At 45.4% G+C, this 143,424-nt stretch overlaps 3 protein-coding genes and 1 long non-coding RNA gene across 19 annotated transcripts; 2 read left to right on the top strand and 2 right to left on the bottom strand.

Annotated features, from left to right (window-relative positions):
- Window positions 1-4,245: 4,245 nt before the first annotated feature.
- On the bottom strand, window positions 4,246-33,469 carry ENTPD3 (ectonucleoside triphosphate diphosphohydrolase 3). 11 transcript variants are annotated; one of them, XM_084858220.1, is made up of 14 exons: window positions 32,937-33,041; window positions 31,424-31,477; window positions 30,921-31,016; window positions 30,330-30,478; window positions 27,900-28,123; window positions 26,100-26,227; window positions 19,802-19,919; window positions 14,807-14,957; window positions 12,907-13,066; window positions 10,603-10,833; window positions 7,503-7,775; window positions 7,118-7,228; window positions 6,189-6,326; window positions 4,252-4,515 (listed from the first exon to the last, which is right to left on the bottom strand). In XM_084858220.1, the coding sequence occupies exons 5-14, from the start codon at window positions 27,946-27,948 to the stop codon at window positions 4,282-4,284; spliced, it is 1,593 nt and encodes a 530-aa protein (XP_084714346.1). In that variant the 5' UTR covers window positions 27,949-28,123; window positions 30,330-30,478; window positions 30,921-31,016; window positions 31,424-31,477; window positions 32,937-33,041; the 3' UTR covers window positions 4,252-4,281. The 11 variants fall into 11 exon arrangements, with proteins under 11 accessions (XP_084714342.1, XP_084714346.1, XP_084714349.1 ...); XM_084858223.1 differs by lacking the exons at window positions 30,330-30,478; window positions 30,921-31,016 and adding an exon at window positions 30,086-30,169 and having other exon boundaries at window positions 27,900-28,078; window positions 33,036-33,440; XM_084858217.1 differs by lacking the exon at window positions 30,921-31,016 and having other exon boundaries at window positions 33,036-33,434.
- Window positions 33,470-65,186: 31,717 nt separating this feature from the next.
- Window positions 65,187-75,211, top strand: GGCT (gamma-glutamylcyclotransferase). Its single transcript, XM_084858215.1, has 5 exons — window positions 65,187-65,268; window positions 68,010-68,178; window positions 69,044-69,189; window positions 71,593-71,728; window positions 74,375-75,211. The coding sequence occupies exons 2-5, from the start codon at window positions 68,026-68,028 to the stop codon at window positions 74,519-74,521; spliced, it is 582 nt and encodes a 193-aa protein (XP_084714341.1). The 5' UTR covers window positions 65,187-65,268; window positions 68,010-68,025; the 3' UTR covers window positions 74,522-75,211.
- A 774-nt stretch (window positions 75,212-75,985) lies between these two features.
- NOD1 (nucleotide binding oligomerization domain containing 1) lies at window positions 75,986-129,222 on the top strand. Of its 6 annotated transcripts, none has more exons than XR_014792314.1 (13): window positions 75,986-76,129; window positions 94,377-94,703; window positions 98,145-98,319; window positions 101,936-103,742; window positions 105,331-105,414; window positions 107,113-107,196; window positions 110,362-110,445; window positions 113,248-113,331; window positions 119,401-119,484; window positions 124,066-124,149; window positions 127,233-127,316; window positions 128,234-128,493; window positions 128,912-129,222. XR_014792314.1 is itself a non-coding variant. In XM_084858211.1 (13 exons), exons 2-12 carry the CDS (start codon window positions 94,488-94,490, stop codon window positions 128,463-128,465), a joined length of 2,829 nt encoding a protein of 942 aa, XP_084714337.1. In that variant the 5' UTR covers window positions 75,986-76,129; window positions 94,377-94,487; the 3' UTR covers window positions 128,466-128,493; window positions 128,912-129,222. The 6 variants fall into 6 exon arrangements, 4 of the variants coding, with proteins under 4 accessions (XP_084714337.1, XP_084714336.1, XP_084714335.1 ...); XR_014792313.1 differs by having other exon boundaries at window positions 127,805-128,493; XM_084858211.1 differs by having other exon boundaries at window positions 128,423-128,493.
- On the bottom strand, window positions 119,367-129,947 carry LOC146344787 (uncharacterized). Its single transcript, XR_014792315.1, has 3 exons — window positions 129,892-129,947; window positions 123,350-123,481; window positions 119,367-122,377 (listed from the first exon to the last, which is right to left on the bottom strand). It is a non-coding gene; the product is annotated as an uncharacterized LOC146344787 (long non-coding RNA).
- Between the last annotated feature and the right edge of the window lie 13,477 nt (window positions 129,948-143,424).

The following is a 143,424-nucleotide window of genomic DNA, read 5'->3' as shown; positions in this document are numbered from 1 at the left end:
TCTGTCATGCAGTTTAGTACACCTGTGAAGCAGAGAGCATAAAGATTGTATCTAGCTTCCTTGTCATCCATCTGGATGTGAAAGTTTGCTTCTATAGCAGGGATGGGGGAGCTTTTTCAGCCAAAGGGCAGGATTGCCACCCAGGAAACCTCCCAGGAGCCACCTGCTAGCAGTGGGTGTGGCCAGAACCAAGGTGGGCATAGCTACTTCTTTCTCACACACACCATTCTCACTCACACATACACCCTTCTTAGCTGCTGCCCGCCCGCCCCTTTCAGCTGATCTGTGCAGATCATCTGAGGGGCTGGTATTTTTCAGTGCTGAGCAGGGAAAAGTTCTTGCTCTGATCAGCAGCTGATCGGAGTTGTGAGTTTTTCCCTGCCTGGAGCCAAGAATGCAAAAGTGGCTGGTCCCTGTCCCCTGTGCAATAAACCACCAGAAATGGCTCCTGCTGCCAGCATGTGTCTATGTCTCCTTTTGTTGCCTATCCTGGGTCCTTCCATCAGCTGCTTGTCAAGTCTTTTTCTTTCTGGATGGGTCTCAACCCCATACCCCAGAGGGACTGTGTGTACTCACTGCAGTTATCCTGCGCAGTGAGTTCTGTTGGTGTTGTGCAGCTTCTCCTTCCTCCCCTTTGCATGTATGTGTCCCCAAGAGTTCCTATGAGCAGCACCAGAAGACTTGAATCCCTGCCTCTAGAGATGCCTGGGTGGGGACTGATAAACAGCATCATTGATGTCTGGGCCACTGGGGTTGATGGAGTGGGGGTGCTGTGGCGTCATGTGCTGTGATGTGGTATGGAGAGGGGCATGTAACCACTGTTATCATTGGCTTCCTGTATCTGTGGGTGGCATGTTTCCAAGGACAGTAGGGACGTTACTGTTTTGACACCATTTTGTAGTTGTGTGTTTTCTTCCTTCCCCTGAGCAGGCATAGAATATGGCAGCCACTCCACCAGTATGATGGCAGCACCTCCCCTCCCCCCCCCCACTGCCTATCGCCTTCCCCAGCATAATTAGAATATAGGATTGCTCTGCCAGACTGCCAATCACCATAACAATTCCTCGCACTTTCCTTTTATAAGACTACACTGTTGTTCATGTTAACTCATCTGGAATAACTACCAAGGCCTGGTTCCTCACTCGTAATCACTACAGTGGCTTAAAAATTTCCACTTTGTGCATGCATTGAAAGAGCTATTCTTTAGTCCCTGCTTAATCACTCTGACTGTGAATACATCAGGTTAGAGGGCACTGAAGGGTAATTAATCTACTTTAGGTAATTGGGAATATGAGTCCTTGGAAAGAGCTGCCTGAAGTAATGGAAGAGCAAGACAAAAACGGAGCATTTATGAGATCTGGGGCAATTCAGAGGTGTATTGTAGAAGTAACTGTTTAGAGGGGCTGTTTAGCTTAGAAAAGGGGCAAGCAAGGGAAACATGATAGAGGGGACGATGACAATTATATATGGTCTGAAAGTGGATAGGGAGACATTTTTCTTCCTTGTATAATACTAGAACCTGGGATCATCCCATGAAGCTGAATGGTGGGAGATTCAGGACAGATAAAAGAAAGGACTTCTTCACATTGCACATAGATGAACTATGGCATTTGCCACACAGGATGCAGTGATGGCTACCAACTTGTGATGGCTATAAAAGGGGATTAGACACATTCCTGGAGGATAAGGCTAACAATGGCTACTAGTTACAACAGCTGTATCTTAACTCCATTATCAGGAGCAGTATGCCTCTTGATGCCAGTGACTGAGAACACAAGGGGGAGGGTGCTGTTCCATTCGTGTCCTGCTTGTGACTTTCCCACAAGCAGCTGGTTGGCCGCTGCGTGAACAAAATGCCGGACTACATAGGCCTTTGTTCTGATCCAGCATCGTTCTTCTTTTGTTAACCTTTTGACATATATCCACACTGTCCTTGTTGTTGTTCAGCCATTAAGTCGTGTCCGACTCTTTGTGACCCCATGGACCATAGCACACCAAGCCTTCCTGTCCTCCGCTCTCTCCCAGAGTGTGCTCAAGTTCATATTCATTGCATCGGTGATGCTATCTAGCCATCTCATCCTCTGCCATCTCCTTCTCCTTTTGCCTTCAATCTTTCCCAGCATCAGGGTCTTTTCCAGGGAGTTTTCTCTTCGCATTAGGTGGCCAAAATATTTGAGCTTCAGCTTCAGTATCTGTCCTTCCAATGAGCAGTCAGGGTTGATTTCCTTTAGGATTGACTGATTGGACCTCCTTGCAGTCCAGGGGACTCGTAAGAGTCTTCTCCAGCACCACAGTTCAAAAGCATCAATTCTTCGGCGCTCAGCCTTCCTTATAGTCCAGCTCTCACAGCCATACGTTGCTACTGGGAAAACCATAGCTTTGATTATACGAATCTTTGTCGCCAAGGTGATGTCTCTGCTTCTTACTATGCTGTCTAGGTTTGCCATAGCTTTCCTCCCAAGGAGCAAGCGTCTTAGTTTCATAGCTACAGTCACCGTCTGCAGTGATCTTGGAGCCCAAGAAAATAAAATCTGTCACTGCTTCCATTTCTTCCCCTTCTATATGCCAGGAAGTGATAAGGCCAGATGCCATGATCTTCGTTTTTTTAATGTTGAGTTTCAACCAGCTTTTGCACTCTCCACTTTCACCCTCAACAAGAGGCTCTTTAGATCCTCTTTGCTTTCTGCTATTAGGGTGGTATCATCTGCGTATCTGAGGTTGTTGATAATTCTCCCGGCAATCTTAACTCCGACCTGTGATTCATCCAACCCAGCGTTTCTCATGATGTACTCTGCATATAAATTAAATAAGCAGGGTGACAATATACAGCCTTGTTGTACTCCTTTCCCAATTTTGAACCAATCGGTTGTTCCATGTCCGGTTCTTACTGTTGCTTCTTGTCCCTTGTACAGGTTTCTCAGGAGACAGGTAAGGTGGTCTGGTACTCCCATCTCTTTCAGAATTTGCCACAGTTTGTTGTGATCTACACAATCAAAGGCTTTAGCGTAGTCAATGAGGCAGAAATAGACATTTTTCTGGAATTCTCTTGCTTTCTCCATGATCCAGCAAATGTTGGCGATTTGATCTCTAGTTCCTCTGCCTCTTCGAAACCCAGCTTGTACTTCCGGTAGTTCTCGGTTCACATACTGCTGAAGCCTAGCTTGTAGGATTTTGAGCATAACCTTGCTGGCATGTGAAATGAGCACAATTGTACGGTAGTTTGAACACTCTTTGGCATTGCCCTTCTTTGGAATTGGAATGTAAACTGACCTTTTCCAGTCTTGTGGCCACTGTTGAGTGTTCCAAATTTGTTGGCATATTGAGTGCACCACTTTAACAGCATCAGCTTCTAGGATTTTAAATAGCTCAGCTGGAATACTGTCATCTCCGCTAGCTTTGTTGTTAGTAATGCTTCCTAAGGCCCACTTGACTTCACTCTCTAGGATGTCCAGCTCAAGTTCAGTGACTGCACTCTCATGACTATCAGGGACATTCAGATCTTTCCTGTATAGTTCTTCTGTGTATTCTTTCCACCTCTTCTTCATCTCATCTGCTTCTGTTAGGTCCCTGCCTTCTTTGTCCTTTATCATGCCCATCTTTGCACAAAACGTTCCCTTGATATCTCAGATTTTCCTGAAAAGATCTCTAGTCTTTCCCATTCTATTGTTTTCCTCGATTTCTTTGCATTGTTCATTTAAGAAGGCCTTCTTGTCTCTCCTTGCTATTCTCTGGAACTCTACATTCAGATGGATATATCTTCCCCTTTCTCCCTTGCTTTTCGCTTCCCTTCTTTCCTCAGCTACTTGTAAAGCCTCATCAGACAGCCACTTTGCTTTCTTGCATTTCTTTTTCTTTGGGATGGATTGAGTTGCTACCTCCTGAGCAGTGTTACGGACCTCCGTCCATAGTTCCTCAGGCACTCTGTCTATCAGGTCTAATCCCTTAAATCTATTCGTCACCTCCACTGTATATTCATAAGGGATGTGGCTTATGTCTACCCGAATGGTTTAGTGGTCCACACTGTCCTACTCACTGCTTTTTGCTGCAAATATTTCCTAGAGAATGAAGAAATGCCTCTCGGCTTTGTTGCTGCATAGAAACAGCTAAATTCAAAAGTACCACAAAGTTCTAGAAGAGAACTGAGATGGATTTGGGTGTTTAGGATGGTACACCTTATCATGCTATGCAGTTATGTCTTTTGTGCCTTCTGTATTTGACTTTTTTTTAAAAAAGTAGTTTTAAAGAGTAGGTACAAATTCAGATCTCCATTATGAGCTTGTTTTATTCTGCAGCAAATACATGTTCAACATGACAGGCATTCTTTTGCATGCGTGACACAACACATGAATACACAAGGAAGATTAGACAGAGTAATGCCACTGCTGTGAAGAAGAAAAGCAGTCCAGCAAACAGAGAGGGATTCATAGGAAACCAGATCCTGTCATTCTCTGCTGGAATCATGTTGGTGAGATTAAGCATGTAGCCTAGTGACCAGGCTATGCTGCTGTTACCAACCTGAAACACAGAAAAGGAACATCATGAGAATCTGAAACCATCCAAACTTGGGGCATTTCCAGAACAAACGAAAAGCAGATTCTATATATACCAGCCTTCCCCAATCTGGTGCCCTCCAGATGTTTTGGACTATAACTACCAGCATCCCTGACCATTGATCATGCTGGCTGGGGCTGATGGGAGTTGAAGCCCAAAATATCTTGTGGGGCACCAAGTTAGGGAAGGCTGATATAAACTGTTATATTGCTTTCACTAATCCTGCACAAGCAGCACCATCTATCTCTCCACAAGGGATGGGCAGTACACATTGTGCAGGGAGATGGGGATAATTTTGCTGGCAGAAGAATAGCTGTTTACTGCTTTAAAAAGAATGTGCCTGCGCAAGTCTCAGGTTGATGTACTCTCCTGCTGCCCTCTCTTCCTTCTTTGTGTGCATGCGGCCAGGAGACTGAAATCGTCCACTTTAGTATTTATAGTTCCCTGTTATATCAGAACTTGGGAAACTGTAGCTTGTTCTCACTATGGGTATTTAAAAACAGACCAAGATAACTAATTATGGTTAGAACAAACCACAGTCCCCAAGTTCAGATGTAATGGGGAACTGTGGTTAGTTCTAAAGCCAAAGTTTTCAATCTCCTCTCTTCATGCATGGAAGATGGGAGAGGAGCACATACGCCATACATGCTCTTCCTCATAATGGAAAACCAGGGTTTCCAGGTACATCTGAACTGGACCCATTGTCTGACAATGGGGAAAAGCCCTTTTTCCTCTGAAAAACTTGCCCTTGTCTATAAACTTCTTTCATGGGATTTGATTTTATTCCTGCCTCCCCACGCCCCAAATTTACTGAAACTTTTTCTACCCACAATATCTAGCAGGGTTCTCTGCAGAACACACGAGTAGAAGTTGCAAATGCTCATTTATTGCTCCAAAAGCTGAATGTGTGGGAATGTTGTGGCATGGAAGGCACTGCAGCACCACAGTACTGATATCAGAACTCAAGGGCCATATGGGAAGAGTCTATAATGTGCGTCATTCCAATGCCAGCATTTGTTCCTCCTGATATGAGGGCAACACTTGCGTAGGAAGGAACTCCATCATGAACTCCTTTGACACGGCTTGCAGGTTCTGACATTACCTTCACAGAGCAGAAAGCGCTTCTGCACCATGAAAGTAACATCATAATGGACTCTTGGACATGTTCACAGATGCAGTGAAAACCCCAAAGGACACTTGCCCTGTTCTTTTCTCTTTAGTGATACCTCGAGGGATATTGGAGACAGGAAGATGGACCCCTTACTCTAATGCTTAACATCACATTACGGTCAGGGCCAGCCAAAATATTTTAGTTCTCAAGACTAAAAGTCCAAATGCCAGCCTCACAGTAATTAACATGGGGGCACAATCCATGAGGCAGTTCTCTGCAAGCCCCATTAGAATAAATGGGAATTGTGCAAGAACCCCCAAACTGCTGCCTGTCAGTGGCTCAGAGCTGGACCAGCTCTGTTCATGGTAAAGCCAATCTCATTTTTTATTTACTCTTTCGCCACGCTAAGAAAGGCTGTTGAGAACTGCTGTGAAAGCAGCTCTAAATGTAGAGTCCCTAACTTCTTAGTCCCCCCCCCCCCCCGACTTCTGACTTATCTTTCTTGGGTATGGGGAACTGAACTTACTTCCTTCTGAAAGTGTATCTGAGGCCAATTCTCTGCATTGAACTTATACCCATGTATAAGAAGGTAATAGATGTAGTTTGCTGAAAAGCAGTAAGATCTTGCGTATGTTTCGTCAAATTTAGGTAGCATAAATGGAAGCTGAAAAACAAAACGGTTATTCAGAACTAAATATTTGATTTAAGAAAAAATAAACCAGGGGTGGGCAACTTTGGGCCTTCCAGATGTTTTGGCCTACAGTTCCCATCAGCCTTAGCGGGTGGTGAGGGATGGTGGGAGTTGTAGGCCAAAACATTTGGAGGGATACAAGTTGCCAGCTCCTGATGTAGACTCTGCCCTTCCACTGTGATTATAACGAGTGGGAGAGCTAGAAAAATGCCTTCCTGAAATCACAAGGCATGATTGCTGGAATAATTGAGACACTTAAGAAGTATCTCGAGAAGAATATGGTAGGCAAAGAATATTAATATAGAGATCTGTCTGGGAGCAACTGTGCCAATCAGTTTTCAGGTGTGATATGTATTTTCCAGTGAAAGCCTGCCAAGATAAGACTGCTATGCCATACTGCTTTTTTTTTTTTAAAGCAATATTTAATACAGAACTGAGTATTAGATGTATGCTCTACTTTTCTAACAATATAAATAAAAAGGCACAATCCAGCAAGAATTAAACACTTACGTCCTGTTGATTTCAAGGAGAGAATTAAACACTTGCTTAACTTTGGCTGGATGGTGCCCAGCATATCACAGGGGTTCTGTTATGAAGTTTTAGAATGAGCTTAAAAGATATATAAATGGGAAGAAACTGAATATATTTTGTATTGTGATTTTTTTCTTAAGCATTTTGGTTAACAGATTGTGTACACCCATGCAAAACAAACTACATCTTTTGTCGATACTTCCCTTTTGCAAATTTAGGAGACTGATACAGACCTGGTTCCAATTCTGTGAGCAGAAACTCCACATGCTTGAATTAAAATCATCCAGTGAAAATTGTCCAGTTAAATTCAAAGCATTGACTGTGTAGTAAAATCCAGAAAAGGCCTATGAATAAAGGTATTTCACAATTATGGTTGTAATTGTAAAGAATTGCCTACTACTACAGGAAAATTATGTTTGCATATTTATTTTGTTAGTTTTCAAAAAGTACACCCTTTCCACCCACTCATCTCCAAGGTGGCTTTCTAGCAAATATTAAACAGCATCAAAAATACAGTGCAATGCAATTAGATACAGCAAACTAAGACAAGAATCTCACACCACCACCACCAAATAAGCAAGCAAAGTAGCAGCACAATAAGCAGCAGATAAAACTTACCACAAAGTTCCCTTTAACTTTTGGCTGGTGGATTCCATTAAATGAACAGTCTTTTCTGTCTTTGCAAGATGTGAAATTAAATAATACAGACACTGCCTCCCTACAGAGAGCTGCATCCCCAGTTCCTACAACATTTACAGGCTGGCTTGGGTTGTAGTTCTCTGGTCTTAAAAATGCTGTGCAGAGGCTTCCAAACAAGTGCTTCATTGTTAAAACAGTTTCATAGCTCTGAGGATAGCATGGGTTTTCAATCCTGGATTTATCGCCTGAATTCTGATGGTTAATAAACAGGAAGGATTTCGTTAGGAGGAATTATTTAGATGGGCATCATTGTAACAGTCTACTTTACTGGTGTTGTCCTGTATTTATTTTATATAGATTTAGATAGACTAACAACAGAGTAATTTCAAAATATATGTAGAGTTAAATGTTTTGGCTTCCAGCCTTATCAGTAGCTGTGATGTTCAATGGATACCAAGAGTGGCAATTTGGAATGCTGGGAAATGAAAATTCCTAAGGCGATAAAAACAGAGGTATGAGTGGTGTAAAACTTACGAATTGTCCTCCAGATTAAGGCCACATGGACTAAGTTTTCTGAGTCTGTAAATCCAGAAGTTTTCCTTTCTGTCAAGCATGTCAGTGTCCTTTGTTCAACTGGAAGCAATTGTAAATCTGAGAGACTTATGTTCAGGTGAGTTAAAATGTCTTGCAACAGGCTGCTCTAGTTTTTTTCATAAGAATCACAGATTTGTAGTTATGGAATCTTTTTCTTAGGTCAGTTGTAGTTTTTCCTACATATTGCATATGACATTCATTTTATTTTTACATTCAGTTAAATAAATCACATTAGTGGAAGTGCATGTTACTGATTGTCTAATGCAATATGTTTTGTTAGGAATTGTGTTCCTAAAAGAAGTGGCTTCTTGGAGGTAACTGGGTAATTCAGCACAGTGATTTTCATTGGGTGTGTGTGTACACAGACACACACCTGTATACATTCACACACCCATAAACATGCAATTGGGATGCTACGCAAGGCTGCTGGGGAGAGAATTGCAGCAGAAAAACAGTGAGGGAAGATAAATGTATGCTCCCCTACATGCCCTGCTCACGATTCTCTACTCCAAATTGTACCCTTCTGAAGTTGCTTTGCTTTAATAAAAGCATCCATTGGGGTTTTGTTACAATTGATTCAGCCTTCCTGCCTTTTCTTGTTTCAGCATCTTTCCCTCTGGTCAATAACTACAAATCACTTGGATTAATATACACTTTACAACACCGTTTCTTGCTAAAACGTTATGGCCATCAAATTCCAGAACTAAGCAGGATACAGGACCTCAACTGTGTCCAGTTCTGTGCATCCCATTTTGAAAACAACCACAGATGCACTCAAGACCAGGGCAGGCTCCAGAGAGTGATATGGTTGGGCATTTGCCAGGGCCCCAACACTAGCAGAAGTTGTGCTGCCCTTACGGCGCTACCATTTCCACTTTGCGCAGAGTATCCAAGAAGATGAGATGTAACCTAAGAGAACTGTCACTGTGCATGGCCCACCTCTTCCATGTTAGGGAGGCTCACTGATGGTGCAATGCCCAAGGGCCCCCCCAAATCCTGGAGCCAGCACTGATCAAGATTGCCTATAGTCTACACAAAGAAGTTACAATTTGCTCCTAGAAAAGGCAATAGAGAGTGCATCGGTGATTGCTGAGACATATCTCCTCAGCAAACCTCCAGATGCTTCCTAAAGCAAGAGCTGCATCTACTTCATGGTGGCCAAAGTACACACAGACTTCTGCCAGTGTTTTCTGTGGTAAATAAATACAATCTGAAGGGGGGGCATGTTTTTCAAAACACACAGTGGATATGCACCAGCCATCTATGACTGATCAGGACTCCCAGTTTCGTATCTTTGAGTCTTAATAGATGTGAAATCCCCTCTTTATTTCCTGTTTCGCACTATCTGCAGTAAGCATGTTCAAATACTAATTTAGTTTCAGTTCATTTTGATACTTTACTATTTACTGTGGCACAAACCAGTAGATGTAGGCTGCCATGTAAACTGTGAAGCAGTTGTGATGTTCCTTAAAACGTTGGCACAGGAATTAACACTTGCTCTGTCATCTGTTCTTTTCCAAGTCTCCACAGAACAGCTGTGCAGCGATGAATTCTATATCAGCTCTTTCATGAATGCTTTCTAATTCTTATAGAATCAAGGAATCTGTAAGCAGCACTAGGTCGTATTTGCTATATTTGCGTTTATCCAGCTACGACATTTTCCTATCTGACCGAACGCAGGGTCTCCTAACATTTGGGTGTAGTATGGTCCTAGGGTACAGAATACGCAATGAAGAGAAGACACATTGGATGATTTGAAAATACCATATCCCAACCCAATGTGCCCCCATAGTATGTAGTGTAAAAGCATATTGTGAGTGCTATTTCACATCTTCCTACAGGATGCAATTTCAGTTTCCAGGCCTCTTGCATTAGTTCACAGAGCTAATGGGGGCCAGTGTGTACTGCACAGTTGGTATTGCTGGCTTTTGACAGAATGCATGGAGGAGGAAGAGGTACTTGCTCTACAAGACCTAAGCAGAGAACAGGATGTTTGGTCTGGTTGTTCCAACCTAAGACAGCCATGATGCTTTACAGGGCCTATATAGGCATGTGACAGCAAGTCATGCTTGGAATATATAGCCAAGTGCAGGCTATATTATAGGGCAGCCTTCCCCAACCTCATGCCCTCCAGATGTTTTGGACTACAACTAGCATTCTTGACCATTGGCCATGCTGTCTGAGGCTGATGAGAGTCGATGTCCAAAACATCTGGAGGGCACCAGAATGAGGAAGGCTTTTACAGAAACACAGGAATCTGCCTTATACCAGATTATTTGTTCTTCTAGCTCAGTATTATCTATTCTGACTGGCAGCAGCTGCTGAGGTCTTTACAAGCATCTGTTTTACGTGATCCTTTTAAATGGAGATGGCAGGGACTGAACCTGGGAACTTCTGCATGCAAAATATGTGCTCCCACCACTGAATTATCGTCTTATTCCACATTCAGTTTGGTCCTGACAGAACAGCAGCTCCATGATCATACCCGTAGTATTGACGCTAACAGTTTTTTCTCCGCTTCATCTCTCCCGTAACACTGGAAGCTGTGGGTGTACACACTGTATGAATAACCATACAGCTGCACCTGTAGCGTGCTATTAGATGTTCCGGCACTCTCCTCGGGGATGAAGGATATTTGGGTGGAGGCCCCTCCTAAATCAAGCGCACCTGTAGTCTCTGCTCCATGGGGATGGACCCAGGTGCTCCAGATGTTTTTCTAGAAATAAAGAGCGTACGTTTGGAATATTATCTGCTGTAGGACTCCACAGTTCCCTCCAACGTTTTCTTTTTAGCTTAACAGTGCATCATGAAATAATGCCCAGATGAGTGTGGAAAACTCACCCCAGATTGTCTGTGAGAGTCTTATAGGTTAGAACATTCTTTCAAAGATTAGATACAACCAAACAAGCAACGACAGCGGTGTCCGAGATTTGATCAGGGGTAGAATCCCCATCAAGCTACATGATGTCTTTGCCAAGGCAGGTGGCAGCCTATATTTGGCTCTGCATTATTTAGTACATTTATATGCCACCTTTCTTCAGTCACAGACGTTAGGGGAAATTATGGTTACCAGGTTCAAAAAAAGCCAGGATCTTAAACCACAGTTTGAAGTTAGTTCAAGATCCTGGCTTGTTCTGTACCTGATCACCATAGTTTCCCAGTTTGGACAAAATGGGAAACTATAGTTAATTAGACTTTATGGCTTACTGGGTGCCCCAAGAGGGGAAAGGGGAAGGGGCTGCATGTGTCACAACTAACTCAAGATCCCATTGTCTAATACAAGTATGACTACATTTGGAACCATCCTACCGAATTTTCAAAAATAAACATGCACAACAGAGGAGGGATAGTATTGCATATTATGATACATGTGTATAGACAATTATTGTATATACACTTGTATCATGCACATTAAGCATTGCTATGCAGGGTCTTGATATACAGAAATCAACAGGTTTCATTATTCTCGGCATGGAGTCGCAGTGGAGAGGAAAGATTGCACTGCAGAATTTTGTCTGTGAAACAGCTGTGAATGGGAAAGAGCTGCTGCCCCATAGAAACAGTGGTAGCCCTCTTATACCTCTGCACCCAAATTGATGTTTTAGCACCATAAAATAAGTAGTAGAGAGCTTCTCTAAAAAAGCCTTCCCCAACCTGGCGCCCTCCAGACCTATATCGGCTGGGGATGATGGGAGTTATAGCCCAACACATCAGGAGAGTGCCAGGTTGGCAGAAGGCTGCTCCAAAAGAACAATGACCTCTGCATGGTCATTGCTTGTTAGCGCGTCCAGTCTGCGTTCCCTGTACATTTATTATTCATTCATGTGTTACATTTCTTAAAGGTAAAGGTGTCCCCAACCAGTCGTGTCCGACTCTAGGGTGCGGTGCTCATCTCCATTTCTAAGCTGAAAAGCCAGCGCTGTCCTAAGACGCTTCCGTGGTCATGTGGCCGGCATGACTGAACACCGAGGTGCATGGAACGCTGTTACCTTTCCTGCCGAAGCGGTACCTATTTATCTACTTGCAATTTCTTGCTTTCGAACTGCTAGGTTGGCAGGAGCTGGGACTGAAGACGGGAGCTCACTCCATCACGTGGCACTCGGGTCTCGAACTGCTGTCCTGCCGACCTTCCAGTCTGCAGTTCAGCATCTTAACCACTAAGCCACCGTGGCCCCATTACATTTCTATCCCACCCCAAAGCCAAAGCTCTCTAGGCCATTCACAAAAGTTAATGAGACCCATGTTCTCTCCCTGTCTTCAGTGCAGATAGGTGAGGGAGAACACGTGTGGACTGCAGACATGGAGCTCTACACTTTTCAGCAGGGGCGTTAGTGGTTTTGTTTTTTAAATATGCCTGGTTTATTCTGGAGCGGGGATTCTCAATAGTTTAAAATGTCAGTGAAATAAAAGGGGTTGCCTTATTATCTGACAAGATGAATTATAACTGGCCTCTTAAAAGAGCATTTCTGAGAACATGTATCATGATCATGACTGAACATCATTACTTTATAGGGTATTTTATGCCTGCAATACAAGAGATCAATTTCCTAGCTAAAACAAAATTGTTGTAACTAAGGAACTTTTACTATCAACATGTTCTGAATACTATTGTCATAGTTTTAGGCTAGTTTTTTAAAAATACACCTTGTATTACAGTGCTACCAAGCCAAATTGCAATCTTCCCTTGCATAAAATGAGGGGTTATGCTAATCTCAGCATAAATCCATTCAAAGGCTAGTGATTTATCAAACAGTAGTATGTAATAAAACATGCAGATTGTTCCACACACCTCCAAGAAATTGCCCTTTAAATAGTTGGCTGTAATCCATCCATACACCCCTTCATCTTGCCCAGTTATGATTTGAGCACCCCTAAATTCAAAGGGCTGGGATGTGAAGTAGTTATGAATGCTCTCAAGGACTTCACTGGCTGCTGATTCATTTTGCAACCTAAGCAATTCACAGAACACAAAATGCTGAGTGTCCAAAAGGAGAAGTTTACCCTTCATTTGCCAGATCTAGTGACTAGAGGAAAAGTTGATTATTTTCTGTTTTTAGCTTGGAAGGGCAGCCTTTAATAAGAAACAATCAAGTGTGGGGTGGTTCATACATGCATGCACATAGCTTGTTTACTCAACATTGGATGATTCAGTCAAATGTGTGAACTCTTTCCACTGAAAAAATGTGTTTGAGATTATATCAAATGATATGAAAGTTTTACCTCTAGTGATTCATCTGTGCTGGCTCATTCATATATCATCACACTTGACAAACGATGAACATGCATGTGTGGACAAGCCCCATAATATACACCCAGCTAGACTAATAGCACAATCCTTCGCATGTTTATTTGGAAGTAAGAATCACAGTGTTGAATGAGACTTCCCAGATATGTGTATATAGAATTACACCCTTCAATCCAATACCTACTTACTTACAAGTAAGCCCTACTGAACTCAATAGGACTTACTTCTGAGTAGACATGTATAGGTTGCACTGTAAATCATTTCCAAGATCCAGATAAAGCATATACTCCAAGCAATCAGGAATGTTGTTCCTCATATAAAAATATTTTTGTGTGCACTGTGACCTCACGTGCATAATCTAAAAGTTCCAGATATTAGTAGCCTGCTTTGTGTAATTAATAAATATAGCATATTTGTTGTTGTTGTTCAGTTGTTCAGTCGTGTCCGACTCTTCGTGACCCCATGGACCATAGCACGCCAGGCCTTCCTGTCCTGCGCTCTCTCCCGGGGCGTGCTCAAGTCCATATTCATTGCATCAGTGATGCTATCTAGCCATCTCATCCTCTGCCGTCCCCTTCTCCTTTGATATATACTATGCCATAATACTTATTGGGTAGAGACATCAAATAGTTTCCATGCAAAAATATACAATGAAAAATGCTGTGGCTCATATTTATTCTCATATCTCTCTCTCTCTCTCTCTCTCAATATCTCAATATCACAGTTGTTGCTTTAACGTCTTGGGCGTCATAACATATTCACCATAATTTATATGTACCCAATGATATATTATATGTACAGTAGCAAGAGGACACAATTTCTAAGTATCAAATTTGGATGACTTTTTTTTAAAATACAGCAAACATTTCCTTTCAATGGACTAAAAAAAAAAACACCAATCCACCTCCAACCACAACCTGTTCCTATGTGTTGCAGGCTACTGCTCCCACATTGCAAGTTAGTCTTTCTTTGCTCTGTGTATGCACCCCCCAAAAAACCTGTGCATGCACTTTTTTTTTAATACTGTAGGCACATGCATAGCAACAAATGCTGGTTATGGTTGCCATGCATTCTAGGCAGCCCACAATACAAAGTGAACTGATCAAAGGTTTGCCCAAACCCACTCAAGAAAAAAACATTTGTTGTGATTCAGGAACACTCAGACCCGAGATCTACCTTTGTTAAAGCCATCAATAAACACAACCAGCTTAATCTGAGGGAAGATTTTACTTCCCAATAATATCCCCAGGGTAGGTCAAAATCCATCTTCAATTTATAAAGTTGGCTAATACACCCATATCTATTCATCTCTATAGATTGATAGGTTTTAAGGCAAGGAGGAGAACATGTCATAATGAATCATTATTCTGCTCTGCTGCTGTTGATATTGTAACAATGGATAAAGAATTACTTGTCAGAATTTCCAGTGGTTTGCCTACTATACCTCAGAAGTCTCATGCCAGCTGTGGCTCCCAAGTAGACAGGTGTGCTTCTGTGTAAGTGAAAAGGAATTTTCTCCTTGACTTTATTCATACAATCACTGATAGGCTTAGCAATTTCTTGAGGGTTATTTCCATAGCTGGATATCCCAGGACCTAGGGGAGAGTAATTAAAGGATTCTGTTTTCTGCCAGAATATTTTAAACCTAATCAGAAAGATTAACATAATAAGACTTTTACTATTCTGCCTTGCCTTAAAGTAACCTTGTTTTGAAATTTTATTGTTTTGTTTTAAAGCTATTAAAATAGCAAGATTGCTATTAAGAGCACTGCATTTCATGCAAGGCCTGTTCTTGGAATCCTGCATCTTGTATATACTTTCTACTGCCAGTAATGCTGCATTAATGTTCTACAGGTGTCCAAGCATTCCAGAGAAATCAACATACATACCACAGGAAGGCTTTCTCAGATCTCATCACAAACAAGAAGTCTTAAATATAAGGCAGTTTAGAGTTACTGAGGTAAACAGGACTAAATTCACTAGGGTTGCCAGCACCTGGCTAATACATGGCTAGTGTACAGGCACTGCATGAGGATGGAATAAAAACATTAGAAAATTACAATATAAAGCTCCAAATACCCATATAAAGTAGGGGTGTACAAGAATTTAATTTCTGTTCACAAATGATCAGAACTTGCCCCATTCACAACTCCCAAAACAAATGTGAATGAGAGTGCATTTCCTGAAAAAGCTTGCACATTCCTCAACTTGCAATCATGTTTGAAAAATGTGTATTTTTTGGAAAATGTGCACTTTATAATGGGCATTTGAAAAGAATGCATTTTCATGCTTTAGCAATGGGGGGGGGTGCATTTTTGAAAAATGCACTGAGAAACGCACACTTTCCCCATTTGAACGCAAAGAAAAGCAGGTCACAAACAAGAATGGGAATGAGATGAACCAAGCTTCGAAGTGAAGTTTGGAAAGTCTCAGCAAGCTTGAGCATCCCTGGTTCTATCATCCCTAACCCCAGGTAAGGGCTGTTAGGTAAAACCACTTAGAAAAGTGGTATAGAAATAAAGCAAACATTAATTTTTGAGGCTTTCTGGTGAGCGCTGAAGACATGGGATGAAGAATCCCAAACTTAGTTGAGGCTGGATGTGCACAAAGACAACAGTGGACAAAACATTGAGGTTTGGGAGGGAGAGATGAAATCCAGAATGTCAAACCTGATTGACCCTGCAAGCAAGACAATGTGGTGCTTGCTGGTACCTCTGTGGAATGGGGATTTGCTTCCCCAACCACCATCCTGTACTTGGATGGGCAATGAGTCAATTGCATGCAACCCACATTTTATTTGCTTGAGCAAACGAAAACCTAGCAAATAGAAATAGGTCCAAAAGCGAGGGAGGTGACACCGCCCATACAACCAGGGTCGATGTCAAGGGTAGGCATGGTCAAGCACCTGCTGAGGGCCCTCAGCCCAGCAGGGGGCCCACTGACACGCACCCCCTGGAGTTGCTCCTCCTCTTCACCACTGCAACCTGAGCGTTCACCTGCCTCTCGTCCTAGCCCAGAAAATGGACATGGTGAGGAGGAACAGCAGATGCCACTGCCTACTTGCTCACTGGATCTCTCTACCTGTTGAGCAAGCAAGCAAGCAGTAGCAGTGAGGAGGAGGAGGACCAATAGCAACTATTGGCGATGATTGTGGAGCTCTAATGTACTGCAGCTGAATCCTGGCTGGGGCTCAGCAGGCTTTAGTGTTAAAAGCCTCCAGTGCCTAGCCAGGGCTGAAAACAATGTCCTTACCAGCTCCTACTGCCTTGCATCCCATTTTCCTGACCTTGTCTTGAGACTGAACTTCCATGCTACAGGCCTTGGACTCCTGCTTGACTCTGCTCCTTGTTCTGCATATGGTAACTGACTGTTTATAGGCGTTTTGACCTTGGCTGCTCTTCAGACCTCTCTTTTGGATTGCTCCCTCTTGCCTGATAAATCTGTACTTTGGACCATTGCCTGCTGACTGACGTGTAGAAGCACTTTGGATAGCTCCTTTAGAGTTCTGACTGAAACCTAGCATGGATTCACTGCTTCACTGACATCGGAGCCACCAGCCTCCACCGGTCACACTGGTGAGAATCTGGCCTTGTAACTGGTATCGTACACATACGTAACAATATGTTATGGAGATAACCTCTCTCCGTCTTTGCTTCCATTCATACATCAGGCAGTATCTCTGCCTCTTTTTATTAAAAAAAAGTAGCACATACATTTATTTGCTTATATATCTGTTCTTATCACCACAAAATAGTACAACTATTTTTTTAAAAAGTTATAAAGCTGTTCTAGGGGTTGGTGGAGAAGGTAGGTTGGTGATATTCCAGGTGCTGGCCAATAGACATTCCACACCAGACTGTACTCTCATTCAAACAGCCCAAAATGAAAACTTGTAGAATACCTTTTCAAAACTCACCCCAGGAGAAAGTGAGAAAAGTATGTTTGAATGGAACATGGTGAAAGTGCTTTCAAACTGCCACCGCTGGTCTAAAGGAATTAAACCTGTTGTCACCTGATAAGTGCACCCAGAAGGCTCACGCAAAGGGGATGAAGGTGAAAACCAACCAGTGTCATTACTCACTCTATCACGGGGAAAATCCAAATGTGTGGCCCTCTGACTTAAACACCTCCCCACCCCCCAAGCGAATCAGGGTGAAAACCTTGCTTCAGATTACAGCGGACTGTGGCATGCATACCCTTTCATTAGTCACAAAAACAATCCCATGAAGCCAATAATTTTCAGACAGGAGTCTATTTGCAGACTCCAGTTCTTATATAAACTATTCTAGTACTGTGAGCTTGGAAAGAACATCAAATGCAACCACAGAAACAGCACTACTTAATTGCATGCATGAAAGGAGTTGTTTTTGAGTTTGTACCCAGTAATTGAAAATCTCACTTCGCTATACAGCACCCTTTGATTAAAGGGTACATACCTAAAAACAAAGAAACCCTGACACATTATCTGCCTGGCTCTATGCAGAGAGAACCCCCAAAGCAACCACTCAAACAAAATTTAAAGCCTAACTTAACTGGACACTGTCATGAAGGAAATCATGAAAGGATTAGTCATGAAAACCAGTGAAATTGTGGTCAGCATCTTGGACTGGGACTGAACCCCTCATTCAGGCATGAGGCGCACTGGATGACTTGAGCCAATCAACCTCTCCCAGACTAGCCCATGTCCCATCGTCGTTGCAAGGATAAAAGGGGTGATGTCCTGCTATGGCTGGATCAGACTCAGGGGCAACCCAAAAACAAGGGCTTCTCTACATTAAGGAAAAATTCCACAGCCTTACTGGGGCTTTGTCTTCCAGAGTCTTTGCAGGTTTATGATGGGCACAATACACGTGCTTCCCCCCACACCCTTGTTTTTCTTGGTTCCCTTGTGGGCACGTTCCTTATGTTTCATTTATACAGCCAGTAGATGGTGCTGCAAGATTCCTACAATATCACATGATTCTTGAATTCCAGCACCTCTTTGATGGCGGTTTTGGGTGGGGTGGGGGGTTGATACTGTATTTTCCACGAGTTATAAAATGGCAGAATAAACCCCAAAATGACGAGAAAGGCATTGGCAGGTGACGGTGTCATGCAAAGGACCCGTGAACTTCTGTGAGTGAACAATCACAAGGGCATGATAAATACCTTGTGTAAAAACGCCCCGTCAGCAAGCAATGGTCAAAAGCACAGTTTTACCAGGCAAGAAGCAGCAATCCAAAAGAGAGATCTGAAGCACATCCAAGGTCAAAATGCAGATAAACAGTCAGATACCCTACGTGGTCCAAGAAGCAGAGTCAAGCAGGAGTCCAAGGTCGGTAGCACAGAGGTTCAGTCTCAAGGCAAGGTCAGGAAAACAAGATACAAGGTAAAGATGGTGTTTCCAGCACTGGTTAGGCAGACACTGAAGACTTTTGACACTAAAGCCTGCTGATCTCCACCCAGGACTCAGCTGCAGTACATTATAGCTCTCTGGTCAGAGCCCTAGTCATGAAGAGTCACTTTCTCCTGAGGAGTCTTTCTTTGCAAGCAAGCTCTTGCATTTGCAAACAAGCACTTCACGGAATCCCTGCTGGCCTGTTGCTTGAGGCAATGATGCTCCAGGGCCTCCTCAGAGGCAAAGTCCCCTCCCCCTGACAGGGATGGACCTGCAGCCATCTCCCGTGAGGGCCCAGGCTCCTGCTGGTCTGGTGACAGAGACTGATTTGGGGTGCCCCCAGTTTCTGGGAGCTCCCACTCTTCCTCTGAGAAGGATTCCTCCAGTGGGGGCATGACTGGTGAGGGGAGAACCTTAGAGCTCCTTTCAGATCAGGTGAGATTAAAAAAAAAGTAAAATATTTTTCTAGATCAATACTGAGAACAATTTTCTTACCTGCGCATAAGGAAAAGCACATTGGGTTGGATCCAGACATAGTCATGCGTAAAGCAGACCCCTGGAATCAATGAGACTTAAGGAAGTCATGAGTAACTTAAGTCCCATTGATTTCAATGGGTCTACTTGAAGCACGACTACGTCTAGACCCAACCCACTGTCATTTATGCCTAGAGAAAATATTGCTGCTGTTTCCATGAAACTGGGGCACGGAAAAATTAACGATTGTGATCTGCCACTGTCACCCCTGCATGTTATTCTATCGCAGTTTACATTTCCACAGAGATGAACATGGCAACTTGTGCATGATTTCTGCCATGGGGACATGTGTGAACTTCCCACACATTTCCAGATGCCAAACCTGTCCTTGGGTTGCAGCTATTAAAGGTGGAGGAGATCTCTTTGGATCAGGATTGGCTGTCCTTTTTATCATGTGCCAGACATGTGCTGAACATGACTCACACACAGAACCTGCCGATTCTCCTCCCCACATCCACCCAAGTGTTCAGTTCTTGATATGTGTTGTGATAACACCCCAGTATTTGAAAATAACCATTTCTTCCTCACCTTTCACATTGCACTTGAAGGTCTGACTTACTACTCCTGTGTCATTTTCTTTTTCTGCCGGCCATTCATATACGTAGGCTGTCGTTCTAGATGATCCGGCATCAAGCACTATTCCATACTGGAGGGAAGAAAGGTTGTAGGTCACAATCCAAAAGTGATTTCTTTTAAGAAAGAAGGTGGTGTGCGTGTGTGTGTGTGTGCAAGTGTTAGAAAAGCAGCCTGGAATCCTAATAGCTATTTAACTCTTTGTCCTATTCCAGTGTTATTTTGAAACTTTTTTTTTCTTTAAACAGCTGATTTCTGGCCGGCCCTGCCATTAGACAAAGTGAGGCAGCCATCTCAGGTGGCAGATGCTGGAGGGCTGGAGCAGCTGCCCCTACCACCATTCCCCCTGAGCCTCCTGGCCATTCCCATCCTCCTGAGCTGGTGCCACCAGTGATGCTTGCTTATTACTGCCCTGGACTGGCTTCCTCACCTAGTTACATTCTCCCACTGCATCACAGATAGCCTTTCCATTGGGAAAGGCTGCTGGCCATGCAAGCTGACAAAGAGGCAGCTAGCCCAGCCATGCTCACCAGCAGGAATCATCCATGCATATGTGTTGCTGTGCTCATGCGACGCATGCTGCTGCCGTCACTGCTGCTGCATTGCAGCATCTCTTTGAGTGGGCAGTGGGCAGGTGCTGGGGGAGGGGAGTGGTGAGTGAGTGGCAGAGGAAGGTAGAGGGACAGAATGGGCGTGCCTCAGGTCCTGTGGAGGCTGGCAGCTCCAATGTCAGTGGGGCAGTGAATCCACTCTGGGTTTCAATCAGAACCAGTCAGAACTCTAAGGGAGCTATCCAAGGTGCTGCAGCAACTTGGATAGCTTCTTTACTGACTGAAAGCCAGAGCAGATTCACCATCTCATGACATCAGAGCCACCCCCCTCCGCTGCAATGGGGAGCACCATCCCATTGCCAGTGTCGAAATACAATCCAGCTATCAATCTACTTGGCTTCCATACATGGAATGGGCATCATCTTGTCCTTCGTTTCAGGCCCGGTATCTTCCATATCACAAATTGCTGTTAAATCTCCTCCGTTTCTAAAATGGTTTACCATGCAGAAGGGAGGCGGGGGGTGGGGGAATGGATGTTGGCCAAAAACAAGCCTAACACCTCTTTGCGCTCACGGAACTAGTTCATGGTTCTTTTGATCCTGGCCTCAGATGTGAACGCTGATGAAATCAGAATGCTCTGTGAAGCGCCACTTCTCCATCCTGCACAACTGCAAGCGCTGGAGTGATCTACTGCATAGATTGTGACTAGCACAGGGGGGAAAAGATTATTCCATGTGTTATCAAGTAAACAGGAACTGGATGGTGGTGGTGGTGGTGATGATGATGATATTTCCTCACGGTTGTAATCTCCTCTCTGACAATGTTACCCAACGCCATTTAATTTGGTGGCATCACACAAGTATTTTGAGGATCAGTGCCTTGTTTTATAGGAAATAAAGAGTTTAGGCTGCAATTCTAAACAGGCTTATTAGGGGGGGCGCAAGGGGACTTCTAAGTAAACTTGCTTAGGATTGCACTGCGAAAGATCCAAGTCCCTGTTGTTTTCACTCTACTGTATGATTAGCAAAAATGAATAGACGCCAATTTGGGATTTAAAAAAAAAGTAAACAAGCAAATGCGGGGGGGTGGAGGAAATCCAGATTGGGACCATGGGGAGGGGAGAAGAGATTTAACCCTTTCCCCTCCACACTCCCAATCTGCCCTCTCCACGGCTGCTATTTGTGTCAGGAACAGAGCTCCTGTGGGTGCCTCCACCATCCCTGGTGATAAATGCGACATGGTCATTTGCAAGGAGTTACAGCAATCGTGCGAAGCCCTTCATTGGCCACATGTGAAAGAGTGGCAAGTGGAAAACAAGTCCTTGAATCAAGAAGGAGATTGATATTGGATCAAAGATATAATGCGTCAAGGTGGTCTCATCGATACATAGCAGAATTATACTATTTTTGGAGGATGCCCAAACAGGCCACTTCCCAGAAGCATGATTACCAGTAAAGCACCCCTTGAGGGCTTTCCAAGGGATGACTTCCCACCATTTTGGTTTTAAATGCAATTATTCCAACAGAGATGAACATATTTTTATCAGTAGCTCATCTTGAACACTGAACTTATTCCATAGATCATTTCCCCTACTTGATTCTTCGCCTTTGGAATCAATAGGCAGAAGGATAATACCGTCAACATGTTCTAACCAGTGGGGCAAGCAGGCAGTTACACCCATAAAGTCCAAATCCAGCCTCAACGAAAACATGCACAGTCAAGATGAGTACATGAGGTGTCTTTCAACAGAACCTGTAAGCCCTTTCAAGAGGGAAAACTTCAGCCTTCAGGCATGTAACTGTCCAGAGATCTTCTCAATAATGACCTAACCCTTTACATAATTAGTACCCAAACCTCCACCATGCCAACGAAGAGAATGCTTCTTGTGCAGCATTTTATGCCACAGAGGTGCCCATATATATTTGGCAGACCCCTCTTTTTACTGGGGCACCAGTACACACTGCATTCTTCCTGCCCAACAAGGATAATCTCAGGTTTCGTGCCTTCCCTCTTCTTGGGAGGAAAATAGGTGTGCAGATGGGTGGACATTATTTAAGCAGTGAGGCCACTGTGGAAGCAGACTCAAAACATTTGGGACACCCCCACCCCTTTGGGACCAGGTGACTGGCTGGCCCTTGTGTTTGTTATGAAGTTGCCCCCTCCTAGTTTTTAAATTATAGTGTGTGTGTGTGTGTGTGTGTGTGTGTGTGTGTGTGAGAGAGAGAGGGGGGGGGGACGGACAAAACTATATATAAGCAACAGCAAAAAATAATGTGTTCGCATAAGCAAGCAAGATGCTTAGGAGACAGAAAGTAGACAGCCCACCTGAACCATGGAAGAGACAATACTGGATCCAGAGGCTGTATAGGGGTGCAGAACCTCTGGCCTAGGGGTCACATTCTGCCAACTGAGGTTCCCCAGAAGGACCCACCCCCTGCCCTGCAACCACTGATCATTTTGTGGTTTCTCAAATTTTGTCCCATTTCCCCCCATTCTAAAAGGTTGAAATGTCTCTCCTATGGCTTAATTGCTGGCAAGAAGAGCTTTCTGCCAAAATATGCAGGTATTTTGGCCCCACCCACCACTGGAATGCGGTCTCCAAGAGCTTCTCTGACACTGAACTCAGCCTGTGGGCTGAAAGAGGTTCGACACCCCTGCTGTGCATGCATCTTCTGAGGTGGGCTGGGCGGCTTGGTGAGAATACTGGAAAACCAGCCCCTGCTCCTCTTTGGAGTCACATACTGTACACAGCCAAACACACATCAGGTTTTGGCCATAGCATGTTGTCTGTTTCAGGGTGGCCTTTTCATGGATGCTTGTTCCATACATATTTTCATTTTATCATGGGGTGGGCAGACGGCTATACGGGGCACTGAAACCCCACCCGATGCCCCACTCAGCTACCTTGACAGCTGCTGCCGTTCACCAGGCATTGCTAGAAGCATTATTATTATTAAATTTATTATTAAATTTATTAATCGCCCATCTGGCTGGTCACCTAGCCACTCTGGGCGATGTACAGCATACAATAAAACAATTTAAAACAATAAAATTCTACAATAAAAACGTTTTCTAAAATACCCTAACCCACCCCAAATGCCTGCCTGAACAACCACGTTTTTAATGCACGACGGAAGCTCATTAAAGAGGGGGCATGGCGGAGTTCCCTAGGGAGGGAGTTCCACAGAGTGGGGGCCACCACAGAAAAGGCCCTCTCCCTCGTCCCCACCAGTCTAGCTGTCCTGGCTCATGGGACAGAGAGAAGGCCATCCGAGGCTGATCTTGTTAAGCAGCCTGTCTGGTGCTGCTGGAGGCGCTCCTTAAGATAGGTCTGGGCCGGAACCATATAGGGTTTTAAAGGTCAAAACCAACACCTTGAATTTGGCCCGGAAAACAACTGGTAACCAGTGCAATTCCTTCAGCACTGGAGTGATGTGATCTCGCCGGCGGCTGCCTTTAATCAGGCGAGCCGCCACGTTCTGTACCAGCTGCAGCTTCCGAACCGTCTTCAAGGTTAACCCCACGTAGAGCGCATTACAGTAGTCTAAACGAGAGGAGACCAGGGCATGTACTACTGATGGGAGCAGATGGTCGGGAAGGAAGGGGCGCAGCCGCCGTATCAGATGGAGTTGATACAGCGCTGTCGGGCTCACGGCTGACACCTGAGCCTCCATGGACAGCTGGGAGTCCAAAATGACCCCCAGGCTGCGGACCTTGTTTTTCAAGGGTAGCCGTACCCCATTCAACACCAGGTCAGCATCCCCCAGCCTCCTCTTGTCTCCCACCAAAAGTACCTCGGTCTTGTCAGGGTTCAGCTTCAGCTTATTCCTCCCCATCCAGCCACTCACCGACATTTGGGCAGGGATTCTATGGCCAACCCTGGTGAAGACTGAGCATTCACTCCTATCCAGAGCCCTCCTCATATCATCTACCAAGGCGACCAAGGCCATTTCTGTCCCATGCCCAAGCCTGAAGCCCGACTGAAGTGGATCGGTATGCTTTAAAAAATGAAGGGATGCTCCCCACAAAAGGGTGCATGAGCAGTGTAGTTTTGGAATAGCCCTATCCGGGAGCCCCCGCCAAAGGAAGCAAGGTGGGTGGCTACTAAGGGCCTTTTCTGCTGTGACACCCCAGCTTCCCAGAGGAATAAGCTTCCCAGAGAGGTTCTCCTGGCGCCTACATTATGCTCTTTCCAGTACCAGGTGAAGACTTTTTTATTTTCCCAGGCATTTTAGTCTTGCAGTTTCTGCTTTAAAGCTGTTACTGTATTGTAAGTTTTATTTTATATGGTAGTTCTAAGCTTTTAAACTTTTATATTGTATCTTAGGTTGTATTTTATGGTTTTTAATCGTTGTGAGCCGCCCAGAGAGCTTTAGCTATGGGGCGGTATAGAAATGTAAATACATCCACTAGGATTACTGACAGAAGAGTTGGGGCAGAGGTACTGACTGCTGCAGGTCCAGTTCACTGTCAGACTGGAAATTAACTGGCACAAGAGCATGTATGGAAAGAGGCACAGGAGATTTTTCCAGCTTTCTTCTCCATGAGGGCAGCTGGAGAAGAACCAACAGGGGGCATGTTGTAGCAACAGACTGACTATACTCAGTGGGAGTTCTAGGTTGAGGAACAGGGCCATGAAGGGCTCTAGTATAGCCCTCCCCAATCTGATCAGCCCCAGCCAGCACGGTCAATGGTCAGGAATGGTGAGAGTTGTTGTTCAAAATGTCTGGAGGGCACCAGGCTGGGGAAGGCTGATCTAGCCACTGTGTTGTAGTGGTTAGAGTGTTGGACTAGGAGTCGTGAGATCCGGGTTCTAGCTCTCACTCGGCCACAGAAGCTCACTGGGTGACTGTGGGCCAGTCACAGACTCTCAGCCCAACCCACCTCACAGGGTTGTTGTTGTGAGGCTAAAATGGAGAGGAGGATTATGTATGCTGCCTTGGGTTCCTTAAGAAGGAAAAAAGGCGGGTTATAAATGCAATAAATAAATAGTATGTTAAGAAGGCATAACTGCATAGGCCTGATCTGGATGATACCCTTCCCCCATATGTGGGGGTGCAGAGTGCACCTTGTCTTCCCACCTACCTGCTGTACCTGTACCACCTCCAACACCCCACAGGTCATCCACATGTCGCCGTAATGTGTCAGCAGGGTGTACGCAGATAAAAATTCAATGCAAATAGGCCCAGTTGTGTGGTCAATTTCTGGATTTGAGCTGGGATGTCAACTACACTGTTGAGGCATATGTGCTTGGCCTTGGATGTTACGCGCATATTCCGTACTTATGTGTTACACCCACACATGGTAGGCTTGGAGGTGGGACAGGCCTGCTGGGTGGACAGGGAGGGATGCACAATCAAACACCGTTACCCCTAAAATATTGCTCTAATGCCAAGGGTGAGCTACTGAAGTTTGCATTATCATATGCAATCCATCTGAAGAGGTCTTTCTACAATAATGTTGGTGATTAACTTCTAGAAAGAGAGGAATTGAGACTCAAACCTGCATGATGCCCTCCTCCCCCAAATACACACTTCTAATCCCGGATGCTGTGGTTACTTCCTGGACTGGTGATAGGAAACATTTTCCACATGCTCAGAAGCACTTTTCTTTATTATTACATCACAGGTTCATTGGCTGAACCATGGCAAAAAATTAAGCAATGGTTACTGCATATATTTCAGCCTATTCTTTGAACTTGCCTTCAGACCTGGAGAAAGGACCTCTTTCTGATTCACCTGGACAAGAGTAATAGTAACAATAATAGCAATGCTTAAGAGCAGAAAGATGAAGGTGACAATGGTTGGCATTTTGTATATCACTCGGAAACCTAAAAACAAGAGAGAAAAAAATTTACACTATGATTTTTTAAGGATTCATGTCATTATTTTTCACTGTACTTTAAGGAGTCCAAGGTCCTCATTTGCTTGGGATGTGGAAGATGGGATCCTATCGGTAGTCTGAGTGAATGCAGAATCATCCTGTAAGATGATCTACGTAACTCCTATGAAAGTCTTTGCCCACTGAAAAGATCTAGATAGGAGATGTATTTTCATCCACTAATCTAGACTTTTCCCCCCCTAACGGAGCTCTTGTGCTTTTTATAGCTGTATGGTGGGTAGAAATTTAGCAGGTAGATGCTGTGATGGGGAATGTTTGATGAGGAACATCTCTCCCATTGAGCATCCTGTTGCCTTGCCATGCAGCTAATCCAGACATAAGAACCCTGCCAGCATAAAGATGACAATACATGCATGTACATCACTTCACTACTCAACAGTTGATTCACACCTCAATGTGTTGAACCAGCACCACAGATAAGCAGTGCAAAATGATGAGAAAGTTCTGACTGCAGTGCTTGATTGGTGATGGCTCATTCACACATGTTAAGTCACTCCATGGTGAAAATGAATACGGACTGTAGAGCACTTGCACATTAAAAGTGCCTCAAACAAAAGAAACAAAAGAGGATGCTAAAATCTTGCTAATTCTTTTTAAAATGAAAGCTGAGTAACTCAGGATTCTGCTTAGTATATTCCATTCTCCACTATGGCTATAGTCTGCCTGTTGTGGCATGACTCCAGCCCTGCAAGTTACTGGACCTCTTGACAAAGAAGTCCCAAAAGGAAAGGGGGCACAGAAGACTCTCAGCAGATACAACAATCTTCAGGCAATGGCCTCATAGATTCCAGCAGGAGTGGGCAATTTGTGGCCCTCCAGATGTTTTGACCTACAATTCCCATCAGCCCTAGCCAGCATAGCCGCGGGTGATGGAACAATGGGAGTTGTAGGCCAAAACATCTGGAGGGCCACAAATTGCCCACCCCTGGATTATGTGGATCTGCCGGGGCTTGTGGAGTACGCTGGCCAAAACCTCCATTCCTTTAGCAAATTTGTGGGAAGGAATTGCTGCTCTCATCCCACTGATTGTTGTAGGCATGTTCCGGCACTGGCTAAACTAGACATGTGGGAAACGGGGGGAACATCTTTCCCCACAACATCCCTTTCTGCAACAGGGTTTTGGAGGGGAGGCGGAATCTAAGGGCCCCAGTCCGAATGCAGTCAGATTGGCATGTCTTCTATCAATTTCACGGTGGCTATTTGGGGGGTGCTCAGCAAATTGGGCTTTCACCATAAAGATGCAGATGCAGAGCAACTCCCCCCACCCACAGTCTCAATCATGTTTCTTTTGATTTTTAAGTATAGTTTTTCAGTTCAATGCCAGAAGTTAAGGGCTGTGTTCTACTTTAGTCGTTTCCCAATATAATTTATATTGTATTTAATGTTTCGACTTCTGTAAACCACCCAGAGAGCTTTGTCTATGGGGCGGTATAGACATGTTAACAACAACAACAACAAGAAGTCAGCCCCATCATCTGCATCACTTTGGTAAATTAAGACTAATTATGACCACTAAGAGGAACCAGACACGGTACTGGAGTCTAAAGCATACTGCTAGAGACAGGCATTCAGAGGAGGAGGATCTGTTTCTATGTGCCTACCTGGTGAACTTGAGGCAAATGGAACACACAGCCACTTTGTGCGCCTCATTGAGACCCAAGACACACTTTTTTGTGTCCGTCAGGGATGGGGACTTTCCGCCCACAAGTGCGGCAATCTTTGAAGGAGCTGCATTGCGCCATTCAAGGCCAGACGGTGGGGTCTATGAGCGAAACTCTCCCTGAGGAGAAATTTGGGTGTGCCAAAGAGTTGAAGTAGTGAATGACTATGAATAATACAACAACAAAATAGAAAAACAAAAAACAAACAAAAAGTCAACCATTAAAACTAATTTTCAGCAAGAATTTTTTTTTTAAAAAAGCTCCCCTAAGCCCTAAAGCAGGAGAACATTTCCCAACAGACACTGCTCAGAACTGGGCAGGTAGGAACTTGCCTCTCTCCTGAGGCATACATATAGCACGGACGCCATCCCCTCAAGGGGAGGGTGTGCATGCCAGCTCCCATTCTCTGAAGCAGGGATGGGCAACATGTAGGCCAAAACACCTAGAGGGCCACAACTCCCATCATCCCTCACCACTGGCTATGCTGGCTAGGGCTAATGGGAGTTGTAGACAGTGGAGGCTGGTGGCTCCGATGTCAGTGGAGTGATAAATCTGCTCAGGATTTCAGTCAGAACTCTAAAGGAGCTATCCAGGGTGCTTCCATACCATGGATAGCTCCTTTAGAGCTCTGTCTGGTTCTGACTGAAGCCTGGAGCAGATTCACTGGTCCACTGATATCAGAGCCACCAGCCTCCACTAGTTGTAGGCCAAAACATCTGGAGACCCACAAGTTGTCCACCCCTGCTCTAAAGCTCTAGAACAGCCTTCCCCAGCCTGGTGACCTCCAGTTATGTTGGGCTTGAAATCCTATAACATACATGTTTTAAAGTAAATAAAGAAGATAATTGATTTTAAAACATTTGTACCCCCACCTTTTCCCCTGGGATTTCAGGTCCAACACATTTGGGAGAGCCGCGGGTTGGGGAAGGCTGCTCTAGAAGTTCCTGAAATGCAGCTCTGCATAGGCACAGAACTCATGTGTGTGAGTACACAGAGAGACTCCGAAGAAGAGAGACCCACTAGCAAACTGCTAGAAGCTGATGCTGACATATTATCACGTAGGAGGCTCTAAGGAAACAGCTCTCAGCACATTCTTGCTATTTTAGATTGCAAAAATCAGAAATATTACATGGGTAGTCAAGTCTGGCTTGCCCAACTCCTAAATTTAAACAAGGCTACACATATTGGGAAAGCAAATTGGGTTTCATATTTGTGGACTGGAGGGGGAAAGGGGGAATACTGGTAACAGATATGCAAGAATGGCCATTTTGTGCAGGAAATACATGCTCATCTGCTTAAAACATAGTTTAAAAATTAAATAAATGTTGTCTGGAAAATACAGACATATGGGTGGCATCTTGGAATTCAGGAGATTCAAGTTTGGTGCACTGTTCTGTTTATGGATGATTCATCATCTCATCAGATCCAGTGGAAATAGAACTAATAACACTTCCTTACCTTAAAGGCTTGTTGCATAAAAAAAATCCATTAAAGTAGGGGAGGGACTTGGATACTATAACAATATTATCTTTAGCTAGCAAAGTAGGGATTCTCCACACATTGTTCAATTGCCTAGTTATCTTCAATGGGTATACTTTGGAGAAGCTTTTAGGATTTTTAAAAATTACAATCTATAATGCATGTAAACTGACACACATTTACTTAGGATGCCTTATTCCCTGTTTCAATCACACTGTTGGGTCCTGTATTTTGCTAACGTTATTCTAGAACAGCCTTCCCCAACCGGGTGCCCTCCAGTTGTTTTGGGCTACAACTCCCATCAACCCTGACTACTGGCCATGCTGGCTGGGGAGTTGTAGCCCAAAACATTTGGAGGACACCAGGTTGGGGAAGTCTGCTCTAGAAAGTGCCATGTACACCCAGGATGCTAAATATAATAAATAACAAAAAGGTAAAGCGGGAACACACCCTTAATACTGAAATGCTGCTACTGCTAGAAGAACAGAAGAGAGGGCAAATGTCCAGGAACTTCAAGGCAGCCTTTTTAAAAGCAAGTGCACAGCATGCAAATGCATCTTCCATATAAGATTTATCATTGAATTTAGCATCTGTCACTTGCAATTTCAACATAGCATACTTTATCATTCCAGGCCCAGCCAACAAACCTTTTGGCAGGAACACACCTAGTGCTGTTGTGTCAGTTGAACGTTTTAATTACAGGCTAATTGGCTGATGGAAGGTTCATGACACTGGAATTAAACACAGGATAACATTGTCTCCTAACAAGGTCATATACCCAACAACGTCATTGCCTTTCAATGGAATAGAGAGCACCAGTTAACCCAGTTACGGTGCAATCCTGTACATGTCTATTCAGAAGTAGGCCCCATTGAGTTCAGTGGTACTTACTCCCAGGAAAGTGTGAATACAGCTGAAGCCTTGTGAACGTTGTTGACACTGCACCAGAAGTGAGTATGACACAATATTTTTGACATTGTTCTATGGATGTGGGCAGAATTTTGCTCAGTTTAGATAAGTAATCTGATCCATCCTGAAACCTCAGGAAGGAGAACAAAACTTCAAAAACCAGAGCACCAACAAATGTAAAACACTAAAAATATAAATACTACCTTACATTTTAAAGACCCTATATCAGCTAACCATGGCCACCAAAAACTAGCCCAAACAAGGAAATTTCCCCAAACACATTCAAGTGCAGTTTCGTACATGATGTCTTGCCACCGCAACTAACAGACCAGGAAGGAAGCCTTTGTAAACTGGAAGGGAGTTAGCTCTTTTTGGACATTGGTGTGGTGGCAAAAAATGACTAACACAGACAAGCAAGTAAGGGCGCAATCCTATGCACGTTTAGACAGAAAAAAGTCCTTCAATTCTCAGCATTCCCATGCTGGCTGAAGAATGCTAGGAGTTATAGGACTTTTTATAGGAGTGTGCCATTGAAAAATATTGTAAACTTGTCACTTAAAAAAAGCACCTTACTTTCAAGGCTGCTCAAGCACAGACTAAAGTGAGTCTCCAGTGGTTGCGGAATGCACACTGGAGATCATGACTCTGCCAGTCTTCATCAGATGAACACTGGTGAATTAAGAATTCAGAAGAATAAATGAACATAGAAGAATTGGATGAACACAGAAGCTAACAGCTACATTTCAAAAAAATGTTGATAAAATCTCAAACATCAGTCATATTTCACTATTAGAATAATATACTGGCACAAGGGATAAAGTAAATACAATCAGCTCTCAGATCCTAATTCAGTTACATGTTAATTCAGGCCACACAGGATTATTTGTTTCCAGTAGTTTACTGAAGCTGAAGAGAGCCCTTCCTATGAAGTCAGTTTGGCAATTCTCCCTCTTTATAGCACTGAAACGTGTTCAGTGAGCCACGTTAAATATACATCTCCTCAAAGAAAAAAAAAGCCTAACGTCCATTGAAATGCACCTGGCATGTTGCCATGCCAATCCATTGAAATTACTAACCTGTTTGTTCAAGGGCTGGCGAGACAACGCAGTAAACATCTCTTTTTGTTCAAACTATGCAGCAGGAGAAATACACATCCAACATGAGATTCATTTATGACAAACAATGCAAGTAACAAGTGATAACTGTTGGCTTCAAAACATTCCTGGGCCTGCTTAGGGATCACAAACAGCTTTCCGGAAAAGAGGTGGGAGGGGAAGCCGTGAGCACTTTACAAATCTCTTGAAGCAGAGGAGAGAGAGAGGCATGGCTATTGGAGTGTCCAAATCACAGTGGAACACCATCCAAATGGGATTCTTAGCCAGAAATTGCTGAGGCCTGGTCCAGACATGCCCCAGGATGAGGTGGTAGAAAGCTCGGGTGGTAGAATGGCCTGCAGCACTTCAGACTACAGGATGGAGATGGCATATGGAGGGACATTAAAAAATGCTAACTCCCTCATATAGAACATTAACCTATTAGGGAGAAAGGTTCCCTGCTCTGCTAGTTTTCTACTTGCAGAGAGGTTTTTGTTTTTATTTTTTGTTTTACTTGGGGGAACAATAAAATGTGATCCTCCCACCTGCATCTAAACAGGTACAATCCATTCTACCACTTTATTCTACTGTTTATACAGACCTAGACAGAGATATAGGGCATTGGTCCTATATGACGTGCAGGTCAAAGAACCCTCTTCTAATTTCCCAAGCACCCATTCTTAGTTTTAAGTTTGTCCTTTGATACACATAGCTGAGTACAAATACATACAGCTCTCATCAACTATGAAGTGAATGCATGTTCACGTAAAATCCAGTGCATGCTCCTTAAAAATACTCAGGAACACAAACCAATCCTTTCTGCATCACCAAATCCTGTTTTTTGTTTTGTTTTTGTAAAAGGCATATGTTGCTTACATGTGCCTTTTACAATTGAGAAGAGCGGCTCACATTTTGTACTGGGATATCCGTATCCAAGTTTAAGATGTAATCTTAGAAGTAGGCCTTCTATTTTTTAATTTTTTTTAAAATCCGTTGCTAAACACATTTAAAGAACGATGCAATCTTTCTGTGCAGACTAAAAGCACAGTGGATTGCATTAAGGAAAAAAAATGTATGGAGATCAGCTTAAGGACACACGTTTAAAATGTCCTAAACATCTTTATCTTATCCAAATCGTCCTCTTTTTTTCCCTTTAAAAAACAAAACCCGTCCTCAACAGCACTAAGAAGACTTTCTGCTGTTGTGACGCTGGCCTCTGTCTGTACAACCTTTGGACGTAACAAGTGCAACCCGCCCCTCCACTTCGGAAGGTTTCTCCTCGGGCTGAATTTGCACCCAGAGAGATCAGCGCCAACGTCCCCGCCCGATGCCGGCACAGCTCTCCGTGCCCCCCCAAACCTCTCCCCACCCGCCCAAAGCGGAGCAAAGCCACCTGGCCCTTGCAGCCGAGATGTGCGGCGCTCGACGCAGCTCTCCAGCCCCTGGGAACCAGCCCGAGGGCGCTCGGCAGGCGCGCGCCCGCACCGCCTCTAACCTGAGCCTGGCACATGCCGCCCGAACAAGCGACGGTGCGCCGGAGGGGCCGCAGAAAGACGCGTCCCTTGCGGGCGCAGGCGGCGCCAGCGCCTCTCACCTTCTCCCGCAGCGGCTGCCAAGACGCCGTCACTGCCGGCCGGGGAAGCGGGGGCTCCGCCGGGGGCCGGGTCCGTCCTGCGCGGGGGCGCTGCGCTGCGAAGGGGGCTGCCGCTGCTCGGGCCCGGGACTCATCACCGCCGAGCCGGGAATGCACTGGGGGGGGGGGAGACGGCGCGCCCCGCTGCTCCCTCGCGCAGCAGCGTGCCGTGCCGCGCGTCCTGCCGCCTGCTATAAAGCCGCTCCCGCGGGCCCCTCCCTCGCCGCTCTCCGGGGCTGCCGCCGCCTCCGGCCGAGGGAGGCGGGGGCCGGGGGCCGAGGCTCTTGCTCGCGCCCCTGCCCCGGGCCGGGAGGGAGAGGAAGCTGCCCGCCTGCCCCCTCGCCTCCAGCCGCCGCCGCCGCAACCTCCTCCCCGAGGGCAGGCCTCGCGGCGGGAGGGACGCTCCGCCGAGGGCTGCGGCAGGGCAGCGCGGGCGCGCCTCCCCTGTCGGCGGCTTGAGGGGCAGACTCCAGGCTTCCTGGCTATCGCCTTACGGCAGGGATGGCCGCCCCCTGCCCTCGGCTTCCCTTGGTGGTTGCGGGAAGCCCGTTGCGCGTTGGCTTGCAACCCTATGCACGCTTGCCGGGGACCAAGCCCCATCGAACGCAGTGGGACTTACTTCTGGGAAAGCGTGCACGGCAGCCTTCCCCCACCCTGGTGCCCTCCAGATGCGTTGGACTACAACTCCCAGCCTCCCCTAGCCGGCTGGGAGTTGTAGTCCCCACATATCTGGAGGGCACCAGGGTGGGGGAAGGCTGATTCATAGGACTGGGCTGTTAGCTATCCCTGCCTTTGGGGTGTATCCAGTGTTAGCCCTACTTAGAGGGCTACTTCATCCACTGAAATGAATGGGACCTACGTAGATGAACATTGATTTTTCGAACATGATATTGTCCCCGCGGGGGTGTAACAAATGATAATCCAGTCATTCAGGGAAGCACTATGGTAGAATCCTGATGGGAATGTACCACCCCTGGAATGCAGGTATGTATGTGGGGAGGTCTCCACCTTGGAGCCTACCTGCATAGTTTAGAGCGCAATCCTACACACGTTTAGACAGAAAAAAGCCCTACAACTCCCAGCTGGCTGGGGAATGTTGGGAGTTGTATGACTTCTTTCTGTCTAAATATGTATGTATAAGATTGTGCCCTTAGTCCTCCATTATTTTGTTAATTTAGTTCTCCAATTATTCAATTTATAGATGTACATATGCCACCCCTTTGGTTAAGTAGACCCCAAGGCAGGGTACAGAAGAGAAACGATGTAATTAAAAAACATTTAAGGATATGGTTAGTAAAGCAATTAATAGTTGGAAAACAGCAGACAACAAATTAAAAGCATTTTAATCTATCCAGCCCCAAAGCCTTGGGGAGTTTGAAAAAGAAGTTGTTTTGACCAGCTTTCTAAATCTGAGACGTGAGCAAGTCAAGCCAGCCATCTATATGAAGCCACTGGGGGCTATCATCAGGTTTGGGGTGCAGTGTCACCAATATGCGGATGACACGCAACTCTACCTCTCATTTAAATCCTCTCCAAGCCCTGTCCAAGTGTCTAGAGTCGGTGAGTGGCTGGATGGAAAGGACTGAGCTGAAACTGAACCCCGACAAAACCGAAGTGATTTTTGTGGGAGACAAGGGGAGGTTGACCTGGTGTTTAATGGGGTGCGGCTACCCCTGAAGGACCAGGTCCGCAGTCTGGGGGTCATTTTAGGCTCAGGTGTCAGCTGTGAGCCGGGCAGCACTGTACCAACTCCATCTGATATGGCGGCTGTGCCCCTATCTCCCTAACCATCTGCTCCCATCAGTAGTTCATGCCCTGGTCGCTCTCGCCTAGGTGCTCTACGTGGGGTTACCCTTGAAAATGGTTTGGAAGTTACAGCTGGTGCAGAACGTGGCGGCCCGCCTGATTAAAGGCGGCCATCAGCGAGACCACGTCACTCCAGTGCTGAAGGAGTTGCACTGGTTACCAGTTGTTTTCTGGGTCCAATTCAAGGTGTTGGCATTTACCTTTAAAACCCTATATGGTTCCGGCCCAGACCTATCTTAACACCAGGGATGTCACTAAACAAGTTTGGCCTTAGTAGGCCTTCTGTCTGTCCCATCAGCCAGGGCAGCTAGGCTGGTGAGGACTAGGGAGAGGGCCTTTTCTGTGGTGGCCCCACTCTGTGGAACTCCCTCCCTAGTGACCCCATGCCCCCTCTTTGATGAGCTTCTGCTGGGCTTTTAAAATCTGCCTGTTCAGGCAGACATTTGGGGTGGGTTAGGGATTTTTAGAGCAGTGTTGTTTTGTTGTTTTGTTCAGTTGATTATGTAAATTCATTGTATTTTGTGTTATTAGTATTGTACGCCCAGATGGGCAGCTAATAAATCTACATCATCATCATCATCATCTTGGAAGGTGGATCCTTTGGGTGCAGGGAGAGTGCTGAGAAAGCCCTGCTTCAGTCTTATTTCTTTAAAAGAAGGAATTTTGAGATGGGCCTCACTGGGTGATCACACAGGAAGGAGGGAGCCCTCATCGTATGGGAGTGGGCATGACCCAAATTGGTTAGGACTTACGCAATACAATCCTATTCATGTCTATTCAGAAGTAAACCCCATTGAATTCAATAGGATTTACTCCCAGGTGAATATAGGATTGCAGCCCAGAAGTTAAAACGAACAAACACCTCGAGTTGTGCCCAGAAACTAACTAGTAACCAGTGCAAGACTTTTAAAATGATGGAGGTCTACTCCTTGCAGCCAGATCCATAGATGGCTGACGTGAACTTTCTACTGAGAGTGTGGTGTAGTGGCGAGAGTGTTGGACTGGGGGTCAGGAGATCCAGGTTCTAGTCCCCATTCAGCCATGGAAGCTCACGGCGTGACTTTGGGCCAGTCAAAGACACTCAGCCCAACCTATCTCATTGGGTTGTTGCTGTGAGGATAAAATGGAGGAAGAAGAGGATTATGTACGCTGCCTTGGGTTCCTTAAGGAGGAAAAAAGGCGGGATATAAATGTAATTAAATAAATACAATCTCAGACAAGACACTTTCGAACACGCAGTTCTCTCTACTCCTAGGATGGCATGATCCTGCAGCGCAAACAGTAGCAGGAATCAACCAGTGTCTCTCTGTCCCTCAATCTCAGAAGTTCTAGGCTGCTTCCAGATGAAGTTTTGACTCTGCAATCACTGTGCTTCAAACACGGAATTTTACCGGGGGAGTGAGGGGGCAGACAAGGTTGACTTCCACTTGTGTAACCCTCCTCTGTTTTCCCACGGCAGTGGCAGTCTTTCCACAAAACCTCTGTTAAGGAGGGAAAGACGGAATAGCTGCACAATGCCTTTTGCGTGGTGGCGCTAGGCCCTCCTTCTGGAAGGACCCACAGTTTTCCCACTGCAGGGGTAGGGACCCTCAGGCCCAGGGGCCAAATCTGACCCTTTTAAGGCCCCAATCTGGCCCTCTGGGGTTCCCCAGATGGCTCCACCCCTTTCCCCCAAGAATCAATTGGTCGTTTCCCAGCTTTTGTGCAGTTTTTCCCCTATTCTAAAAGGTTGAAATGCCTCTGCTAAGACTTCGTTACTGGCAGTAAGAACATTAAGCTACAGTGCGCTGGTATTTTTTTTATTGGCAGCGGTGTGTGTATGTAATTTTGGCCCTGCCTCCTTTGCCTTTGGCCCCACCCTCCATAGGAATGCATCTCTTGAGAGCTTTTCCAAAAGTTAATTTGGCCCTTGGGCTGAAAGAGGTTCCCCACCCCTGCCCTACTGCTATTCTCTCCCATCTTCCTCTGCGCATGCCAACTATGTAGCCTTCCTTCACCACCTGTCATCTTGTCCCAATATCCCTGAAAACTGCAAAATCCTGGAAGCTCTGCAGATCAGTGCTTCAGCTGCTATTGTCATGTCCCTGTCTTTTCAAGACCTGTTTCTTTCTCCCACTGTGCTTTCACACTGCCAGCATGTGGCCATTACTACAGTTAAAAACCAAAACCAAAAATATTACTGGCATATTAAGACATTCTGGTATAATAAAGTGCAGTGGTCAGCTACTGGAAGCATGTTTGCCAAATTCTGGCTAGACACAAGTGCCATCTGGTCAACCAACCATTGTGTCCATACATCTGTCTTTCCTGTCTTCTTCCTCCCCTTTGTATTATTTTCCTGGAAACAGGAAGGGTGAATTGAAGATGGCACATAGACATGCTTCCCTATTATTTCTGGATAATCCAGTAACCATCAGAGGAAATGCAAAATAGTTGCTAAGCAACAGTCCCTTGTGTTTTCTCCACTTTTCCCAGGAACTATTCCCACATACTGTATGGAGACAAGTACGTGGGGGAACATTCGTAGGATCAGATGAGCTCAGATAGAAGGATATGGCTTGCTTCTTCAGTATTGGTGCTAGCCTATCACGTTGCCATTCACTGTCAATAATTTCCCTGTTATAGCAAAACAAGAACCAGGCCCAGCATCAGTACATGGTATCTTTGGACAGGTACAGGATCCCTGTGCCCTCGCAGACCCCACTGCTGCACTGACACCTGCCCAGGGCATCTTGAGACCACTTTTTGAAATTTCCCACAATGCCCTGGAACAGGGTGTCGAGCCTCGTTCAGCCCGAGGGCGAAATTAATTTTCAGGGAAGCCCTCAGTCATTCCAGTGGTGGGTGGGTTCAAACATAAAACAAGCAGGACTAAAGACAGTGTGTGTGTGTGTGGGGGGGGAAATATACCAGCATATTTCAGCTTAAAGCAATTACTGCCAGTGACTAAGCCTTTTCAAAGTTTTAGAACCAGTCGGGGGTCGGGTGGGGTGAAATGCAGAAAAGCTGAGAAGCCACCAAATCAGTAGCTGGGAGAAAGGGGATATTTTTAAATTTTTCTTAGCCGCCTTTCAGGTCACAAGCCCTCTCAAGGAGGCTTAAAGCAATAAGATACATATGATCTTCTGCGGAACCACAGAAGGCGGGATTTGGCCTTCTGCCCTAGAACAATGCTACTTTGGGGCCCTTCAAACCAGAAACTAGCCCTGACAACAACCTTGCCTGGAATCAGGCATAGGTAGACACAAAAAGAAGCAACAGCGCAGGCTAATGTGAAGTGAAGTGGGTTATTATCTACCACAGAGTAAAATCCTGAAGTGAATAAGCCCTCAATTACCAATTTCCTGCATGCCACTCCTTCCTACACACTCTCCACCCGTTTGTTAATTGCCATTCCAGCACACCCACCATGCTGCTCCTTCAGTCGCCTTTAGTTGCAGGCTGTGTCTATCATCTTGACTACATCTGATTTATTTTATCGAAGGTAGATGTAATCGGTTGATGCGGTTGTTTTTTAAAAGGAGCCAATTGGCCATCACTTGGGATTTTACTGCCTCAGGGAAAAAAATGCCAGTCTTCGCTGGATTTTTTTTCACACAACCCTTTCCGAGAAAAGGAGAAGAAAAATTCTGCCTTGGCAGCTTGAAAAACGCTTGCCCCCCAACCTGATTTCTGTAACGTCTTGCCTGATGAAATGACCTCAAGATCTCAAAAGCTCAGACATTCGTGTAATCTTTTGGTTGGCCTCATAAAGGTATATGGATAATGAGTAGAGAGACTGATAATGGAGGTGAAAGTTCCAGATCTGCCATGTTAATCCCTTCCCTATACATGTTTACTCAGAAGTAGGTCCTACTGTGTTCAGTGGGGCTTACTACCTGGTGTGCTCAGAACTGCAGCTTGGAAGTTACTTCTGAATAGATTCACCTCGGATTTTGCTGTTAATATCTGTGAGATATGACATTATATACTTATGATATTCAAGACTCTGTGCTTCTTACTCTGTGGTTTAAAAATATAAACATTATATTATAAGATAAAATAATAAAAATTATAAGATAAATTATATACTAGGGTAACCCAAGCTGACTTCTGTAACTTATATAAATTATTTTAATTAAGCATATTTTCCTGTATTTATTTTCAACAATGTATTCTGCTTTTGCTTGTCAATGGGAGAGTAAGGAGCAGTGAAGGCTGGTGGCTCTGATTTCGGTCAGGCTGTGCATTCATTCTGGGCTTCAATCAGAACTAGCCAGAACTCTGAAGGAGCTATCCAATGTGCTGAACCCATTTTGGGGATAGGGTTCAGCACTCCCTATAGCTTCTTTAGAGTTCTGGCTGGTTCTGATTGAAACCCGGAATGGATTCACAGACTCACTGAATCGGAGCCACCAGCCTCCACTGGTAAGGAGTTATGAAGGGCAATGAAGGGCCACTGAAACTGAGTCTCCCTCAAAATCCCACATCTTTTGAAATTCACTAGCCATTGATCACATACTTTTAGCCATAAGGGCTAGAGACCTGTGGAATTTTGAAAGAAAGAAAAAAAGATTGACAGCCTGTTGTATGAAACTTACATTTGTAAGAAATCATGGCATACACACAGGACTGGTTGTATTTGCACCTGTTTGGAAATATTTCCAACTACTTTCTCTCTGGAAGTCTTTTGTTGGCTATATCCTATAAGTAAGGCTGAAATATTCATCATCTAATTAAAAGAGTCCTTGCTCCAGTTTCCCTAATTTTTGTTCTAAAAAGAACTAGTCAGCAAGGATATATATACAGTGATGAATTTCTAAAATATATATTTTTTAAAGCACTGGAGATCAAGCATGCCTGGAAGCTATATCTAACGAATAGCACTTTCTAATTTTCTTTTTCATTTTCTTTTCCAAAATGAGAGGATTAACTGTGGTGAATAGCAACTCTGGCCCAAAAGCAGAATATCAATCCAAAGTGTGCTTCTTCTCTCCCTCTAGGCATCTCTCACCTGCATGAAATTAGGTGTAGGGCTGCATGTATCCCTTGGGCTGCACGTTGCCCACCCCTGCACTATAGTATCATAATTGTGAGGCCTCAGACAGCATTGGTAGTGATGGAGGTACCCTCCCTCCTATCATGAAATGGCACAACATCTGTTTGAGTGCACTAGCAGCAGCATAACTCCCATTTACCATAATGTTGCCAGATCCACTGGTATTGTTAGACTTCCAGTGCTTTTTGGTCAGAATTTCACCTGAGATGCTCAGAAAAGGGAGAGGGAGAGAAAAGCAACCATGTAGAACACAAGATTCTTTGGGAGACACGAAGGAGGGAATTTCAGGCATAATGACACACTGCTTGTATTTCATCATGATAATTGACAAAAATCACCACAATTCAATTTTTGGCAGGTTTTATAAGCAGATGGCCTTTCATTTCTAAAATGCACTTCCTGCCTCTCTGGCTAATTATATTGATTTCTATCAAACTGTGACATTCTTTCACTGGCAATTTGAGCACTTCTGCCATTATTTCCCCAAAGCCCTCTTGGTTATAGCAGGGGAAAATATACGTCACTATTGAAACATATACAATGTCTCTGATTTATCTAGCTGTCAGTCCAAAAATAACAGCCAACTTCACATTAGCTTTCTCGCCTCAGCATCCTCCTCTGTTGAAATCTCCAGAGGATCAAGCTAGCACAGTGTTGAGAAGAACTCGAAATAAATGCCTGGACAGAAGGAAAGAGCAGATGCTCGTGTTTTGGATTTGAATGTGTGCAGATGACAAACAAGATTCCATAAGGAGGTCCCCGAGAAAAATGACAGGCCTCCTTGGCTCTGTGCTGGATTAAATTGCCACCTTTTCCTGGCACAGCTCTCGTGCATGGCACGCAACAATTCAGCAGGGGGAGACCTATTTGGAGCATCCCATCTCTGTGCTGGGAAAAGCTGACCTGCTGAAAGTACGTCTGTTGTGAGACTGTTACGGCCTAAAGGCCCTTCTAGAAACAAGTGGCAACTTTAACACCTGTTCGTGCGCCCTCATGTTATGTGCTTTCTGTCCCACTGTAACCCCCCTCAGGGTGCCACTTTTCACTCACACATGCTACTTCTCAACCCATATTATTTATTAATTTAATGAATTTGTTACGTTTATATTCCGCCTTTCCTCCAAGGAGCTCAAGGCTGTGTACATGATCCTCCTCCTCCTCTCCATTTGATCCTTACAACAACTCTGTGAGGTAGGTTAGACTGTGTCAGTGACTGGCCCAAAGTCACCCAGTGAGCTTCATGGCAGAGCGGGGGACTAGAACCAGAACTCCTCAGCCCTAGTCCAACGCTCTAACCACAAAACCACATGTACTCTTCACACAGTCAACCCCCCACCCCCAAGTTTCAAACCTCTCCTGGCTTTCTCACTTACACTTCTAACAGTCCACCTGTTGTCAATCAGCTAGTGCTGAAAATGAGGTGGGTTGGTTGGGAAAGAGACTGGCATGAAGTCAGATCGTTAGTAGCAATGGCACAGGGCAGGATAAGGTAGATGTGATCAAGAGGAACTCTGTCAGCTGTATAAGTTGAGTTGAGAGTCTGCCTCGTGTGTGAATACTGGTGGAAGGTAGAAAATATTTCCCGTGGAGGCTGGTGGCTTCGATGTCAGTGGGGTGGTGAATCTGCTCCGGGTTTCAGTCAGAACCAGTCTGAACTCTAAAGGAGCTATCCAAGTTGTGGAGCATGCATGTTTCATGGACCCAAGACCAAAAGAAATTGATCTGTTCCCTGTTCCGAACCAGAACCTGGCTTTGCTTGAGAATATCAGCGGGACTTCTGGTAGCTTTTAGCTGACACATTTCCACAAACAATCCAAGGAATGTGGGGTGCGGGGTTGCCTGTGGCCCATAGCTTAGAACATTTCTGGAATTATGCAGTTTAGGCTGCGCAGTCCTACACACACACACCTGGGAATAAGTCAATTGAACACAATAGGACTTACTTCTGTGTAGATTATGTACAGGAGTGCATTTGCCACAATTTACCCCAGACATTCATGGAGTAACTTGTATGCACAAGAGACATTAATTTAGAACACTTAAAAATAATAATTCCCAGGATGCTTTCCTTCAATCATGGTACTAGCTTTCCACCCCCACCCCCACCCCCCATATTCAGAGTTGCCTACTATTTAAATAGGCAGTCCAGTTTTAGCAGTGGTGGCGCAAACTGTGACTTGCACTGTCTCACCTAAAGCAAAATCCAAATGGCTCTGTCAGGAAGGCCTCCATCCTCACCCTTTACATTCAAGCACTACCATTTGTGACTTTCTAGGAGCCAAAGAGCATAGTAGAGTCAAAGATACACCACCGTCGTCTTCATAAGAATTTCCCTATTCATAAATAGGGAAATTCTTCCCTATTTCTGGCTGCGACACATCAGTGTGCCCTTATAACTGTAAATGTTGCAGGGACTCCGGCTGCCTAACCAGAGTTGGCATTTCACTATAAAAGAAAGACGGGGGTGGGGAAGAATTAAAGGAAAGATGTAATTTAAGCTGTAGGGAACAGACACTAATTAAAGAGCAATTCACCACTAATCTACCACCACCTGCTGCCTCTCTGAACAGGAAGCAATTAAGGGGGCAGACTTTATTAAGAGAAAACCATTCAGTAGTGTTGTAGGCCACAGTAGAACTGGACTTACTTGTAAGTGTTCTAGAAAGATCTGAGCCCTAGGAAAGAGCATTGATGAATAATATGGCACTATATTAAGCAGCACATAGAACCACTATTTTAATTCAGCTTCTAGCTGATTGCAGAAAAGCAATGCTTTAACTGTACTAAAGGGGTATCTAGTCTGGAAGTGGCCTTGTTCTTTGTGCCAGAAGAAATTTGAATGGCTGAAGAATTAGGCTGTAAGAGGATTGGGTAAAGCTGAGGATGCTTGGACATCTTTCTGAGGGGAGACTCAAAAACAAAAACAGAATATTTTCAGCCTTGATTCATACATTACTGCAGTCATGTAGGAATGCCTTTCTCGTGCTTTCTTCCCATGAGGCAACTTCTGTTAAGTCTGAAGTAGGGATGGCGGAGAAATCTGCTACAGATTCAAATAAGGCTGGATTCTCAAGAATCTGACCTGCATAGTCCACAGCGAACCTACCCCACTCACCTCTGGGTCCATCGGATTTCCCGCAGAGTGGCTGTCTCCATTCTACATGGTACAATCGGCTAATGGTGGCCACCATTAGCCAATTGCGGGGAAAAATACGCCTGCAAATTGTGTAGTTTATGGCATTTGCATAGGCAAAGCACTTTATTCTATGTGAACTGTGGCATTAATGGCCACAATTTATACTGAAGGAAGTGCTTTAAGGATGCAAATGCTGTAAACGACATAATTTGCAGGCGTATTTTTCCTGCAATTGGCTAATAGCAGCTGCCATTTGCTGATCCTGCTGTGTAGAATGGAGGAGAACTGCCCTGTGAAATCCACTGGATGCAGTATGGCTCCAGGGAAATCCACGGGGCCCCAAGTGGCCTGGATTTCCCCACTGCAGAACCAACACCCACAGAGTGGAAGTCATGGGGTTTGTTCATCCCTAGTCTGAAGTAACATTTGGGGGTAAATGATGTGGTTCTCCAGGAGAGCAAACCTGTTTCCAGTTTATGCTCTCAACTCCCACACTATATAATTCAAGGCTTAACATGTGAAGGGGAGAGTGTGAATGCATTCACTGGCTTCTTCCCCTGTATCATCTCCCTATCACCCAGCCCTCCGCACATTGCCGGAGATAAGAGCTGCCAGAGGACTGTCCTCTCTTTGAAGGGCTGTCTTGTCCAATTCTGGTTTAAAGAACCATTCAGAAAGGAGAGCCCAGGGGCCTTGAAGTTGCCCATCAACAGTCAGCACCTTGACAGCAGACTGAGCAAGGCACATGGTCACAGTCTTCCAATCTAGGGTGAGATTTATTGTATTTCTATTTAAATTATAAATGTGCATTTACACATATAAATTAGCACATGGAAGTGTTATGAAAGTCCATGTCCTCTTTTTTGGCAATCTGTAAGTGGCCACCTTAGGCCAAAGAAGGTCTGCCACAGGATGCCTGACTTCATGTAGACACCCCACATGACTTAGAAACCTGTATGATCATGAGCACAGTATCCTCCCCACTGCAGACCTTCTGCCCAACAAATGGAGGTGCAGTGGCCAAGTGACATGGACTTAAAAGAGAGTGCAGAGCTGGCATTCTCTTTCTCACACGGAGGGAACTGATCACCCAAATAGGGCTACACACATGGGTCTAACTGCAGTACGTATTGACTGTGTCCTTTCCCCCCACAGAATGTGTATGCTTTTGTGCCCACACAATGTGGAAATATATGTAATGCAGAATAGAAGCCAAAGGCTACGTAATATAAAAGGGTAAAGATGATTTTAGCCAAGGAAATCAGGGCATGTCAAAGCCACCAGGAGAAGCAACCCTATCACACAGTTACATCTGCAGAAAATGCTTTTTCTTAGCAACACACATGAAAGGAAGCGTGTGATCAATTAAAGCTTAACAGAGCCTTACTGAGACAAGGTCAGTGTCTGTTTCACATCCCTAGGACTGTGGCATGAGATCTGATATCTGGGGAAGCTGACAGAATTGCAGCTTCATTACAAAAAACCTTGAAAAGGTGGGGTGATCTCAGAAGCCAGAACATCTCCTATTAGGAGTGGGGGAGGGAATTTCTGCTTAGTGCATTGACCTTACCACATAGCTATGTTTCTGAACCTCTCCTCCTACAGCTCACCAAATCCCTAATCATAGACCAGAAGTGGGCAATGTGTGGTCCTCCAGATGTTTTTGGCTATAATTCCCATCAGCCCTAGCCAGCAGAGCCAATGGTGAGGCATGATGGGAGTTGCAGCCCTCTAAACGTTTTGGCCTACAAGTTGCCCTCCCCTGCTCTAGACTCTGCTTTTTTCTTGTATTTTTTCAATCCCTTGCCCAACCCCTCCAACACCATTGAAAACCTGACTCCTGAAAACAGAATGAACGATGTGAAATAAACACATCAGATCAATGCCAGCATGCCTGTTTTGCACCATTTATTCTGCACCATTTTATTCTGCTTGTAGATTTTGGGTTACCTGGATGTGTAATTTGGGGAGGAGGTCCCGATATAATCTATTCAAGGGACACTGATGCATGATATTCCAGGTTATGTAAATCCACTAGAAGCTCAATCTCAAGTCAATTGCTGCAGGAGTAGGGAGAAAGTAGATCAGAATCTAGTAATAGATCTCTAGGTCATTTGCAGTAGATCAACCAGAGCTTTCTGACTCCTAATCATTTAACGATTTTTTGTTGTTGTTCAGTCGTTAAGTCGTGTCGGACTCTTTGTGACCCCATGGACCATAGCACGCCAGGCCTTCCTGTCCTCCGCTGTCTCCCGGAGTGTGCTCAAGTTCATATTCATTTAACAACAGCAACAACAAAAAGACTTTTTTGGGGGTGTCCTGAATTAGTCTGCTGAAACCAAGAAAGCTGGGGGAAGGGGTATCCAATGATGTCATTCCACAAACTCAAATAGCACTAGCAGAGCTTTGCGAAATCTTTCCACTGAGCAAGCACTTGCATATTACACCTGCACAACAGGTCACACAACTACTTGCACAACTGCATTTGCACAAACATAAATTTATTTATTTATTTATTATTTACAATATTTATATACCGCTCCACATCAGAAGGTTTCAGAGTGGTGAGCAACATGGTAAAAGAATAAAACAGCAGGTTAAAAGAATTAAAACATTTTTTGAAAAGACAAACCCCAATAAAGTGGAATTTAACAAACCACGGCTGGTCATGCAAGGAAGGCCTCTTGAAATAACATCTTCAGGAGGCGCCGGAAGGAACACAATGTTGGCGCCTGCCTGACCTCTAAAGGCAGGGAATTCCACAGGAAGGGGGCCACCACACTGAAGGCTCTTTTCCTAGTGGACTCCAACCGGGCCATAGGTCCATGTGGAACCACCAGGAACATGCCCACTGATGACCTCAGTGACCGGGCAGGTTGGTAAAGAAGGAGGCGCTCTTTCAGGTATCCTGGTCCCAAGTTGTTTAGGGCTTTGTATACTAGTACTAATACCTTAAGCCTGGCCCGGTAGCGAATAGGCAGCCAGTGCAGTTCCCTCAGCAGAGGAGTTGCACGCTGAAAAGGGGCAGCTCCCGACAACAGCCAAGCTCAGTGGGCCCCCTCCGCCAATCAGTCTGCTTTCTCACCAGCATTGCCACCAGTTGCTATTGCTCCTCCTCCTCCTCATTGCTACCACTTGTGTGCTTGACAGGCAGAGAGCCAGGAAGCAAGTAGGCAGCGGCATCTGCTGCTGCTCCTCCTCACCACCACTGTTGTCTGGCCCAGAGCAAGAGGCAGGTGAACAAGCACGTTGCAGTGGTGAAGGCGAGCAACTCCAGGGGGCATGTGTCAGTGGGCCCCTGCTGAGATGTGGGCCCTTGGCAGGTGCCCAGCCGTGCCTACCCGTGACACCGGCCCTGAGTCCTGATGGGACCATGTCTCTTGGGTCGTATAATGCTGATATTAAATCATCTTCACTGGCTCTCACATCCTTTTGGAGTCCAATTCACCCAATACATCTTTGGGATTTGCTGCCCCCGGAGGCTCCCTGGCTTCCTCTTTATTTGTTTTTCTAGGGTCCAGGCCAAGATCCTCTTGTTTCCATAAGCATTTGATGTGGATGGTGGCTGAAAGCAGTCTGCTTTAGTTTGCCCTCCACTGGTGCTGTTTCAGTTCAAGCTGCTGCTCTTTTATTGATTGTGATGCCAATGGTGTTGTTGGCTAGCGTGTTCCATTAATGCACTTGTGTTTGGTTTTATTATATTTATGAGTACCTCGAGCCACCTTGAAGGCTCTCAGTGGACAGAAAAGCGGGATAGAAATATTTCAATAAATAGTATAATGTAACATAACAAATGGGACGTGCAACAAAATGCTGCAGCGTGTAATGCTCCTGTTCAGTGTTTTAGGTTGCAATCCTATGCTCCATGAGACCTACTTCTGCATAGACATGCATTAGATTGTGCTGCCAGCCAGCCAAGCTGTCATCCAGCATATTCCATACCATTCCCCCTCCCATCATTTTTTCATTTCTCCCCTCACCAGTCATTCAGCATTCCATGACCAATGAGCATGCTCAAGTCTTCATTTGGATTTTTGGGGGGGGGGGGGTCCTCCAAGCCTGCAGATACCTCCCCCTTGTGTGTGGATGGTGCTGTTTTGGCTACATAATGACAAAAACTTGGAGAATTGCTATTGGTGTGTGTGTATGTGTGTGTGTGTGTGTGTGTGTGAGAGAGAGAGAGAGAGAGAGAGAGCATCCTTCCCCAGCCTAGTGCCTTCCAGATGTTTTGAACTCCCATCAGCTGCAGTCAGCATAGCCAATTGTCAGGAATTTTGGGAGTTGTAGTCCAAAACAGCTGGAGGGCACCAGGTTGGATGGGTTTTTGTGGACTACGACTCTAGACCATGAGCATTTAGGCCATAATGCATTTGTTAGTCTTCAAGGCAGTCTTCCCCGACGTGGTGTCCTCCAGATGTTAGACTATAACTCTTAGCATCCCTGAGGATGATGGGAGTTGAAGTCCAACACATCTGGAGGTCACCAGGTTGTGGAAGACTGAATTATAATTAACTGTGTCTTCCCAGGACCTAAAATGCCTTTCCAAGTAGCTGATACCCACACTTTCATTGCTCCATCATTTTGGCACATGCAAAGAAACTATACCAGCCATTCCACACATACAGCTGAAACCATTTGCCATAAAAAGAATGTCTCACAGGTGGACTTGCAGGAAACCTGATACAGACCCATCTGTATAGTACACATAATTGTCGTCATATTTTGTATTTTAAATCTCTCCATTGCTGCTAGGTTTTATTCTGGTTGTACTGTTATAAAAAATAAATGCTTAAAACCACAATATATTGTTTTATGCTGCACTTTGTGGTTTTAATTTTTGTGAACTGCCCAGAGAGCTTCAGCTATTGGGCGGTATTGAAATTAAATAAATAAATTCCATTGGCACACTTGTAAAAGACAGGACAAGGATGTACTCTACATCTGCATGTAGCAGTTGGGTCTCAGCTGTCACCTCTACCAAAACACAATGGTTATTCTAAATCACTTTGCAGCAAAAGTATCATTAGTCAAGGAACTACGTTCAGCTGGAGGACTATCCCGTTCTTGTGTTGCTTCCACTAATTTCCATTCAGATGGTCTGGATGGGACAACTTCCCAGGAGATGGCGCCTGGAATGCATGATGTTTAAAATGCCACCAACACTTTTGGTTTGGGAAGCAGAATAACTAGCAAGCGTGGGTTTGGGGCAAAGGCTTATAATTCAAGCCTGTGGCTATTCTCTCAGGCAGAAACAATAAAGAGGCTTGTTAAACAAAAAACAAATTAAGTGGGAGAGGTATGGCTGCGTGCCTTGTGGGAAAGAAATGCCTATTTGAGTGCCTGCACACTGAAGAAGCTGTTTGTGTGTGTGTGTGCATGTGAGTGCATGCGCATGAGAATGTGACCCCAGTAAGGTTGCCAAGAACACCAGAGTGTGATGATTTGAGAGAGCAGCATACCATTGGCCGCCTAACATTACTATGATTTAAGAGCCAGAGGGATGCTTTGTAATTAGCTTGTGGTTCAAGTTACCTCTGAAGTTTCTTTAAAGGCATACCTCCCTCCATTATTATTTTTTTGGCTTTTTACCTGGAAGTGTCCCAACCTGTCCACAAAATTATAATGAGGAAGAACAGCAGCTGTGCTAGCTCTGAAGAAAGCAACCCCATAGGTCATTCTCTCAGTTCCAGCCATGTTCAAATTTAAGTCCAATCTAAGCTCAAATTTTCAACCCTTTCACGATATAGATCTTATTACGTTCTAGATATCTCCTGGATAGGTAGTGTTTCTTTGATGGCTATTTCCATTATTTAATTTGCATGGAAATGAAATGGAAGGATATTTCACGTTCCTATTCAGCCCTTCCTCCATCCTCGCACCCCCAAAATCTTTCATCCAAGGAGAGAGTGTTTCAGCATTCCTCTTCAGCATTAAAAAAATCCCAACTAGAGAAATGATGCCAGACATAAGATGAACTTATGCTACGAAAATAAATGATGGGTTCATGTGTGCACTCGGGTTCAAATTCCCATCTCATCATGAAGCTTGTCAAATGGCCTTAGGTATGTATTTATTTTATTACATTTCTATACCACGCAGTAGCCAAAGCTCTCTGGGTGGGTCACAAAATACAGCTAAAAACCAGAACACATTTTTTAAAAACATAGCAACACCCCCCCCAATAAAAACAGTATCAGTAATAAATAGCTACAAAATAAAACCAAAGTAGTGCCAAAATCTAAAAAGCACTGAGCTTTTAAAGACTGAAGGACTAAAAAGCCTTGGAGAATAAAAAGATCAACTGGTGCTGAAAAGACATCATGTGAGCTTCTCTGGGAAGGAGTTTCACAAGCAGGACACCACCACTGAAAAGGCCCTCTCCTTACAAGCCACCTGCCTCATCTCATTTGGGGCAGGTGGAGGGGCAGCATCCAGAGGAGGGCCTCTAAAGATGATCTTACAGTAAATCATTTCCATTTGGCCCAACTTATCTCACATAGAATCATAGAATCATAGAATAGTAGGGTTGGAAGGGGCCTACAAGGCTATGGAGTCCAACTCCCTGCTCAATGCAGGAATCCAAGTCAGAGCATCCCTGACAGATGGCTGTCCAGACTCGTCTTGAAGGCCTCCAGTGTGGGAGAAGTGCATTGTCATGCAGAGAAATGATGCAGTGTTAACTACTCTGTGGGCTTCAAAGCTACTAGCAAAATCTTGTCATTATAGCCTTCTCTCGAAGAGGTTTGGTTGGCATTGTTTTACTCAGTAGTCTGACAGACATTTCTATGTGATGGTTATTGCTTCAGAGTGCAGGGGTTGGCCCTACCTTGGTCTGGCCAAATTTGTTTAGAACAGAGCCATTTAGAGGAATTCAATCTCCATCCCACTGAACTGGGTTTTTTAAAAAGATGTTTCTTGTGTTATTTAGTGACAGCCATTGTGGTGCCCTGATGATGGAACTTGCTCCGCCTCTAATTCTTTTATTAGGCACATTTACACTTAGCTTCTGATTTTAATTTGACCCAATCAGAGTTGATTTGAGCTGGATGTATCTTAATGCTATTTGGGCATAGTTTTTACGAGTGCTTTGATATTGAGTTTCCACTGGGGAGGGGGACGACGACAATGGAGTTATAACTAGAGAAAATAAACAACATTCCCCTTTCTTCCTTGCAGTGAAGTTCTGTGCATAGGCTCGTCGAGCGCACACACATTTCCACTTGCATAATGCTAGCAACAGAAATGCTCTCTAGAGTGGTCCAATCAGAGAAAGGCTGTTGCAGTGGAAGGGACAGCTTGGTGCTCTATATTTGTTCTTTTAACATCTTGTTCTGCAGTGCACATCACAGGTTTTTGTGATCATATCCGCAGTGACCTCTTGTGCACATAATACCATATTTAGGAAGGAAATCATGTTCAGACAGCTTTCTCACAAGCTCCCAAGGGCTGCTGCTAACTTCATGCCAGCTGTAAATGTACTGTGTTTAAAAGTCACTGACACATGAAGACATTAAAAAGCTAGAAAGCTGAAGAACAAATTAAGGCAGCAATCTTATACACACCTACCCAGGAGTAAGTCCCACTGCACTCAATGGGACTTGCGTCTGAGTATGCATGTCTAGGATTGCACTATAAATATACATGTGTTTAAACATATAGATCACATAGAACAGGGGTCGGGGAACCACTTTCAGTTTCCTACTTAGACTGGGTCAGATTCAGCATTAAGGCAATTGAGGGGCAAGGCAATAAACAGGCAAAAGGTCAAGCACTGAGGTATCGGCCCAGCAAGAGCACAGTTCAAGGCAGGAGCAGTCAGGAAACAGGCAACCATCAAAGGCACAGTATTACCTATCAAGAGGGAGAGTTCCAAGACAGAGGTCAGAGGTGCAGTCAAGGTCCAAACACAGGTAAGCGGTCAGATACAAATGCAGTCAAAGAAGCAGTGTCAAGCAGGGATCCAAAGGTCAGTAGCACAAAGATTCAATCATGGGGCATGCCAGGAGAAACAAAGGTTGAAGGCAGGAGAAACTGAGGAACTCCTGGATGGGGCCCCTGAGGACCATACATCCCCAGCAGAGTCTGAGGAGGAGGCTGAGCATCTGCCCAGCCCTAGAGCATGCTGGCATCAGAAGGTGGAGGTATAGGCCACCACCCTGAGGCAAAGCATGCACCTCAAGCACCACAGCAACTGGGATCCTTATGAATATAGAACTTCTCACGAGAAGGGCTCTTCTCATGAGGAAGACTTCTAACACAAGCCTCTGATAGGGCACAGCCGAGTTCTGGGCAGGTGTGCTGGACGTTCCAGCATTTAAACCGTCAGTTTTGACCTACTAGTTGCTGGAAACAGCACTTTACCTCAGTTTCTCCTGCCTTCAACCTTTGTTTCTCCTGGCATGCCCCATGATTGAATCTTTGTGCTGAGTCCACCAGAACCTGGTGTAGCTTTCCTGGAGGTGCTAGGGGTATCAGTGTCAGAACGATGCACAGGCTTGTTGGACTCAGCAGTCTCCGACTTGTCATCTGGCTAGTCATCCTGGCCTGTGTCGGGCATGACAGCCAGGAACCTGACATTCAGCTGGAGAGCAAATTAAATTTCAAAGAAACTCTCAGGGGCTACATTCCAGTGCTGGGCCAAAGGCAAAAGGGGTGGAGCCAAAAATACAAAAAATAATGTCAAACATCCCAGCATATTTTAGCTTAAAGCTATTAGTGCCAGTAGCCAAGCCTTAGGAGAGGTATTTCAGCCTTTTAGAATGGGGAAAAACTGGACAAAAGCTAGGAAACTACCAAAGGATTGGTGGTTGGGGGAAAGGGTACAGAGCCAGGGAAAGGGGGTCATCTGAGGAACTCTGGAGGGCTGCATTGGGACCCCAGGAGGCCAGAGATTTGGCCGCTGGGTCTGAGTTTCCCCACTCCTGACATAGAAAGAGGGACTCCCATTTTAATAGCAAATGGAGTGGTGTGGACAGGAGATGGTACCCCCCCCCCCTTGCATGGCTTACTTCCCCAAGTCTGTTCCCCCAGACCCTTTCCCCCTCAGGAAAAAGAAAGCAAGAAGGTAGTAAAGGCAGTAAATCCTGAGGTGCAGAAAAGTATGTTTTATTGAGCCCAAAGTATTATAACCATGAAAATCAAAGACAGAAGTTGGTTGTGCCCAACCAACTGAAGTCCCAAAAGCAACTAACTTACATAGCCTGGATCCAAACCAATGACAAGTGAAGAGGCCATCCTGGTTAGATAAGATGACAGAGGAGTTCTTTAGATAGAGGTTGCAAGCAACCAGGTTAAGAAGCAGGATAGGCCTAAGGCAGTTATTAGTCAGCTAAAAGAGCTAGCAAGCAAGTGGCTTTAGAAGTGTTAAGTAACCAACTGTTATGATTTAGCAAAGAGTCCCTGTCATAGGCTTTGTGAAGCACCACTACATAATTGAAAACTAATTTGAAGCTGAAATTCTGAGTGCCAACATGGAGGAAAGGAAAGGAAGAAACAGTGACTGTGCAGGTTCCAAAGGGAATTCGGTCTGCTGGAAGAGTAAATTCCGAGAAACATTGGATTACAACTGCTGCACTGCACAGGCTCTTAAAATTCCATGGAAGGCCCCATTGTTGAGATTCCAGGGATGGACAGAAAGGAAGGACAAAGAAACAACAACAACATGGAAAGTTCAGGGGGCAGGAAGTCCTGGAATATCCTTCCCTAGAGAGGCTAGACGAAGTCACACAATGCTGCTCATAGCACTAGGCTATGGACACTTTGCTATTGGGCTTCAGAATGGAACATCCTTTAAAGCAGAATACATCTTCCTTTTTTTTTATGGTTGTGAAGAAAAGAGCCAGCGTACTCCATAAACTCTCTCCCAGCAGTGGTTCAATTATAATAGAACTGACCATTTCGCATCTCAGGAAAAGAAAAAAGAAAGAAAATCAGTGTGTACACAGTTTCAGGATTATCTTTGATCTGAATCTCTGATTCATTTAGGCACTGTAATGAATCCTGGGACCTTCTTTTAAAGCACTGTAAACAGAGGAAATTCTGGATTGCAACTGAAATGCTTCCTCAATGAGGAGAAATCTATACCACAGTTCTCATGGCCTCTCAGAAACTTAGTTATGCTTACCATCCAGGTTCTTAAAATATCGTAGACTGAGGAAACATTTGGCTAGACATATTTTTTTCCCTTTCAAATGGAGGAGGGGAACCTTTTTCTGTTGAGGGCCTCAGTCCTTTGGAGATAATCTGTTGGAGGCTGCATGTCAGTAGTGGGCGCCGCCAAGGCCAGTAGTGGGCAAGGACTTTTCTTAAAAAATACATTTTTATTCATTTTTTTCCAATCAACAGTTAAAGAAAACTTTAAACCTTCATTTGGAGAACAAATGCTTATCGTACTGTAGGAATATCCACATTCGATATTGTACTGCCAATGTTACACTACATACCATAAGGAGTTGCGGAAGCTATATATTCAAATGTTTAAGAGATTACATCCCTCCAGAATGATGTGTGTGTAAAAGGTGGTCTGAAGTCATTTTTGGCCATCCGCCCCCTCTTTCTGTGACCCCCTCTTCTTTCTCTCTCTCTCTTCTCTCTCTGCCACACCCTTCTCTTTTTTTCCCCTCACCATCCAGTGGGCTTCTGGGGAAGAGTCAGATCGCTCTTGCTAGAGGTCTGAACTGATTGCTTGTCGAAGGCTTTCAAAATTAGGTCGAGGGCTGGATGCAGCCCAAGGGCTACAGGTTGCCCTCCCCTGCTTTAAAATACAAGCTTAATGGATTTTTATTACTTAATGGATTTTTAAACCAACTTTCAGGATAAATTATTCTCCCAAGTTGGAACAGAGCAGCAAGTTATCTCCCTCTTTTAGAAAGGTGACATGATATGCTTTGTAGGGGTTTTATGGTCCACATTTTAAGTGAACTGACCTAATTTACACTTGCTGGACTAACATGCAGATCAGAACGCAGTTATTCTTTGGACTGCACACTTCTCAGAGTTTTGCAATACAGTTCTCAGCTCAAACGATGTGCACAAAAATGTGTACTTTATGGGGAAATGCATACAAAATGTGTACTTTGTAGGGAAATGCATACAAAATGTTAAGCTGGAGATTTTCTTGCTGCTTAAGTGTAGGAACGCAACTACATTGTGCCAGCATCAGCCCTGGTATAGTGACCACCAGCACAGCAGACATGTAGGATCATCCAGTTAAGATTTAACACACACACACACACACACACACGTGTGCTGGTTTACAAAAGGCTAAAATATCTTGAAATTCTTGTTCCAGCTTATTATATATGTTAAAAATGTAAATGCTGGTGTGATAAAGCACATGATAATTGCCATTCACTTTCCTTAAGCTAAATAAACAAATCTGCTGAGATGTAACCCTGCAAAGCTACTGGCCCATAAAAGGGCATCTGTGTCAGTATGGATAGTAGATCATATGGAAATTATTAGACGAACTTGCACGCTCTCAACTTCTGACAAATTTAAATAGGTATTACTGTCCTGCAGCTAACAAGTAAAAGATTTGAGATCTGCTGGTTAAGGAAATGAAATGAGTGAGCTGTTTGCAAAGAGATGTATATTGGAATACTTCCCTTCGAAGAATACAGAAAAAAATACAAGTTTTCTGGCAACCAGAAAACCCACACAATAAAATCATGGTATTCCTTGTCAGCATGGATTCAGTTGAGTGTTCAGTTTGAGTTTCTTCACACATCACAGGAGAATTCTCATTTGTCCACCATGTAGGTGACCACCATAACATGCATTGTGGGGCCATTTCTCTGACATTTAGTAAAAATGCACTTAAAAGTTTCAGCCAGCAGTGCATAGGATCTAATGGTTATCACAGCAAACAGCATGATCCACAGCCCAAAGTACATGGATTAAACTCTTAGTCCAGTGGAAACCTAAATTCTGCAATGAGGCTGGTTTGTTGATCAGACTCAAGTTTCTCTCCCTGGGTGCATAGAGCTCCCTATGTTCAAAGGCTTTATTCTCTTTGATGGAAAGGAAAAGAGACTTCCATGCATGCCCAAGGATATGTATATAGGGGAGCTGCCCCTCCCACAAATGTGAATGGGGAAGCACTAGTGCAATTGGTGCATGTGGGCATCAAAAAACCTGTGTTGCTCTAGGTCAGAAGTGGGCTTCAATGGGGAAAAGGCAGTTTAATTAAGAAGTATGTTGATTATGGCGAGGTATGGATGGATCAGTCTATTTCCAATACGTGTCAGTTTCACATGTGTTCAATCATAAATACGTTCCATACATTAAAAAGCCATTTACAGTATATGTATTCGCCCATAAGATATGTATTTTGTATGCATTTCCCATAAAATATGGATTTTTGTAGGTATCTGTTGCCATCGCTACTTTGGCATTTGTTTCTGCAGCTCTTGCTAAGTTGCCCCTTTGACATTTCTGTCTGTCATGAATTCTGGAAAGGCACAGGAGTCTAGAGAGGGGCACAGGCGACAGCTTCCAGAGAAATAGCTGCTTCCCTACTTGTCAAGGCTGCCGCTGGCTTTGCTGGTAGTCTGCATGGCATGGGGGCGGGGAACTCCATTGCCTGAGTAAAGGCCGTAAAGGGTAGCAGCTGGAACAGACAGTGCCTTTGACTGGGTGGTTGAGAAAGGGTGCTATAACCTAGATCAGCCTTCCCCAGCCTGGTGCCCTCTAGATGTTTTGGACTGCAACTCCCACCCCACCCCCAACCATTAGTCATGCTGGCTGGAGCTGATGGGAGTTTTAGTCCAAAACATCTGGAGGGTACCAGTTAGGGGGAAGGCTGATCCAGATTTGGGGGGGAGACCTCTGGCCCAATCCCCCAATCTAGCCCCTCAGGTTCAAGTTTATCTTGCACCAGCTCCCCAGTCTCCAGGTTGCAGTTCCCTGGTTTCAGGATTCACCTGCTGGGGAAGATATTTTCTGTAGGGCAATACTTACCCATTCCTATGTAGGGAGCTGCAGTGGAGCACTGTCTCCAGTGACTGTTTGCCTTAGCTTTTGTCCTGCAAGGAAGAATGAGACATGTTTGCCCAGCAGATGCAGGAAGTGGGCCAGGGTGCTCAGTGTTCACCAGCAAAGGTGGCAGTGCCTTCACTGGTGCATTATGGGACTTTGTGGCCAACTTGGTTGCATACTTGCCATTGCACACACTTTCCCCAGTATGCACGTTAACACCCATGTCAAAAGATGCCATGTTGAGAATCTGTCTTTTGAGCCTTTGACGGTTGCTAGAGAGTTAATTGTAAACGTTTACATTTACAGAAAGTCAAACCTCCTGGGTTCTATGGCTCGCCTGCTCAGCTAATCTCATAAGTGAAACATAATCACATAAAGTAATGGTTCCTTGAAACTACTAGGAGCTCTGGATGAAGGCAGGAATGGTAGCCCAATAATATGCTCATTATGATCTTTATTAGTCATCCAGCAAAAAGATAAACAGGAGATTGATTAAAGTGACAGATAATCAGGCCTTACCCGTTTGTGGAAAGACTTTCCAGAATGGAATTCTACGGCCATTTGAATCCACTCTAAGGAGACCTTTAGAAACTATTAATAAAGTAATAGTGTTGCTCTTAATTAAGGGGATTGGAATTTAAAGTTTGGAAGACTCCCTTTAAGGCCACAGAGAGTAGAATCTACCAGACCACTCTCCCCTTTCCAGGACTAAGAAAGGGGTTATCCTGCAGCCTCCCCTTCACTTCCAGATGTGTTGGCCATGCTGGCCAGGGATGATGGGAATTGTAGTCCAACATGTCTTCAGGGAACTGGGTTGGGGAAAGCTATACCAGAGAACAGCTGTTCTTTTAGCACCTAGCAATACTGTAACAGTTCTACAGTTCTTACATTACATTTTTATTCCAACAAAATACTTGGGGGAATGGAAACAGATCATGCCCCCAAAAAAGCAAAGCCAAGAAACATTGTTCTGAAGATACACAACCACTCTTGAATTAATACCATTTGAAACCATAGCAAATTAAAGGAATAAAAAAATAATATCCTGCTTAGATGCATCTCTGATTGTACTGTATATGTGTTGGCATAATCAATCACCTACATGTCTTTTCTCAAATTGGTTTTGTTTTTGTAGAGTCAGAGTGGCACCTAATGGTTATAAAGCCTCATTACCGGCCTCTGCATTCTATCCAACATAGACCGTGGCCTGTGACAGGGACCTTATATAGCACTGACAGAGTCAGACAATCCATACATAAAGGCAGAAAAGAGCAGTTGATTAAGGAGGTAAATTTTCAAAAATATATCATTAACGGAAATGATAACACCATTCTGAGGAGACAAATTGCAGAAGCTTAGGGCACAATCCTACGCATGTTTAGACAGGAAAAAAAGTCCTACAACTCCCAGTTGTAGGACTTTTTTCCTGTCTAAACATGCATAGGATTGCACCCTTAACCTGCCAGTTCATAATCATCAATCTAGTGTGAACTAAGAAAGTACGATACTAAGGGTTGGATCCAGGCTTAGTCAGACTTAGAGTAGACCCACTGAAATCAATGGGACTTAAGTTAGTCATTATTAACTTATATCCCATTGATTTCATACCTCTGAAGTAGGTATGGATGAATCAGTCTAAATTCCATTCATGAGGATTTCGTACGTGTTCAGTTTTAAGTCCATCCCATCCCATTTCCACATGAATATGTGGATTTAAAAAAAAAAATCTGGTGTGTCTCATGGTTTCATGAAAAGCATGCGTGTTTCCATGTCCCAAAAGGACTGAGTCTATCAACGTTGTACCCTGGCGGGCTGCACTGTTTCCATGGAGCCCTAATCACGTTATTCTCTTGATGGCTGGGTGCAGCCTTTTTGGAGTGGGTTGGGTCTGCTTACCCCATCTGTTTTCCCACCTCCTCCTGTTTCCAATTCCACCCTCCCTCACCCCCTCTGCCCCGCTGAAGTTTCCCGCTCTGGCCAGTCTCCTCCTTGCCTTCCCAGCCCTTTTGTTTTGCTGTAGAGAAGGAGAAAAAAATCAAAGCACTGTGTCTGGAGCATCCCTCCCCCCATGACTTCCATCCAGCAGGTACATAGTCATACATGTGGCACTCAGTGCAATACACTGGATAGCCCCCTCCCCACTGCTGGCTTTGTACCTTCATAATTGTTGGGGGGGAAGGGGTTCCCTGGAAAACTTAGTTGTTTACTATGAGAAGGTGGGGAAATTATTTATAGTTATTTATTTACAGTTATTTACTGTGATTACGGAGTAGGATGGGGAAAGTTCACCACCTTGGCTTCCTTGCCCTGTTGCTAAACTCACAACCCTGGCGGGCTGCACTGTTTCCATGGAGCCCTAATCACGTTATTCTCTTGATGGCTGGGTGCAGCCTTTTTGGAGTGGGTTGGGTCTGCTTACCCTACCTGTTTTCCCACCTCCTCCTGTTTCCAATTCCACCCTCCCTCACCCCCTCTGCCCCGCTGAAGTTTCCCACTCTGGCCAGTCTCCTCCTTGCCTTCCCAGCCCTTTTGTTTTGCTGTAGAGAAGGAGAAAAAAATCAAAGCACTGTGTCTGGAGCATCCCTCCCCCCATGACTTCCATCCAGCAGGTACATAGTCATACATGTGGCACTCAGTGCAATACACTGGATAGCCCCCTCCCCACTGCTGGCTTTGTACCTTCATAATTGTTGGGGGGGAAGGGGTTCCCTGGAAAACTTAGTTGTTTACTATGAGAAGGTGGGGAAATTATTTATAGTTATTTATTTACAGTTATTTACTGTGATTACGGAGTAGGATGGGGAAAGTTCACCACCTTGGCTTCCTTGCCCTGTTGCTAAACTCACAGAGTTGCTTAACTCGCTTGTTTGCTGATGCTTCGTCACTGGGGACCCTAGTGCTTGGAGAGCCGGCTCCTTCACAAGCATGTCTCCTTATATAGATAGGTCCAACTGCTGCTGCAGTGAATCTGATTGGAGGGCCTCGTTTGAAATGGGCGGGAGGCTGTGTGTGAACTCCTGATGAGCACTGTAGATTTGGCTTGACAGATAGCTGCTTCTGAAACCTTGTTCTATGCCCTAGTAATCTCACACATTATTATGTACACCAGTGTTAATCATTAATCATTAATCTCTACAGCACTTTGGTATTATGTCATTGTAAGTAGGATTACAATTTGGCACCAGTAATTCACCTTTTCCATTGGCATTGCATCTTGTTTTTGAGAACATCTTCACAGAATGATTTTTCCAAGCAGAGAGCAGCAACTGATGAGTGGAGAGTTTTCTCAGAATCATTTACCCAATTACAGAAGTGCTTCATGGACAATTGTCAAAGTGCTCAGCTGCCGCAAACGCCTGTTAGTTTACTAGGCCAACATCCATGCACAAGTGATGATTTTGGCATGATTTATATCAGAAACTGAGGTGAATGCATCCCAATGCAAAATTAATTTCTTCATACTTAGGTTATTAATTCTGACATTTCTGCCACTTCGTGGAGAGTAATGCCATTCATAACACAATCCTTGGCATATTTACTCATAAGTAAATCACACTTAATTCAAAAGGACTTACTCCCAGGTAAGTAAGTCCATCAGTTTCAGCTGGTGTGCTAGCTGTGCCCTTTCCTTGATAAAGCGGACCTGGCTCCTGTGACACATGCCTTGATCACATCCAGATTGGATTGTTCTCATGTGCTCTTAAGAGATGCCCCTACAAACTGTTCAGAAACTTCAGGGGGTGCAAAACATGACAGACAGATTGATTTCTGGGGCCTGCTTTGCTGATTATATCACTACAATTTTGTTCCATCTGCGCTGGCTTCTAGTTCATCTTTGGACACAATTCAAAGTGCTGGTTCTTACCTACAAAACCCTAGAGCAGGGGTGCAAAACCTCAGGTTGTTGTTTATTCGTTCAGTCGCTTCCGACTCTTCATGACTTCATGGACCAGCCCATGCCAGAGCTTCCTGTCGGCCGTTGCCACCCCCAGCTCCCCCAAGGTTGAGTCCGTCACCTCCAGAATATCATCCATAGAACCTCAGGAGTGGGGGCCAAATTCAGCCCTCCGGGTGTTCCAATCTGGCCCTCTGGGGTTCCTCAGAAGGCCATGGCTCATCCCCTGGCGCCACCCTTTTCTCCCAATTGTTTGGTGGTTTCCCAGCATTTGTGCAGTTTTCCCCATTCTAAAAGGTTGAAATGCCTCTCCAAAGGCTTCATTACGGGCAGTAAGAGCTTTGAGCTAAGATATGCTGGTATTTTATGCCCCGCCCTTTTCCCTTGGACCCCACCCACCACTGGAATGTGGCCCCTGAGAGCTTCTGTGAAATGCAATTTGGCCCTTGGGTTGAATGAGGTTCTGCACCCCTGCCCTAGATGGTATGGGACCAGGATGTTTAAAGGGTCACCTCCTCCCATATGATTCTGCTTCTGCAATGCATGCCGCATCAGAAGCCCTGCTGAGTGTCCTGCAACCTTCAATATAGGAATGGTCAGGGAATTAATTGGGTCTATATTCTGAAGTAAACTCGCCTGATCCGCATCTCTCAGACTAATGTGCGAATTGGAATGTAGTTTTCCTTTGGGATCTGCACTGCAATGAAGTTTACAAGTCGGTGACAGGGCTATCATTAATCCCCTCCCCCCCCCCCGCCCGCCCTTCTTAACAGTCAATAGCCAGTCCAAGCGGTGAGAAAGTGTGGCCTCTGCGCACATTGAAAATGGGACTATAAATGCCCCTGGTGGGTGATGAGATGTGATGATGTGCTGTCAATAACAGGGACATCATATGGGGAAAGGATGGCTGCTCCCACGGGGGCAATGTTTTTTGTTTGTTTTGCTGTACAATGTCCCTGCAAGGGGGTGGGGGGTGGGGGGTGGGCAGCACATCAGCAGCATGTCTCACAGCTCCCACTCCTATTTCAAATGTGCCACTTGGAGCAGCCATTACTGTTAAAAAAAGAAAACAAACTTAAAGTCAGCCCTTGGGCCACCTTGTAGAATTGTAATTTTATTTTTCAGAATTTTGTGCATGAGACACACATGAGATTTTTTTTACATGCTTTTCAAAAAAATGAAGAATAACTATAGGTCTGCACAACACTGTCAATTTCAACTATAAACAGTGACCAAAATACGTTTCCAATATGTTCATATAAATGCCTTATTTTCTTTGTTATTTATCCATTACTCAATACATATACACCTTGACAGCATGTATTGCTGGGTTTTGCCACCCAGTCAGATTTTAGCTGACACAAGTATAATAGATTAGCTGTTTCTGTATTAATAGAACAGCCTCCCCCAATCTAGCGCCTTCCAGATATTTTGGACTTCCGCTCCCATCAGCCCCAGCCAGCATAGCCAATGGTCAGGAATCCTGGGAGTTGTAGTCCAAAAATCTGGAGGGCACCAGTTTGGGGAAGGCTGTAACAGAACATTCTGCACTCCCATACAAGAGCATACAAATGGTTACAGATTGTTTGAGACTTCAAACAACTTAAATGGCTTTAGCACAGTCAGCTGTTTGGGGGAGACCCTGAAACAGACAGAAATAATTTGCACCTAAAAGCAAGCTTTGTTCAGCAGTAAAGTAAGTTAATTGTCAACTGGAAAACACTGGAATATACTAAGTGGCCAAATCACAGCGCAGTTACACTGGTATACTTTCACAATTCAGCTGTCAATTGCCCCTTAAATGTATTGCATCCACCAACATCAAGGGCTTTTACTTTAAAAAATGATTCAGCAATAGAATCCTATACTTGTTCTAGATTGACTCACACAAGACCTGCCCAAGGAGCTGGCAGTCATCCTTATCTACAAATACCACAATAGCTTCTAATGACTGTATTATGGCTTGCTGTCTGTTTCAGGGCACATTAGTGAGGCACTGAATTAAGGGCTAAAGGAAGCTCTCAAAATTAAGGCCCAGGCTTGTAAGAGACTTGAAGGAAAATTCTTCAGAGAGCGCTCACATAGGCTCATTATGTCCTGGCTTGGCCATTGCTCACAAGCAGCCTTAGCATTGTGATGGGCCAACAGTAAGGTATGAGTTACACACCAGAGGATTGCACCACTGCAGCTAAAGTAGCATCCTATTTTTGACACTTGCAGCAGAGCCATTCAGTTCCACTTGTTATTCTAGAAATGAAATAAACTAACTAACTAACTAACTGGATAAATATTGACCCCTGCAAAAAACACATGCAGCTAAAAAGAGAGAGAGAGAAGTCCGACACAAGGTCATGTGTGGATGATGTTGCTGTGCCAGTGCCTAGACTAGAATCCTATCATCACCCAATGCCACAAGCATCTCATAGGAATTGGCAGTATATCACAGCATTACTGCTATCACACAGCTGATAAAGGCACAGGAATCCTGCCAGAAAAAGGTGTCAGCAGAGTCCGCAACATAGTGGATCACCTGCCTTTACCTAGTGCAGTGGTTTATTGACCAGAGATTTAGGGCGCAATCCTATGCACGTTTAGACAGAAAAAAGTCCTAGAACTCCCAGCTCTCCCCATGGCTGCCTGGGGAATGCTGGGAGTTCTAGGACTTGGATTCCTGCATTGAGCAGGGGGTTGGACTCGATGGCCTTGTAGGCCCCTTCCAACCCTACTATTCTATGATTCTATGATTCTATGACTTTTTTCTGTCTAAACATGCATAGGATTGCACCCTTATTGGTGAATTGAAGTGTGGCTTTTAGAGGAAGCTTGTTGTGTAGGAACTAGTCAGAGGGCCTTCTCTGTGGTGGCATCCCATCTCCAAAATGCCCTTCCTATTGAAGCTTGACTGACCCTGATGCTGCTATAATATTGGCACCAGGTTAAAATCTACTTATTTGTCCAGGCATTTTGAAGTGTGGTGTAAAATACTTGTAATAAATAAATAGGTTTTACCTTGCCATTGATGTTCCTTTTGTTTGTAACATGATCACTTCATTGAACATTAAGGTTGATATTCAGGCTGAATATTAAGAATGAAAATTTGATACATACATTCAGGATAAAATGCTATGTCTCAATTTCAAATACCAGCTTACCCACAAATCCATTTTCAAAGAGGTGAGAAGAAAGGTGATACAAAGTATATTGCAATGCAACACCTGCCTTCAAGACTGAGATTTCGGGTTGAAAGTTGGAATATATGTTCAAGACATCATTCTATATTTTCATTTCAAATCTCTGCAACACCCATTTTCAAGGGGCATAAGGAAGATGTAAAAAAACAACAACTGCAGTATAACATGCCCCTGTGAGACTGAGATATCCAAATGAAAGCCATTGTCCAACTTCAGGAGGGGACACACTTCAGTGGTAAAGTCTATGGCTTATATCAACGGTGTCAAATCAGCCTGAGGGCCGAATTCAATTTCAGACCAGCTCTCCAGGCCAGGGCTGAAGGCAGAAAGGGCAGGGCCAAAATGCCAGCATATTTTTGCTTAAAGCTCTTACTGCCATTAAGTAAGCCTTAGGAGAGGCATTTCAATCTTTTAGAATGGGGAAAAGGTGTGCAAAAGCCAGGAACCCACCAAACAAATGGTGGTCAGGGGAAAGAGGGTGGGGCCAGGGAAGGGGCTTGGGGAATCCTGGATTGGGACCCCTAGCGGGGTGAATTTGGCCCACAGGCCTGAGGTTCAACACCCCTGCATCATATGCAGAAGATCCTAGAATCAATCCCAAGCATCTCCCACTAAAAAGATCTCAAGTAGCAGAGCTGGAAATGACCTTTACCTAGGGTTTCAGAAAGCCACTTCTCATTAGAGTATGACAATACCAGGCTAGGTGGACCAATAGCCTAATTCAGAATGAGGCTGCTCTATATGGAGTTCAAGACACCATTCTGTATCCCAAGTTTGAATCCCCAACCTATATACTCATTTTCAATGGGACCAGGAGAGATGCAACATACTCTGCAATGTAACATATCCCATGAAGATACTGGAATGAAAACTGGTGCATACATTCAGGGTACTATGCTACATTACAAGTGCAAAAACTCCCCCTGCCCCCAACACACACCAGTTTTCAAGTAAACCAGGAAAAATGTCAGGCACACAAACATCACAAGGCAAGATCAGAGAGGTCATTGTGGAACAGGTTTTGCATGTTTGTAAGAGGGACACAAACAAGCAAGCCCTCTCAAACACCGTGCTTCACTATTTTCTAAAAAGTGAAGCATTGGGGTTCCACCCTGCCTGGAAGCTATACCTTTTTACTTATTTCAAATGTGTGGAGTAGGATGGGGTTGAGGGGAAAACATTCTGTATATGCTTCCAAACACTCTTAAATTCCACATGTTATGAGAGCTAGTCTAGCACAGGAGCTAAGTGCAGAAGCGCCACACCTCTCAAAATCCCGTTTAATCCTGCCTCTGCCACAAACTCACTAGCAATGCAATCCTATGCATGCTTACTCAGAAATAACCCCTTCTGTGTTCACTGGGGTTCCTCCCAGGAAAGTATACACAGAGTTGCAGCCTAAGTCTGCAATCCTATACATCCACTTTCCTGTGGGGTGAGCATAATTTAACTCAACGGGACTTATTTCTGACAAGTGCCCTGTAAGAGGGCAATCCTGTACCTGTCTACTCAGAAGTATGTCCCAACTGAGTCCAACGCGACTTACACCCAGGTGAGCGGGTATAGGATTGGAGCTTAAGAGCAGAATGCTGCACATGTTTAAACAGAAAGAAGTGCTGCAACTCCCAGCATGCCGGGAATTGTAGGCCCGTTTTTCTGCCTAAACATGCATCGGATTGCACCCTTAAATCCTAGCACCAGCATGACTACAGATATGAAACGGAATTTGCTTCTGCTGCCCTCATCGACTACCACTCCGTGGGCGGTCATTTGAGGGTCCCAAGGTGGCTGCCCCACCGCTTCGGAACACTCCACAGGCAAAGGAAAGGAAAACACGATATCGTAGGCTGAGGGCTGCTTTGGTAAAGCGGGGCCCTGCCCGACCTAGGAACCTGAACACGCGGCGGACGAGGAAAAAGCGGGGTCCCCGAAGGAGCCAGGAAAACTCCATCGCGCCTTCCCCCGGGGGAAAAAGAAACGAGGGGGAGTGGGAAGGGCGCTCCAAGTCCTTGGAGCCAATCAGAAGCGTCGGCGGAGGCAGCTGCGGAGGGCTCGGCCAATGGGCGGCGCCGTTGCGAACGCTGTTGGGTGTTCTCGGGTGCTGAGGTGCTGGCTGGTCGACTCGGCGAGAAAGGAACAGGGGAGGCCAGGTCAGGGGTTCGCTTGCGGGGTCTGCTCGGGCATGGCAGCTGCAGCTGACCGAGGGCCCGGAGGAAGGGGCAAGGCTGGCAGGGCAGGCACGGTATCTCTGGCAGGGTGAAACTGCTGGCTTAGGGGCGGATCAAGTGGTCTGTCCTTGGGGGCGGGGGGCGTCTGTGTGCCAGGACTGGGAGGTCTTGCAACAACGGGTCGCCCTCTAAATAAAGAGCTTGTTGTAGGCCGGGGGCCCGGGAGTGCGGGGAGAGAGTCTGAAGCACCGTGTAAGTCATGATGATGGGCAAAGTAGCCTTCCCCAACCTGGCGCCCTCCAGATGTGTTGGACCACCCTGGGAGTAGTAGTCCAACACATCTGGAGGGCGTCAGGTTGAGGAAGGCTGGGCCGAATTATGTGGGCGTGTGTGCCTGCATTGAATCGAAGCTCAGGGCGTATGTCACAGAATTTTCATGGTCTAGAAATATAAAATGAGGGATATGTGGTGGAAATGAAGGTCTCTCCATGTATATGTGTATCCTAGGGTAATGCTGAGATGTAGGTTGTTCTTGTGGGCGTCCCATGGGTTGGGAAGCAGGATGTTGGACTAGATGGGCTTTTGGTCTGATGCAGCAGGGTGGTTCTTGTGTTCCGTAAAAGTAAAAGACATGAGAGAATTCTTCTTAGGGACACTGTGGAAGCTGCTATCTCTCCTTCTTCCCTCGTTTTTTTTTCAGGCCTGAATGGTTAGATAAGAGTTGGAGCAAGGTGGCCTGATGCATCATCTCTAGACATGATAGTTGACATTTTATGTCTGATTTCATGTCATGTGACCTTCCCCAAAAGGACCTTGGGAAATGTAGTTTGCTGATGATTCTTGAATGCCGCCTTCCGCAACAGGGTGCCCAAAAGATTTTGAGACTACATCTCCCAGCATTCCTGATCATTGGCCATGCTGGCTGGGGCTGATGGGAGCTGAAGTCCAACAACATCTGGAGGGCACCAGGTTGGAAAAGGCTGTTCTGTTGGGTATTCCTAGCCCATTCACAAAAGTCTGGTTCTAGCGTCATGACTGCTGAGTGATCTTGAAAGTGGTTTAAATTTGTGAGGTATAGATGTTCACTTAGGGTCACCATCCTGCCAGTGGTGGAGGGCAGCTTTGTCATTGCTTTTGCATATATCCTTTTGAAAGAAAGCTAAGTTTAAAATGCTCTCTGCTTTAGCAGTGAAGCCGAGGTATAAAAATTGGCTAGAGATACACACCTTTGCCTCTTAAATCAAACTGGATTAAGTCTGACTTGGAAGCAACTCTTTGGGCCTCTCTGCATAACAGCTGCCAGTTCTCCCCTTAGCATGGATGCATGCTGGAAATGTTCCTAGAAAAGTCAGGGACTTCTACTCATCCAGATAATCCCCTCCCTCCATATCAATAGCAGGCAATCTGTTGTGCACTCTGTAGGGATGATCCTAGCAGGACCTTCCTGTCATATTGGTTGGTGACTCTAGCTGATGCCCTGAGTGCATGTGAGCTGCTGTGGCTGAGTATGCTGTATGGCACAGCTTTCCACAGATAGTTACTTGGCCAAAAGCAATGACTTCTTTGTTGGGGCACGTACTTCACCTTGGAGTGAGTATTCTAGAGCAGCTTTGAGCCTAACAGTGCGGACTCCCATGTCTGTAGCAGTGTTGTATCTAACTGCAAAAATGTACTGCAAAAATGTGCAGCATGCCTCCTTTTCACGTTGTTTTAGATTCTGCAAAACATTTATCTAAGCTGCTGCTCGGGGGTGCGGGGGAAAGGGGTGCCACCTTCCGTGAGCAGAGCCCTTCTGTCTATGTGAGGCAGATCCTAGATCCAGCCTTTGGACTCTTATTCATGATGCATTATGCTTCCATCCCTCTTGCCTCTGCTTGTCTGTGGCTATAACCCTAAACACCAGGGGTGCACAACCTCTTTCAGCCTGAGGGCCAAATTCCATTTCAGAGAGGCTTTCAGAGGCTGTACCCCAGTGGTGGGTGGGGCCAAAGGCAAAAAGGGGTGAGGCCAAAAATATCCACATGTTTTAGCTTAACCCTCTTACTGCCAGTAACTAAGCCTTAGGAGAGGCATCTCAACCTTTTAGAATGGGGGGGGGGACTGCGCAAAAGCTGGGAAGCCACCAAATGATCAGTGGTTGGGGGAAATGGGATGAGTCCAGGGAAAGTGGATGTGGCTCTCTGGGGAACCCTGGAAGGCCAAACTAGGTCCCCAGGAGGGCTGGATTTGGCTCCCAGGCCTGAAGTTCTGCAGTTCTGCTATACACACTTCCCTGGGAGTAACCTCTGTTGAACACAGTGGGACTTACTTCTGAGTAAATATGCATAGTTGCCCTAAAACTGGGGCCTTTCCTAACTTAAGCCCATCCAGTTGTTTTGGACTTCACCTCTCATCAGCCCCAGCCAGCATGGCCAGTGGTCAGGAATGCTGGGAGTTGTAGTCCAAAACATCTGGAGGTGACGAGGCTGGGGAAGTCTGCCCTAGGAGGCTTGAGTCAGGAGCTTCTATCTCTTCATGCACCCACCAGCTACACTTCCACCAGTAACATCTTGCTGTCTGCTGAAACAAAGCCCATAAAGGAGCAGCAGAACAATATGGGAAGAAAAAATATTTGTTCATTCGAAAATGCTGTGGTACTTGGGAACGTGTCAGCACCACCCTACGTTTACCATCTAATCCCCTTTCTAATGAACAAACATCTCTCTGCTATTTTCTTTCTACAGGGCTTCTTTCTAGTAGATGGAAACCTTCAAGAGCTGTACCGGATTGGGTGGAAACCAAATCTGCAGGAATGAAACTTTCCTTTATTTTGCCTATGGTAGTAACTTGTTGCGGGAGAGGATAATGTTAAGGAACCCATCTGTGGTTTTTCTTACCCTAGCACACCTACTGGTTGGTACTGTGTTTGACTCTCTGTTTTGTACATATGCCAAAGAAACTCATTGTCTTCTTATGTGGCTACTGTCTATCCCTGTTTTAACTTTTTGTAATAACCTATGGTTTATACAAATAAACTCTACTTACCTATGTGACTACTGCAAACAGATGTGTTGTACAACCATCTATTCCATATGCTGAGTTTCCTTCTGTGATTATTTTTACAGTGAAAGTAGTTAACAAGGTATAGTCTTTAGTGTATGAAAGCCAAGTATTTCAACTACAATGACTGAGTTGCTGCCCTGATGTTGTCAGCATTCAAAATATGTGCCTTTGATCAGGTTTCAGATCTTGAAAATATGGCTCATCTCAGCTAAAATTGAATTTCTTGACTCATCCTGCCTCTCTAATTACCGAGTTGGATCCAGATTTCATCATATGTAGAGCAGACCTATTGAAAATAATGAAGCTTAAGTTCATCAAGAGCAATTTAAGTCTCATCTATTTCAATGGGTCTGCTCTAAGTATGCTTCAATCTGGATATGTTTCTTTCCTTCTCTTAATTCATTGTGCCAATTTGAAGTCTGTTTGTGAATGGAATTTTAAATTAGGCATAGGCTTAAACAGGTATGGATGCAATCCTATGTATGTTTAGACAGAAAAAACATCTTACAACCCAGCATTCCCCAGCCAGCATGGCTGGCTGACGAATGCTGGGAGCTGTAGGACTTTTTTTCTGTCTAAATCTGCATAGGATTGCCCCTCAACTTTCCTTCTCCTGTTTTGCTACCCCCACCCCACTTTGTTTCAATTAATTACACAATGTTAAAACTAGAAATATATATATGAAGAATAATCATTTTCCTGATTTAATTCACAGGATTATAAGCTTGCATTTGGCTCTCATCAGGGCAGACCAAGCTCCCAGTGGCATGGAAGCACAGCTACTATTGTTTATACCCCCGGTGATGAAGTCTGGGGGGTAGTATGGAAAATGAACTCTAATGATTTATGTTCTCTGGATATGTGAGTGACTTACAGTTCTACAAACTGTTGTCAATTTATTAATGAGTCACACATTGTTAAGATCTTTTTCTGGAAATGTTGGTGTACGCTGTTGATTTTTTCCGAAAGCCAGATTAAATGTGAACATAAAACTATTTCCACACAGGAAGATGCATTGCTGTGTGGGGTGATAAGTTTAACGCGTTAAACTAAATGTAGAATATAGAGGATATATGACATTTTTAAAACCACGAATCTTGCTAAATGTGCTAATTAGCAAAGCCCATAACTTTGCTTGTTTTCAGTAGAAACACCAGCTTAATTTGCAGAGCCTGATTTAATTTCGGAAACCAGAATTTCACCATTGATTCTAGTAGCAGGAGAAGTTGACAAGGAACCACAGAGAAAGGAACTTTGTTTCTGTAATAAGTGTGCAGTTTAATCCTATGCATGTTTACTTAGAGTAAGTCCCACTTATAAATGGGATTTACTCCTAATTAAGGGTTGGATCCAGAATCTGCCTTCCAGGAGAGGAAGGGACCTTCTGTGAAGATGGGCTCCGATTTTGTGGGATCCTTCTTTCTCCCCGCACCATAGATCACCCTATTCAGCAGGGGCTCCTGACTCTTTGTGTAATACTTTCAGCGAGCTGGAGGGGCTGCCATCGGAAGGAGGGGGCAGAGAAATCCATATCCATCAGCACAATTGATCCAGGATAAATCTGGATTCAACCCCAAGTGTGTATAGGGTTACACTGTAAAGATACTTCAAATGCCACCCCATGAACAGCACTGGTAGGGAAACAGAGAGGGCAACAGAAATGGCTTTTTAAAGGGGGGTGGGGGCTCCTGTTGTAAAAGTTTAGAAGTGCCATCCCTGTTCGGCACAGGGTAGTGCTTTCTTGTGCCAATACAGCCGATCTGTATAGTCAGAACAGGAATTCCACAAGGGGGAGGGGACAGGAGTCCCTAGTTATGGTTTTTGATACTATAGTAAGTATTAAAGCTTAATAATATTGCAGATTAATCTGCATGACTATACTTGGAAACCTGGTCCTAGCTCTGAGTACATATTCTGAGAAATGGCCTAAGGCAGGAGTACAGAACCTCTTTACAGCCTGAGGGCCGAATTCCATTTCAGAGAAGCTTTTGGGGGCCACATTCCAGTGGTGGGCAGGGCCATAGACAAAAGGGATGGGGCCAAAACCCAAGTCTATGAGCATATTTTAGCAGAAAGCTCTTAAACTGCAAGTAACTAAGCCTTGGGAGAGGCATTTCAACCTTTTAGAATGGGAAAAACTGCAGAAAAGCTAGGAAACCACCAGAGGATTGGTGTTTGGGGAACGGGGGTGGGGCCAGGGAGTGTGGTTTTCTGGGAGACGCTGGAGGGCTGGAGTTTCTCCCCTGGCCATGAGGTTCTGCACCCCTGGCCTAGGACATGTACACGTGCATCACAGATCTTGAATATATGCTGGGATGTATGCTAGAAGGTAACTTGGGATGTGTTTGATTGGACCAGAAACAATACAAGAGGAAGTGAAAGGTCTGCAGGAGATGGTAGTTCCTTATTTTGGTAAGGGTGGTTTTGGTAACAGCCACTGTCTTGTGACTCACTTCTTGGAAGGACTGATACACAAACTCAGTCGTGTGTGGGTTTCTCTTTCACAGGGAAATGTGCTGTCTGTATGCAGTTAGTATGATTCTAGAACAGCCTTCCCCACCCTGGCGCCCTCCAGATGTGTTGGATGACAACTCCCACTATGCCCAGGGATGACAGGAGTTGGGGAAGGCTGTTCTAGACCCTCAAAGGCTATGCAGGTGCTGTTTCCGACCCCGTTCAAACAGGAGGTGAAGGAATTCAGAAGGACCATTATGTGGCACAGTGTAGGAGTGCTCTATAAAATGCCTCATAACTTTATGCCTCTCTTTTCTGTTCCTACTTCCAGTTGAGTACTAAATTTTGCAACCAGCAGCCCCAAACTGCTGTCTGTATGCATCTTTAGCTACACAAATTTGGACATTACTGGCATTCTGAGTTTCAAGTACTACCGGAAAGGATGTTCTTTCATTTATTTATATTTTACAGCAGCCTTCCCCAACCTGGTGCCCTCCAGATGCTTTGGACTACAACTCCCAGCATGACAGATCATTGGTCTTGCTGGCTGGAGCTGATGGGAGTTGAAGTCCAAAACGTCTGGAGGACACCAGGTTGAGGAAGGCTGAATTACGGCCTGGTATTGTATGGTGCCTTGCTAAATAGATAGCCCCTTAGGGCTCAATCCTATGCATGTTGAGACAGAAAGAAGTTCTGTAACTCCCAGCATTCTCCAGCCAGCCATCTGTTTGTGCCCTTAAAGACCTAAATTACTACATTTGCTCTCACATTAGCAATTTGATCTGCAAAGTATTCCTTATATTGTTTCAGACAAGAAGGAGTTGAAGATGGTATTTATGTCCCAATAGAAGTTAGCGTTCAAACTCAAGAAGGGAAAGTATTTCAGTGTCGAAGTTACCAAATGGATAACTACATCTGTGATCTTCCTTCTCCGCAGTATAAAAGGGTATGATTACTTTGTGATTCTAAAGTGATTATGAGCTGATGAGGGAAATGGAGTTGTTAATCTATAAACAAGTTATAGCCTAGCTTAAGTTCCATGAGAAAGAACCAAGGAATAATGTAGCTCCTTCCACATAAAAGTTAAACAAATCCCATCCTCCTCTAGCTGGTTGACTGAGTTGTTGCAAAAATACTACTGCAGCTAACTGAAGTTAGAAAGAACTTCATTTATGACATAATTATTAAAGGTGTATGTGTGTATACGTATACTTAAAATTATATAAAGGTACTGTTATAAGTGTGGTCTCAAGCAATAAAGCTCTTGCCTTGACGTGTCCATCAGAAGTAATTTTGGCCTTGGCTATGTAGTTTAGGTTTTGTGAAGCACGGTTATTTCCTCATAGAATTCACAGAAACCTCCACCATGTATAGGACTAGTTCTTTGTGATGCGTGAGTCCTACGTCACCCAGCCTCTCTCACTTTTATTCCCCGTGGAGGAGAGAGATAGCTTAGCTTCTTTGATACATAGCTTATGTGAGTGTACTTGCATGGTTAAACTTTGGGAAAGCTGCAAATTAGAGGTTGGGTCAGGCTTGCTGAGACAGCGACTTGCATCATGTCAGGGTGGTGGCTTGGCAGTAACCACTTCCCTTTGATAGGGAAGGGGTGTAGCTTAGTGGGTAGAGCACATGGTTTGCATGAAGGAGGTCACAGATCCAGTCCCTGGCATCTCCATGTAGGGCTGGAGAAACTCCTGCCAGAAGCCCTGGAGAGCTGCTGCCAGTCAGTGTCGCCAGTACTGGGCTAGATGGACCAATGGTCTGACTGAGCATAAGGCAGCTTCCTGTGTCCCTGTGATAGAGCCATGATGTCAGGAGGGCTCTTCTGAAGGCGTGACTTCCTTCAGGGATTGGCTGACAAGCTCTCCTTCCTCAACCTGGATCTCAGCATACTCCTGCCCTCACCTGGCACTATAGTATCTTGGCCAGATTTCATAATCCTATAACTGTAAGAGGGTTATTTTAGACCTAGCTTAGATGTTAAGCCCCGGAACTGGGCCCCTCTGGAATTCGTATCTTTGTCCAGCACCTAGCTGATGATGTAGCATTAGTAGTAATAATAAGCAGCTCTGGTTCTATAGGAGTCTGTGGGGCTTGTTGGGAGGTCATCTTGTCCATGGGGTTTGGGGAATGTGGGCAGAATGTGTAGTGTGGCTGGGAGCTCCAATTTATTTCTTCGGCTAAGTCAGCTCCTGTAGCTCCTCCCTGCTTACAGCTGAATCATTATTGTCAATAGTGCATAGAATGGTGGACCTTCCAGTCTCAAGCAGGGCTCAAGCTGCAATGAAGAAGACAGGAAGTTTGGCAACCTCTCCTTACCTCTCTTTCTCTACTCCTGGCTTTCTACCCAGGGGAACAGGGGTGAGGAGGTGACATCCCAGCACTTCTGGAGATGGTCCACCAGTGATATTAACATACACTCTGTACATATGTTTGAAACATAGAACAAGCCAAACCTGCATAACCTGTGAGATCTGTTAAGGTGCCAAATGTTGATAATGTAACTGCGTGTCTGGAATGGTTTTACAGGTACTTAATTGCACAGGCAGCTCATAACATAGAATTTGCATCTACTGCATGATGCTGTGACTGTTATTGGAGCACAGCCTGTTATATTTCCTGATTCTTGCATTTATGTTCTCCAGATTTTACAGATTAAAGTAACAGAGCAGCTCTAGTATTCCATAGTAAAGGTAGAAAACCAGGCAAGGTTAAGTTTCCATTGCCTTTTCTCACTGATTATTCACCTGTTATTGGGCTAACGGAAATATTCTCTTGCTTGCGTTCATGTTATCAACTTTGTAATCTGTATAAATAACTGCCCTCAACCCCTACTCTTCATGATATAATATAGAATATAGAATCTCTTCATGTCACACTGTAGTCAGTGCCTACAGGCTGTTGCCTTACCAAGCAGAGGGCATATCTTATTTTTAGTAAATCAAGTAGTAGAATAGTCACTTCTTTTTTGCTGCTTCGTAACTAGGACTCCAAATGCTGGTATTGTATGTGACCCTCAAGCCCTGTGACTATTGGTATTTCATCTTCCGGCTTTGCTAGGGTGTGTGAATTTTGAAGAGGTGTTTTTTTTTGTTTTTTTTTAGTATACTGCTGTATTCAGAGTGATAGAAGTGGTTCTGCTCATGCCATGTGACTTTGTTGCCCCTTCTCCACATTACAGCCCACTGGACCTCATGAAAAACCTTTCCTGGGGTCAGGAAAGGTTTGGGATGTGGTGGAAGAGCAGAATTGGCAAAATCAGGCAGAAGCAGCTTGGAGAACTTGTGCCACGCCCTAAACCTTTCCTGAGGGTCGCAACAAGACTATGGTGGGAATGTGTTATTGATGTCTGAAGGCTGGTTTGCATATGGTATGCTCATCAGAGAGAGAGAATTTTCTATTGTCTTCTCAGCTGAGCCAGTTCACACAATCAGCTGCCTGTCATCCAGTATACAGAGATCAAGTGCTATGCGCGTGCGTGTATACCAGCCCTAATGTATTCCCTTCAACCCTTTTTCAAGGTATTTGTATAAATACTTGGATTCTGATGATGGCATTTTAAATCCACATTCAATTTCTGCTCTTGCAGGTCATCTGTATGGGTGCAAAGCAGAATGGTTTGCCAGTGGACTATCAGGAGAAATTAGACTCTATAGAGACCAACAACTATGCAGGACGTGTACCAGTGTTTGAAGAAATTGAGGCTGCTCTCAATGCATCCGAGAAAACAAAATAATAAAGAACCGTTTTAGAATAGCTTGTGTTTGTTTTTCTTGATCATCTTCTTATTGAATATACCTCTTGTAACAGTCTAGATATACTTTAACAAGAGGGCATCATTACTGTTCCATATCATTGTATCCCTGATACAAGATTTAAGATGGTCCTTGATTAGTAATACGCTTCTGCAAAATTCATTGTATTCCAGGTTTTTCTGTTTCTACTGCTATCATTCATATAATAAAGGCAGAGTGATGATGGTTCACATATTTTGCCTTAATTTGAGCTGATGTAAACACACTTAAAAACAGTCATTGATAATAGCACATGAAGCTGATGCTGCCTACCTCCTGGATCCTGCTAAGAAGTTTCCTTTGGTGGACAGCTGTATTTTTTAAAATTCCTTTATTGTGGCCAATGTCTCAAGCCTCTGCTTTCCTTGTTGCATTCCTTCCCCCTCCTTTAAAACACACACACAGATTTTACAAAATTTCTTTCTGGCAGGAGTTGCTCCTGGCCTTGTACAACTCCAAGTACTTTATGATCCCAGGGAAATCTTTGAACCCTCGTTCTCCCAATACTGTACATCTATCTCATCAAAGATGTTGATATCAAAGATAGCACTGTCCAAATTCATGTTCACAATTCTCAGAAAAAGATAGTCCAAAAGAAGAGAGTTATTTGGATTAATTGATTAAAAACTTGTAATTGACTAAAATGGTGTCCTTATTAATTTGGGCAAATCATTTTTATTGCTATTTTTTAAAAAAAAAAACCTGCAGGGGGCAAGCACCATCCTAAAAGAGGCATTCCTCCATCTACATCTTGTGTGTGAGAATGCTGCTTCTAAGATGATGCCTCCTTCTGTGGTGCACATAGGTCATCTAAAAACAAAGGGGTAGACCCATATTTAGGTGTGTGGAACTGCGCTGGCAAAAGCAGACTTCCTCACCCCCACCTCCCCATTGCAGCTTCTCCAGCCCTCTGAAAATGCCCTGAGTTGTGTGTGTGTGTGTGTGGGGGGGGGGGTCCCAGAAAATTGGGTGCAGGCGTCTTCCATGAATGGAGCCTTTCTATCAGCAGAAGGCAGATCCTGGCTCATTGTAGGCTTCCTTGAGGCAGTATTTGTGATAGGAATGCGTATGTTGATGCCAATAAAAACAAAAGCTTTGTGGCACCTTGAAGACTAACAAATATATTTTGCTATAAGCTTTCAGGGACACTGTCCACTTCATCAGATGCATTAAGTGTTAATCTCAAATTGACAGATTTATAGGCACATGCTGCGGGGAGGGGTGAAGATCTCTGTAATTCACATGAACGGGGGGGGGGGGCTGCTACTCCTCGGTAGACTGGGCAACGCACGATCTTGGATTCCTGCGGCCTCCGGGGAGCATCCTGCAGAGGGCACTGCGAAGCTAACCCCGCCGCCTTGGAAGGAGGGCTGGTTTCTGTTGAGGATGGCGGGGGCGGGGGCTTCGAAGGCAGGGCGTGGAGTAAAAGGAGAAGAAACCCGAGTTTTCCCTCTGGCGACGCTGGATCCCCAGAGAGGCAGGCTGGTGGGCGGCGGCCTTCGGCCCTCCTCTTTCACTTTTCCTTTTCCTGTCTGCTCCCCCAGCTGCGGGTAAGTGGGGATGGGTTTGGTGCCCCTCGGGAATCAGGGACTGAAAGTGGAGAAGGGGAGGCCTGTGGGGCGGCGGGGAAGACGCCACTTATTTTCGACTCGGGCAGAATCCCCGGGATCCAGCAGGGCGGGAGAGGGACAAGTGTGGATTGAACTGGGAGAAAAGTTGCTTTTCGCCGCCTTCAGGGCAGCACAGGGCTCTTCATCCGAACAGAAGCAGCTGTTGGTGGTGGGGAAACGAGGCCAGGGGCCAGCATTTTGCAAGCTGCCCGCCCGCCAGCCAGATCAGGCGTGGAAAGGGACGGAGCAGGATTGGAACCACTTAAGCTCACCCCCCCCCGGGGGGGGGAACTCTTCCTCCGGGGCTTGAGCTGTCTCTTGTGAGTGGATAAAGCGACTGAATGGCATTCCGACGCCGCAGAGGCGCGGCTGTATGGATGGCGCGTGTTCTCCACATCTCAAAGAAGAAAAGAAAGATATTATTGGAGCATCGGTGCCTCCTGGAGTAAAGGGCTCCTCTTCTGCCCAGGGGCGTTGAGTTGTCCTGAAACGGGCCTAGGCAATCTAGCACTTCCAGCTGTTTTGGACTACAGCTCCCAGCATTCCTGACTATCAGCCAAGTTGGCTGGTGCTGATGGGAGGTGTAGTCCAGAACCTGTAGGACAGACACCAGGTTGCCTACCCGCTCTCCTACAAATAGAGATTCCATTAAACTTAGAAAACACCTTCACTCTGGAAAGTTGAATGCCGTTTGTGTATGCAGCCTAGATGAAGGATGTGTGTGTCGCTTTGGGCACAAAGCTGGTGGGGAATGACAAGATAAGCAGGCCCTCCTTCAGAGATGGGGGTCGAGGGGTGTTTCTAGCAGAGGCTACCAGGGAAGGGAAGACATTGTATCATGGTAAAGGTGTTGATTGGACTCCCCTTGGATCGGTAGCAGGTGACAGGCCGGCCCTCCCATTAGGCAAAGCGAGACAGCTGCCTCAGGCTGCAGATGCTGGTGTGTGGGGAGGGGTGGGCAGGGTGTTGGAGAACAGAGCTGTGTGTGTCACCTCCCTGCACTGAGTCCCATTACCGGTGTTGAAATAAGTGTTAACTGCTAGTCTGGCCTTTTGGTTTATGGAATGAGTGGGTAGGGGAGCGGCATCTTGTCCTTCACCTCAGGCAGAAAAATCTCTTGGGCTAGTCTTGGTAGGCGCAGAGAGTGGAAGTAGGAAGGGCCGGCCTTTCCAAAAATCCACGTGAAGGAATTCCTTTGGGTGGTCAATTCCAGAAAGGCCACTACTGTCCTACTTTCCTTTCTCAGGGTGTTGTTGGTTAAAAGGGAGAGAGATAAAGTGCTCTAGAGAGATAAAGGAGGAGTGCATGTGTATGTGTCATTTTAAACTTTATATACTTACTGCTTTTGTTTTATTGTCTGTTCTCAGTGTGAAAATGTCATCAGATTGGTACTGATCATGCAAGAGGCTTTGTCTTCTCTCTCCACCCCCATTTTTCAAAGATGTTTTCAGAGTGAGTGTGATGTAGTGAACAGAGCATTCGGCATAAATCGTAATAAGGACGCTGCCTTATACCGAATGAGACAGTCCTTCTAGATCAGTATTGCCGAAACCAGGGATGGGCAGACTTTAAGCCTGTGGGGACAACTTTGTTTTCCACTAGAACCCTGAAGGCCACCAAGTGGAGCCAGGTGCAAAACAGTCTCTGGGGATGGTAAACATAGTATAGTGCAGGGGAGAAGAACCTCAGGCCTGGAGGCCAAATCTGGCCCTTTGGGGATCCCCAGAAGGCCATGCCCCCTTTCATGACTCAGACCCCTTTTCCAAACCACCAGTCATTTGGTTTCCTGGCTTTTGTGCAGTTCTTCCGCCATTCTAAAAGGTTGAAATGCCTCTGCTAAGGCATTTGGCCCTCAAGCAGAAAAAGGTTCTGCATCCCTGGAATAGTGGAACAAGGCGCCTCTCTGCACATGCTTAGCCCAGGAATTTTTCTGTACCATAACTGGACCTCATGCACAAGGTTTTCACACACACTTATGTCCCTGGTTTCCCCAGGCTTTCTTGATTTCAGCAGCCTGAGTTAGGAGGGAAAGGGCCCTTTTTGTGATTGTGAAACCACTGGGAGTCAGCAGTCCTTGGTGGTCTATTGCAGATCGCTCTGAGATCTACCAGAGCACATCCTGATCTACCTTCTGCCCATCCCAGTTTACATTGATTGCAAACAGCTTTCCAGAGTTTCAGATAGGGATGTTTTCCAGCCCTAACTGGAGGTGCCAGAGATGGAATTTGGGTCCTTTTGCATGCAAAACAAGTGCTCTGTCACTGAGCTACAGCTCTTCCCCTAAAATCTGGGAGGCCCGGGGGCAATTCCCCTGCTCAGCCAGGAAGCTCACTGGGCTTTACCATCTCTCAGCCCAATGCTACAGTGAGAATGAGCTGGAGACTGGGAATTTAGGGCTGGGAGCATGAAACTGGGAGTTGGGAACTGGAAAAAGAATGAACGGGATACATGTTTAGACCAGCACAGAAGTTGCCTTATGCTGAGTTAGGGCTCAATCCTTAGGGCTCAATTTTATGCATGTTTAGACAGCAGCAAGCCCTATAACTCCTAGCATGCTGGCTGGGGCATGCTGGGAACTATCGGGCTTGTTTCTGTCTGAACATGCATAGGATTGCCCCTTAGTGTATCTGTCCATCTAGCCCAGTATTGCCTGCTGAGACAGCCTTCCCCAACCTGGTGCTCTCTGAATGTTCTGGATTACAACTCACAAGTCCCCGGTAATTGGCCATGCTGGCTGGGGCTGCTGGGAGTTGCAGTCCAAAACATCTGGAGGACATCGTGTTGGGGAAGGCTGGATGGGCAGTGCCTCTCCAGGGTATCAGACAGGAGTTTTCCCAGCCTGGCTCCCTGAAATCCTTTTCCCTGGAGATGCTAGTGATTGAACCTGGGACCTTCTGCCTGTAGAGCAACTCTGCCACTGAGCTACAAGGCCCCTCCTTGGCTATTGCCTGTTGCTTGGAGTACGGAACAGGCTGTCTAGATTCAAAATACTCGAATGCTGCCTCACATTAGGGGTGCATCTCTATAAGGTGTTAGGGATTGGATTTTCCAGAGCATCCAATCCCTGCACGTGAAAGGATGTCGATCTTCAACTCAGGGCAAGCGTCTCTCAGGGCAAGCGTCTGCTGTCCAAAGCATCACCTGCCGTGTGTTCCTCTTTCCCTCTGGCTTTGTTGGGCAGAGTCTTTTCTCCCTCCCCCCAGTAAGCAGCAGCCAGTGTGGTGGAGCAGAGCCAGGGAAATGCTTGTTGCGTTGACACCTGGGCAAGGGGTCAGTTCTACGTGACGTCATGGGGGGGAAAGGGGAACGGGGGTCCCAGGCTGGCTCTCTGGTCTTCCCCCGATGACCACACCCCCTTCCCGCCAACCACAGATTGTGTGGTGGTTTCCTGCATTTGTGCAGTTTTCTCCCCATTCTAAAAGGTTGAGATGCCTTTCCTGCAACTTAGTTCCTGGCAGTAAGAGCTTAAAGCTCAAATATGCTGGTATTTTTGGCCCCACCCCCTTTTGCCTTCGGCCCCACCCTCTTGTCTTCGGCCCCACCCACCACTGGCATGCGGCCCCAGAACACTTCTCCAAAATGGAATTGAGCCCTCAGGCTGAAAGACGTTTTGCAGCCCTGCTCTAGTCTCTCCTCATGCTCCTTCCTCACATATCAGCGCCACTTATGGACACAGCAGCACAACCCACAGTGCAAATTGTTCTTCTGTGTTTTCTTTCTTGGACGCTTGTTCTCATGCTTCCAGTATAATGGAAGGCAGGAAGTTCCCATTCAGATGCACCCTAAAGCTCTGGGCTTCCACCATTTTATTTTTTCCTGGAGGACCATTTTGAGAAGTAACTCCAGGCCATCTCCTATCCTTAAAGTGGCCCATTGGCAAACCCTGTTGTCACAGATGTGCTTCTCATAACTCCTTTTCCACAGCTGGCTTGGCACCTGGTGGGGGCTGTTGGCATCCTGCTCCCAGGAGGCCAGAGTTGGCTCACTATCTACCAGCTTCTGGCTCGGTGCTTTATGGCACAACATGACCTTCAAGGGGTCAAGCTTCACCTGAGGACATAGAGAAGGGGAAGGAAAGATAGTGTGAGTTGATAGAGAAGAATCAGGAGAACTGCACAACCCCCACCTGCCCTCCATATCTGGCAATTGGGCCAACGTTTATAGCAGTCTTCCCCCACCTGGGGCCCTCCAGATGTGTTGGACTGAAACTTCCACATCCCAGCCACATGGCCGTTGGCCATGCTGGCAGGGACTGATGGGTGTTGCAGTCCAGCACATCTAGAGAGCAGCAGGTGGGGAAGGCTGGTTTATCATAACTAGGTTTTATATAAGACTTTAAAATTAAAGGAAGGCCCCGCCCCCAAAGTTCACTATCTTGGCTCTAATTCTGCAGCTGCAGGCACAAGCAGAACTGTTGGTTTATTATCTGATGCTGGCTTTCTGCTAGCAATGGGTATCCAGCCTCAGGAATGTGTGCTCCCTTTTCTCCGGTTCCCCTCTGCCCTGGAGCAAATTCTTCCCTCAACCCCTTAATGGTGTTTAGGCAGTTTATTGGTACCATAAGCTGTGAGCATGGCTAGCCAGAGTCTTCCTTGAACTAGGATCTGACACATAAGATCTGAAGTGGGGCTTAGATCCAGCATTCATAGAAACCCTGATTCGCCCTAACAGTGGTTAATGTTGGTGCCGACAAATTGCTGAACTGAGGTGGGGGCATTGCTGAGATGAGGGCGCATGCGTTCCCGAGGCTCGCACCCAGTTTTCTAAGTGTAGTTATCAGAGAGCCGTGCTGCAGAGCGAATCTGAGATGGAACAGCATACATCAACTTCCCCCAGCCTGGTGCCCTCCAGAAATCTTAGACTACAACTCCCATCTGCCTCAGCCAGCATGGCCACTTTTCATAGATGATAGGAGTTGTTGTCCAACATATCTGGAGGGCACCAGGTTTGGGAAGGCTGCCATACATGAGTGCGTCTTAATACTGTACAGACATAATAGATAAGTTTGGGGGAAAGAAGGCTTTCATTGGGATAGAAAAACATTTGGAATTCTTAAGAACAAGGAAGAGCCCTGCTGGATCAGACCCAGGGCCCATCCAGCCCAGCACTCTGTTCACACAGTGGCCAACCAGCTGCCCACAGGAAACCCACAAGCAGGACCCACAGCACGCTCTCACCCATGTTCCCCAGCAATTGGTGTACACAGACACACTGCCCTCTGATACTGAAGGTAGTGCATTGCTAGTAGCAATCGAGACTAGTAGCCATTAGTAGCCTTTTCCTCCAGGAATTTGTCTAACCACCTTCTAAAGGCATCCAAACTGGTGGCCATCACTACGTCTTGTGGTAGCAAATTCCATAGCTTAATTTCGCTGTGTGAAGAAGCCCTTCCGGTTATGTGTCCCAAATGTGACCCAGTCAGCTTCATGGGATGACCCCAGGTTCTAGTATTTTGAGAGAGGGGGAAAAATGTCTCCCTATCCACATTCTCCACACCATGCATAAATTTGTACACCTCTATCATGTCTCCCCTTACTTGCCTTTTTTCCAAGCTAAACCCAGCTATTGTAACCTTCCCTCATAGGGGAATTGCTCCAGTCCCTTGAGCAACTCTTTGTTGCCCTTTTCTGCACTTTTTCCCCCTCAGGAGCTGCATGTTATTGTGAAGGATCAGTTCTGTACATAGTCAAGAAATTATTTTAGAATTTGAGGCTGTACCAGCAATTTTTAGTGTCCAGTGGTTCCCTACCCCAATCCTATATTTTTAATCCTGCAAACTCTTCTAGATTTTAGTGAGTGTTGTTATACATGCAAAAAAGTGAATTGCTAGTGTTAACAGGGGTCAGAATTTTTATAATCGTTGCACTAATATCAAGGTAGCTCCTAGGTTTTTGTTTGATTTTTTCATTTTAAAATTTTATTTTATTGAATTAGTCTTTGTACTTTGGATTCAAGCTGTGCTCCGAAATCGTAGTCCTGGAGTTTCAGGTTTCTTCGGGAGGAGGCACTCCCTCAACTTAGGAATTTGTGATGCGACACATTGTGTTAGGCAATTCTTGCAACAAAAATGTAGCAGCCAGGTGTTAGCTGGAAACCTGAGCCTAATAGGCAGAGACAAAAATGGAAGGATTTCATCACTGATTTCTGACCCCTGGAAAGTGGAGGAATCTGTCCTTTAAATCTTGGCTACACATTCCCCAAGCAGGATTTCCCGCTTACCACTAGTAAGTAATTCTATTTGAAAGCTTTAAATAGGCCTTCTCAAACCTGGGGCCTTCTGGGTGTGTTGGACTACAACTCCCATCATACCCCAGTCAGCATGGCTGGGCTGGGAGTTGTAGCCCAACACAACTGAAGAGTCCCAGACAATGATGTGGTTTTCTGGAAAATTCTGGATGGGAAAATTTGCCAGAAAACTTTAAGGACATTTTTGTATAGGTTCATATGCATAGGAACATTTTCGGTTTGCATTGGAACATTTTCTGATGCCCTAGAATGTGATCTAATTTAGCATGTTTATTGTACTTGTATTTAGTAAATAGCAAAGCTAAAAAGTATCCCATGTTATTTTTCTGCCCCAAAACACAACAGGTATTTGACCTGAAATATCTGCGGGGGAAACATAGAACTTAATGTGTTCTAAATGTTATATCATGTGGAATTTTTTATTGGGTTACTTGTAAAATTTAAATGTATTTCCCTTACTTTGTTTAAATGTAAGAAAGAAACAAAGGCACTGAAAACTTTTGACACACTAACTCAGCCTTCCCCAACTGGGCACCCTCCAGATGTGTTGGACCACAACTCCCAGCATCCTGGGATGCTGGGAGTTGTGGTCCAACACATCTGGAGGGTGGCCAGGTTGGGGAAGGCTGCACTAATTAATTTTAGTAATCCAAAGAATTGTGCATGATATGCTGAGAATCACTCAGAGTTTGCCCCTCTTCTACTGAGGTTGTTGGGGAACCTTCAGTTTTGCCATCACTGTTTATTATTTCCATTTCACTCTGAGACATCTTTGCATTTCATTGACATATATGTATTCTCACACATCCTTGCTAGGGATAATCACCTGAAACATGTTAATTAATTACAACTTTGAAACTGCCAAGCATGCCTAACAGTGTATTTGTAGTTGGCATTAATTCATCATTGCTGATGAACGTATAAAACAGAACATTTTCCATGGAAAAATAAAGCACTGGCAATTTTGCAGGTTTGGAAAACTTTCTGCCCCTCATCACTGGCCTCAGGTTGGGGAAGGTGATTTAAATGTAGAGCCTCCTCTTTTCAAAAGCGAAGTCCTAAAGAAAACTGGCGCCCTCAAAGTGAAAAACTACTTGATCTGCTTTTAACGTATCTGTTTACCTATAAACAGTAGTACATAATTAGTACATAATACTACTTAATATTGCTTAAGTGCTGCAATCATAGATAGAAGTGGTGGCTGCAACAAAATGTTGCCATATGAACCTACCTGTATGCTGCAATCAACGTCTGGGGCCCTCAAAGTGCCTCTTCCGAGGGAGGTTCAGAGGATGGCAATAAGGGAGAGGGCCTTCTTAGTGGTGGCCCCCTGATTTTGGAACGTTCCCCCATTTAGCCCCATTGTGTTTTTGGACATTGCTAGTAATCCAGGAGTCTTGCACATATGTGCATCAAATTTCAGTTTTCTGTTTATTGTGGAAGATCTCTAGTAGTTTTGATACCCATATGTTAGGCAGTGAGGGCTCTCAGTAGTCTTTCATCCAGGTATTGATCAGGTTTATTTTTTGTAACTTTTTTTCTAGGTTTATATTTAGTGAGGTTCAAGCACACAGAGTGTGTGCGTGTGTGCAAAAGTTCCTCGGTAGAAACATATAATGAGATGGTGGGTTGGGCTGAAACAAATTTGAGTATGGGTATGGTGCTACTCCAAAGGGGATGGACATCTTCTCCTTGTTCGTTAGTGATTATTTTTGGATTGTTATCTCTAAAGCTTTAAAAGTTTTCAGCCCCAGGCTTCAGAAATCATGAAACAGGCACAGAGGGCCTTGAGTTTTGAAAAGCAACGAATTTATGATTTGGCTTGCAGTCTACATTTGTAGCCTTTTGCTAATGCAGCATTTCTAGGCCCCATAGATGGTCTGCTAGGAGCTTTTCATGCTGCAGTGCTGCTGAAGCTCAGTGGGTGGCTGAACCTAGGAGATCCAGTGTGGTGTAGTGGTTAGCGTGTCAGGACTAGGACTGGGGAAACCCAGCTTCAGAACCACCACTCTGCTATGAAGCTCATTGGGTGAGCTTGAGCCAGTCAGCCTCTCACAGCCTAACCTCGCTCATAGGGTTGTGGTGAGAATAAAATGGAGGCAGAAGGAACACAGGATGCTGTTTGGAGTTCCTTCAGAAATGGGATAAAGAAAGCACAATCAGGTGCCGGCATCCACCACGGTGGGGCAAATGCTGAGGCCCCATAAGCACGTCCTGCTGTTGCTGATGTGGCTCACATAAGTGGGATATAAATGTAGTAAGTAAATAACGAAAAACTAAACCTGATCAAAGCCTGGATGATGAAAAACCATTGGGATCCCATTTTAAGCTCCTCTGTGCTTTTGAAAGAAAGAGTAGGATATATAGTACATACATATACATGATGTTTTGTATGTGCCTCCAATGATGAGGGCTAGAAGCTTCTCTTTTAAAAATGAAAACTGAGGATTTTCTCAGTTCTGATGACAATGATAGCAACAACAAAACCCTCTCACAGGGCGTGTTTTGCTTGAGGTAGTGCTTTGTGAATTCCTGAGTCAATTCCTTTTAAAGAATGGAATTTTTTTTGTGGAAATGTACATATGTGGACTGCTAACTCTTTAGCTTTAGGTGGACATTTATGCAGTGTAACATTTCCTGGGAGACGCCCTAAGAAGGATTGTAATGAGCTCTATCACATCTTCAGTTGTTGCCAAATGAATTGAGCGGTTTTTTGTGTTTTCCTCTGTTTTACCCATTCATACTCAGAAAGAGGGTGACTGACAGTAGCAGCAACTGAGACAGGATGTGAGTGATCCAAATATCCTGTGCTGGTTTAGGGCAGGTTCAACCATTTCTCTGGTGGGAAGAAAGGGAAGTTTGTTTATTTATTTACAGCATTTATATACTGCTCCACATCTAAACAGATTCCAGAGCAGTGAACAATAAAAGATAAATTGCTCTTATAATTGAATTAAAAGCTGTCTTGTAAAAAAAAACAAACAAACAACATTGTCAGTTTGTTTGTTCCATGTCTAGACCTCTTTAAAAGTCTGGGTGACATTGTTGCAGAACCCAGAGTCAGAGAGACCACGGAGTGAAGGAAAAAGAGATTCTTTATTTAACGCGCGGGCTTAAGGCTGGAATCATTTCCAAAGAGCCAGAAGCCCCGATTTACATTAGCACATTGGTTTTATAGACATTGTGACACATATGAAACGGCTCCTCCTCCCCCTCCCGCATGGGGTTGCAATCCTCAACATTTCTTCTCTTAGCACTATTGTTTATAATACAAGAACTGGGTTATAGGGTAGCCATGATAAGGAGAGAACAGAAGAGAACAGCAGAGAACAAGATATACAATTGTATGACCTTTGACAAGATAAGGAATTCCTGTGTCTCGTCAGCTTACAACAATATATTCAAGGGAGAAAGAGCTCAGCAAGAACATGAAGCATGAGACTGCATGAGGCTACTTAGTCTGACCCCTGATATGGCTGCTACATTCCCCCCTTAAATGCATAATTTCATTACAATTATAGCATTTTTGATAACCATACAAAGCTTTTTGTGACATACATATTACTTAGCCTCTTGTTGGGCTATTAGAGCGTAGAGGGCAGCAGTTTTACTAGCTGAGACATAAAACAGATTGGTTAAACAGCGCATAAGACAAGGAACGCAGAGACATATTACAATTTTTAGTTAGTTGGAGTGCTCGAGGCTGCCGTTGACGGATTTTCTCGGGCTACAGGGGAAGAATTGGCACCAGTTTAATTGGCGGCTGAGGCAACATGGGTGGTTATCAGACAAGTTGGCAGGAATGAATGACCAAGTGCGGGAATTACATGTCTAAAACCATCCATGAGGCAAAAGTATGTGGGCATCATTAAAAGATATGTTTTGAATTTTATTACAGTGGAAGGGGGCCAGGGATAGCTTTGTATTTTCTGGAAAAAAAATTTGACAATTAAGCATTTGTGCACACGTAGCATTTGTTTCAGCAATGATGGGGGTGCGTAGAGTGAACTCTGTAGGGGGTAGGATCTTTGCAACTATGCCCCAATTAGCATTTTGGGAATAAGTTAAACTTACACCATAAACTTTTAACATGGTATCTTTTTGAATTTTCTCAGGATGTCTACAGACAGGTATTAGGCAAGAGCTAATAAGCCCGTTTGCAGGTATACCTCTTGGCAAACAAAAATGTTTTATGCTCGTGATGTTAGCCAGGTGAAGCCAGTAATTATCAGCAAATCACTGGGACAAACTTCTCCTTCCAGGGGCAGACCCCCCTTTTTGCACCTTATTAAGGAAACACAATGCAACACTACTAACACTACAACACGCATGTTTGATCTTCTTTGGGATCTGACCGTACGCTGGGCAGCTATTCACCTGGCAAGCTGCAGTAGGGTCTAGTCCCCTTCTTCAATTCTCCAGTTGCAGGTCTGACCGTACACAGGGGGACAGTTTCCCGGTGTGTCCACAGTAAGGTCTAGCCTGAGTCTTCTTACTGCTTTTTCAGAATGATTTTTAAAGGATTTTCAGGATTTCTGTTTATGGTCTACTTTCCCCCTCTCGCTCTCTTGACTCGTGTCCAATGTATCCAGGGTTTAATTCTAGCTGCTTTCATAGCTGCGGGGGTGGAAAGTATGACAGTTTTCAGTCCTCTCCATCTGGGAGTCAAAGGGTTATTTTTCCCTCTTTAACTCATACTTTAACTCTTGGTTGGAACGGATGAGCTTCTGTGATGGGAATGGCTTATTTTTTTAAGACAAAGCGGCGCTGGGCTTGAAGAACTTTGCTCAGTGTTTGAACTTTTTGTTTAAGGCTAACGTTTGCTTGCTTTTGATGCTGCTCCAGTGTCAATTATGAAGTCAATGTCACGGCCCCTCACAGTCAATATCACGGCCCCTCTCAAGCTGTCTCCCTCTTCGCCCATTCTGGCCTCTTTGGTTTTTTCCTTTGTGTATTTGATTTATTTTATTTGGGCATTCATGCCACTAATGTCCATCTTGTCCACACTGGGCACACTGGTTCTTTTTTAAGAATCTTCTGCCTCTGCCGGGTCTTCTTCTTTTCTTTTTTCGTTTACGTCTTCTTGGGCCTCTGGGTCGAGGGGGGTGTACTGGCGATAGGCATTTGAAAGATGCTCCAAGTACGCTCTGGGGCCTCGGTGGCACCTTGCAGCACTTTAGACACTTTGGTCATATTAATTGACTTCTTCATACCTGCTTTCATGGCTTCTAACAGCAGGGTTTGATACTGGGTGAGGCGCTCTAGCCCAACTTGTGTTTTGGGATTCCAGCGAGGGGGGGATTACTTACAAGGAGACTTTATTGGGTAACTTACAGCACACAGGCGTACTTAATTGTTGGATCAGACAGCTTCTCTGAACCATGAGCTATTGGGCTAAATGGGTTTTTATACCATACATGTTACCCATGAGGCAGCACAACACTAGCAAGCATTTTTAGCATAGGCTAGAAGTGTTTGGTTCTCAGGCACAGCTTCCTGTAAACAACTTCGCTTCCCAAAGTGCTTGATAACACTTTTATTTATTAGTATGGGAAGACAAATTTTTTCTTTCTTTTGCTTTCTTTTTCTTTGCTGATCTGCCTGTATTGCAGATCATGTTTCAAACTTTTTATATAAAACTTTCTGCTCCATGCACCAGCCTTGTCTCTTTATTCGTCTTTTTCAAGTTAAACTTACTCACTTAAACCTTTCTGCCTTACACTAGTCCCAATGACATACATTTGGGATAGGCTCTTCTTCTCCTTCTAGTTACATTTTCTTTATTTTAAAGAACTATTACATTATTGTGGCTACTTTACCCCAGGTAATAAGCTCCAGGCACAATCAGCTGCTTTTAATTTATCATGGGGGCAACTATGGCCACGCTTCTTTTTTATAAATGTTTTTTCTTTGCCTCTTGCCTTTTCTTTCTTTTTTCTCTCTTCTCTATCTGTCTTCTACTTTCTCTATTCCTTCTTTTCTACTTGCTTTTGTCTTTCTTTTCTTGTCATCTATTGGGAACCACACTTAGTATCATTTGGAGTTGCAACTAACACTAATCTGCAAATATCACATATACTTTATGATATCTAAGAAATCATAAAATATATACAACAAACTTTTTCTGCAATTTAACACAATGAATGGAAAACACTTCTTGCATGGTAAGGCATGATGGAGCAGATCCAGCAATCATACTGGTCTTCTGGCTGAAAGCTCAGGGCTCATTAAAATCAAGGGACGGGCATACCCACACACGCAGAGTTCTAGGTCACCATTTTTGCATCGGCAACTCTATGCTGCATGAGTTCTGGCAGAAGGAAATCTAAAAGTCACAGATCAAACTTAGCCTGCTGTACACTGAGCTGACTACAAACACAGACACATGGTCCACAGCGATGAGAGTTCAAGTTTATCAAAAGCTTCACAGCACTGTCCATGGCAAGTCTTTGACAATTTAAAATTTTAGTTCATGTGCAGAGTGTCTCTAAAAAGCCCAGATGATGATGGAGGCAAACAGTGAAGGCTCTGGGCAATGAAGATGCGATGTTTCCAGCAAAGGCTCTCTACTTTTGCATGAGTTTAAAAAGGGAAAGTGTGGCCCTACACCCCTTTTGACAGACAAGGGCCTTTAACTTTTTAGCAAGGCCTCTGTCTAAACAGAGCGGCACAGCTCAGCTCTCTAGCCGTGACGCTTTAACCTGGGCAACTCCTCTGTAAATTTTATTTTACTTCTGTCAGGTTCTCTCACAGACATTTTAAAAACTTACTCTTTTTTTTTTTCTCTTCTAACCTGGTACACGAAAGCACTGAAACACTGAGTGCCGAAACTCAGGACGCTGGGGGGTGATGGGCATCGCCTTATACTTGCATTTTTCAAGCAGCCATTAATCTTCGGGGAGGCGGTGGGGTGATTTGCAGGACTTCAAAGGCAAGCTTCTCAGTTTGTTTGTATTTGTAAATCCCAAGCTCAAAACAGGACACGATGAGGTACAGGGCCACCAAATTCTTGCTTTGGCACGGGCAACAAATAACTCGGGTTAGCTTTCTTCGCTGGGGTCTCAAACAGGAAAACAGTCTTAATTTAAAGTTGTAACATCACTGACAGCGTCAGCCAGCCAGCTACACAGTTCTCATTGTTTTTTAAGACAGTTGCTCTAATATCTTCTTTTCTTCTCAATCAGGTTGGGTCTCCCAGCTTACACAGTTTATTGCAGCTTCCAGGAGCATGGCAGTAGCGTGATTTTGGCTTGGCCAGGAACATGCTGTCTGGTTTCTCGGTCTCTTTAGCACACACACTTAGGCAGTGTAACACTGGACACTCAAATCAGTGAGATTTCTTCATTGCAGGGAATCCCACGGCAAAAGCTTAATGGTTACGCTCTTCAGAAATCATATAGCTGATGGTCAGTAGCTACAGGCTCTATGCAATTTTAACACAGTTCAAAGCTAAACACGGCTACCTTGACAGAGATCTTCAACGTGGTCTCTCCGCTTCATTCTGCTTTGGGACAGTCTTATGGCACACTTTTCACTCGAAGAGGGGTCTAGCCTGTGCTCTGGGGGCTGATTCTTCACCTTTATTTTCTATTTTGCCTTCATCTTCTGGGTCTTCATTTTCAGTTTCCATTTCTTAGGGATTTCATCTCAATTAGGCGAGGTGATGATGTTGCACAACTCAGAACGTTGTGGGCAATTTTCCTGCCCCCCCCCCCTCTCGGCGCGCTAGGCTAACAGCTACTTCTTCGGCCTTACACTCTCATGCTCCCACGCTTTGTTAAAAGCCAGACTGTCCTGCAACATTTTTCTAATTAACAGCCTCAGATCTTGTTTTTTTTTTTTCTCTCAGCTCGACCTTGAGCTTTTTGCTGTTTTCTCTCTCTATTCTGAATCTTTTTTTAAAAAAAACCTTTTTCCTTCTTTGTTTGACATACATCTCAAGGGGGTGCAAGGTTTGCTTCCCCCACCACCCATAGCCTCCCTCCTAAATTGAAGACATACACAATTAGGGAATGGGAATTGGTCAGTGAGTAAGGGGTCTCACTGGCCGACACAAGAGGATTTTTCACACCACGCACTTTGCTACTGGCCTGGGCACCTGGACGGTCAACGGTATACGTCAGAAACCGCAGTAGCCACTCACACAATCATCAATCTCTCCACTACATCCATATGTCCCTGCCACCCACTTTTCCCACTTTTTACCAGAGCGGAAAACGGCTTCCCCAGCTTCCTCAGCTTCCTACTGAGTACTGGCGTGCTGGGTACTGGCGCCCACTCGGGGGTGTGATCAGGCCCCCCTTCTACCCGCAAGGAGTAGGTTCTTTTGTATACGTATACCACCAACACTGACCTTCTTCATAAGGCGGGGCCCTCTTTTTTTCTGCCCAGTGGCCTTTCTCCCTAAAGGCGGGGCCCTCTTTTTCCCATATACTTGCCTTTCTCCTGAAGGCTTCCAATGTGGGTTTCAACTCAATTGCAGCTGCGATACAGGCAAGGCTCAAGTTCCTTCCTCCGCTTCCCAAGGTTCTCTTGCTGCTCACTACCGTTTGGGCGATCCCGGTGCAGGCTTTCTCCCATTCACTCGACAAAAAGGTCGGTGGCGCCAAGAAAGGGAGGCATGCGCCGAGCTCGTCCTCCCGGTGCGGCGATCAAGAGCAGGCAACTGCCACCTGTCTGGCTCAGAGCCTGCCACATCCGAGTCACGGCACCATTTATGTTGCAGAACCCAGAGTCAGAGAGACCACGGAGTGAAGGAAAAAGAGATTCTTTATTTAACGCGCGGGCTTAAGGCTGGAATCATTTCCAAAGAGCCAGAAGCCCCGATTTACATTAGCACATTGGTTTTATAGACATTGTGACACATATGAAACGGCTCCTCCTCCCCCTCCCGCATGGGGTTGCAATCCTCAACATTTCTTCTCTTAGTACTATTGTTTATAATACAAGAACTGGGTTATAGGGTAGCCATGATAAGGAGAGAACAGAAGAGAACAGCAGAGAACAAGATATACAATTGTATGACCTTTGACAAGATAAGGAATTCCTGTGTCTCGTCAGCTTACAACAATATATTCAAGGGAGAAAGAGCTCAGCAAGAACATGAAGCATGAGACTGCATGAGGCTACTTAGTCTGACCCCTGATATGGCTGCTACAACATCTCAAAGTTGTAATTTGCTGGGAGTGTCAAGACTAATGCTATATCTGCAGATATGGTAGAGCTCAGTGGTAGAGCACCTGCTTTGCATGCAGAAAGTCCCAGGTTCGATCCCTGGCATCTCAGGGCTGGAAGAATTCCTACCTGAAACCCTGGAGAGCTGCTGCCAGTCAGTGTCGGCAGTACTGGGCTAGATGGACCCATGATCTGACTCAGTATATGGCAGCTTCCTATGTTCTGTAACACCCATTAACTCAGAAATCAGTGGCACTGTGCCCAGTGGTGCTTATATGCGTAGGGTCACAGCCGTAATCATGCAGAGTCTCAGCAGCCAGCCTCCTCTGTGAATTAGTGCTTGGGCTCATGCAAGCCTTTTGAATTATTTCTTGCATCCTATTACTGTGCATCATATTACGATTACTATTACACTTCTGGAATCATTCCCTCTATTTCCAATGTTCAGGCATGAGTGCCATTGCTTATGTCACCAAAACGGCACCACCATGCATAAGAAGGAGGTATCAGCAAACTCTAGGGAACTCCAAGGTTTGTAGAAGCGCCCCCCCCCCGCCAAATCTTAAAGAAACAACCCCAAGGGGGAGGCAGGACCCAAAACATCCCGATGAGGACTGAGCTTGTTCAGTGGCCATAGAACGTTGACTGTTTGTGGGAGGGGGAAATGGAAACCTGCGTGGGAGAATGAAATGGAGTATCACGGAGGCTCACTCCACACTGCAACATTTTGTTGCATGTCCCACTTATTATTACTCTATACTTTAAACATTAATTTTCTGGACATTTTACTCCACTAAATTTTAAATTAAAAAGGTAACTGTTTTGACCTTAACCTTGCATTATTGCATTTAGAATGAGCTATCTTAATCCATTTAATCAAAAGTATCGATATTTTAGCCTTACGGTAATGTCGTCGAGTTTCTCTTTTAATAGTAATGATCTTTGCCGTTCTAACTATAGAAATATAAACCTTAATAATGATCGGCTGAGTATAATTTTTAGCTTTTGAACCAGGCTACTAAGTTTCTTTTAGGTACAGAGGTTTTATTTTGGTGGCAGCAGTTAAAGATTTTATAGCTGAGGCAACATTGCCTAATAGTGAGGTCCAACGGGGAACTTTATTAAATACTGTGGCAGTGAGTTCCATAGACCCAAGGCTCAAAGTTAGGTGTGTGTGTTTAGTGAAACATAGATGGGATACCCTACATGTTGTTCCATTGCATGTGGTGGTAGTCGTGGGATAACACAGAGTTTCTCTCACCTGTTGGTTTTGAAACTACTTTCATTGACTGCTATAGCATCTAACCAGAACAAGACAAGAAACACAGAACTCTAGAACAAAACCAAACAGGAACGCACATTTTCTTCATATATGGTAACTCTAGGCACATGCTGGGAAATTAAGCATGACTTGGAGCATCCCTAAATGTCTATCAGTAAAAGATATCTTAGATCAATAGTTTTAATGAATGGAAGAAGTACCTATGCTGGTAATCTTACAGAGATGATTAAAAACCATCCCCCGACCCATAATTTCAAACTTTCCAGAAATTTTATATCTCTAGTCTTATAAAAGTCATAGTTTTTAGAAATCATTTTGGGGGAGTAAAGGCCGGGTAGCAGTATAGGAATTCCTTGTCTTAGGGTGCAATCCTATGCATGTTTAGACAGAAAAAAGTCCTATAACTCCCAGCATGCCCCAGTCAGCCATACTGGCTGGGGCATGCTGGGAGTTGTAGGCCTTTTTTCTGTCTAAACATGCATAGGATTGTGCCTTTAAACATTTTATTCACAATTCTAAAATAAAATATTTCATAATCCAAAATTGTTCAGTTTTTCAGAAAAAAAACCCCAAAGTCCTCAGGACGGAGGGAAAGGGGGGGTTACTAGGATTTTTTCCCCAGGTCTTCACATTTCTATCCCTGTCTTACATTGTATATGTTAAATACAGACCCTTGAAAAAGGCAGTAGTTTTGAAAGTGATCTGAGAGAGGCTTCACTTCCCGCAGTGTATACACTCCCCCCCGTCCCACCGCGTCACCTATAAAACAACACAAACTCTGGCAAAACCTGTTTACCAGAGGCAAAATATGCCTGTACACACATAAGCAGTAACCGCTCTTTCAAACTACCCTCCAAATAAAATTTCTTGTGCAGATACCAAGAAGGGTCTCCTTTCTCATCAGCATTAAAAATAAAAGTCAGCAGGGGAAACTGAATTTATCCCAGAAGGCCAGTTTCATCAGTGTTTGGAGACACAGGCCTTATGCTCTTGGAACAACTGTTTTAGTAACTAGCTGTTTTATTCTACTTTTTTGTTTCTATAATACACATTGCGTCTGCAGCAGCAGATAGCAAACTATATTGTGTCTTAGCCAGGTTATGACAGAGAGGACAACAGCCAGTACTTGAACAAATTTTGGTTGGCAAATTAATGGCCTTGCCCAGAAATTTGCATGGAAGAAGGCAGAGCCAAAGTAGCTTTTTCCATGGGAGCTACTGGAATAAATTTTGGACCCCTGGGTAACAAAAGTAACGCCCTCGCGAGCCAGATGAGCAGACGGGGCTTTGAGATGCTTCAGAATGGTGCCTTTTAGCCCTGTCGGTGACACCGCCACCCCTAGATTGTTGGACTGGAACTCCTTCCATCCCCAGCTGGCACTGCCATGGGGCGTGCTGGCTGGGGATGGTGGGAATTGCAGTCCCAACACATCTGCAAGGGCCAGGTGGGAGAAGGCTGGATATTAATATACGGTTACCTTCACAGATCCTAATTGTGCGCCTTGCTTGAAACTGCTGCCTGATGTGAGCCTTCTGCTACACCGCTGCAGTGTCCCAAAGATGAATTTGGAAGCCACGGCCTCTTCCTGCCATCGCAATGGAAGGTCAGTCAGCTGGTAGTGCAGAGGTCATCCAACAAGCGCTTGCAGCGGCCAGTCCACCATCCTTCGTTAACCTACTGAAAGTCCACAGGGAGCTACTAGTCGGCCGAGTCCGGAATACCCAGTGTTTGATCGACAACTTGCTCAAGAACGAGTATTTCTCAACCGAAGATGCAGAGATCGCTGCCCAGTACCCTACACAAGCAGACAAGGTATTTGCTTCTGTGTCAGTCTTCAGATTTGCACTCCAACTTGTTGTTGGAAAACAGAAATTTGTTTTCTGTCTGAACATGCATAGGATTGTGCCTTTAATCGGTTGTATCCCATGTTAGTCCTACGTAAAGGAGACCCATTGAAATGAATGGGACTTAAGCTAGTCATGACGAACGCAAGTCCACTGATTTCATTGGGTCTGCTCTTGTTCAAATTTTGCTTCAGCAATGAACTCGTGTGGTGACCTTAGGCACTGTTCAGCCCCAGCAATATATGGAGCTCCTAACAGCCTACATTACTGGCTCGTGGTAGGATTTACACCTCAGGAGGTGGCAGGCTTTCCTTCGCTGGAGGTATTTAGGCAGAGGCTGGACAGCCACATCAGTAACGCTATAGTTGTATCATGCGTTGAGCAAGGGGGTTTGGCTCAATGACCTTGAAGGCCCCCTCCAACTCTAGTTTGTGATTTTATGAGATACTCTGTTTGTGTGTGTGTGTGTGTGTTTCATTTATTCCCCATCATTCCTCCCAGGGGCGGCATACATAGCGTTCCCCACCTCTCTTCATAACAACCCTTCATAACAATTCTTCATAACAACAATAAGACCTCTCTTCATAACTTGTTGTCGATCACAAGCTGAATATGAGCCAATAATGTGATGTGGCTGCAAAAAAGGCAAATGCTATTTTGGGCTGCATTAATAGAAGCATAGTTTCCAAATCCGGGACGTACTAGTTCCCCTCTACTCAGCACTGGTTAGGCCTCATCTGGAGTACTGTGTCCAGTTCTGGGCACCACACTTTAAGAAGGATGCAGGCAAACTGGAGGGGGTTCAGAGGAGGGCAACAAAGATGATCAGGGGACTGGAAACAAAGCCCTATGAGGAGAGACTGAAAGAACTGGGCATGTTTAGCCTTGAGAAGAGAAGACTGAGGGGAGATATGATAGCGCTCTTCAAGTACTTGAAAGGTTGTCACGGAGAGGAAGGCCAGGATCTCTTCTTGATCATCCCAGAGTGCAGGACACGGAATAATGGGCTCAAGTGACAGGAAGCCAGATTCCCGCTGAACATCAGGAAAAACTTCCTGACTGTTAAAGCAATATGACAATGGAACCAATTACCCAGGGAGGTGGTGGGCTCTCCCACACTGGTGGCATTCAAGATTAGGCTGGACAGCTCTGACTTGGATTCCTGCACTGAGCAGGGGGTTGGACTCGATGGCCTTATAGGCCCCTTCCAACCCTACTATTCTATGATTCTATGATTCTAACCCTGTGGGGTAGGTTAGGCAGAGTGAGAGTGCCTGGCCCAAGGTCACCCAACAAGCTTCACAGCTGAGTGGGGATTTGAACCTGGGTCTCCCCAGGCCTAGGCTAATACACTAACTGCTACATCACACTGACTTTATAAGGAAGATCAGCCCAGAGGAAAGGTATCCCCACTTGAATAATCCCAACGGGAGAATTTAATGCAGCCTTGTATTTAACAGCTTGTCTGGTTGCCAGAGGCGACCCAGAATTCTGTGCAGGCGAGTAAGTGGGCTGCCTGACAGAAGAGGGATGGGTCTCTCCATTCCTTTAGTCTGCTTGGCCATGAAGTGAGTGAAGCTGGTCCCTCAGTTCTGTCCCTCCTCTGCCAGCCCGCTTGGTAGAAGGCATTTTTTTTACTAGCCTGCTAGGAAGCTATTATTCTCCTTTCCCATACTGGCTGACTGTAGAACAGGGGACTTCCCCTCCTCTGTAGCCAGCATGGAAACTTAGGGTATTAGCCTCTTCGTAGGCTATTTAAAAAATAAATAAATTGCAGGCTAGTAACTTCTGTGGCCTTATTTACAAAGCTGATTTAATGCAGCTTGCCTTCTTCAGGTGGACAAAACCTGAGGTGTAAGTTTCTTCACACCCATTTTGGCTCAACTGGCATTCATGCCACCAGACTAACTGAGGGAGTGGGTGTTCATTACACCCTGGCTCATGTGAATAATTGCTTTCTTCTTTCAGTGTCCTTAGACACAGAGAGAAGGAGCCTCAAAAGACAGGTGCCTTGGGATCAATCCAGATGTAGTCATACTTAGAGCAGACCCACTGAAATCGAAGGGACTTCAGTTAGTCATGATTGCTTTAAGTCCCATTGATTTTGATAGATCTACTCTAAGTATGGCTAAATCTGGATCCAATCCCTTGTATTTTTTTCCCCCAAGCTGGATGTCTGGGCACAACCAGCTGTCAACTAGCTTCCCTCCTCCAGCCTGAAGACATAATTCTTTCACAGGCTGAAATGGGTCCTTCTTTTGCTGTTTCTCCAGTTAATAATTGTTAGTTTTCTGCAGCCTTGGATGGATTTGCTTGACAAACCAGTTAAGCAGCATTTGGAGCCTCAATCCTTCACATTTGCCAGTGAAGATATTGGTGTAAGGAATTCCTCAGGGTACAGATTTTTCTGGTTCTGAATGGCTCCCATTGTTTCCGAGGAAATGTATTTATACCCTTTAACGATTGATCAAGCAGTGGTCCATTGGCCAGCCTAAGGATGACTTTGCTGAAAGTCTGTATTTTTGGATGACAACTTAGTTCAACCGTATTTACTGGGTATAAGTGTTTTGCACATCTGCCTGTGTTTTAGAGCCCCCTTCACGTGTTACTTGCACGAAGGGGTGAAGAGTGTAGAAGGGGCTGTGGTGCTGTGCCTATAGGCCTGCCGCCCCTGCCATTCATGTGTTTGTGTGGACATCTGCGGAGCTAACATCTTCGTATGTAGACCTTTACGAACGGAGACTTCCACTTGTGATGCTGAGAGATTTCATTTATTCAGCAGTACATAAATACCACAAATGAATGTTTGAATAAATAATAGATCTGGAACCCTGAGCAACGAGGGTTGCAGAACCTGGTTTTATTGTATTTTATCATATATTTGTATTTTAGAGTTGACTTTAATGGTGTTTATATTTTGTTCTGAGTTGTATGGCTTCTTAGCTGCCCTGGGCTCCTTGTGAGGAAGGCTGGGACATAAATCAAATAAATTAATTAAATCTACCACTGACTGACATATATGGGTCTAAGGTAGCCTTTCCCATCTTGGTGGTCTGCAGATGTCTTGAACTACAACTCCCATCATCCCAGCTGGTGATGATGGGAGTTGTCCTACATTTATGGAGGGCACCAGGTTGGGGAAAGCTGGACTTGGGGAAGACACTGCAGATAGAAGTTAGGAAACAGGAAAACTGAGCAAACAAACTCCTCCTCCAGCTGGACACAATCCGCCATTACATTTTTAAAGTTAGCTTGTTACCAGTACTGGATCGGTTCTAGTGCAATGGTACTGCTAAGGGGAAAACCTCTGATGTTGTTCTACAGCTGTGACTGTGGAAAACTGGAGAGTGAGAATTCTGCTGTACACAGCCTCAATGTATCTGTGACCTTTCGTGTGATCTTTTCACAGGTCCGCAAAATTTTGGATCTAGCCCAGAGCAAAGGAGAGGAAGTTGCAGAGTATTGCATCTATGTCCTGCAGCAAGTCGCCGATGCTTACTATGAGCTGCATCCGTGGCTGGAAGAGATCGGGTTTCGCCCTTCAGAGGTCATTTGTAATAAACCTGTGGAAAATACCGACCCAGGTAGGACGTCCAGTTTTGAAAGCCTGTTATTCTCTATGGAAAACATTTGTCTCGATGATAATCATTCATTGCTTTAATGTTAGTGAAACACATTTTCCAGAAGAAATGTGCTTTTCCCACATGTGTACCTATCCCATAAACATCTGCAGCCTGGCCTTACTTTTGCAGCTTGTATTGTTTTGTTCGTTTACCCTGCACTCAGCGAGTGGATTTGGGGATGGGGTATGCATGTTATTGTTCTGCATATGAATTACAGGGGAGTTATCACAGTATCGAATGGCTGCAATAATGGAAACTTATCTATGTCTGCATGTGTGTCTGTATGACATACAGCTCATTAGTGGTGCAGCTAATTTTAGACCCTGGACCTAATGGTCTTAAGGGGTGGGGGGCCTTTAGATGGCCATATGTATTGCTTCAGTTGTGAAGCACACAGCTGACATTTCTGTTCCCCACCACCACTGTTCCAGGCTTTACAACTGCTTCTACGTTCCTGATATGTTAAAAACAATCCAAAGAAAAAAGGAAATACTCTGTGCATGTGCAGTTTCGCATTTGAAACACACTTAAATCATAACGCCATCGTGCCTACAGGAATATATTAGAGTTTGCTTCTGGTGCCCTGATACCAAACACATTTACTTGGGAGTAAGCACCATTTTGGTGCAGAAAAGGATAATCTATTTTCAAAGTAAAAATAATAGAATGAGCATCTGTTACCATGTACGTGCCTGGCCTCCAACTATAAAATGTTTTTAAAAAATGAGAAAGGATGCTTCAGCAAGCAGTGTTAGCCCCAGTGGGCCCTAGTATGCCCATGCTGGCCCAGATGCTGACAAATGTAAATAACTTTATATGAACAGACCTATTGGAAAGCTGCGGTTGATGTCAGCTTCCCAGCATGTGCACACAGCAATGTACATGTGTGTTGGATCATCACACATTGCAGTCCATGTGTGTGAAACGCACTGTCTGAGATCTAAAGAGCTACTTTAGACATACCCAAGGGCTTAGGTTATTTGACTTTTTCTTTGAACAGACGACATGTTCTCTGAACATGGCATAACACAAAGTGCTATAAAAGTAATTTCATTCTTCATAAGCGACATGGGTGGGTGGGAGGTGTGTATCTGCTATCTGCGAAACACACAAGCCTAAAGCCCCCTTCGGATTGTTGTTGTAGTTGTTCAGTCGTGTCCAACTCTTTGTGACCCCATGGACCATAGCACACCAGGCCTTCCTGTCCTCCGCTCTCTCCCGGAGTGTGCTCAAGTTCATATTCATTGCATCGGTGATGCTATCTAGCCATCTCATCCACTGCCGTCCCCTTCTCCTTTTGCCTTCAATCATTCCCAGCATCAGGGTCTTTTCCAGGGAGTTTTCTCTTCGTATTAGGTGGCCAAAATATTTGAGCTTCAGCTTCAGTATCTGTCCTTCGAATGAGCACTCAGGGTTGATTTCCTTCAGGACTGACTGATTTGACCTCCTTGCAGTCCAGGGGACTCGTAAGAGTCTTCTCCAGCACCACAGTTCGAAAGCATCAATTCTTCAGCCCCCAGCCTTCCTTATAGTCCAGCTCTCACAGCCATACATTATTAATGGGAAAACCATAGCTTGGATTATACGGACCTTTGTCGGCAAGGTGATGTCTCTGCTTCTTACTATGCTGTCTAGGTTTGCCATAGCTTTCCTCCCAAGGAGCAAGCGTCTTCTAATTTCATGGCTACAGTCACCATCTGCGGTGATCTTGGAGCCCAAGAAAATAACATCTGTCACTGCTTCCATTTCTTCCCCTTCTCTATGCCAGGAAGTGATGGGGCCAGATGCCATGTTCTTAGTTTTTTTAATGTTGAGTTTCAAACCAGCTTTTGCACTCTCCACTTTCACCCTCAACAAGAGGCTCTTTAGATCCTCTTTGCTTTCTGCCATTAGGGTGGTATCGTCTGCATATCTGAGGTTGTTGATAATTCTCCCGGCAATCTTAATTCCGACCTGTGATTCATCCAACTCGGCGTTTCTCATGATGTACTCTGCATATAAGTTAAATAAGCAGGGCGACAATATGCAGCCTTGTAGTACTCCTTTCCCAATTTTGAACCAATCGGTTGTTCCATGTCTGGTTCTTACTGTTGCTTCTTGACCCTTGTACAGGTTTCTCAGGAGACAGGTAAGGTGGTCTGGTACTCCCATCCCTTTAAGAATTTGCCACAGTTTGTTGTGACCCACACAATCAAAGGCTTTAGCGTAGTCAATGAAGCAGAAATAGACGTTTTTCTGGAATTCTCTTGCTTTCTCCATGATCCAGCAAATGTTGGCGATTTGATCTCTAGTTCCTCTGCCTCTTCAAAACCCAGCTTGTACTTCCGGTAGTTCTCGGTTCACATACTGCCAAAGCCTAGCTTGTAGGATTTTGAACATAAGCTTGCTGGCATGTGAAATGAGCACAATTGTATGGTAGTTTGAACACTCTTTGGCATTGCCCTTCTTTGGAATTGGAATGTAAACTGACCTTTGCCAGTCTTGTGGCCACTGTTGAGTGTTCCAAATGTGTTGGCATATTGAGTGCAGCACTTTAACAGCATCATCTTTTCGGATCTTAAATAGCTCAGCTGGAATACTGTCATCTCCGCTAGCTTTGTTGTTAGTAGTGCTTCCTAAGGCCCACTTGACTTCACTCTCTAGGATGTCTGGCTCAAGTTCAGTGACCGTACTATCGTGGCTATCAGGGACATTAAGATCTTTCCTGTATAGTTCTTCTGTGTATTCTTTCCACCTCTTCTTAATCTCATCTGCTTCTGCTAGATCCGTGCCTTCTTTGTCCTTTATCATGCCCGTCTTTGCACAAAACGTTCCTTTGAGATCTCCGATTTTCTTGAAGAGATCTCTAGTCTTTCCCATTCTGTTGTTTTCCTCGATTTCTTTGCATTGTTCATTTAAGAAGGCCTTCTTGTCTCTCCTTGCTATTCGCTGGAACTCTGCATTCAGTTGGGCATATCTTCCCCTTTCTCCCTTGCTTTTCGCTTCCCTTCTTTCCTCAGCTACTTGTAAAGCCTCATCAGACAGCCACTTTGCTTTCTTGCATTTCTTTTTCTTTGGGATGGATTGAGTTGCTGCCTCCTGAACAATGTTATAGACCTCCGTCCATAGTTCCTCAGGCACTCTGTCTATCAGGTGTTATCCCTTACATCTATTCCTCACCTCCACTGTATATTCATAAGGGATATGATTGAGGTCATACCTGTCTGGTTTAGTGGTTTTCCCTACGTTCTTCAATTGAAGCCGAAATTTTGCAACAAGAAGCTCATGATCTGAGCCACAGTCAGCTCCAGGTTTTGTTTTTACTGACTGTATGGAGCTTCTCCATCTTTGGCTGCAAAGTACATAATCAATCTGATTTCGATATTGACCATCTGGTTATGTCCATGTGTAGAGTTGCCTCTTGTGCTGTTGGAAAAGAGTGTTTGTTATGATCAGTGTGTTCTCTTGGCAAAACCCCTTCAGATACCAGCTTTTAATTTTGTAATGATTTTGTTATGTATGAAGTGGCCCTCTGTATTCTTCATGCTGGCTACTCTGCATTAGACTTTCTGTTAATAATAACTGGTTTTACCTTCAGTCAGCAGATATCATCAGAAGCTTAAAGATGAACTGGGCCGAGACACAAAGTTCATCATGTCATATGCCCAAAAGGAGGATATGTTGCTTGAGGAAACTTATTCTGCCAACATTATGGAGTTTATCAAACAGAACAACGAGAAACTTGGCAGTGTGAATAGCCTGGAAGACCTGCTTGGTGATGACGTTGGACTAATTAATGAAGATGGAGAGACAATCTATATCTTTGGTGATGCGGGGATTGGGAAATCCATGTTGTTGCAAAAGATGCAAAACCTCTGGTCCAAGGATGAGTCCAACATTGGGGCCAAATTCTTTTTCCGTTTCCGATGCCGGATGTTCAGCTGTTTTAAGAAGGATGAAGCCATAGGTTTGAAAGACCTCCTGTTTAAGTACAATTGTTTTCCAGACCAGGACCCAGAGGAGGTCTTTGACTTCATTGTGAAATTCCCTCACACAGTTCTGTTCACATTTGATGGCTTTGATGAGATCCATTCTGACTTTGACCTCAACAGCATTCCCGAGATCTGCTCGCCCACTGAATCCATCCACCCGCTTGCTCTGCTAGTGGCCCTGCTCAGCGGAAAACTCCTGAAGGGATCCAGGAAAGTCCTGACGGCAAGGACAGGGATGGAAGTTCACAGAAACATTGTCAGGAAGAAGGTACATCTCCAAGGGTTTTCCAGCACTAACCTGAAAGAATATACCAAAATGTTCTTCAAAGATGAAGGGTGTCGGACCTTGGTTCTGAACCAGTTGGAAGCCAACCCAAATCTGAGCAGTTTATGCTCAGTGCCTTTATTTTGCTGGATCGTCTTCAGATGCTTTGACCATTTCCATTCTGCCTTCGACACCCACGAGCTCCCAGACATCACCCTTACCTTAACTGATATTTTCTTGCTCATGACCGAAGTCCACTTGAACCGAACTCAAAAGACAAACTTGCTGAAGAAGAACAACCGGAGCCAAGTGGAGACATACAGGACCAACAAAGAAATGTTGTTTGCGCTGAGTAAAATAGCACACAAGGGGATGCAGAAGTCACTCTTTGTCTTTGACCAAGATGACGTCACGGCCGAACTCTCTGAGCAGGACTTGAACTTGGGTTTCCTCAGGGTGGTTCCTGACTATGGAGCAGGCTGCGGAGACCAATTTTCCTATGAATTCCTGCACTTGACCTTGCAATCCTTCTTCACAGCTTTGTTCCTGGTCACTGAAGAGAAAGTGGGCGCCAAGGAGTTGCTGCAGTTTTTTGCGGAATGTTCCACTCGAGACACTGCCATGTCCTCTTGCTTTTCAATTGCCTGGTTGAAGAATCACCACCCAGCGGGAGAGGATCCTTTCCGAAATAATGAGCACTTCCATTTTACCAATCTATTCCTCTGTGGCTTGCTTTCCAAGGCGAGGCACAAGCTCATGAGGCAACTGGTTTCACCAGCATCCCTTAAGAAGAAAAGGAAGGCGCTCCTCACCTATTTCTTTGAAAGCATGAAGTCCCACTTGAAGGGCCTCAGCCGGGCGAGGCTTAAGGAGTACAGGCAGGTTCAAGTTATGCCCAATTTTGTTTGGATGTTGAGGTGCATCTATGAGACCCAGAGTGAGAAAATCAGTAAAGGGGTTGCCAAGAGCATGCGTGCCAACTACATCAAACTGACCTACTGCAACGCCTATTCTGCCGACTGCAGTGCCATCTCCTTTGTCATGCATCATTTCCAGAAGCACCTGGCTCTTGACCTAGATAACAACAACATCAATGATTACGGAATAAAGCAACTGTTGCCTTGTTTTGGCAGGCTGGCAGTCCTGAGGTACATTCTTGGGCTTTGTACATACTTCTGCGATAGCTGTTGGCATGGTTCAGATATACGGCCGCTGGTCTACTGTGGTTTGTTGGAGAAGGAGCAAGCCGTGAGCTTGGGAGCTCCTTCCTCCCCTCTACCTCTTCCCTTCTCCTCTTGTGCACCCAGCTTCCTGGTTTGCTAAATCATGGTTTCCTGTAATATCCAAACCAGGAAACTGTGGTTTAAGCACCACCTCCAATTCTGGTTTGCAAACCATGATTTGGATGTCACAGGAAACTGTGACTGAGCAGACTAGGAAGTCTTCTCTCAATCCAGGCATAGGAGGGGTGGGGGGAGAGCTCAAGCCTGTTGCTTGTTCCTGCTCCAAGAAACCACAGTTTGTGGGAGCAGCAGCAGTACACCTGAATTGGGCCACTCTATAACCTACGTATTCTGCTTAGAAACAGGCTGTGCAGTTTAAAAAAAAACACCAAATGAAAACTCTGGGTCAAGAAAAGCTGAATTTTGCAACTGTAGATTTTCTTTTTTTGTAGACTGTGTTTTTCTGCTTGTGATTGAGAGGAGTGAGGAACTATGCAGGGCACTAATGACCCACCCTCTGGTAAATGAAAATCCAGCTGAGCCCTTCTGTGTCTTTGGAGACTTCACTGGCAATTCTCACACGCACGCCTGTCTTCACAGTCTTGAGAACTAGCAACTTCCAATGGGCAAAATCCAGTGGGGTGCTTAGGCCCCTGCTGATTTGCTTGCGCCCCACAGGTTCTGTTGTGTAAGCAGGAACCACCACCTGCGTAACAAAGATGTAGCGCTTCTCAGAGGAAGCCCTGAAACAAGCAGAAATGCTTGTTTTTCGATTGGAATAGGTTGGCAGAACTCCGTTAGGTGAGCTCCATTGAACTGCCCCATTCCAGAAACAAGCGTTGTTGCTCATTTCCAGTTGCCCCAGAAGTGCTACATCTTTGTCCCGCAAGTGGTGGGCACCACTTGCAGATGGAAATTGGCAGGGCATAAGGGAATTGGCAGAGGCGTGAGCACCCTTTTGGATTCTGCCCTTTCTTTCTTAATTACTTACTTACATTAAATCAAAGGTAAGGGGCCCACGATGCTGCTGAATTCTGAATACAGTACCAGATGGGCTTCCACAGAATCTCATGGAATCTCAGATTCCATGTATGCTTATTCAGAAGCTTTCTAAGGAGATGCCCACACAGGATTTGTCCTCTAGGGCTCAGGTGCACTCCTTCAGAGCCATCTTTGGGAAGACCGAGGATTTCAGCCAGCTATATTGAATCACCCTAGATTCAAACCTAGGATTATGCTAGATTCAAACCTATTGAATTATCCTAGACTTAGTTTTCTATGTTGCCCAGACTTACCTTTTCAAGTGCTGTATTTTTTTAAAAAGGTGTGGGGGGGGGGGGGCTCAGTCTGTCTCGTTATCTATCTTTCAAACACTGAGCAATGGCGCTGCAAAGAAATTTAAAGAAAACATGTTGGTGCCTGCTCAACTGAGAATTATTATCAGTCTCTTTTTTCTGATGTATAACCGGCAAGCCATCTGTCCCCCCCCCCCCCATCTCTGTTTTATTTTTAGAGTAAGCGTTAACCAGATCACAGATCAAGGAATTAGAGTGCTTTACGAAGAAATGTCCAAATACAAAATTGTGACTTATTTGGGGTACGTATGAACCAGGAGCTCAGACACTGCATTAAGGGCCAGTTCTCTTGACCAAAAGGGAGTGTTGTGAATGGACGTTGACTTGGGTATGTGCCAAAGTAGTCAGTAGATACCTTCAGCAAGCACCTGGTTACTACTTAGCTCACATTCAGTGCACCACGTGGATGAGTGGCATGGTAGACACAGGTGGAATTGGGCACATGTTGAAGCAATTACATGCCCGCCTCACCATGTGCTGTTGGACCCACTCAGTCTATGTGTTCAAGATGTCCATTTGCTTATATAAGTTGTCCCTTAAATGGAATCATTCTTCTCTATCAACTCCCTAGTGTGAATGGCTGATTCTTGAGCATTGACGCTACGATCTTGGGGTCAATGTTAAGGGCCCCAAATTGACTTTTTAAAAAGACAGCAGTGTAGCATTGCTTGTGACTACAGCTCTTTGGCAGAGCATATGCCGAGGAGGTGCAGAGAACTCCATCCCTCCTCTGCGCCCAGAAATGCTGTGGCCTGCTGCAGGAAGGGCAGAGCCCCTAGCAGGTTACTAATATTTTCTTGTGGGCTAGAAACTTGTGTGGACTTATTTACAAGGCTCCCTTTAAGGGGAAATTTCTTAAAAGAAAGGAGTCTCCCCACCCCACCCACCCCGATCATTTTCAGCTTTAACAGTGCAATCTTGTACATGTCCATGCAGAAGGAAGTCCCACTGCATTCAGTGGGGCTAACTCCCAGCTAATCGCATGTAGGATTCCAGAGTCCAAGAGAAATAATTCTTTGTTGATGGTATTTTATCCTTCCACTGCATACTTCCTGCAATCTGGCTCTAGCTGTGTGCAAATAAGGGGTAAATGTGCAATTATTTGCAGGAAGACGTGGATGGGGATCAGTGGTAGGTGTAGTGGTCAGTGTTGAAGTGCAGACACTCATCATGACCGTCCCCAAGAAGAGTCCAAAAATGAAGGGGGAGTGGTGTCGACCCATATCAACAAATCAGGTCTAGCAGTTTTCACCACCAGGAGCAGGGCTTTGGTAAAGCGAAAGGGTCTTAATGGCCCACTGAAGACCAAGCCAGCCCCAAATACCTTACATCACATATATGGTTGCTGGGAAAATCCATCCTCGCTCCCCATCATCTACTGTGAGGATTGCAGCTAAGCTCAAAGGAAACAGGAACTTCTGGGCAGGGGTGGCAGATGAGGTCGTTGTCCCTGCTAATGAAGAAGTGCTGGTGCTGCATCCATGAGAGCCCTGGTCCCACTACATCATTGATGGGGATGTGCATGTGAAGGCACAAGAAAATGGATGAGGGGGCTGTACTTGGATGCACATCGGAATGCGCATCCCATCCAAAGTGATTCAGTGCCGACAGGCTGCATCCGCACCGGAATGCGCACCTGAGCTACGGCCAATGTTTTCCGACGCAGCAACTAACGTGCACACAGAAAACTGCATATTGTGCTCAGCTCCTTAGCTGAATTGGAGCGCCTGAGTTCTGAAAATAATGATGCAGAGCTACTTGCTTACCTTGCGTAAAGCCTGAAATTATATTTACTTGGTTCTTGTACAAAGTAAGCAGGCCCCTGCCCCCAAATGCCTTGCAACCTGGAAGAAAGCAAACAGACCCTAGGTCTCTCGTAGGTCTATGCAGTTAGTTCAAAATGTGGCAAATATAAGCTGTGTTCACTAATTCTTTTCTAGCTTGTATAACAACCAAATTACTGATGTTGGAGCCAAGTATGTTGCAAGACTCATTGAGGAATGTCCAAGCCTCATCTATGTCAAGTATGTATCTTCCCCGTCCCTTTCATTATCGCATTTCGTAGTGCAGCAGAAGCTTGAAGAAGGAGGAGGAGGGTATTTTTTCGTAGAATGAATGACACTTGCACATGGATAGCTCTAGTTTCTGCATAGTTAAGCATCACTAACTCAGACAGTGCACGGATCCTCATTCTGAATATTAGTTTCACTGAAAATTACGCTGGACAATATGGTAAGTGAAGTATAGAAGACTTGAGCCTAACCCCAGGTGGTGGGGGACAAACAGAACACCGCTCCCCCACCATCCTGCCCCGGCCAGTGTGTGTTGACGAGGCTTCAGAAGTGGCGGATCATCCCCCACTTCACTCCCCACCTCCCAACACCATTTAGGAATTCTCCACCTGTCTGAATCTAACCTGAGTCTAATCTTAGGGCTGTAAGTGTGAATAGGGTGAAACAGAGCTTTTCTACACAAGGCTGTTAATCCACTGTATCTGCGTTTGGCTTCGTCGCAGAACTGAGATCCCAGCTCTACACAGAGAGCTTTTCCTTTCCTGCTTCTCTAGGTGATGCTATGCTTAGGCAGAATATTACAATTACACAAGTAGGAAAATACTTTTTTTTTCACTTTGACAAATAATACTTCATTTTCTCTGCTCTAACTGCGCCTGCCCCCAGGAAAAGTGCTCTTAAAAAACAGAAGTGAAACTGGAGGGTCATCTAAAGAACCTGCAAACAACCATGAGTAAGGAATGATGAGCACACAATAAATGCCTCATGTGGAAAAGCTCTCAGTAGCTTTAGAAAGCCTATATTCAAGCTGATGTGTTATTACAGGGAGTGAAAAATGAAATATTAAAGATGACCTTTCCTTCTAAGAATGAGTAATAGCATTTGCCTATTAAATAGTAACTTATCATACACTTTCTTCAAAATATCTACAAGAAGCAGCTTGTATGGAGGTTTATGTACTATGCATATTAATTTAAATTTAATGAATTGGTTAAAAGGCAGATGATTAGAGAACCAAAACTTATTTAATCACTTGACAGCCCCGCTTACTCTGTTATTTTACAAAGCAGCCAGTGACTACTCCTTTGTGGGATTCATGCTGTACTCTATTAATTGTGGAAATTGTCAACACCGATGAAGTAAATGATTCACTAATAGCTGCTCCAGAGAGATTTCCCAATCCCCAAACAGAAAGTATCATGATACATGCACATCTGGTTTTTATTCAAAAAGTGTTGACATATTACTACATATTTTCAGAGGCATTAAATGAGCAGGCATAATCAAAATAGTGTTTTCATTATCCTTTATTTATAAATAGTGACATGTATTCCTATGACATCCTTTGTTGTTACTAACAAGCACCAGTTAGGGCCCAGCTTTCAATAGAAAAGGGGCAGATCATTTGACACAGGTTCAGAATCTCTCCAGACCATTCAGAGACAGGAAACAGTGGCCCTCTGCAGGCATTCACCTGCTTATGTGTAGGGCTAAAGTGGAGAGGAGGACTTCAGTGCACACGTAAACCCCGCCCCCAATTTCCCCATTTGCCCAGCTGCCAGTGAGACCTTCATGCATTGACAACAAAAGACTGGAAAAGGCTCTGTAAGCACATTCTGCTGAACATGTTCACAATGCTCCCATGGTTGCAAACCCTGCCTTAGCGAGGCTTCCGATTATGGGAGCTTGGCAAGCGCATTCTGCTGAACGTGTTTACAGAGCCCTTTTCAGACCATCAGCCAGCGTACAGGGATGTTGGGGGCAGGGCTTACAGGTGCGCCCACGTCATCTCCTTCCCCACTTAAGACCTACACACAAGCAGGCGAATGCCTGCGTAGGGCTCCCGGCAAAGTGCAATCTGATGGGATTTCTACACTGAAGTAAGACCTACTGAATTCAGTGGGACTTGAATTCAACCAGCCTTCCCCAACGTGGTGCCCTCCAGATGTTTTGGACGTCAGCTCCCAGCCACTATGGCCAGGGGCCAGGAATGCCGTGAGTTGTAGTCCAAAACATCTGGAGGGCATCACCTGGGGGAAGGTGGGTGCATAGGATTGCAGTCTTGGTCACAGATGTTCTCATTCCCAGTTATATGGAATTTGAGATGTGTGTCTGTCACTCCCGGCTTCCAGGAACAAGCAGACTGACCTGTCAGAGATCTCTAGCCCAATGCCAGTTCTGCCACGTGAGCCTCTTTGGAAACTTCACAAAGGAGAGGGAGAGAACGAACAAGTGCCCTTTCAGACATGAAGACTCTAACTCCCTGAAAATAGCTCATGATAGTCAAAGTCAGTGCCTGCGCTTGGAAGGAGCACTAGACCAGCCTTCCCCAACCTCCAGATGTGCTGGACTGCAACTCCCATAATTGGCCATCCTGGCTGGGAATTGTGGGTGTTGCAGCCCAGCACATCTGGAGGGCACCGGGTTGGGGGAAGTGGCACTAAATCATGGCTTAGTGTTATGGGAACGTGCCCAGCCTTTCCCTGGGCTCCGCTTTGCTGCGGCTGCAATGAAGAGTGTTCTCTAATCCCTCAGTTGTGGTTGACCTGTATTTGTTTGTTTGTTTTTGACCGTGATAAAAGGTCCTTCACCCCCAATGGAATCTTAACTAGGGTTAGTGAAAACAAACCAGCGTCAAAAATAATGGTTCGCAGTTGCCTTATTTCTACTAACCGTGATTCAGATTAATCATGGCTTGTCGAAGTTCAGACCAGTGGAGGCGGGTGGCTCCTATGTCAGTGGGGCGGTGAATCTGCTCCAGGTTTCAGTCAGAACCAGTCAGGACTCTAAAGGAGTTATCCAAGGTGCACCTTGGATAGCTCCTTTAGAGTCCTGAGTGGTTCTGACTGAAACCCAGAGAGGATTCACTGCCCCATTGACATCGGAGCCACCCGCCTTCACTGGTTCAGACAACGTGGCAAGCAGTGGTTCGTCATAAGCGGAAGCTTCCAAACTCCTCATTGCAGCTGCACTGGAGGGGAGAGTTGTGCTCTTGCTGTGTCCAAACAAGCCGAGTGTGTTTGTCTTTTGCTCCCTGCATGTTCAAACCACATTGGATCCATCCATAAAGCAATCGATTCCAGCACAGTGGTGAGTTTCTAAAATGACACTGAAGTAATTAACAGCATTGAAAGCATTTGTTGACATGATTTTCTAGCTAAATCCATTTCTTTGCAGAATAGGAGCAAACAAAATAACAACCGAGGGAGGGAAAAGCCTCGCTTATGCCATCCAGAAGAGTAAAACCATGTATGAAATTGGGTAAGTGAGATCCCTTTTTGGTATTTTTAGTAGTTTGTATTTGTTTTGTATTTGTCTAGATCAGAGGTAGGCAATCTGATGCCCTTCAGATGTTTGGACATCTCCCATCATTACTGACCATTTGGTCATGCTGGCTGGGGCTTATGGAACCTGTAGTCCAAAACCTTTGGAGGGCACCAGATTTTCTAGCCCTGGTCTAGACAGAAACAATTACTATTTTAAACCTGCTGATTCACCCTGCCTGATACTCTGGTCATGATTCAAGCTTTTTTCAGATCCCACCACGGGCTTCCTCTCTCTTTTTATAGTTGACTTGAATTCACCCCCCATACCTTCACATTTCCTTTCCAGTGCTGCTCACAGGGTCACTTTCTAAACACAGAGAATTGTTTCCTTGAAATTTACAACCACTGCTGTTTTGAGAGACAAGTGTGCAAGCAGAATCCAAAATTATTGGGTTGGATCCAGACTCACTTATAGTTAGTGTAGACCCATTGACATCAATTGGACTTACGTTAGTCATGACTACCGTGTCCCATTGATTTCAGTGAGTCTACTCCAAGTATGACTTAAGCCTGGATCCCGCCCAATATTTTTAAAAAAATTATTACTCAATAACTGACAGTTAATATGAAACATTCATATTTGTTTACCAGTCACAAAATTCTTATTATTTAATGTTTATGATCTCATATTTCTTCAGGTAATTGTTGGTCTCCAATTAACACTATTCATGGAAATGCAAATAAATTGAATGATGTTTCTTGAAATCCCATAAATCTATTCCAGATTATTAATACACAAAAGCTATTTAGTTTCACAGTTATCTTTCATCCTATTGTTTCTACTTACCACCAGATTTATTTTACCAGACCCACTACATTCCCTTTTTTCCCCACAGTATTCCAATTTTAGCCAAAAATATCTATAATTTTTAACAGGCTTTCTTAGCCAGAGTGAAAATACTACTCCTGGCTTTGTCTCCAGGAAATTACCTGGACAAACTAGTTCTGATATAACTGTTTCCATGTATGTGTCTGTTTCCATGTGTGTGTACTCACAACAGCCCTATATTGGCTTTCAAATCCCCCATAGAATTAGAATTGTGTGAGGGAGAAATGTTGGACAAGCCTGTGAACTCCACCCCCTCTGTCGCTTCCTCACTGTTGGGCTCCGTCAGGTGTTCATAGGTGAACTTCTGCATCGGGGAGCCTGCCCTATTTGTGTAGGTTCCCTGTGCCATTTCGAACCCTGGATGACCAGGTTTCTAAATTACACAAGGAGCATACACACAGTGGTACAGCTAGATAATTTTAGACAACAGGAGAGCAACCTATGGCCTACGGGGTTGCTGAATCTGGCCCACTGAGGGTTGGGCACCTGTGGGCCCTGCCCCCCCTTCCCATGACCCACCCCCTGGCCTGAACAGTAGAATCCTCTGCTCGGAGATAACAAGGGGATGCCTCTGGACTCAGTTGACCCCGAGTTCCCTTCCTGCCCCAATTATGCCCTGATCGGGATACAAGTGGAGCAGAAAGGAGGCACTCAACTTGGCTGGCTGAATTGCTTCTTGTACAGAGAGAGGCACGGGCCTCGGTACCTCTGTCTGCATGGAGGACAAAAGGTGGGGTGCCACCAATGACATTACAGGAGCGGGTGTGGGCCCGCCATCTTGATATCACCTGGCCCACCGGGCTTGGTCCAAGGGGCAATCCAGCCCTCGGACCAAATGAGGTTACCCCTGCCCCCTGGTTTATTTTTTAAAATTCAGTTAAATTGTAGCATGATGTGTGTGTGTGTGTGTGTAGTCAGGGGGCGGCCGATTGGGCATGGACCTGGTTATGGATAGTAAGTTCATCATTTTTATTCATGATCAGGCATATGCCTGATCATGAATAAAAATGATGAACTTACTATCCATAACCAGGTCCATGCCCAATCGGCCGCCCCCTGACTACACACACACACACACACACACATACATACATACATATATACATATATATATATATATAAAAAATAAGAAGAAAGGGTGCTGCAGAGTTATCCCTGGTAGGCCCTGGCAAGCCCATGCTGGCCCAGGTGTTGATGCCTGGCCTGTTTATCACTGCCCCATCACATGCTGCCCTGTGGGTGGCCATTTGGGCCCCCTGGGCTGCGAGGCCCTAGAACTCAATGCCTAGGCCCGGCCCTAGCTGCACCGTTGCCTCCCCGAGTCGAGCAGTCTGTCTGATCCACATCTTTGGACCAGACAGACTTGATGGTGACAGGGCTGGTGATGGAGGGGGAGGAGCAAGCACAGTCAGCCCTGCTCTCCCTGACGCAATTCTCATTGTGGGGGATTTCCTCTTTCCTCAGCTGTCGCCACCAGCAGCCATTCCAACAGGCTGTACAGAGGGAGGGAAGCAGGGCTGTTCCATCAGTCCTGCTGAGGGACCGTCTTGTTTCACTGCGGGCATGTGAGCTGCTCTGGAGCCTCTTCAGCTGAGGAGCGGAATAAAAATACTTTAAGGGCGCAACCCTATGCATATTCAGACAGAAAAAAGTCCTACAACTCCCAACATTCCCCAGCCAGCCAAAAAGTCGTAGGACTTTTTTCTGTCTGAACATGCATAGGATTGTGGCATAAATAAATTAAAAAATAATTTGAGCGCCCAGAAAAGGGTCTAGAGTCCCTTGAGAAATCGTTCTGTGAGCGTTAAAATGTTTTTTTCAGCGTTGATCCTTCCTAGCATACAGTCTTGTGGGAGGAAAAGTGGCGTTGATGTTCCTTCATAGGCCTGGTCTCTTTCCCTTTGGCAGAATGTGGGGGAATCAAGTTGGGGACGAAGGAGCCAAGGCGTTTGCAGAAGCCCTGAGGAATCACCCCACCATAACGAACGTCAGGTAAGAGCTTGCGTGGGCAGAAAGCTGCTACTTGGCTTTCCAAATGAACCTATTTTGAAGGGCGGTCCTGACACCAGACGATTTCAGTGGCATGCAACACTGCAACCCCCACACCCTCCCTCCAAATTTCAGAGGACTTGAGGACTGTTAAAGGAGCCCTGCAGGGCCAGAGACACTACTGGGTATCTTTGGGCAACTGGCACGAGCCACAGTTATTGTCTGCCTTGGGCCCCTTTAATTATTTTTTTTTTTCTGGCCCAGCAGAAAAATAGTCACGGTGATGGGATCTAGCCACCCTTTTAATTTCCCAGACTTTTATTTTTATTGATTGATTAAATTTCTCTACTGCCCAGTTGGCAGATGCCTTCAGGGTGGTTTACATTCCTAAAAAACCCAAAATGACAACCAAAACAATATTTATTTATTTATTTATTTATTTATTTCATTTCTATACCGCCCAATAGCCGAAGCTCTCTGGACGGTTCACAGTAATAAAAATGTCAACATTAAGAGTGCAATCCTATGCATGTTTGGAAAGAAAAGAAGTCCTACAATACCCAGCATGCCCCAGCCAGCTGGCTGGGGCATGCTGGGAGCTGTAGGACATTTTTCTGTCTAAACATGCATAGGTTTGCACTCTAAAAATATAACAGAACCAGCGGTAAAGTTAATAACTGGCGCAACAGGTTAAAGATTAAATGCTTGCTGGAAGAGAAAAGATCTGGTGTCTAAACTTCTACAGACCTGTAGGGTTTACCAGATGGCCACACCCCTTCCCCTGGCCCCACCCCCTTTTCCCCAACCACCAATCGTTTGGTGGTGTCCTGGGTTTTGTGTAGTTCCCCGCGCCCCTCCATTCTAAAAAGTTGAAGCTTATTTAGTGGCAGTAAGAGTTTTAAGTTCAAATATTCTGGTATTTTTGGCTCCGCCCCTTTTCCCACAGCCCCACCCACCACTGGAATGAGGCCCCAGGAGCTTTCCTGAAATGGAATTTGGCCCTCGGGCTGAAAAAGATTCCCCAGCCCTGGTATACAGTGAAGAGACCAGGCAGATCTCCTTGGGAAGGGCATTCCACAGATGGGGGGCCACTGCAGAGAAGGCTGTTTCCCTGATAACCACCCATTGCAGCATTGTGGGTGGTGGCACCAGAGACGAGCCTCTGAAGATGATCTTAGCAATTGGGTAGGAACATATGGGAGATGGTGGCACTCCTTCAGAACCAGTGCCTTCTGACCAAGCGTTGCTGAGGAGCATTGTGGGAAATTAAAAGGATGGCTAGTTACAGCTGCTTGGAACCCTGCCACTGAAGCCAGGTAAGCCTGCCAGGACCCAGTGACGGAGGAGCATTTTGCCAAGAGGACATTTTGCTGAGAGCCCCCTCAAACATGGAGTCAGCCCTGGGGCCTTGGGACAGATAAATGAAGTGGGCTGTTCCAAAGACTGTATTAAGCAGATTTGAACTGGGGCTGTGTCATCCAGTCCATAGGAGTCTAGCAGTGCCGCTAAGTTGTTGGCAGAGGAGCACGGAGACCAATTTAGAGCCAAGACCTTTTGAAAATTGAACCTAATTGATGTTTTTAAAATGTGGTGCCACAGAAAGACAATGACATTGTAAGTCCTCGTTTGGCTATAACCCCCCCCACTAAAAATATAAAATGAATGTTGGCAGCCACTCAAAATTGAGAGAGAAGCGTCTAAGAGATGAGGTTTCCTCTTAAAAAAAAAAAAAAGTCAATCACTTTTTCATCTCACAAACAGTCCCTGAATGCTGCCAGGATCTATAATTAAGGAGGACAAATAGCCATTTTCAGTTCTCCCATGAGATGGCAGACTTTGCTGGGTTTTGCTGAGTGAAAATAAAATGTCAGAGTCTGTTTAGAGTCTGTAGGAGTGGAGAAAGAGGGCCAGTTCACACGTTACATTTTTTTTTTGAGGTGGAAACATAAGATAATTTATAAGTGTACACCCCCAAAATGCGTTAATTATAAATTAAGATAATTTATAAGTGTACACCCAAAAAATGCGAAGCGTGAATGTGGAAAATAAGCGTCTGTCAAAAACAAGACAAAACCCACTTTATCCCCATGAGGAAGCCATGACTGGCTGCAGCTCCTTTTAACTGCACATGCAGTAGCAAACCCAGGCCTACCCTTTGTCTCATGTGGAAACATGTCAGAAAAAGAGTATTTGGCCTTGGTTCAGGAATTCTCAAAGAGGGTGCTCACTGGATGGGTTTGGGCCTCACCTTCTTCGTAGTGTTACTGTTCCAAAGAGGTTCTGAGCTCTTTGGAAGCCGGCAGCTACAGGAAATAAACAGCGGGAAGCTTTAGACATCCCTGTCTCTCTTGTCTGTCTGTCTGTCTGTCTGTCTGTCTGTCTGTCTATCTATCCGTCTAAAAGAAGAGGGCCTGCTTACAGTGAGTTCCAAGCTGACTCACTGTAAGCGCTTGAAGAGCCATTCATTCTACATTCCTCTTCTGTGCCTTTCTGTTATACCCGACAGAAAATGCTCATGTCAGAAGGATGTGGGGAGGCACTCAGTGGGTCTGAAGGGGAACAGATGCAGCGAAACACACACACACTCATGTAACATTTTCCCAGGCTGGTGACTCACCCGTCTGTACTATGGGTGTGCAGAACCTGTGTCCTGTTGTTGGACTACAACTCCCATCACCCCAACCATTGGCCATGATGGCTGGGGCTGATGGGATTTGGAGTCCAGCAACATCTGGAGAGGCACAGGTTCCCCACCTGTGCTATGGAGGCAGTGGTTATTAGAGTTTCAGTGCCGTTTACCCAGCAGGAGTCCCACTTTGTGTCTGCAAAAGCAACCCTACCTTATTGGGGCACCTGCTTTGTGTTACTTCCCTGCCATTCTCATTTTATAGCACACAGCTGTCCAACTGGAAAGTGCCTTCAGGTCGTCTTCCAAGTCAGACTTGAGCTCAGCGGAATAAGAGTCACCTGGCAGGTTGGGGCTCATCAGGTCCGCCTGGGCCAGGCCCAGTGCAGCATAACTCCTTCTAGGCGCGCTTGTGTTCGCAGCACAGCAGCGTCCCCCGTTCCTGCCATGTAGCACACTGCTTCTGAAAGCAGGGAGCTTCGAAAGCCGCTTGAGACACGGCGTGGAGTGTTGCTTGTCAAAGATTAAAAAACAGCCTGCAGATCTCACTAGTAAATACAGCAGACCTTCTGCAAGCATAGACACATTCCTGGCTTCCGCTGAATGTTCCCATGCCCAAGGATTGATTAAGTGTTTGAAACAGAGACTCCCAGATACCTCCATTGGATGGCATGTGTGGCTTGTCCTAATTTCAGATTAATGTTCCTGGTTGCCACATCCAGGTTCTCTCCAGCCTGCCTCTGGGATCCAGTTCAAGTGTACCAAGAGGGAATACCCACAGCCTTCCGTTCGTTCCACACAGGGTTCGGTTTGTTCACTGGTGGGGTAGATGCCACCTGTTGTTACAAAAGAGACATCATGTTCCTGGTTTTGAATGAGAGAAATAAAATGTCAGGAGAGACCATAACACAGTGGGAGAGCACATGTTTTGCATGCAGACAGTCCCAGGTTCAATTCCTGCCATCTTCAGGTAGGGCTAGGCAGGAATCCTGCCTAAAACCCTGGAGAGCCGCTGCCTGTCAATGTTGACAATACTATAACAGTCTGACTCAGCATAAGGCAGCTTCCTTTGTTCCTAGCTCCCTATGTTCTATTTTCGGACACATCTAATAACCAATGTACCTTGGACTACATATGTATCAAATGTCAGCTTTCTCTCTGTATTGGAAGTATCTTAACACTTTGATACCCCTAAAGGTAAGGCCCAGAGAGAGGGGCTGAAATGTGAAGCGTGACTCGGTGTATCCCAGAGCTTGTTTATGCTCGGTGAGATGTTTTCCTTTGAACGAAGGGCCTTTGTGCCGTATCTCAACACTGCTTTTGAACCCCCCTCTCAGTTGCACAAATGAGAGAGCTTCAAGTATTGGTCAGTATAGAAATGTAATAAATAAATGGATAAAAGCCAAGACAAAACCTCCTCTGGAGGTACACAAATAGTTCTTTGGATCCTGACCAGAATGAGCAGCCTTTTTAATGGGCTTAATGGTGAAAGCTGCCGCAAATGGCCGCCTCCAAAATCTAACCCAAATGATGAGGACTTTGCTGGAAGGCTTTCCAAACCAAGGCTGAAGCTACACATAGCAGTTATATTGTTATCATACCGTTATCATACCATTATAACTATTGGTACACATGACACCAATGGACACCAATAGTTATGATAACGGTATGATAACAGTATAACTGCTATGTGTAGATTCAGCCCAAATGTTAGGCTTGGGTTTCCATGGGTTGCATCCAGTAGTTTTCTTCTATCAGCAGAAGGAATGGATTTCCCCTTTCTCACTGCAGCCCTCCCACTTGGAGGCAGGGAGGAGAAAATGGGCAAGTCCCTCCGCGTGAGAGAAAGTCCCGTTGTGCGAGCGGACTTCGGCTCCTGCGAGGTTTGAATCCAGCCCCTTGCCTCGCACATGGATGGTAACTCTGGTGCTTGGCTTCAAGGAAGAAAAGAGAGATCTTTGAGGGAGAAGCCTGGGATGTGTGTGTGTGTGTGTGTGTGTGTGTGTCCAGCCATTTCTGCATTTGCCTCAGTGCTAATCTCTCCTAGTTTCCTCTTTTTTTTTGACAAATAAAAACAGCCATTAAAAAGCAATGGGAGTTTTCTGGGAACTCCAGGGTGGTTTAATGTAGCAATAAAGTGTCTTCTATAGGAAATTAGTTAATGGATTTCATTAGAGCAGACTGTATACATTTACATATTCTCCGGGGACCAGCTGCTATCAGTAGCAATTGAGGGGGCTCAGCGCGGCGTAGTATAATGACTATGAGTCGGGCCCACATGGGCAAGTAAAGCTTCCCCATTGCTGGCAATGGCAGTGAAACAATCCACTTGGGTTTGCAGCATCTCATCTGTCATGAGTAGCAGTGGGTACCCCATTCATAAGCAGGGCTCTGGATTGGAGCCCATGCTGTGAAGTAGTTTTGACTTCTCATGTTCCTGGAGTTTCTTCTTCTTTTTTTTAATGTCAGATTGGGTTTGTTTGCCAAAGGGCATCAGTATTGTGATAACCATGCTGGACATTTGACCCAGTTTCTGGCTGCAATGTAGTTTATTTTTAAAAAGTTAATTTAAAATTTAAACTAAAAAAAAACCCTGGGAGGCTGGTATGCTGCAAAGCAAAATGCTGCCCACAAGGGCTATCTTTATATAGGTTCAAAAGAGCGTTTTTGCATTTTGGAGCTCAGACACACAAACCCTGTTTTGTACTTAGATTCTTGGACAAGTTACTTTCCTTTTAGTCTCACCAGTTCTGCCTTCTGGGAAATGGGTGTTTTGTGACTAGCCGTGCCCACCATGGTAGCCATTTTATGAATAGGCAACCCTCCCCTGCCCCAGCCAGGGAAGTCATTTTGTGAGAGAGCCCACAACACTCTTCCAAAATTCCAAATGTGTCCACAGGTTGGGGACACCTGTTCTGTGCCATCGGAGTGCCTTGCCTGTGGCTTCTGTCAGATCAGTCCCATAATGGGGGTGGTAAGCTGGAACCACACAGAGTGGGTAACGAATGCAGCTGCTTCCCATGCGAGCACCCCCGTCTTTCACATGGGAAGAAGTTGCATTATTTGGCCTGACCACGAGGTTCCGATTTACGCATCGTAATAGTGCACTGTGGGTGGAATCCCTAGGAAAGCTGGTCCTGTGCCGCTGAGGTATAAAAGTGCATATTGGGCGTCAGATGGCCAAAACAACCATCTCACTCTTAGCTGCAGTTTTAAGAGCCAAAGCAAAGTGATCGTGTAAGGGAGGAAAGAGGCTTCTTATGGACAGCGGAGGGCCATGCTTGCAATACCGCCACGTGAGTCTATGTTTGTATAATGTCTGACCGAGTAAAGCCTTCTCCAAATGCAAAAGGTTGTAAAAGCAAAATATTTATTGCAGTTGGTGCGGTGGTGCTGATTTTTTTTTTTTTTTAAAGCATTTCTCCCATCTGTGCTTTACTTCACAGTCTTGCGTTTAACGGCATCACGACAGAAGGGGGCAAAAGCATTGCAGAAGCTATGAAGCACAACAACACCGTGAATATATTCTGGTAAGGAACCCGTTTCCACCAGGTCCCAGTGAGGGATGGTGGCGGGGGGCAGCCTTACCGAGCCCAGGTTTGCCTCTTCTTGTAGGAGTGGAAAGCGAAGGCTGCTCTGCGGCCCTGTGGCAAACCAGCAGTCAGTGGATGGGAGGCAAATTCATGGCTGGTGCCTTCCTGGCAAGGGGTCCCAGATTCCATAGTGAATTGGAAAAGCCGTGGCATCAGTGGGCCTGGGCTGGAGAGGGGGCTGTGTTAGTTCTGTGCAAGCTGCATGGCTTTGGCAGCCTGTGAAGGAGATGGAAGGGCCATGGGCGGTGCAGAAGAGGCTGAGGAGGCTGTGAGCTCTCAGATTGCTAGCTTAGGATGCTGAGAGGATAAGGAATGGGAGTGGGAGCAACTCTGAGAGATCTGGGGGCTTCCCTCACATATGGAAACATCGCTTATTCTTGTGAATTAAAGTCTAGAATTAATTTTCATACTTGATAAGGAAACAGGGAAAGGGGGAAATGTTCTTCATAATTAAGAGATATGAAAGTGACTGGTGTGTTCTCTTCTTTCCAAATTATGGCAGGAGATAAATACATTGGGCTATCCTTGTATAGTCATTTAAAGCTCCCCCCCCCCGCCCCCGTTCAGCTGTAAAGCCTCCCAGAGTGACTTACTTAAGGTCAGTAAAAACAAGACAGTCCCAGCCTGCAGGCTTATTATCTAAAAGACACAGCACAAAAGGAAAAGGGGACGTGGAGGGAAGAGGAAAATAAGCATAGTCGGGCATTCGTTTTTAAAGTTGCATATAAGCCTGTTGGTGCATTCGGAGCGTAGAACCACACTTCTCGGGGCAGGTCTGAAGCAGGGAGCCAGCGCTGACTGTGTCCTCTCCCCATGTGATTTAGAACCTGCCACGATCAGGCTTCTAAATCATGCAGGGACGTTGTGCGTATAGAGCAAGCTCCCTAATACAGACCTTCTGTCCCAACGTGTTGAAGGGGGCAGGGCCCAGCGATCATGGCCCCACTCTCTCCCTCACGTGGCACAAATAAACAGGGCCAGCCCAAGGCATATTGCTTCCTAAGGCAAAGGTCAAGATGGCACCCCTTCCCCCTCCACTCCATGTACAGAAGCTGACTGGACTGGCTGTTGAATCTTACGTCAGCACGGGCAACAAGATAGGGCCCACCACACCTAGGGCAGCGGGCTGGTTTATGAGGCGCGGGGCTGGTGTCTTCCCAAGACTGGAGAATGCCGGGGCAGGGGATGGCTCAGGAGGAATGGCTGCAGGGCTGCCACTTCTGTCCTCCGCATCTGCCACCTGAGGCAGTTGCCTCACTCTACCTAAAGATAGGGCCAGCCCTGTGAATAAAGAACAGCAGAATAGTATAGAATAAAGGCCACTGGAACAGTAGTTCTTAGAATGAGCTGCTGGAATGGAAACCATTCAGGGAGAGGAAGAGCCCAAGGGAGCTGGTGTCTCAGCAGAGCCAGTGGGGTGGTCTTCCCATCGCTGCCTCTGTTGCAGCTGGATGGACTGGGTTTCTCCATTCTGAGGTGGCTTCCCACATACCTGGCTTGGCACTGCAGCTCACAAGCAAAAGTCTGAGAAGCATCCTGTTGGAAGCGCCCTTGGGACACCCCCTGGGTGAGCAAAGGAAGTCAGACAAGTTAATGTTGGCCAGCCAGGAGCGGGGTGGGAACCCAGCAGGTCTGTACTCTGTGTCATTGGAAGAGCCCCAACCAGGGCTCCCTGCTCCTGAAAGAAGAGCATTCGGCATGGACTGGCAATCAAGGGGAGAAACAGTAGCCTCACTTCAAAGGGAAACAGAGGCTGGGAGCTGGGAAAGAAAGAACTGGTTTCCACCCAGTCTTGTCGAGACAAGCAGACACACACACACACACTTGGGGACTTTAAAAAGGAGAATGGAGGAAGGAGGATTTAAAAAAAAAATCCCTTCCTAATGTCAAGAAGTTAGGGTCAGGCAGAAGGGTGTTAGCTCAGTGGCAGAGCACACGCTTTGCATGAAGGTCCCAGGTTCAGTTCCTGGCATCTCCAGGTAGGGCTGGAAAGAGACCTGCCTGAAACCCTGAAGGGCAGCCAGTCAGCGCTGCCAGTGTTGGGCCAGATGGACCAACTTCTGTGTTCCTCCCCAACCCGCCCGCGCGCCCCCCCGCTCCCCGCCCAGTAGATCCAACAGTTGATGTAAAACATCTTGGGGAAATTGCTGCTTATTGGTCACACCGGGAGGTTTGCACCCATCTCTTCCAGTTGTATCCAAACACAGCCAATCCTAAATGGAGCAGTCTAGAATCCAGACAGGGCAGTCGTCACCCTTCTTCTGGAGAATGCATAAACCCAAGAGTGATGGTGTTTTGCATGTGTGTTTCCAGAATCAGCCACCTGGGTTCGCACGGTCTTTGGTTGTGCTGCTGTACAATCTCTTCTATTGTAAGGAATCTGTTGCTGCTCGTTTCTGCCCCACGTGACCTTGCTTCTGTGCCCATGAACCTGTTATGAGCCAGGGAACGTGAAATGCTTGATCTGACGTAGTGGGAAGCCAGACACTCTCCAATCTTTTATTCCATCGTAGCTGTAACAATGCATGGTTTGGTCGTGACCAAAATTCTAGATACAATAAGCAATTGTGCTTCTTAGAACAACGAGTCCCTGGCGTTGACAGAAGGGGAGGTGGCATTTGATGCTTTCCCAAGCGGTGCCCAGGATCTGGTGCAAGACACATAGGAAGAGTGGCCACCACCCTATCGATGGCTTGAACAATGCTGAACAATACTGAACAGCAGCGAGATGAAATGAACGAACAGTGCTGTGATGCATTTGTTCCAGGCTGCTTTGGCCTTAGTGCATGAGCAATCACGGTCCTCAGCTTTTGGGCAAATACTAAGAACACTGCAGAGATAGGAGAAAAGAAAAGAACAGACCAGTGAGGTCTGAGCATGCTCAGTAGCCACGGAATGTTGAGTGTCAGCTGGACATTAAACAAACGGAGGGGAGGGGGAATGGAATCACCTGCCGGAATGGAGCAGGACAGCTGGCTGGCTGGAACCCTGTACAGCAATCTTCCCCAATCTGGTGCCCTGCCCTCCAGATGTGTTGAACTTCAAGTCCCATCAGCCCCAGCCAACATGGCCAATGATCAGGACTGCTGAGAGCAGTGGTCATGAAATACAGGTGTCCATCATGGCAGTCCCCATAGCATACCCTCCCCCACTCCCTGGAGAGTCCAAAAATCTCAGCATTGGATGTTGCTCCATATCAGCAAACCAATTCTAGCAGTTTTCACCTCCAGCAGGAGCAGGTCTTTAGTAAAGCAAATGGGTCTTCATTGCCCATTCAAGACCAAGCCAGCCCAAAATACTCTGCATTATAACAAGGAACAATATATTTCTGCTGGGAAACCACCCCCACAGCTACTGTGAGGATTGCAGCTATGCTCAAAGGGAACAGGGACGTGACAGATGACAGGAGCATCCCTACTAATAAAAAAGTGCCGGGGCTGCATCCTGTAAACCCTGGCTCCTCTATGCCCCTGGCTGGGAGTTGTAGTCCAAAACACCTGGAGGGCACCAGGTTGAAGAAGGCTGCTGTACAGGAACACTCCTTTTAGGAGGTGAAAATACTCTGCAGCATTGTCTTGCTGATCCTGCTTGTTGTTCCTAACGTTCACATCCCACGAAGAATCACTCATTCACCTATTTATAGTCTTTGTATCCTGCTCCTCAGCCAGAAAAGCTCTCAGAGTGGCTTACATATAATCAGTAAAACAAGACAGTCCCTCCCAGCAAGCTCGTAATCTAAAAAGACACGGCACACAAGGAAAAAGGAATGGGGAAGGAAGAGGAAAAAATTATTGGAGCCAACCTTCTGCACTCAAAGACTCTTTTCCTGCCATTTTCTTTTTGCAGAGCTGGGATCATCGGTGTTCACAAGTAACACTGAGTTCTGTAGCATTTTTCATGCCTTCAGGGATGCCATCTCAGCCATTCTGAGCTCCTTGGAGAAATAGTGGAATACAAATATAGGCTAAGGTCCAAAGGGGCGCACACATTGGTTTGCACTCACGGGGGGAGGGGGGGTAGACCCCTTCATTCCCACCTCTGCTCCAGGCATCCTCCAAAGCTTTTGAAACTCAGAGGGGAACCTCCATATCTGCATTTTAAAAGGAACATCAGAAAACCTCCTTTGCACATGTGGAACTGCCTTAGGCATACAGGCCAGATTCTTTGGCTCTGATCTGTAATAAATAAAATTTTACTTTCCCCTATGAACACAGAAATCTTAGCCAAATGTATGTTTGCTTTAATGCAATCATGCTAACAAGGCTATAGTGTGAAGGAGTTATGCACAATAGGAACTGCTCACAGTGCAAGCAATGGGCAGACCTGACACGCATACGTATCGAGCTGCAGAAGGTGGGTTTTTAAAAAATAATTCCTGGCTTAGCCAGCATCTTTGACAAAGCTGCACCTAAGCTGGCAAATAAGAAATGGAGGAACCCAGAACAGAACGTCCACGTTTTCGAACCGCAGAATTGTCATCCATTCTCGTGACTGAAACCCCTTTGTTTCCCTAACCAGGCTAACAAAGAACGAGCTGGATGACGAAGCAGCCGAGTGCTTTGCCGAAATGGTAAAGGTCAACAAGAGACTGGGCCATCTGTGGTGAGTGGTGCTGGGTCATGGAGAAGGAGCTCGGAGTCACCGCCTCGGGCTACAAGTCACGTTACAGTAACTCTGCTTTCTGCACAAGGTCCCAACACTCAGGCCTTTGGCTCGTTTTGACAGAAAGCCATCTTCAGTTTACACTGAGGCATCCAGTTCATGTTGACACAAAATATTTGAGCGCCTCATTCTTTCCAGTACTTCCCCTAAGAAGTATGGGTTAAATCCAATATCTCACAAGCAGACTTCTGTTCACGCAGCAGAACTTGGCCTTCCTCTTTCCCCCCTGCAGCTCCCTCCGTGCTCCCCAAATCTGCTCCAGAGGGACCCCAACCCGCCAGAACAGGGACAGGACCCAGGATCTGCCTTCCATGAGAGGAAAGTCCCTCTGCCTGATTTTGGGGGATTCCTCCTTCTCCCCCACGCCACACTTATCCATTCATCAGGGCCTCTTGACTGTGTAGCATTTTCAGGGGGCTGGAGGGGCTGTCATGGAAGGAGGAGGCGGGGAAGCCCACTCACACCAGCGTAGTTGATCCAGTATAAATCTGGATCCAACCCCAAACGCGGTGGCAGGAGGTGTGGGGAGGGCAAATCCATTCTGCCAGGGGTTCCCATTCTACTGGCGGACAGCCTGACAGATTTGGCTGAGCAGCTGAACTGGGGGCCATTTGTGCAACTGGGCTTCATGCATCAGGATTGTGAAAGCCGGAGATGAATTAGTGTTATTGTTTTGTGTAGGAGGCCTTATCCTATTTGGTATTATTACTAATGGAACACCTTTTGAGTTAATGTTCTTGTATGTATGGGTAGTTCTGAGCCTATGTGGATTAAGTTGAACATTCATATCTATGATACACATCTGGGGCCTGAACTAGCCGGATGCATCTCGTGATGTGGATGCGTGCTGCTCGCCTAGGCCCTTAGTTGTTTCCACCAGCCCTGACTGGCTGTACCACTTGTGGCACACATGGCACAGACTGGCTGGTCGTGCTGTGAATAGTTCCTTCTTTCAGCCGTTTGGCAGGTGTTTCTGTTTGCCGTCTGTGCCCTGACTTGCTGTGTTTGTTTTTATGCGCCTAGCCTGCCTTTTAACCCAAGTGGGGCCCCTCGAAGTGGCTTAGAAAAGCAAACACAATCATCAAAGCGCAAAATGATATAAAAACAAAGGATAATAAAAGCAGGCATTAAAGGAATTTTAAAATGTAGCAGGCGAATAAAAAGAAAATGGTACCAAAAAGCCACAGTTCTTTACTATAGGTTGAATCGAGACTTAATCAAACTTAGGGTAGACCCCCATTGATTTCAACTGATCTACTCTATGGATTAACCCTAGAAGTATGTGCTGCCTTTCTGCTAAAGCACTCAAACTGGCTTACAATTTGACGTGATAGGTAAGAAAAGTAATACCAAAGGAAGAAGGGATGGGCAGGGAAGAAGAAGAAAGCAGTTTTCTAAGTAATAACTCTTTAATTCTATTATATAATGAAGTTACATCACCTAGCTGGGCAGACGAACCACCCACTAACAGTATCTCATCTTGTCTGGACTGAGTCTCAGTTTATTGGCCCTCATCCAGTCCATTACCATGCCCAGTACCCAGCCCCCCCCATGGCAGCCATTTTGTGAGAATGTCATGACACTCTCTCAACATGCCGAATGTGCCCACCGACTTGAAAAGTGTAGGGGTCCTCTGCCCTACAGAGCACACACAAATCTCCTGCTTACCTAAATCATCCCACTGTTGCTGCTTATATCTTTTGGGAACAGCCACCCAACAACACATAAAAGGCCAATAGTATTTGGCGTGTGTATATTTTGTATTTTTAGAACTCTAAATTCTATATTTAAATCTAAATTTAGATCTAAAATCTAAATTCATAAATCTACGGTTGCCCTATGTCACGCAAACAAGGTCAAGACATTAAGCTGTATCGTGAAGACTGTTCCTTGTCCTCTCCAATAAGAGACTGTGTAGAATCACAAGGAGATCATCATTAGCTGAAATGATACTATACAAGCAACAAGGGAGACACTCCAGTCGTTCAACCATTATGTCAGCAGTGATCATTCTCCTGACTAGAGCGTCTACTGGCTTACATCAGGTTATTGTCTGGCTTTGTTTCACTCAGGGGTCCTCTCTGCCTTTGCTGGTCTGATGAGAACAATTTTATTTTTAATGCTTTTTCTCATGACACACAGTGCCACTATACAAATTGGGGCAGAGTCATTCCAGCAAGTGTTTGCCCTTATTAACGGTCTCAAAATAGATGTGATGCAGAAAAGCCGCTATTGGGACCCTCCTGCATTTTTTGCCACTAATTCAGCAGTCCTGTTGCTTTGAAATGGGGGGAAATGGGGCTGGGGGCAGGGCATGTATAACTCATTCCTCCCACATCACTTCCATTTTAACCCCCTCCCCCCGCCCAGCTAATATTAACTCTGCTTGGAAAAACATACAGATGTCATCCAGCAGAGCTGAACAGAAGGTAGATCTGTTTGGGAGAGAAATCAGGTGTCTCATTTTAATGTAAGCAGTGTTTCGGTTTAGGCAAAAGAAAGATGAGACAGATAACACTCCCAGGTGACTTAAATATTTGCCGTCGTTGGTCCTGCTCGCTGCGTAGGACCCTTCATGTCTTCTCCCGAATGGTGCTGGGCCAGGGTGAAATGGCCCATGACTTGCCTTCCACAGCAGTAGCTTGGATCCAGCACCAATAATCCCCCAGACAGCTGCTCCCCTGCCATCAGAAAGCAGCTGTGTGGTCCACTGAACAATTAAGCTCAGCAACCCTGAAAGACGCCCGTGCACTTTAGACTGAAGAGGCTTGGAGCCTCTTGGCCACGCTTCTATGGGGGGGAATTGTCTGATGCCAAACAGGCCAGCCGTGCAGATGGAAATCAGAAACCACCCGGTTCCTGGCATGCCACCAGCCTTGTTCAGAGAAAGGAGTGTTGATTTTCTGCCTCAGACACACTGTGCCCAAGCCAAGTGCGTGACAGAGGATGCTGCGACACAGGCGCAAACAGAAGAGCTTGCCCAATGCAAAGTGCTTTGCGTTCTTCTCTCTCTCTTTCCTTAGGCTTATCCAGAATCAGATTACTGCCAGAGGAGCTAAGTGCCTTGCTGATGCTCTCCAGGACAACACAGCTCTTAAAGAAATCTGGTGAGGGCGAGCTTCCGTAGCTTTCCAAAGTGTGACATTCACATGTTGGATGTCAGTTGAGCCTTTGACCACATGCAAAGTCGCACTGGGTGGACTGTTTCTCCTCAAAGGTGTAAAATAAGATGTGCACGTAGGTGTTCTTGAGAACACCCACACCCACATTTTACAAACGATAGTAGCAAATGTACCCACTTTGGGTTGGATCCAGATTTATGTTGGATTGGCTGGGCTGACAGCATCGGGCTTCCGCGTTCCCTCCTTCCCACGGCGCCCTCTCCAGCCTCCTGAAAATGCTTCATAGAGAGCCAGGAGACCCTGTTGAATGGGGCGAGCTGTGGGGGAATGGGGGATCCCCCAACATTGGGCAGAGGGACCTTCAAGCCCTGGATCCAACACTTTGACAGGGAGCTGCAGCCCTAACAAGTGTACTCGCACAGTCTGTGCGCATGATGTGTGCCTTTGTTGTTTTCCACACTTTGCCGTTTTAGGCGTGCTCCGGGGCACCAGCAGAAAGCAACACCTCTTCACAGCTTCCATGTGTGTGGCCTTGCAGTCCCAGTCTTTGTTAGCCCTTGCCTATTTCGTTCCACCCCAGTTTAGCACCATCAAAAATCCTGGGCCAAACCTCAGAGATTCTGTTTCAGTCCTGTTGTATAAAGCCCAGATCATAGCAACCAAATTACATTCTTGCCACACACAAAAAGCCCAGCATACCTCTCAAAACGGAAGAATGTATCAGTTTCAATATTTTTGGCATTATCCTGGTATTGGATAAGCACTCCCAAGATACGAAAAGCTCTTAGGTTTCTGCAGGTAGTTTTCACATCCTCACAGAGACTAGGAGCATCTCTACATTAAGGAAAATCCACACCCTTGCCAGGCTTTCTTCTTCTGGAATCTTTCTGCATTCACTACAGGCTACTTGGATGGCGACCACATGATTTGTAATTGGAAACTTCCCCTCTCGGCAGTGCTCCATAAGGTTCAATGAAACGGCACCATCTAGTGGCAGTATTATAGCGCAATGCCGACTTAACAAACTGGGGCTATCCCGCGATATCCCATGATAGTTTTAGACAGTGCATTATCTCCGATCTTTTTAAAAGCAAGATTACCAGGGGAAGGCGCAGGAGACATCCTGGAGGCTGACAACACTGTTGAAGACCTGCAAACTTCCGTGAGTGGCCAATCTCAAGCATGCAATAAATTACTTGTGTGGAGAAGCCCCAGGGCAGCCTTCCACAGCCTGCTGCCCTCCAGATGCATTGGACAACCAACTGTCAGCTGGAGACTACCAGGTTGGAGAAGGCTGGATCAGAAACTACCCTGGACCCTCTTTGCAAAAAACCAATAAGGTTGGATCCAGGTTTGCTCATACTTTGAGCAGACCCATTGAAACCAATAGATTTTAATTTAGTTATGACTAACTTACATCCCATTGATTTCAGTGAGTTTACTCTAAGTATGAGTAAACCTGGATCCAACCCAAAGGCAATGGGAAGAGTTCCCCCCAATCAGAAAAACTCCTGCAGAATTGTACAATCCCCGCCCCCTGCTTCGTTTTCATTTCTTTTTTCCTTTCTACCTCTCAACAGCTTAAATGGAAACCCAATAAGCCAAGAGGAGGCGAAAGCCTTTGAAAATGAAAAGAGGCTCATTTGCTTTTGAGAAACTTCTTTCTGGGTTGGACAGTTGTCAGTATGCCAAGGCTGTGGCAGCAGTGGCTGCAGCCAGCACAACTACAGGAGCCCGGATGTGATGAGCGATTGACTGCAGGGTGGAAGAAGCGCGCCTTTATTGTGCTTGAACAGTCACATCTCTCCTTGCTGCCGGGACAGAAGCTTGAAAGGGGGCACCGCCTTAGTAATTAACCATTCGTGTCACACTTTAAAGAGGAAGAAACTTGCATCATGCTCATCGGATCTATTTTTGCTGGTGTAAACAGCCTGCTCTTAGAATGAAAGAATTCTGATCCCAGGACTTATGTTCAGAGTACCGCAACTGAATGGAGCTCACAGGCAACCCTTCCATGCGTAAATCCACCCCCCTCTCTCTTCCCCTGCACACTTTCTCCATTTGAGGACTATAATGTAGGTGTTCTGAGAGTCATTTTGTCGTTGCTATTAAACAGTTGGGAATCCTTGCTAATCTACAGCAAATCACCCGGAGATCTACCTTCTGCCGGCCCATAGAACATAGAAAGCTGCCTCATACTGAGTCAACCCATTGGCCCAGCTAGATCAGTTTGGCTACATTGACAGGCTGCAGCTTTTCCAGGGTTTCAGCCTTTCCCAGCCCTAACTAGAGATGCCTGGATTGAACCTGGGCCTTTCTGCATGCAAAGCATTTGCCCTACTGCTGATCTGTGACCCTAAACCAACACACAGGCTGGCAGGGGCATGCTGGGAGCTGTAGCACTTTTTCTGTCTAAACATGCACAGGATTGCACCCTAGCTAATTTATTCATAGCCGTGTCAGGTTACAATTGTATGTGGAATATTCACAAGTTAATAGCAATAGCACCTGGTAATTAAGCAAGTCAGTATCATTCATCCAGACCACTTATTTTCAGTACCTCTTTGCTCTTGCCATCAGCAGCGACAGCCTTCTCCCAAGACAGATTTCTGTGTGATCTGTTGCTGATATTTACATGAGAAGGAGACAAAGTCCAAATTGTAGCGATACTGGGGCGGGGTGGGGCGTGAATGGAGAGGACTAATGCATAGGGCTGTTGCTGCTGGAAAGCTGTAATTTCGGTGGCAGGTATGTGACACAGAGGAGGGGGTCACGCTACCCCTACCCTCCATCTCTTATCAAGCATGTACTATGTGCCTGGTATTGGTTGCCACGGCATTCAGCAGGAAACACAAAAGAGTGATCTCTGTTATTGTTATCTCCTAACTGTAAGAGCAGCCTCTGTACCAGAGAATTGGAGAGTGGCCAGTGTAACAGCAATTTTTGAAAAGGGACCCAGGAAATTGCCAGCCAGTTAGCGTAACGTGTGTTCCAGGTAAATGGGTGGAAAGCAGTATTAAAGATAAAATGGTGTGGAGAAAGTGTATAGGGAGACATTTTTCTCCCCCTCTTGTCATGATACTAGAACCCGGGGTCATCCCATGAAGCTGAGTGGTGGGAGATTGAGGACAGATAAAAGGAATTCCTGTGCACGGCGCATAGTTAAACTACCAGTTTTAGTGACAGCCACGAATTATGCAATCTTATTGGAGTTACAACCATAAGCTGAATGTGCCAAAGGACTTTCAAATCAACAAACACATGGACATCAGCCACCTCTCCCAGCCCCACAGGGAATTGCTATCCATTATTTCTAGGGAGTGGACTGGCTGGATAAATTGTGATGCATGTAACAAAATTTTATACCAGGGGTGCTGAACGGCAGGCCTGGTGTCCCAGCCTGGCCCTCCTGGTGTCCCCAGAAGGCTATGCCTCATGCCCCACGTCACCCAGTGGTTCCTGCCTCCCCATCCCTCCCCATCACTTATTGGTTGCCTAGCTTTTGTGCCACTTTTCCCCCAGTCTAAAAGGTTGAAATGCCTTTCCTAAAGTTTAGTTGCTGGCAGTAAGAGCTTTTAGTTCGAATCTCCTGGTGTTTTGGCCCCGCCCCTTTTGTCTTCAGACCTGCCCAGCACCCCCCCCCCCCGAGAGCCTCTCTGAAATTTGGCCCTTGGACTGAAAAAGTTTTGGCACCCCTGCTTTGTACAAAGGCACTCTCTTGCAATTCCTGTGATGGTGGCAACTGTGAAGACGTGCTGTTGCTACTGTAAGATCACAGCAGAGTATGTGACTGGATTTGGATGACACGATAACCCACAGTGGGTTAAATAAGCCACAATGGCTTATTTAACCCATCGTGGGTTATGTCATCTGTCGGGAATTTTTTCAATCCACAATAGCTTATTTGGACAAAATAAGCCACTAATAACTCACAGTCTGCAGTAGATAAGAACATAATAAGAATCATGCCGGATCATACCAAGGGTCCATCTAGTCCAGCATTCTGTTCACAAAGTGGCCAACCAGCTGTCGACCAGGAACCCACAAGCAGGGCATGAGCGCAATACTAAGGGTTATTTCACTCACCATGGGTTATCATGTCCTCTGGCACTCGTCGTGGCTTATTCTGATCGCCTACAAAATAGGCTGGCGAGAGCAGTCAAAACCACTGCGGCCGCTCTGCTTCATCCTGCAGAGCCCTTTTCCAAGATCTGACAAGTAGCCCAGGGGCAACCGCAGCCAAACAAGCCCAGCCTTCCTTGATACTGCGCTACAGTTACAAAATGACAGCTTTCCCCAAGTACAATGACACCCTCACGCTATGGCGCTACCCTGCTACAGCAAAGTTACACAATGACAGGCTTCCCTGATAGCTACTTTGAAACTGTACAACTTGGGAAGTAGGGGAATACCGAAAAAACTGCTCAGTTTTCCGTGAAGAAGTCTGCAATTATCCACTACAGCAGCTGGAGGCTTACCATGAAGGTACCTGACCTGTGCAGTTTCGCCACATTCCTGCAAACTATGAGGAAGTTATAGCTTCCACTACCGTTTCCCTTCTGTCATCAATTTTCCATGAAGAAGTACAATGGCTATGGGGGGAGGGGAGAAATGCGCTTTTGCGCAATTTCTCTAAAGCGCTATAGCAAACAAAAGCAGCTCTGCCAGCAATGGGGGGGGGGCGGAAATGTCCAACTCCACTGTATCGCTATAGTGCTTTAGCGATTTTGAGACAATAAAGGCTTTATGCAGCAATGGGGGGGCGGGGATTGTACAATTTTGCTTTAAGAGCTAAAGTGAACAGAAGCAGAAGCAGCAAGCAATGGCTGGGTGTGGGGGAGTGAAATACACAAATGGACTTTATTCTCATTGATTTGGGACAAATGTGTCCATTGGGACCAAAGGTGTCCATGGCTATGGGGAGAAATGTGCAACTGAGGGTTTTGTCCCGATCCTGCAAACGCCCATGAGTTTATTTGTGCCACCGCTTTTTGGTGCACATGGGATTTTCCCTCCTCTGGGGTAATTATGTAGGGTTTGGATGGTGCATAGGTGCCTCCCAAGCAGGAGAGGCTGTGTGTGATGTTTGGTCCCGATCCTGCAAACTACCAATGTGTTATAGCTGCCACCCCCTTTTTGGTGCACATGGGGTTTTCCCTCCTCTGGGGTAATTGTGCAGGGTTTGGATGGTGTGTTGGGTGCTTCCCAGCTAGGGGATGCCATGTATGAAATTAGGTTTCGATCCTGCGAACTTCCAGCACTTTAGAGCCACCCTGCCCCCTTGTTGGGATGTTGCTGGAAGCGCTGAACTAAGCCCTGTATGTCACCCCACACCTCTCCCCTCTCATTGGGATATTGAGGAAAGTTAAAACGGGCTGCTGCAATGTTGTCAATGGGTGAAACAGGGCCACAGCTTGGGCAGGAGGACTGCAGCAGTACAGGGCGGGGGGACAACTCTGGTTATGCACAGCTACTCACCGTAGCTAATTAGCCCGCTCCTGTTACAGGACATTGTGGACTATTTCAAAAATAAGCTACTGTGAGTAGCTTATTAAGCCACCATGGCTTAAAGTGACATCCGAACACAACCTGTGTGTAGCTGTGCTTCACTGCTGGGTGACATAGAATAATTGTCCACCCGCTCCTATGCCTGGGATATTGGGTCACAAGGGGAAGAAATGCATCCAGCATGCATGCGTAACCTGGCCCTTAGTCGTATTAAAAGTGCCTCAGTCAGCCCTTTGGTGACAAGTAAAAGAGCGAAGGAATGTAGGCTGAGGGTTAGAGAGTGCTTTTAACATCCACTTTCACTACGTTCATGAAGGGTAAATATACATGTTATGGAATTCAGCTTGCCAAAGACATTTATTAGCCACCTTTCAAAACGCAATATTTTCCCACAGCGGCATATAATATATAATAAAGACCACTTAGAACAGATCACTATGAAATGCACAACAATGATGAGGTGAAAAACTATAATATCAGACCAGTTCATTCTATTTCAGTCAGCCAAGGTCTAAACACAGGGTCCCTCAGAACAAATAACGCAATTTTACCCTCTCAAACGTCTGAAACAAAAAATGTGTTTAAGGCCTACCTAAAAGACAACAGGGAGAAAGCTGATTGAGGAGGAAGTTTCATAAAATTGGGGCCATCACTGAAAAGGCACTCTCTCGTGCCTGCCAGCCTCAGCTGTCTAACTGGCTGGCTTCCATAACTGATCTTAATGTTCTGGTAGGTTCAACTGGGCATAGGCAGGCATTTAAGTAATTTGGCTCCAAACCATTAAGGTATGAAAAAGTAATGCCCCGATGGATGCAGTGGCATCTTTCTGCTGCCTCTTCCTTTGACTTAGAATTATAGAATAGTAGGGTTGGAAGGGGTCTACAAGGCCATCGAGTCCAACCCCCTGCTCAATGCAGGAATCCAAGTCAAAGCATCCCTGACAAGTGGCTGTCCAGATTCATTTTGAATGCCTCCAGTGTGAGAGAGCCCATCACCTCCCTAGGTAATTGGTTCCATTGTTGTATTACTTCTTGTGCACCATGCCATGAAACATGGTTGGGGATCTTTCCATCCTGATGGTTGCAGTCACAACAGCTACAAAAGATGGAGCCTAGGAATATAACAGTCCGCTAGACTGAAATGGACGAAGTGGCATATTGGAGGAAGGGGAATCCACTGACCTGAGATAGGGTGGGGGACACAACTCCCACCTTCTGTCAAGCCCCAACCCAGCCAATTCTCCCAACTTCACCTGCCCTTTCAGCCCCTGCTCTTAACCACCATAATAAGTCCACCTATGTGCCTCCTCCCTACCAAGATAACAGGCAGTGTGCCCTTGTTCTGTAATTGCAGGAGCCTTGTACACAATATTGGTGCTTACCTCTGAGTAATTAAGCAGTGCCTAGAGCTAATTCACAAGAGATAAAACGAACAAAAACTGCTGGGAGATCTTTGCTGCCATTCTCTTGTCAGGCACGTAGCCAGACATTTGACTGTGTGCTTAACATTTGCCAGAATAAGAGGTGTTACTATCTCTCTCCCACCCAACCTGCTACATGTACATAGAAGACTTGCACTCTTTGGCCTCCTGGTCACAGGACAAGGGATTTCTTCTCAATTAAATGGAAGCCAAGTAGGTTTAGAGTAGGGGTGAGCAACTGTGGGAAGCTGGGCTGTGTGTGCCATTTTTGTCCCAGCGCGCGCGCACACCACACTCCAGTGGGTATATATATTGAAGAAAATGGCCCTTGTAGTGGCTATGGAGTGTCAAAACAGTCACATTTTAGCTTGCTAACAAGAAAAAATGGACCCTTTTGGTGCTCTATACTCGCTACAGGCACCTTTAAAAAATTCAGGGAGGGGGGACATCTTGCCCACTTGTGGCTTAGATGCTTTACATGGCAACATGTTCACAGCTGAGATTATGTGGCACGTGACACTGTTTGCTGATGATTTCTGACTGGGGTTGTTCAGTAAAAACAAAATCCAGCCCAGGGTTAAATCCAGTAGGAGTTAAAATAAGTCTTTGTTGTTTGAGCCACTAAGCCAGAGGGGTCACTTGGACGGCAAATGCAGCTCGAGTGATCTGTTTAGAAGTCCTGTGGTCACTTCAGCACTGGGCTTCTTGGAAACGCCGGCTGGACCTCTTGAAACCTTTCAAGTTGCCTGGCATCCTGGCGTGACAACACTGAGGAACAGGCGCTTGCCAGCGAATGAAGCTTGGCTGCTTACAATGGGGCCTTGTTCACCAGAATTTAGGTCCCTGGAAATAAAAATAGGGTTACGTTCCAAGTTAAAACAGAGCAGTATGTCATGGAGTCCAGGAACTTGTGAGAAACACCTTCCAGGGAGGCAAATGGCTTTCGCTGAGGTGGTGTCCGTCATTCTATTAAAAAATTCATCTTTGAGGACTTTATGAAGCTGACCGATTTGCTCAGCTCTGTAGCCATGCCAGATAATTAATCAGATCAGACCTAAGTTAGCCAGCATAAGTCAAGTCACTTGCTGCCCATTTTTGCTGTTGCCCTTCAGTTCTAGGACAAAGCAGCCGTGGGCTGCAGTGCCAGCAAACGCGCATAAAAGGCTCTCAAATCATTTGTTTCAAAGCAGTGTGGCTTTGAAGTGGTGTGGTAAAAGTGTGGTCCTTCCTTCGGGAAGGCAATCTTTGGATGGTAGCGCAGGGGTGTGATTTGGGTAGAGACACAGTCACTGGCCACCAGCTTAGAGGATGTTGAAAGAGGATTAGACAAATGCATGGAGGATAAGGCTATTGATGGCTAGTAGTCATGATGGCTATAGAGTACCTCCAGAATCAGAGGCAACATGCCTCTGTATAGTGGTGCAGCTAGGTAATTTTAAACCTTGGCCTTCGGGGTGGGGTGGGTAGGGATGCTTAAGAAATTTGAGATGGACTCAAATGAGCATGGATTTCTAAGAGTCCGACCTGTGGAATCCGCTGCGGAGCAACCCCAACAGGCCATGTGGCGTCCGTGGACTTTCAGATCCTTTTTTAAACTGTCCTGAAATTTATGCATATTTATTAGTAGGAAAACACACAAGTTTCTGCTGAGGAAAAGTTGAATGGAATGGGGGACAATATGCTAAATATTATGTACTAAGGTAAATTATGTAAATTGTTGTGAACCTTCTTATGGAATTTTTAATGTATTTTTCTGCATAACAACAACAACAAATTCAAATCCATCTGTGAACGGACGACGGAACAAAAGGCGCCTGACAATCCGCGAAACACAGACAGAATGGATTTTACACAGTCCCATCATCCCCAGGGGCAGGGGGCCTTTAGATGGCCATGTGTGTTACTTCAGTTGTGAAGCACACAACTAAAAACTAATTTATCTCCCTACCACCACCACCACCATTCCATGCTTTATGTTGCTCCTACATTTCAAATCGGACTAGTTTGCCAAGCCTGTTTTTTTTTTTTTAAACTCTGATGAGCAGCTTTGCATTTCAAACTTACTTAGATCATAGCACCATCGTGTCTCCAGGAATAAAATGGAGCTTGCTTCTGCTGCCCTCATCCCCAGTAGGGATGTACGGACATGCGCTCCTCCAGGATTCTCCATTCCCTTCCCTTCCCCTAGCTTTCTGTTTTTCTTTTCCAGTTGGCACTAAACATCCCATAGCTACTGAGTCTGCTCAGTCCTCATTGTGATGAAGAGGGCTTGACCATTAGGCTTTCTTTTTTTAAAGTTCTTTTGTACTTCTGAAAGCTTCTGGGTTTCTCCAAGCATTGCTGATACCACCTTCTTGTTTCTCAGTGGCCCCATTTTAGCTGTAATCCTGTTGGCACCACCCAAGTTCATTATTAGAAGGAACAATGGCTATATGAAGTATCATGTGCCACATTAACTGCATCTATGGATTCCAAACTACCACCACCACAGTTAGAAACAAAAAGGGCACTCACCACACAGTTCTAGGATTCCTCACAGGGAACCATCATTGTTAAATTGGTATAAAACCAAAATACACCTGGGTACCTTTGAATCATAGAATCACAGAATCATAGAATAGTAGAGTTGGAAGGGGCCTACAAGACCACCAAGTCCAACCCCCTGCCCAATGCAGGAAGCCTGATTCCCAGGCAGTCTCCCATCCAAGTACTAGCCAGGGCTGACCCTGCTTAGCAGCCAAGATCAGACGAGATCAGGCACTCCCAGCCTCTGTTCATGACCTCAATGAATCCTGCTCTGAGAAGTGACAAATGTCTACCTCATTCTAAAACAGCCTTCCCCAGCCAGGTGCCTCCCAGATGTTTTGGACTTCAACTCCCATCAGCCTGCATGGCAGTGACTAGGGATCCTAGCAATTGTCGTCCAAAACATCTGGAGGGCACCAGGTTGGGGAAGGCTACTCTAAAACAATGAAGACCACTGAAAGTTTTTTGTCGTTTTTGGAGACAAAAAAGACACATTACACTCAGCCATACCTTGTGAAGCCTATGATGGCCCCTTGCAAAGCACTCTCAGGAGGACGTGATAGAGGGCTGAACCCTTTGGCTGCCAGTCACTTCCCCCCTGGAAGTCTCCCCCCAAGCTGATTTTACCACTACCACCAGTATTGAAAATCCATTTTTACCTCACAAACTGGTCTGGAACCCAACGGCGGGTGGGGAACCTGGGGCAACAAATTTCAAGGGGAAAGTAATTGGCAGGGAATGGGTTAAGCAGACCCTTCACTCCGCCCAGTGCAAATCACACAGCCCTGAGAGCATTTTCCCAGGGAGAAAGAGCTTCATTACACACTGCCGCAGTTCCGGTATGTAGCTTATTCCTTAGATGTACAAAAGCTCATTTGTGGGCCCTTCACGCTTGTGCATTTTGCCCAGTGCGAGTCAAACTGTTCCTGTACATGAAGCAAGAGCTCCTGAGGGCTATTTTGATAACATTAATTGGCTCACCAGCAAGCATCACCCGAGTGCTGAGTCAGAGGTAAAAAAATAGCAGGGCGCACAAAGGCAGCAGGAGATGGAAGATGGCCCACGGATTAGCAGCGAATTAGTCTCTCAGTCAGTCACTGATCTGCAGATTCTCCCTTGTGACACTCCCAATCAAGCAAGAGCAGGAAACGCTTGCAAGTAGTGTCATATCTTGGAAACTGCTAGGAGATGCACGCACCACCCCATCAATACTGCTCTTAGCAGGCCTGCTGGCTCCTGGAGCACAGAATGTGAATTCACCAGTCAGACGTGTTACAGTGGGGTTTCAATGGGGAGCTCTTACACATGGCCTGCATCTGCACCTGCACTGCACACACAAACATTTTATTTAGTAAACAGATTTCTATGTCACTTCATCAAGAAATTTTGCAAGGTGTATTTCAGCTAAAAAAATAAGCATCCGGATACAAACAACTAAGGAACCCTAACAACAGCAACAAAAATTAAAAGAGAGAATTAGTGCCGTGATACGCAATAAAATCATCCAACCTACTCCCATATCAACCTACACATTCCCTTAGGTCAGCCTTCCCCAACCTGGTGCCCTCCAGAGGTTTTGGACTGCAATGCCCACCAGCCCCAGACAGCATGGCCAAAGCTCAGGGATGCTGGAGTTGTAGTCCAAAACTTCTGGAGGGTGCTATAAGCTCCAGCCAGCCTGGCCAATGGCCAGAGAAAAACTCCATCTTATCCCCAAACATGTAGTGGGTACCAGGTTGCTCACCCCCTGATCTACATGAAGCAACTGAATTGGGGCCAACTGTCTTAGGGAAGGCCTTGTTCTTTTATCTTCTTTTCGTACAGCCAGTACCCAAAGGCATTTGAATACCTGTATGCAATTAACCCACTGTAAATAATTTAGGCTTTTAAATAACTACTCACTTCGTATATTGTGTCAAATAAGAATTGCCTTTAGGCAAGCGATGCTTTGGGGAATTAGAAGAGAGCTGGCTCTTTTCTTTTCTCCCCCCACCCCGCCCGCCTGTCAGAATTCTGGATTGTGCTTTGTGCCCTCATTGTGTTGGACAAAGGAACATCATCCTATGATCTATATCTTCACAAGGAAAATGTCCTGACACCAGAACTATAGAGCCTAGCACACATCCAAGGTCTGTTAATTAAATTCAACATTCTGCTGCGTGTCAGATGATGCAAGCGTACCAGGAATTCATCCAGACAGTCTTTTAGCCTCCCGGTGGAAAAAGACCCATCTTCTGCTGCATTACTCATTTAAAAGGCGATGATGAAGCACCTCGGAAGACCTATCACTAAAGCACCCAATCTACAAGCTGTCAGGATAGCCAACTGCACTGAGAGATTTCTATGCTTTACCCTGACAATATTTACCACTTGAGCTTCTTCCCTCCTTGAAGCAGGCAACCGAAACAGCAGGTTAAGCAACACATTTTAGACCAAGGGTGCAGAACCTCAGCCTCAGGGACAAATCCAGCCCTCCCGGGGTCCAAATCTGGCCCTCCGATGGCCCCACACCCTTTCCCTCAACCACCAATGGGCTGGTGGTGTCCTGGCTTTTGTGCAGTTTCTTCCTCCCATTCTCAAAGGTTGAAATGCTTCTCCTAAGACTGAGTTACTGGTAGGAAGTAAGCCAAAATATCCTGGCATTTTTGGTATTTTGCCGCCACCCCCTTTTGCTTTGCTCCCACGCACCACTGGAATGTAGCCTCCGAGTGCATCTCGGAAATGGAATCCAGCCCTCAGGCTGAAAGGGGTTCTGCACCCCTGTTCTAGACCTTGATGATAGTTTGGCACAAGGCCTCAGGGGCCGACCAGCCGATGGAATGATTATAGTTTTACAATGAACATTAAGCAGCACAAATGAATGACAAAGTGCAAAGGTCCAAACTGTGCATTAGTCATTCAAACCAAGTAGCACAGGTGCCGGTGGTACAGAGATGAAGCAGATGATGCATGAAAATGTGAAGGGAACATGTGCTTGGGATGCACAAGTTAAACTATTTGTCAATCCTCAGTAAAGTAGCTGTCAACAGAAGCCTTATAGCTGGCTCCTAGAAGTGTAGAGCACTCCTGGAGCCATATGTGACTCCTGTTCCTGACTTTGGAACAGATTGGGTTCAATATATTTGAATCAGCATTTGCACCACGTTCAGTTTAGGTGGGCCAAATTCTGGTCTCGCTCTCCCCACATCTCCACCAAAATCGGGATCCATCAAGTCTGGAAGGACAGCCAGTTGGTGCAGTGGCTAGAGTGTTGGACTGGGAGTTGGGAGATCCAGGTTCTAGTCCCTGCTCAGCCATGGAAGCTCACTGGATGACTCTGGGCCAGTCACAGACTCTCAGCCCAACCTACCTCACAGGGTTGTTGTTGTGAGGATAAAATGGAGAGGAGGATTATGTACGCTGCCTTGGGTCCCTTGAGGGAGGAAAAAGCTGGGATATAAATGTAATAAAATAAACAAACAAATATTCCACAATAAAAGGCTGTGTCCCATTTGAAAATGACCGTGAAAACTCATATGACATTCTCTTTCACTCCTGTCCCCAAATAGTGGAATACAAGCCTCTGTGGTGGTATTTGGTCTTTGTGCAGAATCTGCTACTGGGCTGCAACACAATTAACACAGGTTTTGCAAGAGCTAAACTAGACCCACTGATTACTGTCCACCACGCCCCCCTTGCTACTGCACCAACAGTCATCAGCAAAGATTACGTTGGATGAAATCAAACCATTTCTGTGGACAGCCTCCATTGCTCATTGTAGACACCCCGAGTAAGTCAATGTAGCAATACTCCAACCACTACCACCCATCCACAATTCTGACAGATCTTTTTCTCTCAAAGGTAGAATTAAATCCAATAATGGTGCTTTCTTTGATCTTAAGGTGAGGAGGGATGGCTTTTTTCAGATGCAAAGAATAAATAGCAGCAGCAGAGACAAGGAAGAGGAAGAGAGAGAGAGAGGACTGAAAATGGTACCGGAACGACTCTGAGAGATGTTACCCCAGTAAGAAAACTGTATTTGTGTGCTCCTTTTACCAAAACATGTTGGGCATTTTATAAGGTCATTTTGAGTTACCCAGCATTAAATAATTGATTTTTTCCCAGTACTATTTTGAGCTATTACTTTTGCAGGGGGTAAAAAAAAGAAGCAGGATAGAACATTCTCTATGGGCATATTTGCACATCATGCTAAGCCACCCTACAAGTAAGCCATGATGGGTTGGTTGTTCACAGAACAACCCAAGATGCACCCAACAGACGAACAGGCTTGTCAAGATTTGTTCTCCTCCTCCTTCCCCCTCTGTCCTCGAGCCAGCTCTGACACATATCCCAGGGGACTTTGCAGCAAAATCTGTCTTGTCTCCCCCTCCCTGCACTGATCACTACCCATTTTTGTTCCCCGGCTTTTTTCTTTATTTTTTTCCAGGAACCTCAAAAATGCACAAATGGGGTCATAATATTGTTTTAAATTGTTGTTGTTGTTTTCAGTCTTGCATAAGCACACAAGTGCACACTTACAGCTATCCAATATGTGCAGTCTTGCCTGGTCAATTTCCTTGTATGTGTCAGGGTGGAAACTGAGCCCATAGAGCCCCAGAGCAGTTCTGATTCCAAGGAAGAGCAACAACCCATGGAAGAGGAGCTCGCTCATCGCTCACAGGCCCAGCAGCAGGGAGAGATTCCTCCTGCCTGCATTCCTGAGAGAGATAGTGACCCTGGCAGCGAGACAGCGCTAGAGGGGGGCTTGCTGGACACTCAGCGCAGACGCAGGGAGCAGTGCCAGTTGGAGGGCGCCGAGAGGAGGTGCTCTGCTCGCTTGGCGCTAAAACAACGGTTGCATCCCGAGGACCCAAGAGTAAGAGGGAGGACCTCTCCATAGCCCATAAGTTCAGAGTCTTCCTGCCCTCCTCCTTCAAATGGGGACCAACTGCCTTACCTGGAGCTTAGGCTACTCTGCTATCTTTCCCCAGTGCAGTTCCTTGCTTAGTCGCTGGTGATTAGCATCTGAAAGAGTCATTAAGTTGTAAAAGAAATAAAGCCTTGGAAAGAATCTTTTTCATCTGTGTCTTGAGATGGCTATTGGAGGGGACTGTAAGAGGCAGCTAGGGCACTCCTGACAGTATGCTTCAGTTTCAAAGGGAGTATTTAAGTGGAGTAGGTAACATACAAGGAAATTGACAAGTTTCATATAGGCTAATTTGTGCACTGTTGTGAAGGACCCGGGGGAGAAATAGTACTAAATGTTGAACTGACACTTCTCAATGTCCTCCAACTTTTCAACACTTCTCTGACTCTCCAGCTACTCCAGAAAGGGCAGATATTACCTCCCCCGCCCCCTGCCCGCAGTTTTCAGGGCTCCTTTTCAGAGCAGTTCCTTCTGCAGTTACAGCGGTTCTCTGCCAGTTTTTTTTTTTTTAAACCCAGCAAAAATGTACACAAATTTAATGGCTGGGAAGTAAATGGAGGTGAAATTTGCATATATTTAAGGGCAGGGAAGTAAATAGAGGCAAAATTTGCACACCTGCATTAACTGCTCCATTACTGCAGTGATGGTCCTTCCAACGTGCTGTTCTGGCATCCGTAGAAGGGCAGTCACTGGTGAGATCGCGAAGAATCTCCCAGGTTCGGATGACACGACAACCCACCATGGGTACAAACAACCCTATAACAAGCCATGGGGTGTGGCTTGTTCGTGAAAGATAAGTCACCCCATGGAAAACTCTCCAGGTTCAAGCAACATGACAAGCAACCATTGCTGGCTGCCTAGGGTGGGTTGCTGTGTCGTGCAAACTCAGTCTTATCTCTCTCACATAAGTTCTGTAGCGCCGCCACCCCCAACGCTCCTGCTCCCCAGCAATGGCTCCATTGCTCAGGTTTGGACTATGCTGTTGGGCTCTCTTGAGTTTCATAGGCAACAACGATAAGACTACTTTGGTGGGATAGAAGGATAGGTCGGTTGCAGCTTACAGGACAGGAGCAGATTCTGTTTCACTACTGGCCAAGATCACCACATGCATTTTGATGCACTGCTTTTAGAAAGTGTGCAGCCTGGGGGTGCATATTAAAAGGTTGAGCTGTTTAATGGTCCACATGATAATTATTTATTTATTAATTTATTATTAAATTTATTAATCGCCCATCTGGCTGGTCACCCAGCCACTCTAATAAAATTAGACCTCTGCGTCACCATGTGCAGAAATGCAGATGAAAGAGTCAATCAACATCTCCCTGTGCTCGAAAAGTCATATGAATTGCCCCTCCCCACACCCATTTCCTCTCCTTAAGTTCTGCTAAATTGGAAGAGAGACTTTTGCCATAGAAAAATCTGCCTTAGAATCTAGTGCTTTAGCATGAAAGGAATCTTCTGGTGCTTAATAGGAAAGGTTGATGCTCTCTAGGGATGATGGGTCTGAGGATGCATAGCCCAGTGGTAGAGCGCACACTCTAATGCATGGGTGGGCAACCTGCAGCCCTTGACCTAATTTCATGCAGTCCTCAGAATAATTTCAAAAGTGCTCCGCCAGTTATCATTTCAGACCTCTGGCAAGGGTGATCTGTCCCTGCCCTGGCAGCCTGCTGGGCAGGGAGGAAGGAGAGAGGGGGGGAGATAAAGAGAAAAAGGGGTGGCAAAGAGAGGAA

This window comes from Heloderma suspectum, chromosome 5 (assembly GCF_057233095.1).
Source record: "Heloderma suspectum isolate Gila_16-S chromosome 5, 16-S_ref, whole genome shotgun sequence".
Taxonomy (NCBI): domain Eukaryota; kingdom Metazoa; phylum Chordata; class Lepidosauria; order Squamata; family Helodermatidae; genus Heloderma; species Heloderma suspectum.
Note: the sequence above shows the minus strand (reverse complement) of the source record. Positions and strands in the feature narration are given on the sequence as shown.

Bases quoted from the DNA above. Each gene is read 5' to 3' on its own strand.
- ENTPD3 (XM_084858216.1), bottom strand. From the start codon at position 27,948: ATGAGGCGCACAAAGTGGCTGTGTGTTCCATTTGCCTCAAGTTCACCA. The intron at 19,920-26,099 runs GCAAGTTCAAAG...TCTTCCCTCCAG, and splicing joins TCCTTTCTCCAGGTCTGAAG to TATGGAATAGTGCTTGATGC. The intron at 6,327-7,117 runs GTCTGTATCAGT...TTTGTTTTTCAG, and splicing joins GCTCACAGAATTGGAACCAG to CTTCCATTTATGCTACCTAA.
- GGCT (XM_084858215.1), top strand. From the start codon at position 68,026: ATGGAAACCTTCAAGAGCTGTACCGGATTGGGTGGAAACCAAATCTGC. The intron at 69,190-71,592 runs GTGAGTGACTTA...ATATTGTTTCAG, and splicing joins GATTTATGTTCTCTGGATAT to ACAAGAAGGAGTTGAAGATG. The intron at 71,729-74,374 runs GTATGATTACTT...CTGCTCTTGCAG, and splicing joins CTTCTCCGCAGTATAAAAGG to GTCATCTGTATGGGTGCAAA.
- NOD1 (XM_084858209.1), top strand. From the start codon at position 94,488: ATGGAAGGTCAGTCAGCTGGTAGTGCAGAGGTCATCCAACAAGCGCTT. The intron at 119,485-124,065 runs GTAAGGAACCCG...TTCCCTAACCAG, and splicing joins AACACCGTGAATATATTCTG to GCTAACAAAGAACGAGCTGG. The intron at 127,317-128,911 runs GTGAGGGCGAGC...ACCTCTCAACAG, and splicing joins ACAGCTCTTAAAGAAATCTG to CTTAAATGGAAACCCAATAA.